Source organism: Mobula hypostoma, chromosome 8 (assembly GCF_963921235.1).
Source record: "Mobula hypostoma chromosome 8, sMobHyp1.1, whole genome shotgun sequence".
In the NCBI taxonomy this organism is placed as follows: Eukaryota; Metazoa; Chordata; class Chondrichthyes; order Myliobatiformes; family Myliobatidae; genus Mobula; species Mobula hypostoma.
In genome coordinates, this window is record NC_086104.1 from 106801697 (window position 1) to 106904614 (window position 102918).

General features: G+C 45.1%; 1 protein-coding gene across 1 annotated transcript; it reads left to right on the forward strand.

Moving 5' to 3' along the window:
• Positions 1–46023: 46023 nt before the first annotated feature.
• Positions 46024–74862, forward strand: LOC134350194 (transcobalamin-2-like). Its single transcript, XM_063055177.1, has 8 exons — positions 46024–46079; positions 53282–53366; positions 54635–54832; positions 60298–60447; positions 62578–62733; positions 67442–67617; positions 68297–68480; positions 74546–74862. The coding sequence occupies exons 2-8, from the start codon at positions 53300–53302 to the stop codon at positions 74575–74577; spliced, it is 963 nt and encodes a 320-aa protein (XP_062911247.1). The 5' UTR covers positions 46024–46079; positions 53282–53299; the 3' UTR covers positions 74578–74862.
• The last annotated feature ends 28056 nt before the right edge of the window (positions 74863–102918 follow it).

The following is a 102918-nucleotide window of genomic DNA, read 5'->3' on the forward strand; positions in this document are numbered from 1 at the left end:
ATTACTCAAATGTTATTGAAATATTAAATGCACATGTTTTCCTAGGTACATTATGATGGTTTGGGGGAACAGAGAGGGGAGTTGGGGGTTAGGTTAAGGTTTAGTGACAGATGTGGGGAATTAGAGATCAGGCCAGAGTATAGGTCTCTGCTCTGTATTCAAAAACCAGCAACATGGACGTGGGAAATCCATGGTTGGATGTTGGGTCAGCAAAAGTGGACGAGGGATCCCTCAGGTCTGCGAGTGACAGGCAAGTTCTGGAGCCGTGATTCCATGTGGCCAGGACGCACCAGTTCTGTTGACCCATGGGCTTGCGAAACAGTGAGACTGAAGCTCGAGGCCTAGTGAGGCCCAAGGAGAATGTGGAAACTTGCCTCAATGACTATCATCCAGTAGCACTTACATCCACTATGACGAAGTGCTTTGAGAGGTTGGTCATGAAGGAGTGACTTGGATCCTCTCCAATTTGCTACAGTCAGACCAGGCCAATAAATAATGCCATTTCATTAGCTCTTCACTCAGCTCTAAAACAACCGAACCAAACTAACTCCACGTGTTCTGACCTAAGGACACAAGAGAGTGCAGATGCTGGAATCTGCAGTCACGAGCAAACCGCTTGAACACGGAAAGGTAGCAGTGCGCTCGGACACAGCGGCTTCTACAGGGTCCACCGATGGTGCTACAGTCCTCTTCATGATCGAAAACACTGGACATTAAGAGCTTCACGTCCTGCAGGTCTACCCCATCAATGAGTTGTCTGGTGGCAGGGGTCTGATGGAGTTGGACAGTGCAGACCATGCTACAGGGAGGCATCGGAGTGGGTACGTAAAGGCAGCAGGCAGTCTAACAGCGAGCGATTGTGTTAGTCGCGTCCATGCTGGCTTCGGTATCACCTCCAGTGTTCTCTTGGTGGAAGACAACTTTTTTGTGTTCATCTGCAGGCTGCTGCAGCCTCGTTCTTCGTGACAACTCAGGAACTTGCACCATGTTATTATTTTTGTGTATGTTTACTGCTATCTTATAGGTGCTATATGTGTCTTGAGCTGTGTATGACTGTTGGTACTGTGTGTTGTACCTTGGCTCTGGGATATTTGCCTGTACTGATACACAGTCATGTATGGTTGAATGACAATTAAACTTGAATATCAAATCGAGCAGAATCCGTGAGGGAAAGGAATTGTTGATGTTTCAGGATGAAACTCTGCTCTATGCTTGTTGATGTCTATGTTTCTATGTTTCTATATTGATGGTAATTGCTTAGCGATGTTTCTTCAGACTGGTCTGGTTAAAATCACTCTAACACCTTCACCATCATTTTGGGAGATTTTAACCAGGCCAGTCTGAAAAAAATTACTAAGCAATTACCATCAATAGGTCACTTGTAATACCAGAGGAAACAACAAACCAGACCATTGCTACACCACCATCAAGAAAGCCTATCGTGCTACTCCACACCCTCACTTCGGGAAGTCTGATCCCCTGGCTGTACTTATACTCCCTGAGTATAGGCAGAGGCTGAAGACTGCAGCACCAGTAGTGAGGACCATTAAGGTATGAACAAGGGAAGCACGGGAGCACCTACAGGACAGCTTTGAATCAGTGGACTGGACTGTATTCAGGGATTCATCTTCGAACCTGGATGAGTATGCTGCAGTTGTTACCGACTTTATTAAAACCTGTGTGGAAGAGTGTGTGCCCACAAAGACTTACTGTACATTCCCAAAACAAAAGTCGTGAATGAACCAGGAGGTACGTCATCTTCTGAAGGCTAGATCTGTGGCTTTCAAGTCTGGCGACCCAGGCCTGTACCAGAAAACCAGGTTTGATTTCTGGAGAGCTAGTTCAAGGGCAAAGAGACTATTTTGAATGAGGTTGGAGGTGACATCGGATGCATGGCAACTCTGGGAGGGACTGCAAGACATTACTTCCTCTAAAGCGAAACTCCATAGCATGAGTGGCAGTGATGCTTCACTACCAGATAAACTCAACACCTTCTATGCACACTTTGAAAGGGAGAACACAATGACAACTGTGAAGATCCCTGCTGCACCTGATGACCCTGTGATCTCCATCTCAGAGGCTGATGTTAGACTGTCTTTAAATAGAGTGAACCCTCGCAAGGCAGAAGGTCCCGATGGAGTACCTGGTAAAGCTCTGAAAACCTGTGCCAACCAACTAGCGGGAGTATTCAAAGACATTTTCAACCTCTCACTGTTAAGGGCGGAAAACCATTCGACAATCAGTAGAATTCTGGACAATTATTACCAGAGTGTCCACTGGCTGAAAGAAAACAAGAAAATGCTGGAAACTCTCAGCATATCAGACAACCGAGAGAAACAGTTAAAATTTCAGTTTGTTGAACTGGCCTGTAGTTGAACTGATAGATCCTTAAAGCTACTTTAATTCTTTTTGATGGCATTTTCACTAGTTTCCAAGATCTTGACAACAACTGCATGGGTGACATTTCTCAATAAGACAGTCACTTCTGAGACACTGGAGCTTGAAGGATGTGGGGAAGTTGGGTGTTACATAAGGAGAAACTGAATTCCAATAAAACGGGTGAACATTGTTCTCGATTAAATCTCTGCCTCACAGTTTTTTCTACTCTTTCACTCACAGAGATGCTTCTCATGCCACCGTTTCTGATGTTTACTTTGTAATTGACTTGCTGATCATTTTTTTGAAGATGAAAGTGATCATTGCAGTCTCTGTTATTGGGTATTATCTGACTGTAGTTACTATAGTGACAGAGAACACAATGGGAAGCATTCCAAATGCTCTTCAACACAACAGGAACAGATCAAACACTACTGAGTTCCCATTGATGAATAAAGGCACAAGGAAAAAATTGATAAAGGTCCTACAGAGTTTGAGGAAAGCAGCATAACAAAAAAAAATAATTAGCAAGGCAGAGATAAATGAAAATATAATGAAATAACTGAATGCCAGTCTGAGAAAAAAAAAGAGTACCAAAATATTCAGTCATTACACTGGACAACAAAGATTTTGCTTCCTAAATACTTCTGGGTGTGCCTTAATGATTTTGGGCTGCTGGCCATGAAAATCACCATGAGATTTCCCTACCATGCACTGAGTTTTTGAAATCACCCACATTTGTTATTTCAATTTATAATTCAGGTCAGAATAACAGATGCAAACATTAAGGACAGCATTTTTGTTCTTCAAATCAAACATGTCATCAATGATAGGCAATTGGAAGAACTCTTAGTGAGACAAGAGAAAATTGCATAGAAGGCATTCAAGGATTTTATTGAAATTTTTCTTTGCAACTCTTCTTCGGTTGTCCATCGAAATACAATGACAACGTCCACTCCTTTAACGGTGGGATCTTTGATGACTATACAGTCCCACCCTGGACCCACAAGCTCTATAGCAGGTGGGACGTGTATATGTGGTAGTGCTGGCAACCATGGCTGCATTCCTCCTGGCTCTCTTCTGCTGTCTTCTGATTATTCTTTCCATCTCCAGAAAACGAACCCCATTCCTACACAGCTGTCGCCAAGTGGTACGGTCAGCAGCAACTTCCTCCAGGTCCTCGGGTCTGACTATAGAGCATCAAACTACATGCAGCTGGTAGACAATGTGCTTCAACCATACAAAACCATGAAGTGCAAAATGTCACTAAAGGTTCATTTTCTGTATTCCCATTTAGACTTCTTCCCTGCAAATCTTGGCACTGTCAGTGTCGAGCATGGTGAAAGGTTTCACCAGGACATTGTGGCAACTGGAATTCTTCAATGCTGGCTGATTATTGCTGGGTACTTAAGTGAGAAGCCTCAGACACTGAGTACAAATGAAAATCATAAACAAAACAATTTTAGTTTAGTTGAGCTATTGCAAAGCATCAGCACTGTTATGCAGTTAAACACAATATATTCAATGAAAGTTAATTTCTTGTTTCTCCAAATTCCCCTACGTGATACAAGTAGTCTGAAATTATATTTGTGTTCAGCTTCAAGCAGTCTATCATAAACATAAATTATTTCTGAGGAAGTAACACTTCTGAAAAAAAATTGTTGTCTAGTGTTACTTTCCTGGGCACTTACCAGGTCAGGAGTTTGAGGTCACCAGATGACATTGGCCTGCTTCCACTATTACCCCTAGTAACCCATTCCAGCTAACCCCACACATTGCATTTCAACCCATCCCCCATAACCTTAAAAGAATGACCCCCGTGATTGACATTTTCACCTGGGGCAAGGAATCTGACTGTCTACCCTATCTGTGCCTCCACAATTTTAAAAACTTCTATCAAGTTTCTCCTCAACCTCTGACCCTCTGAGGAGGAAGAATCCAAGTCTGTACACCCTTTCCTTATACCTCATTCTCTCTAGTACAGACAGTATCCCGGTAAATCTTTTCTATTCCTTTTCTAAAGCGTCCATGTCCTTCCTATAATGGAGTGATCAGAAATGCACTCAATACCCCATGTGTGCTCAGACTAAAGGTTTATACAGCTGCAGTATGACTCCCTTACTCCTATCTTTGGGGTGGCACAGTGGTTAGCACAACACTTTACTGTACCAGTGAGCCGGGTTCGATTCCCCTCGCTGTCTGTAAGGAGTTTGTACGTCCTCCCCGTGACCATGTGGATTTCCTCCGGGTGCTCTGGTTTCCACCCACATTCCCAAGATGTACCAGCTGGTATATTAATTGATCATTGTATATTGTCCCGTGATTTGACTAGGGTTAAATTGGGGGATTGCTGGGCAGCTCAGTTCAAAGGCTTTGTTTTGCACTGTCATTATCATAGGCATCTGTTAGTCTCGTGAGACCATGGATTTGCGCCTTGGAAGGTTTCCAGGGCACAGGCCTGGGCAAGGTTGTATGGAAGACCAGCAGTTGCCCATGCTGCAAGTCTCCCCTCTCCACGCCACCGATGTTGTCCAAGGGAAGGGCATTAGGACCCATACGGCTTGGCATCGGTGTCGTCGCAGAGCAATGTGTGGTTAAGTGCCTTGCTCAAGGACACAACACACTGCCTCAGCTGAGGCTCGAACTAGTGACCTTCAGATCACTAGACGAACGCCTTAACCACTTGGCCACACGCCAACACTTTTGCATTGAATCTAAATAAATAAATAAATAAATAAGCATCACTACTACAGTGAATGCATGCATTCCACAAACCTTCATGAACTATGAACCTGGACCCAGAGATCCCTCTGTACCATTGACTTTTGTTTCCATTTGACCTCCTAAAGTGCAATGCCTCACATTCGCCAGATTGACCTCTCTGCCATCTCACTGCCCGTATCGCTAACTGATCTGTATCCCACAGTGTCCTGTCTACTGTTCCACTTATCATGGTGCCACCTGCGAAGTTGCTAATCCACATTTTCATCCAAGTCATGGACATATACCTCTAACAACAAAGGTCCTAGTATTGATCCCTGTGGAACACCACTGGTCACAGATCTCCAGACCTCCATCTTTACTCTCTGTCTTGTATGGGCAAACCAGTTCTGGATCCAAACTTGCAATTCACCCTGGATCTTATGCATTGTGATTTTCTAAGTCAATCTATCGTGAAGGAACTTGTTAAAGGCCTTACTAAACGCCATGCTGATAAAATCCACCTCCTTATCCTTTGTCTCCTCCTCAAAAAAATCTCATTCAAGTTTATAAGATATGACCTGTCCCACACAAAGCCAGCTGACCAGCTTGAAGTCAGATGTGCATAAATCCTATCCTTCAGTATCCTCTCCAACAGGTTCCTTACCACTAACGTGAGTCTCCCTGGTATATAATTACCTGGATTGCCCCTATTTCCCTTCTAGAACAAAGACACAACATTTCCTACTCTCCAGTCCACCAGGACCTCTCCCGTTGCTGGTAAAGACACAAAGATCCTTGTCAAAGCCCCATCAATCTCCTTACTTACTTCTTTCAAGATTCTGGGATCTCTGCCAGCTTAGGGTTAGGGTTCTTACCCAGCTTAATGCTTTTCAGAAGACTGAACACTACCTCATCCTTCATCTCAAAATGTCCCAGTACTCTGCTTTTCCTATCATCCAATTGCTTCACCTTAGTAAATACTTCATTTGTGCTCATTTAATACTTCAGCCACCGGCTCTGAATCCAAGCACAAATTCCCTTCTTGATCCTTGAATGGAATACCCTCTCCTTGGTTATCTTCATTTTCTTACTAACAGTATCAAATGTCCAGCGATTCTCCTTGACCCTGCTCACCAAGGACATTTCATCCTCACTCATAATTATTTTAAAACATGATAGGTTGCACGACCACACACACACACATGGAAATACAGAGACAGAAAAATGCTCACTCGTTTCTAACTGTGAGAGCCGGCCCTCTGTCTGCAGTCCTGCCCTCAGTCCTTCCCAACAACTTGCCTGGCTCCACACCCACCCGCTGACATCACCACTTGCCACACGTTCCAAACACAGGGAGCCCAAGCCGGAACGGGCCTTTTGCCTAAATCAAACAGTGACATGTGGGACAGTCCCCCCTCCACCCGACCCTGTGCAGGAGGAGCGCTGAGCAGAGGGGGAAGAGAACTCGACATTCCAAGCCAGGGTAGCCCACACAGTGCATATGCAGCAAAGGGCCGGCGTTTCAGGGCACAAGCGCCTGGCACTTGTGGGCTGCAGTCAGACGAAAGATCAAGGGAGGCTGGTTTCCCATCTCCAGAGCAAGAAATTACATGGCATTCAAGGATCCTTCCCACGGTAGGATGTCCATAGAAATAGTGCTTCCCAATCCCAATCACTCAACAGTGTTCCCTTCTAATTTGGTTCCCAAAACACACCATCACCTTGTTAGATTAACCTTGCTCTCCCGAGTCACAAGTCAATCTTTGTTGAAAATCAAAGACGCAAATGTTAGAAAATCTGAAATCAAAACAAAAGTGACAGGAAAAAGCCTTCCTGATTCTCCAACCATCAATGCATCTGTACCACAGTGTTCAATACTTGGGCCACTTCTGTTTTCCATCTTTATTGATGACTTGGTTGATGCATGCAGTAACGAGCTATACCTGTACGCTGACAACTGCACATTATTTGCACCAATTAGAGCAGGAGAGAGTAATACAGTGACAGCAGGCCTGGACAGGGATCCTGACAGGCTGAAAGCCTGGGCATATGACTGGAATGTCACCTTTGAGCCTACTAGGTGCAAGGTAATGGTGATGTCTAGGAAGAGGAATCCAGCTAACCCCGGCCTGTATTTTGGGAACTGCAAGCTCGACCTAAAGAAGGTGCTAGTAATCCTTGATGTTAGTATTGACGTCAAGTTGGTGTGGGATAAGCACCTTTCCACTGTTTCAAACAAGGCATCCAAACTAGACAAAGAGGGCAGAGCCACGGTTTACAAATCCCAGGTACGAAGTATTATGGAGTATGCCTGCTTATCATGGATGAATGCCTCACAGAGTGGCCTCAGCCAGCTTGATTCCATTGAAAGAAAGGCTCTCAGGATTATAGGTGTAGATAAAGCCACAGCTCGTAAGAAGCTAGCCATCAGTAGCTTACACTACAGATGACAGGTTGCTGCAGCTACTGTGCTATACAAAATGCACACTAGCCACAGCCCAGCAGACCTTCGCGCCATGCTGCCTTCATCTTATGAGAGACGGTGCACCACACAATCAAGTTTATTTATGCCTGCTGTGACGGGATCCTGAATTATCCCTTATGAACTGTGCTTTTAAAAGGAGAGAGAGAGAGCTGTACAGCACAAACACCTTGTTATTAAGAGACAGAGAGAGAGGCAAAGTCTGCTCACAGTTTGTTTGGGATTTCTGCAAGGACACTGACAACTTCTGAGTTCCTACAGAGAGAGAAGGGAGGAGCTACTTGATGGATGGCTGGTGTTCAGTATGGTGAGATAAATGGAAGGTCAGCTGGTAGGCAGACAGACACATGATATTGGACACTGGATGAGCTTTGTTGTGCCCACAGAAAAGGTGGGTTTTTGGAGGATCGATCAGTGGCTCTCACAGTGTGAAAAGGATGTGACTGGTGGGAAGTTACTAGTGTGGCCAACCCTCGCCTGGGTTGATAACTCCACCACGTAAAATGGTCCCCTTGTTGTGGTCACATTCCATAACTTCTAAAGGATTTTGGAGAACAATGGGAAGAATCAACAGCATCAGCTTACTTGGACAACCACAACATCTCACTCTCCATCACTACTCAACTCAATACCACGAACTGAACTGAACATTACCCATCATCGTAAGACTGTATCCATTTATCACTAGGCTTGAAGAAGCTTGGTTTTTATATTTCCACACTTATATATGCATGAGCTTTGCTAACCTGTTTGATATATCTGAATTTATATTACTGTATTGCATAGTTTCTAATAAACGAGTGTTAGTTAACAGCAATACCAGATTCCAAGGTGTTTTCCATTTCTGCTGGTTCTTTAACCCATCACGGGGCACGTGACACTGCTCACGCTGTTTCTATGCCTGATCGAGAACCTAAACACTGGATAGAAGCTTTCTTCACTGTGCTATCAGAATTTTGTACAGCCTTCCAGATGCTGTGGTTGGAAACACCTGCGACGATGGGGTCCAAGCCTTCAAGAGTCGAGTGCACAAACACCTATCATCTCTGGGAGGGAAGTCACAGGCTTCTTCATAAGCTATCATGAAGGGGACCAGGATGGCAATGCTTGGTTGTTGGTAGGTAGGGTTAATACCTGACTTTCAAGAGCACTTGTGAGTTATGTTCCGGCTGGACTTAGTCCTTAAACTGCTGGAGAACAGTGCGGAAAGAACAGGTGCTGTTTTCTCCCGGTAGGGATTAGTTTTTAGTTCCAAGTGCTCCTGCCACGTTTTGTCACCCTGCAACCTTGTCCTTCAATCTCTTTGAATTATGGAGAACAGCATGTGTATAAATGTCTCTGTCCAGCAGACTTCATCATGATCATCATGACTCCAGTATTTCTACTATTTTTTAATTGTACATATGATTTTTTTTTCTGTTCTATCACTAAGCAGCAGTGAACCATCTGAATGGCCTATCAGAGTTCTCTTTGGGAACTAGTTGACTTGATCAGCACTTCTGATCTGGCTATTGTTCACAATTGCATTTAATTTTTTAAAACTCTGTAGAGATAGGTACAGTTAACGTTTTAGATTGATGACCCCCATTGCCTCTGTTTTAAAGCCTTCAATCTGTTACCAACACAGCTCCCACTGAAAACTGTTGGTGTCCTTTCTCCTTCAGTGCTATTGGGGAATGCCAATTCAGTCCCACAAACTGGTCTCTACAAGACAGTCTCTATATGGCTGATGTCAACATAAACCAGTCCTGGGAGGAAAATGGAAAAACAGCAGGAAAATTGCAAATTCTATTGAAGCCAAATTATTATGATGATTTTCCCAAAGGGAACATATAGTCCTGTCAGTTGTGTGAATGTAAAGTTCTAATAACTACCCCTAAGCCCTCTGTGACGTGCAGGTGGCAATAAATGATGTATAATATAATTTTTATGTAAATTGTTACTCATTTTATGACTGCAAAGGAATTGTGAATCAAAACTGTTTTGAGAAATTCTGAAAAAGGCTACAAAAACGTTAATGAACCCAAGGTTGTGGGCAGTGAGATTGTGTGGAGATGATCAAAGTCACTCTATGACCTGGGCCTAATGCAAGGAGACAGTTTCATCATTCTCCCGAATATGGACCAAATGTTGCACTAACAGACTCGGCAAGTCAGGCAGCTCACCATAAACACAAGAGTTTCTGCCGTTGCTGGGAATCTTGATACACACACACACACACACACACACACACACACACATACGATGCTGGAGGAACTCGGCAAGTCAGGCAGCATTTCTCGAGGCAACTAAGCAGAAGATGTTTTGGGCTGAGACCTTCACCAGCTCCCCACCACTGGTCCAATGAGTTTATTTCACTGTCATTGAGAGAGACCTGCAGATTTTCTTCCCAGATGCTCTCAGAATGGCTTCCCTGACCTTCTCAAGCCATAAAGTTGTTGCCATCACTTTGATGTCTTTGCCTTCACAGTGGGAGGTTGTTGTGTCTACATTATATGTAGAACAGAAACTCAACACAGCTTGTTAAAGGGAGTCCATTTCAAACTGAATCACCTTCAAAAGGTGTGATGTGATAATTGCTGGAGAGACATTAAATATTGAACATTTAACCACAATATTCACTAACATTCCTTATACTTTTAATTGTGATTAGGTGCAGTTAAATTAAACATTCTTTTTACCTTTTATTTTTGTCTTCCATAATTTGACTTCTCCATTCTTCATTGCTCCTCTCTGTAATCTAAGCATGCGTTCTCCTGTTGTACACTGCATCAACATCACAGCCCTTGTACTATTGAAACTGAGTGGGACAGACTCCAGTGAAAAGCGAGACTGGTGCTGACTGAAAACAGACACCTGGAGATGCCATTTGAGAACAGATATTGCCCAGGTGTGGAGAAATGTGTACTTTATGTAGAACATAGAACATAGAACATAGAATAGTACAGCACAGTACAGGCCCTTTGGCCCACAATGTTGTGCTGACCCTCAAACCCTGCCTCCCATATGAGCCCCCACCTTAGATTCCTCCATATACCTGTCTAGTAGTCTCTTAAACTTCACTAGTGTATCTGCCTCCACCACTGACTCAGGCAGTGCATTCCACACACCAACCACTCTCTGAGTAAAAAACCTTCCTCTAATATCCCCCTTGAACTTCCCACCCCTTACCTTAAAGCCATGTCCTCTTGTATTGAGCAGTGGTGTCCTGGGGAAGAGGCGCTGGCTATCCACTCTATCTATTCCTCTTATTATCTTGTACACCTCTATCATGTATCCTCTCATCCTCCTTCTCTCCAAAGAGTAAAGCCCTAGCTCCCTTAATCTCTGATCATAATGCATACTTTCTAAACCAGGCAGCATCCTGGTAAATCTCCTCTGTACCCTTTCCAATGCTTCCACATCCTTCCTATAGTGAGGTGACCAGAAATGGACACAGTACTCCAAGTGTGGCCTAACCAGAGTTTTGTAGAACTGCATCATTACATCGCAACTCTTAAACTCTATCCCTCAACTTATGAAAGCTAACACCCCATAAGCTTTCTTAACTACCCTATCCACCTGTGAGGCAACTTTCAGGGATTTGTGGACATGTACCCCGAGATCCCTCTGCTCCTCCACACTACCAAGTATCCTGCCATTTACTTTGTACTCTGCCTTGGAGTTTGTCCTTCCAAAGTGTACCACCTCACACTTCTCCGGGTTGAACTCCATCTGCCACTTCTCAGCCCACTTCTGCATCCTATCAATGTCTCGCTGCAATCTTTGACAATCCTCTACACTATCTACAACGCCACCAACCTTTGTGTCATCTGCAAACTTACCAACCCAGCCTTCTACCTCTACATTTAGGTCGTTAATAAAAATCATGAAAAGTAGAGGTCCCAGAACAGATCCTTGTGGGACACCACTAGTCACAATCCTCCAATCTGAATGTACTCCCTCCTCCACCACCCTCTGCCTTCTGCAGGCAAGCCAATTCTGAATCCACCTGGCCAAACTTCCCTGGATCCCATGCCTTCTGACTTTCTGAATAAGTCTACCGTGTGGAACCTTGTCAAATGCCTTACTAAAATCCATATAGATCACATCCACTGCACTACCCTCATCTATATGCCTGGTCACCTCCTCAAAGAACGCTATCAGGCTTGTTAGACATGATCTGCCCTTCACAAAGCCATGCTGACTGTCCCTAATCAGACCATGATTCTCTAAATGCCTATAGATCCTATCTCTAAGAATCTTTTCCAACAGCTTTCCCACCACAGATGTAAGGCTCACTGGTCTATAACTACCCGGACTATCCCTACTACCTTTTCTGAACAAGGGAACAACATTCGCCTCCCTCCAATCCTCCAGTACCATTCCCGTGGACAACGAGGACATAAAGATCCCAGCCAGAGGCTCAGCAATCTCTTCTCTCGCCTCGTGGAGCAGCCTGGGGAATATTAAAACAATAATAATTGAGCACCCAATCAAAAGCAATAGATTTCCCTCAGTTTCCACACACCCTTCTTTTTACACGGATAGCTTTAACCGGAGTGAGGAATCCTGCATCACTTTAAACAGAGTATTTGCTTATTTGGCTTTGTAAGTTCTTGTTTGATGTGTGTAAGACATTATTGGTAACATGCATTATTACATATGAAGCAACGTTCATTACCAAAACACCAGTTAAACCAGATATCACCCTCTGCGAAAGTTGCCCATCAACTGCTTCTGAAGAATATGTGAGCTGTTTTCCAGTTACACATTGCTGCAGCTAATTGGTCATTTAATAATCATTAGAAACTATATAGTAATTGTAAATCCAATCATTGCAAATGTGGGAAACCTAAAATAAAAGAGATAATTAGTCCAGTTCTGTCAAAAGGACTCTGATCTGAAATGATACTCCTGTTTCTCCCTCAGTAGATGCTGCCCGACCTGTGAGATTTTCATTTGTCCTTATATGTAAGGGTTCATTTAAGTAGGGAGGAAGGCAAAAGAAAGGAAATTATTGGCCAGTTGACCTAACCTCAGGGGTTGAGAAAGTATTGGAGTTCATTATTAAGGATAAGGTTTTGAGGTACTTGGAGACTAGAGATAAAATAAGTCAAAGTCAGCATGGTTTCTGTAAAGGGAAATCTTGCCTAACAAATCTGTTAGAGTTACTTGAGGAAGTAGCAAGCAGGGTGGACAAAGGAGAGTCGGTAGATGTCACTTACTTGGATTTTCAGAAGGCATTTGATAAGGTGCCACACATAGAAACATAGAAAATAGGTGCAGGAGTAGGCCATTCGGCCCTTCGAGCCTGTACCACCATTCAGTATGATCATGGCTGATCATCCAACTCAGAACCCTGTACCAGCCTTCCCTCCATACCCCCGATCCCTTTAGCCATAAGGGCCATATCTAACTCCCTCTTAAATATAGCCAATGAACTGGCCTCGACTGTTTCCTGTGGCAGAGAATTCCACAGATTCACCACTCTCTGTGTGAAGAAGTTTTTCCTAATCTCGGTCCTAAAAGGCTTCCCCTTTATCCTCAAACTGTGACCCCTCGTTCTGGACTTCCCCAACATCGGGAACAATCTTCCTGCATTTAGCCTGTCCAATCCCTTTAGGATTTCATATGTTTCAATCAGATCCCCCCTCAATCTTCTAAATTCCAACGAGTATAAGCCTGGTTCATCCAGTCTTTCATCATATGAAAGTCCTGCCATGCCAGGAATCAATCTGGTGAACCTTCTTTGTACTCCCTCTATGGCAAGGATGTCTTTCCTCAGATTAGGGGACCAAAACTGCACATAATACTCCAGGTGTGGTCTCACCAAGGCTTGTACAACTGCAGTAGTACCTCCCTGCTCCTTTACTCGAATCCTCTCGCTATAAATGCCAGCATACCATTCACCTTTTTCACCACCTGCTGTACCTGCATGCCCACTTTCAATGACTGGTGTATAATGACACCCAGGTCTCGTTGTACCTCCCCTTTTCCTAATCAGCCATCATTCAGATAATAATCTGTTTTCCTGTTTTTGCCACCAAAGTGGATAACCTCACATTTATTCACACTAAATTGCATCTGCCATGAATTTGCCCACTCACCCAACCTATCCAAGTCACCCTGCATCCTCTTAGCATCCTCCTCACAGCTAACACTGCTGCCCAGCTTCGTGTCATCCGCAAACTTGGACATGCTGCATTTAATTTCCTCATCCAAGTCATTAATATATATTGTAAACAACTGGGGTCCCAGCACTGAGCCTTGCGGTACCCCATTAGTCACTGCCTGCCATTCTGAAAAGGTCCCATTTATTCCCACTCTTTGCTTCCTGTCTGCTAACCAATTCTCTATCCACATCAATACCTTACCCCCAATACCGTGTGCTTTAAGTTTGCACACTAATCTCCTGTGTGGGACCTTGTCAAAAGCCTTTTGAAAATCCAAATATACCACATCCACTGGTTCTCCCCTATCCACTCTACTAGTTACATCCTCAAAAAATTCTATGAGATTCGTCAGACATGATTTTCCTTTCACAAATCCATGCTGACTTTGTCCGATATTTCACCGCTTTCCAAATGTGCTGTTATCACATCTTTGATAACTGACTCTAGCAGTTTCCCCACCACTGATGTTAGGCTAACCGGTCTATAATTCCCTGGTTTCTCTCTCCCTCCTTTTTTAAAAAGTGGGGTTACATTAGCCACCCTCCAATCCTCAGGAACTAGTCCAGAATCTAAAGAGTTTTGAAAAATTATCACTAATGCATCCACTATTTCTTGGGCTACTTCCTTAAGCACTCTGGGATGCAGACCATCTGGCCCTGGGGATTTATCCGCCTTTAATCCCTTCAATTTACCTAACGCCATTTCCCTACTAACATGTATTTCCCTCAGTTCCTCCATCTCACTGGACCCTCTGTCCCCTACTATTTCCGGAAGATTATTTATGTCCTCCTTAGTGAAGACAGAACCAAAGTAATTATTCAATTGGTCTGCGATGTCCTTGCTCCCCATAATCAATTCACCTGTTTCTGTCTGTAGAGGACCTACATTTGTCTTAAACAATCTTTTTCTTTTCACATATCTATAAAAGCTTTTACAGTCAGTTTTTATGTTCCCTGCCAGTTTTCTCTCATAATCTTTTTTCCCCTTCCTGATTAATCCCTTTGTCCTCCTCTGCTGAACTCTGAATTTCTCCCAGTCCTCAGGTGAGCCACTTTTTCTGGTTGATTTGTATGCTTCTTCTTTGGAATTGATACTATCCCTAATTTCCCTTGTCAGCCACGGGTGCACTACCTTCCTTGATTTATTCTTTTGCCAAACTGGGATGAACAATTGTTGTAGTTCATCCATGCAATCTTTAAATGCTTGCCATTGTATATCCACCGTCAACCCTTTAAGTGTCATTTGTCAGTCTATCTTAGCTAATTCACGTCTCATACCTTCAAAGTTACCCTTCTTTAAGTTCAGAAACTTTGTTTCTGAATTAACTATGTCACTCTCCATCTTAATGAAGAATTCCACCATATTATGGTTACTCTTACCCAAGGGGCCTCTCATGACAAGATTGCTAATTAACCCTTCCTCATTGCTCAATATCCAGTCTAGAAAAGCCTGCTCTCTAGTTGGTTCCTTGACATGTTGGTTCAAAAAACCATCCCGCATACATTCCAAGAAATCCTCTTCCTCAGCACCCTTACCAATTTGGTTCACCCAATCTACATGTAGATTGAAGTCACCCATTATAACTGCTGTTCCTTTATTGCACACATTTCTAATTTCCTGTTTAATACCATCTCCAACCTCACTACTACTGTTAAGTGGCCTGTACACAACTCCCACCAGCGTCTTCTGCCCCTTAGTGTTACGCAGCTCTACCCATATCGATTCCACATCCTCCCGGCTTATGTCCTTCCTTTCTATTGCGTTAATCTCATCTTTAACCAGCAACGCCACCCCACCTCCTTTTCTTTCATGTCTATCCCTCCTGAATATTGAATATCCTTGAATGTTGAGTTCCCATCCTTGGTCACCCTGGAGCCATGTCTCCGTGATCCCAACTATATCATAATCATTAATAACAATCTGCACTTTCAATTGAGGATGCTTAACAAGATAAAACTTAAGGTGTTACAGGAAAGATACTGATAGAGGAATGGCTGACAGGCAGGAGGCAACGAGTGGGGATAAAGGGGACCTTTTCTGGTGGCTGTCAGTGACTAGTGATGTTCCTCAAGAGTCAGTATTGGGACCTCTACTTTTCACATTGTTTGTCAGTGATTTAGATAATGAAATTGATGGTTTTGTGGCAAAGTTTGTGGATGATACAAAGATAGGTGGAGGGGTAGGTGGTACTGATGAAACAATGTGATTGTAACAGGACTTAGACAAATTGGAAGAATGGGCAAAAACATCGGCAGATGGAATGCAGTGTTGGGAAATGTATGATAACACATTTTGGCAAAAGGAACAATAGCATGGACTATTATCTAAATGGGAGAAAATTCAAACATCAGAGATGCAAAGAGACTTAGGAGTCTTCATGCAAGACTCCCAGAAGCTTAATTTACAGGTTGAGTCTGTGGCAAAGAAGGCAGATGCAATGTTGGCATTTATTTCAAGGGGAATAGAATATAAAAGCAAGGAGATAATGCTGAGGCTTTATAAGACCCTAGTCAAGCCATACTTGAAGTATCGTCAACAGTTTTGGGCCCCATATCTCAGAAAGGATGCGTTGTCATTGGAGAAAGTCCAGAGGAGGTTCACGAGGATGATTCCGGGAATGAAGGGGCATTTGACAGCTTTGGGCCTGTACTCACTGGAACTTAGAAGAATATGTGGAAATCTCATTGAAATCTACTGAATGTTGAAAGGACTAGATTAGGGGGATGTGGAGAGGATATTTCCTTCCAGAACTAGAGAGCACAGCCTCAAACTTGAGAGGTGACATTTTAGAAATGTAAGGAGGATTTTTTTTAATTGCCTAATTTTGAATTGCCTGATTCTGTTCCCATGTCTTATGGTTCCTGATTATTTTTAGATCAAATCTAAAAAGCTACAGATAAGCTAATCTAGTGAAGCTCCCAGTGATAATCACCAATGAGTTCACACTGAATGTAATATTTGCCTAATAAAGATGTAAAATAAAGTAGAAGCAGAAAATAACATGAAGCTCAAGTTTCACTTCTCTGCAACTCTCATCCAAAATGACCCTGAAGTTGGCAATATTCCCCTCCCACTGCTGTCTGTAAGGAGTCAATATGTTCTCCCCATCACCACACCTTTCCTCCCACAGTCCAAAGACATACTGGTTGGTAGGTTAATTGGTCATTGTAAATTGTCCCGTGATTAGGGGGGTTGCTGGGCAGCACAGCCCAAAGGGCTGGAAGGGCCTGTTCTGTGCTGTATCTCAACAAACAAACAAATAAATAAACAAATAAAATCGACAGGTGAAATTGACTCCAGACTCTGATAGCAATACAGAAGGGGCTGTCCAGTCCACTCTTTCTGTTATTTCCCCATCATCCAATGCTCAAAGTACATTTATTAGCAAAACATGTATTCATTATACAACCTTGAGATTCATGTCCTTACAGGCAGCCACGAAACAAGAAACACAAAGGAACCCAACAAACACCCAATGTGCAGAGAGAGGAAGAAAGAAATGTGCAAACTATAAAAGTGAGCAAATAGCATTTCACATGATAGTGAGCCGGCAGACACGAAGCCCAGAGCAGATGGAGCAGGCCCCCAGCCTCAGAGCAGAGTAAACACAGCACAGCAGTGAGCAGAACCGGCCCGACTCTCGCCTCTGGTGCCAACACCTGCCTTTCCAACTCACCTGGCCCGGCCTTTAAATCCAGCGAGTTATTGAGTAACACATACAGCACGCTGGAGGAACTCCGCAGGTCAGGCAGCATCTGTGGAAGGCAATAAACAGTTGTGTTTTGGGCCAGGACCCTTCATCAGGATCGGAAGGGAAGGGGCAAAAGTGAGAGTGGACCATGGAAGAAAGGGAAAGGGGGGGAGAAATCAAGAAATGTGTGGGGAGGGCAGTGGAGAAAACAGAGGGGCTTGATTACCCGAAGTTAGAGAAACTGATGTTCATTCCATCAGGTTGGAGGCTGCCCAGAGAGAATATGAAGCAATGCTCTTCCAGCCTGAGTTTGGCCTCATCATAGCGGTAGAGACCAGATGCAGACATGTTGGTGTGGGAATAGGAGGTCAAATGCAAACACTGGGAGATCCTGGCTGGACCTCCATTTTGATGGCCTCTCACCCCTTCTTTTCTCCTCTTTTGCCCTCATGATCTGCCTCTCATTCCCCACCTCCCGTTACTTTCTGAAATTATCCCCCTTCCCATGCCCACCCACCTTCCTCCTCATCTGCTCTCTACCACCTGCCAACTTGTTCTTCTCCTTCTCCCCATCTTCTTATCCTGCTTCCCATCCCCTTCCATTATAGTCCTGATGAAGTGTCTCGGACCAAAATGTCAACTGTTTATTTTCCCCGTAGATGCTGCCTGACCTGCTGAGTTCCTCCAGCACTTTGTGTGCGTTGCTCTGGATTTCCAGCATTGGCAGAACCTCTTGGATCCTGAAAGCACTTCCTTTTCCAGCTCCTATCCAATCCCTTGAGAATTTTTGCTGGACAATTTCTTGACCTTCACATCCTTCCAGAAGTGTGGTGTCCACAAACTGTCCAATTATAACTCAACCTTCTTGTTTTCACATCTTATACGCCTGTCCACCAGGGTTATGATCCCATTTGCTTTACCAACCCCTTTCTCAAGTTGTCTGACCACATTCCAGGATCAACATTCATGTAACCATTCTTTGTCTTTGTTCACTTTGGAAATTTATCAATTAGCCTACTTGCTGAACTCTATCATCTCACACTTCTCTGTGTTTATTTTCACCTTGCACCTGCTTATCCAAAGTTCTCATGTTGTCTATGACCATCTCCTTCAGTATAGGCCACGATTACAGGCTGATGTCATCAGCATTGTTGAAGAACTTACCCTTGAATTTCATAGAGTTATAGAACACTGCAGCATAGAAACAGGCCCTTTGGCCTATCTAGTCAATGCTGAACCATTAACCTATGTAGATCATCAACCTGCACCCGGACTGTAGCCCTCCATATCTCTCCTATCCACGTACCTATCCAAATTTCTCTTAAATGTTGAAATCAACTCCTCATCCACCACTTGCATGGGCAGCTAGATCCACAATCTCATCACCCTCTTGATGGAGTGAAGGGTTAGGTAAATAGGGATATAGACTAAGAACAATGATTAATTAATGATCAATCACTTTGGGTGCGCCTTAGCTTACTGTGTTAGACAGTCAAAAAGGAAGCTTTACCCAGCAACCGGTGACGTACTAGTCATTGTTCTCTAAAGACAGGCGAAGGCTCAAATAAGGAACTATCTGATCTTGCAGAAGCATCTCAAGGTATAGCTAAATATGGGAAGAATAGTGTAAGGGCTAGAATGTTCTGGAGAAAAGGGGAAGGGTCCAAATGAGGAACTGATGGGCTAGCTTTGGCTTAAAATAATTGTAACTAACTAACCAATAATCATTTTACATCTAATTGTATCTTAGCATGTGATTGAAATGATTCTAATATTATCTGAACTTGTAATCGTAAGATTTCCTGCTCCCTGATCAATGTTATAAATCGTGGAGAACTGTGTGATTCGGGGGCAGTGTCTGGACTGGCTCTTTTGGGAGGTCAGTCTGTAACTTCCCCCATAGCATGCTATGAGTAAAGAATAAAGGATGGAAAAAGAATTACGTGCGTTAATGTATTTGTGGTACGATTGTCTTTGCATCGGTCGATCCAGTACGACAATTTGGCGAGCCAGCCAGGAGTCCAAGACGAGGGTCTCGTGAGATGGTGTCAGCGGTCGACTCGGTGGCGGTGACCTGAGACAGGTGGGCCCACAAGGTAAGAGTCACCTTGACCTCTCTCATTAATTGCCCACCTTGACGATCCCTTCGTCTGGCGGGTAATCCTCTGATGGACTCCTTTCGAAACCTGAGTTGAGGATCGTCTGAGTACCACAGGTTAAAAGAGGGGTTACAGTCCCTGACAAGGTATAAGGTAAGGTAAGGTAAGGGGTTAGAGTCCCCGATGAAGTATTGAGAATATTAAAGCCTGCCGGTGCTAACAAATTGGGCAGCGGATCACTGGTAGTGATCTATTTTTAGTGTGCTACAGCAAATTGGTCAGCGGGTTAGTGGCAGTAACCTATTACATTTTGGAGCAGGTAACCATTCTAATTGGCGTTGGGGGCCGGGGCATATAGCGCAGTAAATTGACCAGCAGAGGGCAGAGCAGATGTTTGGCCATACACAGGGGAAGTGGCTCTCCTCTGCAATCTATCCGGATGCTGTAAATAAGCTTTGGGGTACACTTGTGACAATTTGCCTGTCTCAGCACCCAGCCTTAGACCAGTTGTTAAGAGGGGAAATCCCCGACGCGAAGGTCAGGACCCTGAAGTGAGAGTGAGAAAAGGAGGTGGCTGACCCACACGATTAAGGAGCATGGGGCAAAATTTAGATAAGTCTGTAAATAACACGCCATTGTTTAAACTCCCATCAAAGTTGCTGGTGAATGCAGCAACTTTGATGTGTGTTGCTTGAATTTCCAGCATCTGCAGAATTCCTCGTGTTTGTGTCATTGTTTAAACTCTGTAAAGATTACCCTGAAAGAGAGAATGATTACTGAAAGTTATCCGCATATCTAAATAAGAAATTGGGGAGTGAAATTTGGCCTCTGGGTGGGACCTGGGATTTGGATAAATGTCTAAAGGTAGAAGAAGCAATTTGGAAGTGTAATACCGGACAAAAATGGAAGGTTTTAATGTCCAATTGGAGAAAAACGGCCGAAGAATTAAATAACAGATCTAAGCAAAGTAGTTGGGAGCATAACGCACATCGCAGAGGGATTAGTGTATGTGACAATGAAGGAAATTCGAAACCGTGGGAGATATTAAAAGGACTGTGTGACGGTCACGATAAGAATAAGGAAAAACAGGATAGGGAAAAAAGAGATAGGGGGGCTAAGCTTAGACGGAAGGATGATGATGAAGCCGGCAAAAGTAAAACTGAGGTACCCCTTGACCAGTCTGGATTGCCCATGCTGTTTAATGAAAATGAGACTGAGGAGGAGGAGGTATGGCACTTTCCCGTTGCCCGCATTCGACCCCAACCCACGGCGCCGCCACCCCATATAACGTTACTGCTTCCCAACCCCAGGCACCTCCGAATACACCGTCCCCAAGCCCAATAGCCTCCCGAACCAGGGGACAACTTCGGCAACGGGGGAGTAACAGGCGCCAGGCTAGGAGGCGACGAAACCTTTTGGTGGGAGATGGCCCCCTGATAGACCCTGAGACGGATACTGATTATGACTCTGGTATTGAAAATGATGATTCCGAAGACCCGAGACCCCGAGGGAGAGGGATCCCGGGGCAATTTCCCAACAGGACCGTTCCCAACCCTAGGGTAGGACAGCCGAACCAGGCGGCTACTATGCAGGTTTATACTCCCTGGAAGCCCCAAGAAATGTGTATGATCATGAATCAGGCCCCGAACAGGAAAAATGATCCCGAGGGATTTATCGATTATATGATTGGTACAATCCAAATGTTTCAGGCGACTCCCCAGGATCTTTTTAGCCTGTGCTGCATGGCCCTTACAACCAGTGAACAGGAGAAATGGAAAGAAGCTATAGGGGATCATGCCAATTGGGAGTCCTTTTCCACCGCAACCCCGCCCGCAGAACGGGAGGATAAAATAACGAAGGCTCCAAAGAAGGCTTTGCAGCGCCCGGTAGACATCGCTAAGGTCCTTGAGTGCTGCCCAAAGGCGGGAGAAGACGGTTGTAATTTTTGGGAACGCTTCTGCTCCCTTTATGCAACCTACGCCGGAGATGCCGCTTGTAATGCCGGAAATGCCTCACCCCGGTTTAATTCGATGATAATGCAGTGTCTTCCCGAGGATGTGTCCAAGGCTATTAGAACTGATATGGACTGGCCCGATAGGAATAAGCAGGCCATGAAAAGGGCAGTTGAGCATTTTTGGAGTCATGCAGGGATTCCAAGCCAACCAGAGTAAAGCATGAAATTGTGCAGCCTATACATCCGGTGGTCCCTAATCCCGCTACGATTTTAAGCAACATTCCATCGGACTCCCAAATTTTCACTATAGTCGATCTGCAGCATGCGTTTTTTTTTGCAATACCCCTTGCTCCTGAGTTACAGTACCTTTTTGCATTTACCTTTCAAGACCAGCAGTACACTTGGACTAGGTTACCCCAAGGACTTGTGTACTCCCCCACCATTTTCTCGCAGATATTACATAGGCAGCTTAGAGATTTACAATTTCCTGGGGGCTGAACGGTAATACAGTACGTCGATGACCTCCTACTGGCAAGCCCGTCAGAAATCTCAAACATGCAGGACACCAATACGCTTCTGAATGCTCTGCATTCGTGGGGATACGTCATCCCGCCCAAAAAAGTAAAGACAGCCCAACGGCAAGTGAGATTTCTGGGAACCCTTTTGAGTGCAACCGAAAGGTAGCTCACCCCAGAAAGAGAGACCCCGATCCTTGCGACCCCTCCCCGCCCCCCTGCCATCTACGCCGAAAGCCATGCGTGCTTTCCTTAGGCTGGTAAACTTTTGCAGCCAGTGGATTCCCAATGTTGCTCTGTACACAAAACATTTGAGTTCTCTGGCTTCCAGTTCGCTTAAGGGGCCCCTATGAGCTAACCGAGCAACAGGGAGAGGCTTTGAGGAATTGAAGAAATCCCTCTCGAGAGCGCCTGCTCTCGGCCGCCCGCTCTAAAACCGTGCGTTCCAGCTTGTTGTGAATGTTTTAGATGGCTGCGCCACTGCAGTGCTCACTCAGACTCACGCGGATAGACGCAGGCCTGTTACCTATTATTCCACTGTTAGACCCCGTAGCGCAGGGATTACCCCCCTGTTCGCAGATGCTCCCGGCAGTTTACTCCCTGGTTACGGCTGCTTCCAACATCACCCTCCAACAGCCAGTTACAGTGTATTCGTCCCACACCATTGTAGCGCTACTGACCACCCACCGAACCCAACACCTGACTCAGGCCAGACTAAGCCGTTATGAAATAGCGTTACTTAATAACCCACTCCTTACCTTTGCATACTGTGATACCGTCAACCCCGCTACATTTTTAGAGACGGCACCTGTTGAGTTGACTGAGCCTTCTCATGACTGCTACGGAACCATTTCCTCACCTCCTCCGGGACCTCCATCCAGAATGCCATGTGTGTAAGGAACCTCCTTCAGGCCATACTCCTCCCCGAAAAATTTACCATTATTAAATGTTTGGCTCATCTAAAAGACGAATCTGCAGTGACTAAAGGAAATAACAGAGCCGATTTGGCTGCCAAGCAGGCGGCGCAGGAGGCGACCGCTATAGTCTTAACTGCAGAACGATTGGCCTTCGCCCTGACTAAAACACCACATGCGCCGGGCACTCCAGACAGGGCTACAATTCAAAAGCTCCAAGGGGGACGCCCCGACTCAGAAAAACAACTTTGGAAGACACACGGATGTGCGCATTCGGTGTCCACAGGCCTCTGGCATACCCCAGTTGGCTAAGTTTGTATTCCTGATGCATTGCTGCCTATGTTGCTCGATTGCTTGCATACGGACACCCACCTTGGCACGGGGGGAATGAGTGATATTTTACTCCGCACATGGTGGCACCCCAGGCTGGAGGAGGCTGCTGCAGCAACAATACAAACCTGTTTGATTTGACAAAAGACAACGCGGGAAAGGGAGTAAAGTGTGCCCCAGGGAAAACCCCCTTGCCAAGTGGTCCTTTTGAATGTATTCAGCTTGATTTTATCGAACTACCACGCGTGCACTGTTATAAGTATTGTTTAGCGATTGTAGATGTGTTCAGTAAATGAATTGAAGCCTTTCCGACCACCAATAATAAAGTTTCTGTGGTGTTAAGGTTGTTGTTGGAGATTATACCTAGATTCGGAGTGCCCAGACAAATAAGTTCGGATAATGGCCCTCACTTTGTAGGAAATATAAACAAAGAACTATGTGAGGTGCTGCGCATCGAACCGCAGTTTCATTGCGCTGACCACCCGGAGGCTCCAGGAATAGTGGAACGGGCCAACGGCACCCTCATAAACAAGCTGTCTGAGTTAATATCCGAAACCGGACTGAGTTGGCTGAAGGTCTTTCCGCTGGCTTTATACCACATGAGAATTGCCCCGCACTCCACCACAGGGGTATCTGCAGCTGAAATTGTTTATGGGCATCCTGGAAGGATCCCATGGGACGCTGACATGCAGCCTCCCACCCAAATTGATCTAAATTTCATGGGGGACGAATTGCAGAAGTACTTTTGCCAACTAACATCCTCTAAAGTTTCTTCACTCTCAGGTACAGAATACCCTTAAGGAGCCTGGAGGTCAGGGAACGGAGTGGCCGGACTTGAAAACTGGAGATTCGGTATTGATCAGGGATTGGGAGCGCTCCAGGCTTGGACCCCGGTGGAAAGGGCCATTCCAGATACTACTGCAAACCCCAACGGCCGTTAAGGTTCGAGGGCACAGCCGCTGGATCCACCTAAGTGATTGCAAACGATGGGCTCCGTAGGTGGTCTAATGACTATTATTGGACTTATCACTGTTATATTTGCCCCCACGGTATTAAGCCTGGAGGACATTTTACTTTATAAGACTCACATGCGTCTGCATGGTAACCGTACTGCATGTTATCCTCTGGTACAATCTGTAGAAGCATTGTTTGTTGCTAACCCTTCAGGGCTAAATTGGGCGGAACATGACTTAATAGTGGAGGATAAATCAGGGGCAGAATGTAAGGGGATAAGGGGAAAGTTTAAAGGGGGGTCAGGGGAAAGTGTCTTAAGAAAGTGAGTGGTGGACTGCTGGTGAGAGCATTGGGGATTATCGCTTCTGTTTTGCAGGGGAGGGAGAGGGATGCGTCTTTGCCAGGCCTGAAGAAACATTGTCCGGACCGCCGATGTAGGATAGACCAGGGAATATTCTCTTGCAAATGTATCCACGAACAATGTGTGCCCCTCTTTAAGGGAATTCAGTATGTATGTGGATATTGCAATGGGACTCATGTGTCGGCAGGTTCAGGGACTTTTGAATACTCCTCCCTGTATCCACAGGAGCACTTGTGGTATGATAAAATAGCGAGTTACAAAAATACCTGTTACCGGGCCAAGGCAGGATATGTGTTATTGTTCAACGGTACTTATACTACAGCTACCACCATTCTGCCTAACCTCCTTGCAGTAGGAACGCTTGGACCACTTTCTGTTCCCTGCCCTCAGATTGCCCACGTTCGATGGCGACTGACAGTTCGCGCCGTGAGTAAGGAATTCTGTGCTGACTGGAGGAATCCTGTTACTCTGGGCTCTTCTCTGGGCTATGCGTTTCTGAGCACTCTCTCTCTAGGGGATTCGGCAGGAACCATAGCTGCGAAGAACCGCAACTACCTCATTTGTGGGCTGGCGGCATTGGGAAACAGTACGATGGAAGGTCTGGAGGCTGTTAACAGAGAATTGGTGGAGCTGCGACTCTACACACAGCAGACCAGGTATGCTGTGGATTATCAGTTGGCCCAGCAGGGAGGGGTATGCGCCATAGTCAGAGACAAATGTCTCTGGCGGGAGGAGAAGTGTCACACTAGCGGGGGCTTTGGGAGCAAGGGGTGGACCCAAATGCAAGACACATCTTGTGAAGTTACTGAGGTTTAGTTTACTATACGTTATCAGGAGAGAGCTAGGCAGGAGCAGGAGTAGCGAACTGGACTAGGACTGAGAACTACGACCAGGCTAGGACCAAGGTTCTGGGCTAGGACTCGGAATCGGCTCCCAGAACTAGAGGAGACATGAAGAGGCTGGGGTATGGACTCCGAGCCCGAGACTGGGCAAGGACCCAGTACCTGGGTCTTGCCTCGGGCTCGGACCCCAGAACCAGGCATGGACATGACATGGGCTAAGGAGAGGAGGAACATGGGAACAGAGCCTCGGTCTCGGGAGAGCAGGTACATGGAACCATGGACACATACACAGAACACAGAGTAGGGATCTCTCCTTGGGTACAGGACATAGGGCCAGGACTCATGACCCTCCGCGGGGCAACAGCAAGACGGCCTGACTTACCCCACGGAGGCAAGGCAAGACACGACTCACCGCGGGGCGACGGCAAGACGGCCTGACTTGCCCCACGGAGGAGAGGGCAGGACAAGACAAGACCAACACGCATGGACACCAGACAGTACCTATCTAGCTCCGGTGATGAAACTAGACCAAAGTGCAGGCAAGGGCTAGAGGCGAGAGGGGCAGAGAAGGGATTCAGACAAGGGGATAGGACAGGAATCACAGACCGCCAGGGCCAGGACTAGACTCAGAACTGGAAGCCGCCAGGGCCAGGACTTGACATGGTACTTGAACACCGCCAGGGACATGACTTGGACGTGGTACTTGGATGCCGCCAGGACCAGGATGCGGACATTGTACTTGGATGCCGCCGGAGCCAGGACGTGGTGCTTGGAGCCTCCGGGTAGTGCCGAACTCTCGACTCAGCCCGGGAGCAGTAGACAGCGGCTCTTGATTCTCTCCGGCGGGTTAACTGACGGACCGACCTTGGTGAGGAAACTTTGCAGGCTCACTTCAGTGAGGTAACTGGACAGGGTTACTCCGGTGAGGAAAGGCGAATTACCGGCATTCGCTCTGGGTGGAGACTAGGCTTGCTCTGGCCAGATGACATTGGCACGCCGTGACTTTGCAGACGCTCCCGCACCGAACGGCTGAAAGCCGGAGACTATAAACTACCGGTTCAGCCGAGTGTTAATTTCCTCTAATCACCAAAGTTGAGGGACACGGGAAAACAGAGAATCAACGGTCCGGATCGTAACATAAACAAGGCAAATTTAAAGGGACCCCGATCCAGACCATGACAAGAAGATGGCGACGCGATGCAGTGCACGCAGCCTCTCCGGTGAAATGATATCGTATTTGTTAAATAGGGTACCGTGCACAATTCTGATTTGATGGAGACAGCCGTGAGAAGCATGGAGGAACATCTGGAGAAATTTCTGAAATGCCCAGTTCGCTGCTGCTGCTACTGTGCGATCGAGAATCTCCGGAGGGAAGGCCCCAAATCCTCGGCTTTGCCTGCTGCTGGTGGCCGGGGCTGGGGTTGAAGCGCTCGGCAGAGATGGTGCTCGGTGCTTGGTGTTGGAGGGCTGATCGGAGCTCGAAGTTTTCGGATGATTCAGAGTCGGACTGTGGTCGGGCATGGCAGGGAGAGTTTTCTTCCTTCTCCCATCTGCGTGAGATTGTGGGACTTTCGAGAGACTTTAAACTTTTTTTTACCGTGCCCATGGCCTGTTCTTCATCAAGTTACGGTATTGCTTACACTATTTTAACTGTATGTTTTAATTATGTAGTTTTTGTCAGTTTTTCAGTGTTGGTCTGTTCTGTGTTTCTGTGATATCACACCGGAGGAATCTAAAAAAAATGTATCACCCATGTTACTGACTAATCATACAACGTGACCCATGCCATTCAGTCTATTAAGAAACAATTGGATGATTTCAGGCAAGGTTCGGAGAAGGGGAATGGCTGGTTAGGATGGTTGTAGGGAGGATCATGGGGGCCTTATTTACTGCATGGGCTGATTATTCTCATTGTTATAGTTATTGCTTGCTGTGTGATAATGACCTGCCTAAATGCTGGTTGCTGACTTTTCACGGAAAGACTGATGGCGCTCTGCTTGACCCTCATTTGATTGGTTATTATGATATGATAAAAGGGAGGAATGATGGAGTGAAGGGATAGGTAAATAGGGATATAGACTAAGAACAATGATTAATTAATGATCAATCACTTTGGGTGCGTCTTAGCTTACTGTGTTAGACAGTCAGAAAGGAAGCTTTACCCAGCAACCGGTGACGTACTAGTCATTGTTCTCTAAAGAGAGGCAAAAGTTCAAATAAGGAACTATCTGATCTTGCAGAAGCAGCTCAAGGTATAGCTAAATATGGGAAGAATAGTATAAGGGCTAGAATGTTCTGGAGAAAAGGGGAAGGGTCCGAATGAGGAACTGATGGGCTAGCTTTGGCTTAAAATAATTATAACTAACTAACCAATGATTATTTTATATCTAATTGTATCTTAGCATATGATTGAAATGATTCTAATATTATCTAAACTTGTAATCGTAAGATTTTCTGCTACCTGATCAATGTTATAAATTGTGCAGAACTGTGTGATTCAGGGGCAGTGTCTGGACTGGCTCTTTTGGGAGATCAGTCTGTAACTTCCCCCATAGCATGCTATGAGTAAAGAATAAAGGATGGAAAAAGAATTGCGTGTGCTAGTGTATTTGTGGTACAATTGTCTTTGCATCGGTCAATCCAGTATGACACTCTGACTGAAGAAGTACTCCCTTACTTACCCTTAGACATTTCACCTTCCACCCTTAACCCATGACCTCTAGTTGTAGGCTCACCCAACCTCAGTGGAATACAGCCCGATTGCATTTACTCTATCTATACCCATCATAATTTTGTATATCTCTATCAAACCTTCCCTTATTCTCCTATGCTCCAAAAATGAAGTCCTAACCTGTTCAACTTTTCCCAATAACTCAGGTCCTTGAGTCCTGGCAGCACCCTTGGAAATTCTTCCTACACGCTTTCAATCTTATTTACATATTTCCTGTAGGTAGGTGACCAAAACTGCACACAATACTCCAAATTAGGCTTCACCAACGTTTCATACATTTCAGCATAACATCCTATCTGCTTAATTTATGGTCAAAGTGCCAAAAGCTTTCTTTACGACTCTATCTACCTGTGACAACATTTTCAAGGAATTGTGGATCTCTATTCCCAGATCTCTCTGTTCTACCACTCTCCTCTGTGCCCTACTGTCCACAGTGTAAGTCCTACTCTGGTTTGTCCTCCCAAAGTGCAACATCTCACACTTGTCTGCATTCAATTCCATCGGCCATTTTCAAACTTTAATAGTCTTCTTCACTGTCCACTAGACCCCATTATTTACCTATCCTCTAATCCTCTAGAACCTCACTCATGGCTAAGGGTATTTTAAATATCTCTGCTGAGGCCTCTGCAATATCTGCACTAGACAGCAAACATCTCCTCCTCTGTAATCTGTATGGTGTCCATGAGCTTTCTGCTGCTTTACCTCATGCCTATAAACTCTGTGTCCATATCCTGAGTAAATACAAATGCAAAACATCCATTTAAGATTTCCCTCATCTCTTTCAACACCATGCACAGGTTACCAATCTGATCTGCCAGAGGACCAATTTTGTCTCTTGTTATCCTTTTGCTTTTAATACAGAAGCCCTAAGGATTCTCCTTCACCTTGTCTGCATGAGCAACCTCATGCCTTGTTTTAGCACTCCCTCATAAGTGTTCTCTTATGTTTCTTACAGTCCTCAAGTACCTCGTTAGTTCTTACCTACCTATACTTGCTATGTACCCCTTTTTTTAAACCAGAGCCTCAATGTCTCTCAAAAGCAAAGGTTTTCAAACCTATTATCTTTGCCTTTTATTCTGACAGACACATACAAACTCTGTACTCTGAAAATTTCACTTTTGAAAGCCTCCCACTTACCAAATACACCTTTTCCAGAAAGCAACCTGTCCCAACTCACAGTTGCCAGATCCCTTCAGATACCATCAAAATTGGCCTTTCTCCAATTTAGAATTTCAACCCGAGGACCAGACCTATTCTTCTCCATAATTACCTTGAAACTAATGGCGTTATGATATGATGCAGAGTCCAAGCAATAGCAAGTTCAAAGTTGTGAGACTTCCAAAGTATTTTTCATTCAACTCAAACATGAAGAACGGCAGTGATGCTTCACTACAGATGAGCTCAACGCACTTTATGCTCGCTTTGAAAGGGAGAATAAAACTATAGGTATGAGGATCCCTGTAGCACTCGGTTACCCTGTGATCTCTGCCTCAGAGGCCAATGTCAGACTGTCTTTCAGGAGGGTGAACCCTTGCAAGGCGGTGTGCCCTGATGGAGTACCTGGTAAGGCTCTGAAAACCTATGCCAACCAACTGGTGGGGGCATTCAAAGACATTTTCAATCTCTCACTACTACGGTTGGAAGTTCTTACCTGCTTCAAAAGGGCAACAATTATACCAGTGCCCAAGAAGAGCAGAGTGAGCTGACTTAATGACTACCACCCAATAGCACACACGTCTACGGTGATGAAATGATTTGAGAGCTTGGTCATGGATAGAATCAACACCTGTCTCAGCAAGGACCTGGACCCACTGCAATTTGCATCATACCACAATGGGCCCACGGCAGATGTGATCACGCAGCCTTGGATCACCTGGGCACTACAAATACCTATGTCAGGATGCTGTTTATTGACTTTTGTCACATACCCCGTGATGGGTTAAAGAACCAGCAGAGATGGAAAACACTTTGGAGTCTGGTACTGCTATTAACTAATAGAATTTATTAGTAACCATGCAATACAGTAATATAAATGCAGATATATAAAACAAGTTAGCAATGATTATATACATAAGTAAGTGTGGAAATATATGAAAACCAAGCTTCTTGAAGTCTGGGGGTAAATAGGTAGTCTTACGGTGATGAGTAAAGTTCAGTTCAGTTCATGGTATTGAGTTGAATCATGATGGAGAGAGAGAGAGAGGGAGAGACTTGAGTCTTCAGGTGAGCTGATGCCTTCGATCTTCCCATTGTCCTCCAAAATCCTTTAGAAGTCACCGACTGTGACCATAACAAAGGGGACCGTTCTTCTGTGGTGGAATTATCAACCTAGTTGAGGGTTGGACACAAATAACTCCCCAACGGTCACACCCTTTTCACACTGCGAGAGCCACTGATCGATCCGCCTGATTGATCCTCCAAACTCCACCTTTTCTGTGGGCACAATAAAGCTCGTTCAGTGTCCAAAACCACGTGTCTCCAGGTCTATCATCTGACCTTCTATCCATCTCACCATGCTGAATACCAGCTGTCCATCAAACAGCTCCTCCCTTCTCTCTCTGGAAGAATTTGGAAATGGAGAGTGTCCTTGTAGAAAGTGTAAACATGCTGTGAGCAGCCTTCGCCTCTCTCTTTCTTTCTCTCTCTTTTTAACAAAGTGTCTGTGTTGGACACCTCTCTTTTCAAAAGCACAGTTCATAGGGGTAATTCAGGACCCCATCACACTTTAGCTCAGCTTTTAAAACCATTATTCCTGTAGTCCTGATTGAAAAACTACAGAACTTGGACTTCTGTACTTCCCTCTGCAAATGGATCCTGGACTTCTTAACCAGAAGATCACAATCTGTGCGGATTGGAAATAACATCTACACCCGACTGACAATCAACACTGGAGCACCTCAGGGGTGTGTGCTTCATCCACTGCTCTACCCTCTATGTCATGACTGCGTGGCTAGGCATAGCTCAAATACCATCTATAAACTTGCTGGTGATACAGCCACTGTGCAGAAACTCAGGCGGATGAGAGGGTGTACAGGAGTGAAATGTATCAACTAGTTGAGTGGTGTCATAGCAACAACCCTGCACTCAACGTTAGCAAGTCCAAAGAACTGACTGTGGACTTCAGCAAGGGAAAGAGGAGGAAACACACACCAATCCTCATAGAGGGATCAGAAGTGGAGTGGGTGAGCAATTTTAAGATCCTGGGTATGAACATCTCTGAGGATGTAACATATATAGAAGGCAAGACAGTGTCTATATTTCATTAGGAGTTTGAGGAGATTTGGTTTGTCACCTAAAATGCTCAAACTTCTACAGATAAAGTGTGGAGAATATTCTGACTGGCTGCATCACCATCCGGAATTGGGGGGAGTGGATACTGCACAAGATCGAAGTAAATTGCAGAAAGGTGTAAAGTTACTCAACTCCACCATGGATACTAGTCTCCATAGTATACAAAACATCTTCAAGGAGCGCTGTCTCAGGAAGGTGGTGCCCATTGTTAAGGACTCCAGTACCCAGGGCATGCCCTTTTCTCACTGTTACCATCAGGAAGGAGGTACAGAAGCCTGAAGGCACACACTCAGCGATTCAGCAACAGCTTCTTCCCCTCTGTCATCGGATTTATGAATGGACACTGAACCAATGAGCACTACATCACTATTTTTTATTTCTGCTTTTGCATTACTCACTTTAATTTAACTATTTAATATACATACATGACTGTAGTTCAGGTTTTTCTATATTTACCTTTGTACTGCATTGAACTGCTGCCGCAAGGTTAACAAATTTCATGTCATATGCCAGCGATATTGAAGCTGATGCTGACTCGATCTGCCCTCTCCGGAGGCAACAACTTGATTTAGAGGTAGTTACAGATGCTGCCTACTCTGGAGAGGTTGGGCCTGACCCCATTAGAGTCATATGGAGATACAGCACAGTAACAGGCCATTCAGCCCCATATGCTAACCACTAACCACACATTTACACTGATCTTTCATTAATCCTACAATCTTGTCAATCCAGATTCTAGCCCTTGCTTTCATGCCAGGAGCAACTTCGAGCAGCCCATTAACCTACCAACGTGCGCGTATGTGAGAGGAAACCAGAGCACCAGGCAGAAACCAACACAATCACAGCCAGAACGATCAAACTCCACATAGACAGCAACAGAGGCCAGGACTGAACCCGAGCCTCCAGTGCTGTGTGGTTAAACTCCCTGTGTCACTATGTCTCCATGTGTTCCAAACATTGATATTGTCTATAATGACCAGAATCACTTCCCTCTCCATAGATGCTGCCTGTCTAAACTCACCGTGTTACTACATCTCCACGTGTTCCAAACATGGATAGTGTCTATAATGACCAGAATCACTTTCCTCTTCACAGACGCTGCTTGTCTTGGCAACTGCTATGGGGATTTCTGCGTTTAATTCTGATTTCCAGCATCTGCTGTGTTTCACTCTTTCGGAAACAACAGCTAACCTGCCGTGAGGATCCATTGGGAGGAACTTTGGAGAAGTCAGCCATGTGCAGCAGCACGAGACCGACAGTAGTGGGGAGGAGCAGGCCACAAGAACTGAATGAGCACCACTTCAGGTCCCAACTCCGGATCCCTGGTGGGGAAGCCAAAAGCAGCTGGCCAACACCACCCCCCCACACAAACACACCTGAGGATGCCGTAGATGACAGACCCCAGGCGACATCAGAGAACAACCTTTATGATCGTTAGATTTTGACAGTCAAAATCTAGGCTGATCCAGCTCTACCTGCAGGCTGTGATGGACTTGAACAAAGCACTCCCTTGTTCAGACAGCTTGTCAGTCCATGTTGAATGGAAACAGACCCAATGAGCACCTCATGCATAGAGTAGCAACTCCCCCAGGGTCAGTACAGCATAGGCGTGAGACAGTAAATCACAGTTTAAATCAGGAACGCACAGAGGAAACTAATCACAGTGCATTGGGAGAATAAATAGATCACCATCAAACATAATGGAACATGATGGTCCACAGGGGATGCTTCACATTAAAGGCTGTGATGGAGTGATTGAAAGTGGAATGTGTATTTTAAAAGCTTTGAGTAATTTGTCAACATTTTAAAGGCAATACAAGGGTCAATTCTGTACTTTTCTTTTAAGAGTAAATGATTGAAGCAGTGCCTTCATCTCCATCTGTAGCTCTGAAAGTGGAGTACGTCACACACAGCAAATTATATTTGGCAAGTTAGTGGATTAATTTGTTGACAGATTGCAACAAAGAAAATTGATGGCAGAATTCTGGTTGCTTCTGTTCACCAGTAATATTGAGAGATGGAGAAAACCAGGAAATCAGCAGATTTCATCAGATTAAAAAGGATGTCTCCAAAACCCCTCCACCTTCCTGCCTTAGAGGGCAGAAAATGGTAACTCCATGAAGCTCATATTTCTCCTAAAATAGGACCTGTTTTCTAAACTTTGATATATACTTGAAGGAACTCAGACAAGAAATTCCTTCACAAAACTGATGTGCAGCTGGAAATCAGATAGATTTCCGTTTCTCTCAGTCTGTCAGTAAAACCGTACCCTGTTGTACTTCCCACACTCGCCTGCACTTTCTCCCCAGCGAGTGGCAGGCTGGACTCCAGGATATCTTGTACCAAATTTCCGTCAGATGCACCAGTGACCCTCAGGCCAACCAGGGCTGTCAGACACACCAGTGACCTTCAGACCTGCTGGGGCCATCAGGCGCACCAGTCTCCCTCGGACCAGCCGGGGCTGTCAGACGTACCGGTCACCCTTGGACCAGCCGGGGCTGTCAGACGCACCAGTGACCCTCGGACCAGCCGGGTCTGTCAGATGCACCAGTCTCCCTCGGACCAGCCAGGGCCGTCAGACACACCAGTGACCCTCAGACCAGCCAGGGCCGTCAGACGTACCGGTCACCCTCTGACCAGCCGGGTCTGTCAGACGCACCAGTCTCCCTTGGACCAGCCAGGGCCGTCAGACGCACCAGTGACCCTCGGACCAGCCAGGGCCGTCAGACGCACCAGTCTCCCTCGGACCAGCCAGGGCCGTCAGACGCACCAGTCTCCCTCGGACCAGCCAGGGCCATGAGACAATGCTATCACACAACCACAGACAATACTGTCACACAACCACAGCCTGTGCAACAGGTTTGACAGACACACTTATGACAGCTAACTAGTGGTCCATCATGGTGGTATTTAATTTTGAGACTTGATCAAAAGCACACCAACCTTTACGCTCCCCGCTTTTCCTCATCGTTCTCCAGGACAGAAGACTGCCATTTCGACAGACACTGGAAAGGAGCGGAATTCAAATGGTACTAGTTGTTGCTGCAGCCACAACAATAGCATTTTACTTTCAGTTTGGGAGTTGTAGTTAACGGTCCTGTTGGTCTCACATTTATTGTTTTCCTTTCCCCTTAAATTATGCAACAATTCTCATTAAAGTCAGAGAATTTTAGAATTCTGTTGGAACCATCCAGCTCTCCATAAAGTATCAGATTGGTTTCCTGTCATCAGACACCCTGCTCACCTGATCTGTGACTTCTTCCCCTCCAGTAATGTGCAAATACAGGTGAGGTTTGTTCGGCACAGAATCTGCGTGAATGGAATCTTGTCCTGCAACTTGCTATGGTGTGTTTTACGCAGGCAGAGTTGGCTGCGCTGTCTGGCGTGTCTGCTATTCACTATCCCCGTGTACAATTCTGGTTGTAATACTGGCAGAGAGGTATGTTTGCAATAGAGGATGCAGAAGAGATTTCCCATGGAAGATTGGATAAACTGGGTTTGTAGGAAATCTGGGGTGGAGGACATTAAGGGGTCATATACAAGGTAAATAAGAAACAACATTTTCCATAGGAACACACATCAAAGTTGCTGGTGAACGCAGCAGGCCAGGCAGCATCTCTAGGACAAAGTACAGTCGACATTTTAGGCTGAGACCCTTCGTCAGGACTAACTGAAAGAAGAGCTAGGGAGAGATTTGAAAGTGGGAGGGGGAGGGAGAGATCCGAAATGATAGGAGAAGACAGAAGGGGGAGGGATGGAGCCAAGAGCTGGACAGGTGATTGGCAAAAGGGATATGAGAGGATCATGGGACAGGATGCCGAAGGAGAAAGAAAAGGGGGAGGAGGGAAAACCCAGAGGATGGGCAAGGGGTAGAGTGAGAGGGACAGAGGGAGAAAAAGGAGAGAGAAAAAGAATGTGTGTATATAAATAAAGAACAGATGAAGTACGAGGGGGAGGTGGGGCATTAATGGAAGTTAGAGAAGTCAATGTTCACGCCATCAGGTTGGAGGCTACCCAGGTAGAATATAAGGTGTTGTTCCTCCAAACTGAGTGTGGCTTCATCTTTACAGCAGAGGAGGCCGTGGATAGACATATCAGAATTTTCCAGAGGAGATGTTTATCAACTTAGGGGGCACAGTGAAGGGAGAACAGCTTAGTGTGGCAAAAACAGAGAGATTGGAATAACTCAATGGGTCAGGCGACATCTATGGAGGGAAATGCTCAGCCAACATCTTGTGTTACGACTCTTCATCTTCACTGAAGAGTACAGGGGAGATAGCCAGTATAAAGTAGTGTGGGAGAGGGGTGAAGCAGGAGCTCACAGGCAATAGTTAGATGCAGGTGAGGAGAGGGTGATGGGTAGATGGAGTTAAGTGGGCTTGTAGGCTGCAGATACTGACAAAGGCTGGGCAGTAAAAGCTGGCATCAACAAAGGGATACAGATAGGAGAGGAAAATGGAAGCAGATCCGGGTGGGGGGAGGTGAGGGACCCATCAGAGTGTGTGTGGTTGATGGTGCAAGGAGGTTGGGTGTAGTATGAGATCGGGGAGAGACAGGACAGGTTCAGAGAAGAAGCAGGTTACCTGAAGTTGGAGAGTTCAATGTCATGCCATCAGGGTTTTAGACTGCCCAGGCAGAGTATGAGGTGCTGTTCCTCTAGCTTGTGTTTGGCCTCGCTCTGGTGGGGAGGAGCCTGGGGATGGACAATGTCAGTGGGGGGATGTGGAGGAGAATTAAAATAAAAATGGCTGACAACCAGGATTTCCAGGTTGGTGAAGCAGTCACCTCATCTGCACTGGGTCTCTCTGATGAAGAGGAGACCCCATCAGGAGCACAGAGGCTGGAGAAGGTGCAAGAGATTGGTCACGTCATATAGAGGGGTTGTCTAGTGCCTGGATAACAATGAGGGAGGGGGTGGAGGTGGGGGGACATATGTTATACTCCTGGTGGTCACAGGGCAATGTGCCAAGGGAGGGGATGGTAAGTGAACTGAAGAATCACAGGGAGAGCGATTTCTCTGGAGAGCAGAATGGGGGGGTGGCGCAGTTGACAGGAGGTTTGACTGCTGATGGGATCACACAGCAGCTGAAAATATCAAATAATGATGTACTGGATGGATGTGGGGAAGCTAACCCTGTTTCCATCTGGGGAAGGTGAGGCAGAAAACATGCAGGAACTGATGGAACTATGGATGGAGGCTCTATCAGCCGTCGGTTTCGAGGGGGTTCAAGGAACAAGCTGAAGGTGGTACACAACCCCCGAGAAGGCACAACACAATATGTCACAACCACGGATTTGGCAGCAAGGGAGATATGGTAATTGTGCTTGTGAATTTACACGTGTCAGCTAATTGTTTAATCATGATAGTATTTAACTCCATACTTGTCGTTGTAGTGTTTGTTGAGACTTGGACAGAGCACAGCAACACTTCGCTGTCTGTTTGCATTCAGCCTTTTCCCTGAAAAATCGGACTTTTGAGTCATCTGACTTCGAAGACCAGTGGTATTCGTATAACGTTCAGATTTTCTTTAGGCTTCGGTTTCCATTTGAAAGTTTTAGTTAATGACACTGGCCTGGCCTTTGTTGTCTATTTTCCCTTAAACACTGTTCCTATTAAAGTCTGTGAACTATCGACCTGCTTCAGTATCTCTCACTCCGCCCTTGGGCCATATCCGAACCTGGTAACAGCAAGTCTCGAACTCACAAAGATGGACCCAGCAGAGAGAGAGCAGCTGACCTTGGCCGTGAGATTCATTGGTCAGGTAGGAGACAAGCTACAGGCAATGGAATCTGTTCTCAGTGAAGCTACAGAGGCAATGAGGCAGATAACCTCGTGCCGACAAGCCCAGTCTCACTTGGAGGAACAGGTATTGTCCCTAGCCACAACTGTTCAATATCTCACCACAGACAATCGGACTCGGGTGTCTGCGATTTCCGCACTCACGGTCGCTGTCCACGAACTTACTGTGAACGGCCAGCATCAGCTGACAACCATTAGCGTTCTCGCCAGCTCATTTCAGCAACTTCAGGCCACCTGAGTCCCACTCCCAGCATCTCGCAGGTCCTCCTTTCCTGCAGCCCCGACAATCTCTGCTCCCGCTCCCAGCCCAGACCAGATCCGACTCCCACGACCGTTCAAGTACCGAGTATTCCGCCACCAGGCAGATATTCTGGTGATCCCGATGGCTACAGGAATTTTATTACCCAATGCGAGCTGACATTCCAAGCCCAGCCTGGTCGTTTTGGTGATGATGCGCGAAAACTGGTGTACATGGTCAATCTCCTTGACGGACCTCCACTTAGCCTGTTCAACGCTTTACGGGAGCAAGGATACCCCGCAGCCCAGTTGTTATGACATTTCGTGGCGGAGTTAAGGAGGGTTTTTGATCTTCCAGTACGGGGTCAGGAGGCTGCCTACCGCCTATTGAACCTGCACCAAGGCAAAGGAACGGTGAAATTCCGTACCCTTGCAGTAGAGACGGGATGGAATGAGAGATCTCTTGTCACTGCCTTCCAGCGTCGACTGAACGCAGGGGTCCTGCATGAGATCGCTGTCCGGAATGAGCAGGATAGTCTGGATGACCTGATTAATCCGGCTAATCAAGCTGACGACTGGGTAACTGATAGGCGCGGGGAAAGAATGTCTCAAACTTCCGCCTGATCACCGTCTTTTCTCTCCCTCCCTCACCTCATCACCGTCTTTCCTCGCCCTCTCCCTCTCCCTGGCCTCACCACCCAGCCCACGGAGGAGCCTATGCTGCTGGGCGCCTGTCTCGGTTCCTGCCTCTACTGTAGTGATCCGGGACACTTCCGGGCGGCATGTTCCAAGCGTCCAGTAAAAGAGAATACCCCGTCAGCAGGGAGGGGAGTCCTGACGGGTCGGTTCTCTCTTCAGTCAGTTTCCCCTAATTCTGTAATGCTCGCAGCTTCCTTGTCGTGAAGGTCTCAGACCCATGCACTTGAGGTGTTTATCGACTCCGGTGCAGCCGGGAATCTTATGGACTTCTCTCTCGTTGTCATGGTCCGGATCGCGTTCCCCTTAAATTTACTTAAAATTGATCCGGACTGTTGATTCCCTGTTTCCCTTTGGTTCCCTGTTTTCCCGTGTCCCTCGGGCTTGGTGATTAGAGGCAATTTACTCTCGGCTGAACCGGCAGTTTATTGTCTCCGACTTTCAGCCGTTCTGCGTGAGAGCGTTAACCAAGTCACCGAAGGTAGTTGCGAGTCAATATTATCTGGCTGGAGCCAACTAACTTTGCCGGAGCAAGCCTAGTCTCCTCCCGGAGCAAGTACCAGTAAGCCGCCTTTCCTTGCCATAGCGGGTCAGTCAAAGTTAACCCGCCGGGGTGAGTCAAGAGCTCGCCGCTGCTTGGAGCGGACTTGTGCCCAGTCATAGTTCTGTATCCATATCGTGCGTCTAAAAGGGGTCCCGGCCCTGTGTCAAGAAGAATCCCGACTCCGTCCGGTGTCTAAGGAGAATTCGCAGCTCAGTGTTTTATGGCTTGTGTCTCAGTCTGTCCCGTGAATAATCGAGTCCCAGCTCCGGAGGCGCCAAGGAATCGAGTCCCGGCTCCGGAGGCTCGTGTTCCGAGTCCTAGCCCAGACCCTTAGTCCCAGCCTAGTCCAGGGCCCGAGTCCTTGTACATTTCGCTATTCCCACTTCTGCTTTGCTCTCCTTGTAACGAGCAATAAACTCGATTTAGTTAACCCCACAAGACGTGTTTGTGTCTTGCTTTTGGGTCCACCCTTGCTCCCCACCTTGTGACACTCGCTCAAAGATGGGGAGTTCCGACTCAGGAATTGAGAGAAAAGATCAATGTCAAGGCGCTGGACAGTTGACATCTGGAGAACTGGCCAGATCCACCTTTCCACCCAACCCCTCCAAACTGGTGCTTGAAGCCAACCATCATGAAGAAAGGTCTTCCTATCTGGTTAATTCACCTGATCTGCCACTGGTACTTGGTCTCCCCTGGTTATCCCTACATAACCCATGGATCGAATGGTCTCTGAAGGTACTCCAAGAGTAGGGACCAGCATGCCTGTCTACCTGTCTGGGTCCATCTCAAGCTCCATCCCATGAATCCCCACCTGTGTCAGCTAAGGATGTGGATCTGTCTGGGATTCTGGCTGAATATGCAGATCTCCTTGAGGTTTTCAGTAAAAGAGAGGCCACCAGCCTGCCCCCCACACCGGCCGTACGACTGTGACATAGACCTCCTTCCTGGCACTAGTCCTCCCCAGGGCCAGCTCTTTTTTTCCCCCCTCTCATCCTGAAATGGTGGCCATGGAGGAATACATTAAGGAGACATTGAGAATGTGGTTTATCCATCCGTCAACCTCGCCAGCAGGAGCAGGCTTCTTTTTTGTGAACAAGAAAGATGGCAAACTCCGTCCCTGCATCGATTATCAGCCCCTGAACAACACTGTGAAGAAACGCTACTCTCTTCCCTTGCTGGAGTCTGCGTTTGAACATCTCCAGGGAGCAGCAATATTTTCCAAAATTAATCTGAGCAATGCTTACAACCTGATTCGCATAAGAGAAGGGGATGAGTGGAGAATGGCTTTCAGCACCTCTAATGGCCACTATGAATATCTGGTGATGCCTTTTGGTCTGGCCAACACCCCTGCTGTATTCCAGGCCTTGGTTAATGATGTGCTCAGGGACATGTTAAACCAGTTTGTGTTTGTGTGTTTAGATGACGTCCTTATCTATTCCTGCTCTCATCAGGAGCACGTCCAGCTTGTCCGGAGAATACTCAGACGTCTTCTTGAAAATAACCTGTACGCTAAGCCTGAAAAAAGTGAATTCCATAAAAACCATGTGTTGTTTGTGGGCTATATACTTACCCCATCCAGTGCTCAAATGGACCCTAGTAAAGTTCAGGCAGTTGCAGAGTGGCCCAAACCGTCTACAGTCAAACAGGTACAGTGCTTCATGAGGTTTGTGAACTCCTATCGCAGCTTCGTGGCTCCTATAAACAAACTCACCAAGTAGACCTCGGCAGGATTGCATTGGATGGACGATGCCAACCAAGCATTTTCCGAGCTAAAGCGACGTTTCACCACTGCCCGCTACTGCAACACCCAGACCCATCTCAGCCATTCACTGTCGAGGTGGGTGCATCCGATGTAGGCATTGGAGCTGTCCTCTCTCAGCGCTCGTCTGCGGATAGTCAGCTACACCCTTGTGCCTTTCTTTCCCGTCGCTTGACTCCAGCCAAGAGGAACTACGATGTTGGGAACTGGGAGTTTCTGGCTGTCAAGGAGGACCTGGAGGCACTGCCTCTCCACCAGGTTTGCCCATAGATACCACCTCCAGCTCGCCTTGGGGAAACACACCTTTAGATACATAATGCTCAATGATAGCTCTGATTCTCCACTCTCCTCATTGTCGACTTCCCCTTAAAAAGATTCAGCCATTTGGCAACAGTCACCAATTCTGATTTCCTGGCATCCTCTAATGCCTCCAAGGTTGGCGCCTTTAGAAATTCCTCAGTCTCCATTTCTGCTGTTTGCCCTTTCTTTCTTTCGGGATTTTTAACCCAATCAATTTACCCAGTCCCAAATTTGGCGTTCAAAATCCCAGACGAGATCCCCACTTATGTTATGCACCCCGTAACTGGGTTGCCAAACCAGCAGAAATGGACCACTCGTTGGAGTCTGGATTACTAGGAACTACTAAAGTTTTATTAAAGAAATAAATAACACAGTACTCTAATCGTAAGGATAAAAATGCAACAGGTTAGCAATGATAATACACACGTACACAGAACTAGGGTAATAGGAATCAAACCAGGTTCTATCGCAGTCTAGGGGTAAAATGATCAGTCTTAAGTGATGCAGAGTTCAGTTCAGCTTAGTACAGCTCGCTGTAATTGCTGTTGTGCTGTTGGAGAGAGAGAGAGGTGGGGGATGCAGTTTGTTTCAGGCAGACCTTTGATGTCTTCTATCCCGCTGTGGTCACCGACTATGACCCCTCCGTTCCGGATACGATCGTTTTTCCGTAGTGAACCCAGCACCCAGGCAAGGGCGGACACACACACCAGGTTCCTGCCGATCGTACCTTTACACCCTGTGAGCCTATGGTCGATTCCCGCGAACCAGACCTCCAAACTCTCACCAACTTGTGGGGGTACACCGCTCTTTCCAGGGGCTCATTATCTTGTGGTCTCGTGGTGTGTCGCGTGCCTAGCGAACCTGCTCTTTTTATCCCCCTGCTGGGGTATCGCCTGTTCATCAAACTTCAAACAGTTCAGGTTCAAAGCAACGGGTCTGTCAATATTCTGAATTGTGTTTCTTTTCAGTTAATCTCTCTCTCCTCTCTCATCAGCATTTTGAACGTTTCTCCATTGTCTCTCTTATCTCTCTCATTAGCATCAATCGCCCAACAACTTGGTTTGGCGTCACAATATTAACAATATCTTTCAGGATTTTTATTCCAATCTCTATAAATCTGTTTCCAGCAGATCTCTCTAAAATGAAAGCTTTTTTATATAAGATTAAATTTCCTCAAATTACTGCTGAAGATCAACAGACCCTTGATGTTCCAATTGTTGAGCATGAAATTCAGAAAGCTATATGGTCAATGCAATCAGGTAAAGCTCCTGGACTCCATGGTTATTCAGTAGGATTTTACAAAAAATTTGAAAAATTACTTTCTCCATATCTTTTGGAAATATTTCATGAATCTTTTGAGAAAGGCAATTTACCTTCTTTTTATGAAGCTTCTGTTTCTTTAATCCTTAAGAAAGATAAAAATCCTACTGAATGCTCATCTTATAGACCTATCTCGCTATTCAATGTGGATGCTAAAATTCTTTCCAAGATAATGGTTAACCGTTTGGAAAACATTTTATCTAAATTATCTCTATGGATCAAACAGGCTTCATTAGAGGCCGTTACTCTTTTTCTAATGTTCGGAGATTGATGAATATTATATATTCACCATTATCCAAAATACCTCAATGTGTTATTTCTCTGAATGCAGAAAAGGCATTTGATAGAGTTGAATGGACTTATTTGTTTAATGTATTAGAGAGATTTGGCTTTGGTAATAATTTTAATGAGTGGATTCAAATGATCTATAAGAATCCTCTCGCTACTGTCATTACTAATAATCTTGGGTCTCCCTTCTTTTTACTTTCATCAGGTACCCAACAAGGGTGTCCATTAAGTCCTTTATTATTTAATCTCGCATTGGAGCCTTTGGCTATAACAATTCGTGAAGCTAAAAATATTCGTGGTATTTCTATAAATGGGACCATACATAAGATTTCTCTTTATGCAGATGATCTTTTGGTTTATATCTCGAATCCAGAAGAATCTATTCCTAATCTTTTGGAATTATTGAATGATTTTGGAAAATTTTCAGGATATAAACTTAACTTAAAGTGAATTGTTTCCTTTAAATGTTCCTGTTTTTATATATAAGGATATTCCATCTAGAATTGTGAATTATTTTAAATATTTGGGTATTATCACTGCAAAAAAATATAAAGATCTTTATAAAGCTAATGTAGTTCCTTTATTGGATTCTATGAAACAATTATTTTCTAGATGGAATCCTCTTACACTTTCTTTAATGGGTTATATTCATGCCGTGAAAATGATGATTTTACCTAGATTTTTATATATTTTTCAAAATATACCTATTTTTCTAACCAAAGAATTTTTTGATCAAATTGATTCTACTATTTCGTTCTTTATTTGGAATAATAAAAAAACAAGAATTAATAAGTCTCATTTACAGAAATCTAAAAAAGAGGGTGGACTCACGCTACCTAATTTGAGATTGTATTATTGGGCTGTTAATATTTGACAATTATGTTTTTGGTTATATTGGCTTGATAAGAATCAAAAACCAGCTTGGATTGATTTAGAATTTAAAGCTATTAATCAATTTTATTTAACTTCATTACTAGGAGCTCCATTACCTTTACAACTTGCTAAAATCCCTAACTTAAATTTCTACCCTGTTACTAAACAGTCCTTACGGATTTGGTTTCAGTTTCGCAACTTTTTTAATTTCAAACAATTTAAATTGTCTAGTCCTGTATTTCGAAATTTGCTATTTAAACCTTCCATTACCGATCCCATTTTTCTTTAATGGGGAAGTAAGGGAATTTGTTCTTTCGCAGACTTATTTACTGATGGTCGATTGATGTCTTTTGAGGAGTTAGTAAATATTCTCTCTCTCACACACTACTTGCAATATTTACAGGTCAGACATTATTTACAAAAATATGTTTCTACATTTCCATATATGCAAGTATCTGATTTGTTGGACACTATTTTGAATATGAATCCCTTAGTGAGAGGTTCCATTGGTAGAATTTATAACTTATTTTTACTACAAAAAGATAACTTCTCACTAAAGATTAAACAAGATTGGGAGAGAGAATTTAATATGACTTTTGTTAATGAAGACTGGTCGCGAGTTTTGAAAATGGTTAATTCTTCTTCGATATGTGCCAATCATTGTTTAATTCAGTTTAAAATTGTTCACCGCTATTATTTAACAAAGGAGAGGCTATCTAAAATATTCCCTAATATAGATAATTACTGTGACAGGTGCAAAAATGAAGTAGCTACTTCATCACATATGTTCTGGTCATGTCCTTTGTTGAAATCTTTTTGGAAAACTTTATTTTCTACAATTTCTAAAGCTTTGAAAATTAATTTACAACCTAATACATTGCCTATTTTATTTGGAATAGTTCTGCATCATATTCAGCGTATTTCATCTTCAGACCAACATGTAATTGTATTTGTTACATTGTTGGCAAGAAGAGCTATTTTACTGAATTGGAAAGATACCTCTGCTCCTACAATAACTCAACGGTTTTCCCAAATAATGTTATGTCTTAGTTTGGAAAAAATGAGAAGTAGAACTTTTTGACCTTCAATTTGATTTTGAGTGAAGGTGGGGCTGTTTTGTTAAATATTATCATTTAATTTGAATCAATTTACACGGTTTCCTTCCAATTTTATATTATATAAATGTGATTTGGTGCTTGTTGTTTATATATATTTGTAAGATGTATCACTCCAGGAGTTGGTTCCTAATGGGTTTTTTTTCTCTCCTTTTTTTTTGTTTTCTAGTTAGTGGTTTTTTTTTAGTTAGCTGGGGTTCTCTTTTTTTCCTTTTTCTGTTATAAAATTTTTTTTTCATTACCATATATATGGTTTTTCAGCTTCAATTATATATATATTTTGCTGAATTTCTGTATTTTATAGCTGTAGAATATTATATTAATAAAAAGATTTTAAAATGAAATTAAATGTTTTGCTTTTGGCCTTTTCCCTGAGAAATTGGATTTTTGAGTCAACTGACTCTGCAGACTAGCAGTATTTGTTTAATAATTAGATGTTCTTTTCAGCCACAGTGTGGGCTTCGGTTCCCATTTGAGAGTTTTGGTTAACGGCCCTGTTTGGCGTTGCGCTTATTGTTTATTTTCCCTTTAATACTGTTGGCAATAAAGTTTCTGAGCTATCGAACTACATAACTCTCTCACTCCGCACCTGGGCCATATCCAAACCGAGGAACACAATGCTCGGAGAAGGTGTCGAGGCAGACACTCTCACCATTGAAAAGCATTGGGATGAGTAGGAAGGCATAGTAGCCCCAGGGCAGGTACACTAGTAAATGGGACTGGTGTGGATGGTACCCGATATCAGCATGGACATGTGGGGTGTGTTATACACCCATCCTAATGAATAATTTGGCCTTTGGAGGCATCCCAGGCTCTAAGGGAATATGGCCAGCAGGAGGCAAATGCCAGTAAGTACCCACAGAAGTGGTTAGCCTCTACACAGCTCCTCATTGCTAGTATCCTATCACTAGCCCCCTAACTACTCCCTCCTCCCATCTTTCACCCAGGATCCCACACTCGCCCCTTACGACCCAAGTCCTTACTCCAACTCCTGAGCAGAGACCGCACCCCAACTATGAGAGGTGATTGATAAGTTCATGGCCTAAGGTGGAAGGAGATGAGTTATACAGCTCTCGTTACATGCACATGCAGTTTAACTCTTTCAGTGATTATGCAGAAGGTTTGAAGTTAATAACTCATCTCCTTCTACCTTATATAAACTTATCAATCACCCGTGATGAGTTATTAACCTCAAACTTTTTGAAGTGATACCGCAAACACTGGAGGGCAGCAGCAATGAGAGGGGCAAGCCCCTGACCCAGCATAGACAGTGTGTTGCACGGCCTTCGGCTTCTCCTCTTCTGGACTGCTACAGCAGGCAAGCCCATGGACTGAGGCCTCGTCCTTACTACAACTGAGGCCACACAGCACTCCTGCCATCTGTCTCCCCAATAAGCAGGGAAAGAGACAAGTAGCATTTTACATTTCTAATGCCCAACAGGCTCTTTCGATGACAAGAGAAACATCCCAGACACCCGCTCGCGGTTAGGCTGCGCCTGCGCACCGCCTTTGCACACTGGCTCTGACGCCTTCCTATAGCGGGCACTGAGTTGTCCTGCGACGGTAAAAAGATGTTTAAACCATAACCATAAAGTCACAGAGATGTACAGCACTTACAGGGCTGCGGCCACTGAGACCATGCTGACCAACAACACCCAATTTCGCTCTAATCCTCGCTAATTACTCCCCGTGATCAATTTAAGCGTTGAAGATTGAAACATCGAGGTGAATGCAGAAGGCGAGTGACTGGTCAGCACCAACTACCTGCCTCTTGCTCATTGCAGTGACGATCTCCCCCTCGATACTGCCAGATAAGATGTCTGTGTGTGACAGCCTGTCGCTCGCTGCTGCTGGGTTTGACTGGTCTCTCCCTCCCTCGATGCTGTCGGAGGGTGTTACCAAAGTTCTGCGTTTAGACGGTTGGACTGTGGACACTTACAGTTTGTTATATATATATTCTGAATCTTTATCGGTTCTTTCTTGTTGCTATTTGGTGACTTGTTAGGTTTGTTGGCACGAATGGGGTGTGTTTAGGGGTTTGATGTTCTTACCGTGTGCAAGGTTTGATTTTCTGCATGGGGTGGGGGGTGTTTGAAGTTCTTGCCGTTTGCATGATTTATTTTTCTGCGTGGTGGGAGGGGGTTTTCAGGTTTTTCTTTAAATGACTGCTGTAGATTTCTTTGTTTTGAGGCTCTCTGGAGAAGACGAATCTCTGAGTTTTATACTGCAAACATACTTTGACAAAAAATGAACCTGTAGAAGTCTGTTCCTGACCTGGACTGAACTGGGGACCGCTTGCATGTGAAGTGAATCTAATGACCACAATACAACCAAAACAGTGATGTCGACAAAGAAAATCCTGATGACGGGATTTGATCAGAAATGCCAACTGTTTATTCCCCTCCATAGATGCCGACTTCATTCAATATTTTGTGCGTGTTGCTCAGGATTTCCGGCACCTGCAAAATTTTTCATGTAACGAGTGTTGCCTGTGGACTAGGAGTGAGCCCATCTTCTGCTCCCCACTCTGGTGTTCAACACCGGCACATCCACAGCACTCCCTGCGAAGCTTTCATTTTAAGCTCTGGCTACACATGTACACATATTGCCACCCTTTCCCTGCAGTGCTGAAGAATCTAACCTATCAGTCCTATCAGTCATCTAAACCACCCAAGCTGAAGGGAGGAAGAACTGTGTCTACCTGAAGTACAGTCAGACCCAATCTGTGTGGCGGTTGGGTCCCGATGCATTTCAAGGGCGACGTGACCGGCATCTGCAGAGTCTCTTGTGTTTATGATCTATAGCTTGGCCAAAATAGCAAGGATCTTAGATTAGTCAAAGGAGGTCAGCCAAACACAACCTCCTGTTGCTATGGTAAAAAGTATTATCTCAGCACGTGGCTAATAACTTCGGACAAACACGCTGTTCTTAATCATTCAGCATCGGAACTCGATATTATTTGATGTCTGACCTGGCTGTGATCCAATTGGTAATTCTACTGAGTTATGCCAAGTGCATAAACCTATTTTCAGCATTCAAATGTAAACACAGTGCAGATCTGTGTAACGATCTGAAACGGAAATACCATTGGCATTGAACACTTGAATACACCTTTTTTTAAAAAAAATCGAGGCCATCCTCTGTCATCTCACTGCTCAGGTATAAATATGTACAGAACTAGTGGCAGCAAGGAAGGACCACGGGGAGTCTCTGTCTGAGTGAGTAAATTCTGACTGAAGGACACCATGAAATGTTCAAACCATCGACCGGGTGAAAACTTCTGCGATCATTTTATTGTTAGATGATTCTGACAATGATAATTGTGAAAAATCTGCCATTTTCTACAGCACAAGAAGGCTGGAGTTGAACTAGTTGCAGGGGGACGGGAACCAGAGTGCTTGGGCACGTAGTGGAGTGGTTTTAGGGAAAGATGATGCTAAGCCTACATACAAAGACAGGAATTGAAAGGTTGAGCAGCTGAGAATAATGTTCTGAATGTCTCTATTTCAATACCAGTAGTATTATAGTTAAGGTGAATGAGCTCAGAGCAGGGATCAGCCAGTGGAATTATGACATTATAACCATTACTGAGACTTGTTTGCAGGAAAGGCAGGACTGGCAGCTCAATATTCTGGGGTTCCATGTTTCAGGCATGATAGAACAGGAGGGATTAAAGAGGGAGGGGTGGCTTTGCAGTCAGGGAAAATGTCACAGCTGCACCCAGACAGGACAGATTGGGGGGGGGGCAGGGTGGAGCTCATCTATTGAGGCTTTACTGAGGAATAAGAAAAGATGACCAGTTGATGAGATTATATTATAGACCACCCAATAGATAGTGGGATTTAGAGGAGCAAACTTGTAGAGAGATTGTAAACTGTTACAAGAAAAGTGAGGGTGTGATCGCAGATTATCTTAACTTTCCATATATTGATTGGGACTCCTATACTAGAAAAGGGCAGGATGGGACTGAGTATGTCAAGCATATTCAGGAAGGTTTCCTTTATCATTATATGGAGGTCCCAACTAGAGAGTGTGTGATGCTGGATCTCCTGTTGGGGAATGAGATGGGGCAGGTGACAGAAGTTTGTGTAGGGAAACACCTAGGATAGTTATGGTCCTCAGGTTAAGATTCTGAATTGGAGCAAGGCCAATTTTGATGGCATCAGAAAGGATCTGGTAAATGTGGATTGGGCCAGGTTGTTTTCTGGCAAAGACCTTTTAAAATGTTAGTGGGAGACCTTCAAAAGTGAAATTTGAAGAGAACAGAGTTTGCACGTTCCTGTCTGAATAAAAGGCAAGGCTGACAGGTTTAAGCTAACTTGGCTTTTGAGATATATTGAGGCCATGTTTCAGAAGATGATGAGGTGCATAGCAGGTACAGGCAGCAAGGAACAAATGAGATACTCGAGTATAAAAAATGCAAAAGAGAACAATTAAATGGGAAATCCGGAGGGCTGAAAGAAGGCCCAAGGTTTCTTTAGCAGACAAGGTGGAGGAGAATCCCAAGGGCTTCTACAGGTTTTTTAAGAGCAATGGGATAGCAAGGGACAAAGTTGGGCCTCTTGAAGATTGGCGTTATTACCTATGCATGGAGTTGAATATGATAGGGGAGATTTAAGTCTTTTTTGCATCTGTATTTACTCAGGAGTTGGACACAGCATTTATAGAAGTGAAGCAAACCAGCAGAGAGGTCATGGACAATATACAGATTACAGAGGAAGAGGTGCTTGATGTCTCGAGGCAAATTAGGGTGGATAAATCCCCAGGGCTTGACAAGGTGTTCCCTCAGACCTTTTGTGGAGCTAATAAATTGCAGGAGCCCTAGCAGAGGTATTTAAAATGTCTTTATCCGTGGGTGATGTGCTGGAGGATTGGAGGATAACTAATGTTGTTCCGTTCTTTAAGAAAGCCTCAAAGAAGAAGATGGGAAATTATAAGCCAGTAAACCTGAAATCAGTAGTGGATAAATTATTGAAAGCTTTTTTAATGGATATATATAAATCCTGCATGGGATGTTGTTCAAGATGGTTCAGTTGCTTGGAATCCAGGATGAAGTAGTAAATTGGATTCAACTTTGGTTTCACGGTAGAAGTCAGAGAGTGGTAGTAGATAGTTGCCTCTCTAACTGGAAACCTGTGGCTCGTGGTGCCGCAGGGTTGGCACTGGGTCGAATGTTGTTTGTCATCCGTATCAACCGAAGCAAAATTAAGTCCTCAGAGTGTTGTTCTTCACTGTAATTGCTTACATGATTTTTACTACCTTTTTCTTTCTCTTGCAAATCGAGCATTGGGTCTTTTATTTTGATTTTTATTCCTTTTTTCTTTAATTGGGTTCTTTTGGGTTTCTTGCTTTGTGGCTATCTGTCAACAAACAAATCTCAAGGTTGTGTAATTTATATTCTTTGATAATAAATTAATCTTGAGTGTTATCTGTACTGTATATTGTTTAATTAAGCACTTTTGTTCCTTTAAATAATTCATTATGGGTTATATGCAAAAACCCGTGAATTGCCTTTGTCATCACGCTACCACACAATACTTACAAAATTACTCAAATATTATTGAAATATTACAACAGTAAGAGTGTGCTGCAGGCATTTACAGCAACAAGTCTCTCTCAGCAAGCACAGTGTCTAGGATTTTAGATTCTGATTACAACAAACTCAGTATGTCTGAATGCAGGACTTCTGATACCCCGACAGAATACCCTGGAAAATGCATGGTTATGCACTTTGGTAGAAGAAATAAGTGTGCAGACTATTTTCTAAATTGGGAGAAAATCCAAAAATCTGAGATGCAAAGAGACATGGGAGTCCTTGTGCAGAACACCCTAAAGGTAAACTTGCAGGTTGAGTCGGTGGTGAGGAAGGCAAATGCAAAGTTAGCATTGATTTCAAGAGGTCTAGAGAGGATGTGATGATGAGGCTTTATAAGGCACTGCTGAAGCCTCACCTTGAGTATTGTGAACAGTTTTGGGCTCCTCATGGAAGATGTGCTGGCATTGGAGAAAGTGCAGAGGAAATTTTGAAGGATGATTCCGGGAATGAAAAGGTTATCATATGAGGTACATCTGATGGCTCTGGATCTGTACTCACTGGACTTTAGAAGGATGAGAGGGATCTCATTGAAACCTCTTGAATGTTGAAAGAGTAGATGTGGAAAGCAACACTCACAACACACTGGAGGAACTCAGCAAGTCGGGCAGCATCCGTGGAAATGATCAGTCAATGTTTCGGGCCAGAACCCTTCATCAGGACTGTAGAGGGAAGGGACAGAGGCCCTATAAAGAAGGTGGGGGGGAGGGTGGGAAGGAGAAGGTTGGTAGGTGCCAGGTGAAAAACCAGTAAGGGGAAAGATCAAGGGGTGGGGGAGGGGAAGCAGGGAGGTGATAGGCAGGAAAGGTGAAGAAGGAATTGATTCCTGGGATGGCAGGACCTTGATATGATGAAAGACTGGATCGACTAGGCTTATACTCGCTGGAATTTAGAAGATTGAGGGGGGATCTGATTGAAATGTATAAAATTCTAAAGGGATTGGACAGGCTAGATGCAGGAAAATTGTTTCCAATGTTGGGGAAGTCCAGAATGAGGGGTCACAGTTTAAGGATAAAGGGGAAGCCTTTTAGGGCCGAGATGATGAAAAACTTCTTCACACAGAGAGTGGTGAATCTGTGGAATTCTCTGCCACAGGAAACATTTGAGGCCAGTTCATTGGCTATATTTAAGAGGGAGTTAGATATGGCCCTTGTGGCTAAAGGGATCAGGGGGTATGGAGAGAATGCAGGTACAGGGTTCTGAGTTGGATGATCAGCCATGATCATACTGAATGGTGGTGCAGGTTCGAAGGGCCGAATGGCCTACTCATGCACCTATTTTTTATGTTTCTATAAGGAATAGGAAAAGCACAATGGGTAGTAGAAGAGGGCGGAACCATGAGGGAGGTGATAGGCAGCTGGAGGAGGGGCAGAGTGAAACTGGGATAGGGGAAGGGAGAGGGAGGGAGTTACCGGAAGTTGGAAAATGCTATGTTCATACCAAGGGGCTGGAGACTACCCAGACGGTATATGAGGTGTTGCCTCTCCAACCTGAGTTTGGCCTTATCATGTCAGTAGAGGAGGCCATGTGTGGACATATCTGAATGGGGAAGTAAAGCAGAGTTGAAGTGGATGGCTACTGGGAGATCCTGTCTGTTGTGGCGGACGGAGTGGAGGTGCTCGACGAAGCGGTCCCCCAATCTGCATCGGGTTTCACCGATGTAGAGGAGGCCGCACCGGGAGCACCGGATTCAATAGATGACCCCAACAGACTCAAGTGAAGTGTTGCCTCACTTGGAAGGACTGTTTGGGGCCTGAATAGTAGCAAGAGAGGAGGTGTAGGGACAAGTGTAGCACTTGCGCTTACGGGCATAAGTACCAGGTGGGAGATCCATGGGGAGGGACGTGTGGACCAGGGAGTCGCGGAGGGAAAGCGGTGAGGGGTAGAGAAGGAAAGGTGTGCTTAGTGGTGGGGTCCTGTTGAAGATGGCGGAAGTTGCGGAGGATAATGTGCTGGATCAGGAGGCTGATGGGGTGGTAGGTGAGGACAAGGGGAACTCTGTCCCTGTTGTGGTGACAGGAGGATGGGGTGAGGGCCGAAGTGCGGGAAATGGAGGAGATGCGGGTGAGGGCATCATTGATAACAGTAGAAGGGAAACCACGATCCTTAAAGAAAGAGGACATTTGAGATGTCCTGGAATGGAAAGCCTCATCCTGGGAGCAGATGCGGTGGAGACGGAGGAAATGGGAATAGGGAATGACATTTTTGCATGTGGCAGGTAACTTTCAGTTGGTCCTGACAAAGAATCCCGGCCCGAAACGTCGACTGTACGTCTTCCTAGAGATGTTGCATTGCCTGCTGTGTTCACCAGCATCTTTTGTGTGTGTTGCTTGAATTTCCAGCATCTGCAGAATTCCTCATGTTTGATGTTGGGGAATAAACAGTCAACTTCTCAGGCTGAGACCCTTCATCAGGACTCATTTATTCCTCTCCATAGACGCTGCCTGAGCTGCTGAACCACTCTGGCATTTTGTGCGTGTGGCTCCAAATGACTCAAAGTTACAGGGACTGCCAGAGGAGAGGGTTAGACGACAGACCATGCAGCAGCCCAGTGTCTAACGTAGGTGACAATGTCGGGAGTCTCAGTCCTAGAGTTGTACAGCAGAATAACAGGTCCTTGGGTCCAATTAATCCATGCTGACCAAGTGCAGAACAGAGTGGGTGTAGCCCGAGCTTGCACCATTGATGAACTGCACAAATTGGAGAGGTTAGATAGATACATGTGATGAAGTTTTAAGGGTGTTGGGGAAGTAGGGAATGATTTTTAGAACTTTGCACTTTGTCAGCATGTCTTGTGTAATACCCGTCACTGCCTGATTGATTTATACCCACCCTGCGTGACTGCCTGAATGTTTTGTGTAATAACCCATCCCAAGTGACTGCCTGATTGACAAAGATAGCTGACTTCTGCATACCTGTCAAACCCACAAGGACGACTGCTTCCTTCTGTTTGCACATGCTCTGTAATGATTAACAACTCTTTGTATGGAATAAAGACCAATGCTGTACTAAGTTAGCCCCCAGAGGGAGAGGAACTCTGTCTCTCTGGTGTATGGGCTCCGAACTTCTCGCCGGCTGAGTTCGAACAAATAAACTGGTGAAAAGAATAAAGTAAAGAACTAGTTGTGGAATGGTTATTGGTGCGGCGAATTTAAGTTTACACATGGATAGAAGGGATATGGAGAATTATGGTCCTGGTGCAGGACAATGGGAGTAGGCAGTTTAAATGGTTTCAGCATGGACCAGATGGGCTGAAGGGCCTGTTTCTGTGCTGTACTTCTCTATGACTCTATAAATGAATGTTAGTTCAGGATGCTTGGAGATTCACTCTGCTGTGTTCTTTTTCACCTGTATTTAGATTTTGGATGAAGAAGCAATGTCCATCTTCAGAGTTATCACCTTCTTATTTCTAAGTGCCTTTGGACGTTTCACTGAGCAATGCTGTAAGTAATCACCGCTGATTTATACACATATCCCCTTCTTCCCTCATCCCTCACACAGGGTGCTCGGTGTGACTGGCGAACCAGTATTGTGAACACCCTCCCTTCTCCAGACCCATTCCTCACTTTGCCATCCCCTTCCCCATCTTTCCCACTATGTTCCCACAGAGACTGCTCCTCTGAACATTTCTTGTGTTCTTGTCCAGTCACCATATAGCAGGAGCATGCATCCACACAAAGATGGACATCCCCTCGACTTGACCCAACATCTATCTCTCTTCACTGTCAGTCTGCTTCCCCTCTTGAAGCCTAAGACCACAGAGTTTTAAAATGTAATCTTGCCTGAGTTCTCAATGCTAGTCAGTTTCAATGCACTTCTTTCCTTTCCAGATCAACATGGACCTTACCTGACTGGTGAACATTTCCCACACTCCACCATGACCACTCTAACTGTTCCCCTAAGCCCCCTCCTTCTCCTCCTCCTCCCCTCTTCCCCAAATAGGGAGCATCGCCCACACTTTGCCCCCCTGCTGTGTCTATACTAACTCCTCTGATCATCAACATAACAACCCCATGCCCTCATCCAATTAAATAATGCAGGAATTGGTCACTTATGTTTTATGCAAAGCCACAGTACTTAGCATTGAAAAACTTTGGAACAAAATTAACCCAACCTGTCTTTTGAGAATTGACTGGATTGAGTGCAATGTATCGCTGTTCCCCATTGCTACCTCTCCAGCTTTATTTTCCAGCAGTCCAATATCTCACCTTCTTTTTACTGCTTATATATCTGAAAACATTACTGCTATCCTCTTTATTATACTTATATTATCGTATAGATTATTTCATATTTCATCTTTCCTTCTGTTATTGCTTTTTCAGTTGTCTTCTATTAGTTTTTAAAAGTTTCCATTCCTTGAGCTTCCTGCTAAATTTTGTTACATTGTATGTCCCCCCATTTGCTTTTATACTTTTTCATTGGGATGAAATGGTCTTGCATCTTCTGAATTGTTCCCAGAAACTCCTGCAATTGCTGCTCTACTGTTCTCCTGCTCGTGTCCTTTTCCAATTAACATCGAGCAGATCCTATCTCATGCCTCTACAGTTCATTTTACTCTACTGTCATACAGATATATCTGATTTTAGCCACTCTCTCTCAAACTGCAGGATGGTTTCTTCCATACTGTGACCACTGACCCCTAAGTGTTCTTTTACCATGCTGTTAAATTCCTTTATCTTGCTGTTAAATCTGCCTTGTTGTGTTTTCCCAGCTGTCTCCGAGTCTGAGCAGGCTGCCGTTGACACCCTCATGCAGGTGTTACAAAAGAGCGCAGAGGACGACTCTGTGGACCCCGACCCCACCACCTACCTCGGCCTGCGCTCCACACACAGACACGACCAGAGAGTTGAAGAGCATTTCCTGGAGCGGCTTAAAGCAGACGCCATTCGGAAAGTGACTCAAGGAATAGGTACGGCACTGAAAGACGTTCACTCGGTGGGCATGGCTAGAGATGTAAAACTGTGAAATTGTATCAGTCAGCTGGCATACTGAGGACCATCAGGCACCACGAAGAACATAGAATAGTACAGCACAGTACAGTACAGGCCCTTCGGCCCACAATGTTGTGCCGACCCTCAAACCCTGCCTCCCATATAAGCCCCCACCTTAGATTCCTCCATATACCTGTCTAGTAGTCTCTTAAACTTCACTAGTGTATCTGCCTCCACCACTGACTCAGGCAGTGCATTCCACGCACCAACCACTCTCTGAGTAAAAAACCTTCCTCTAATATCCCCCTTGAACTTCCCACCCCTTACCTTAAAGCCATGTCCTCTTGTATTGAGCAGTGGTGCCCTGGGGAAGAGGCGCTGGCTATCCACTCTATCTATTCCTCTTATTATCTTGTACACCTCTATCATGTCTCCTCTCATCCTTCTTCTCTCCAAAGAGTAAAGCCCTAGCTCCCTTAATCTCTCATCATAATGCATACTTTCTAAACCAGGCAGCATCCTGGTAACTCTCCTCTGTACCCTTTCCAATGCTTCCACATCCTTCCTATAGTGAGGTGACCAGAACTGGACACAATACTCCATGTGTGGCCTAACCAGAGTTTTATAGAGCTGCATTATTACCTCGCGACTCTTAAACTCTATCCCTCGACTTATGAAAGCTAACACCCCATAAGCTTTCTTAACTACCCTATCCACCTGTGAGGCAACTTTCAGGGATCTGTGGACATGTACCCCGAGATCCCTCTGCTCCTCCTCACTACCAAGTATCCTGCCATTTACTTTGTACTCTGCCTTGGAGTTTGTCCTTCCAAAGTGTACCACCTCACACTTCTCCGGGTTGAACTCCATCTGCCACTTCTCAGCCCACTTCTGCATCCTATCAATGTCTCTCTGCAATCTTTGACAATCCTCTACACTATCTACAACACCACCAACCTTTGTGTTGTCTGCAAACTTGCCAACCCACCCTTCTACCCCGACATCCAGCTCATTAATAAAAATCACGAAAAGTAGAGGTCCCAGAACAGATCCTTGTGGGACACCACTAGTCACAATCCTCCAATCTGAATGTACTCCCTCCACCACCACCCTCTGCCTTCTGCAGGCAAGCCAATTCTGAATCCACCTGGCCAAACTTCCCTGGAAGCCATGCCTTCTAACTTTCTGAATAAGCCTACCGTATGGAACCTTGTCAAATGCCTTACTAAAATCCATATAGATCACATCCACTGCACTACCCTCATCTATATGCCTGGTCACCTCCTCAAAGAACTCTATCAGGCTTGTTAGACACGATCTGCCCTTCACAAAGCCATGCTGACTGTCCCAGATCAGACCATGATTCTCTAAATGCCTATAGATCCTATCTCTAAGGATCTTTTCCAACAGCTTTCCCACCACAGACGTACGGCTCACTGGTCTATAATTCCCGGACTATCCCTACTACCTTTTTTGAACAAGGGAATAACATTCGCCTCCCTCTAGTCCTCCGGTTAAAACAAAACCAAGAGCTACAACTTGCATAAATAAAACCCCAAAAGAAAGTGCATCAACACAAAGAGGCAACGTATAAGATAAAGGTGGACTGGAAGGAGAGCTGGAGACTGATTGGAGTGGTATGGAAATCAGTGGAATTGAATGTGTGAGAGATACATGCCATATGACTGATACAATACGACCCGCTCTGTGTCCCTGGTCAGTTCAATGGCTTTCCTTTCCTTGCATCTGATCACAATTGGCAGAGGTGTTGAATGGTGTCAACATCCAAGTTTGTGAAACACTTCACGTTGTCCCACCGACTGTTGATTGTAACTGACCTTGTAGCAAAGGGAACAAAGTTCTAGAACACAGAACATAGAACTCAGAACACAGAAATTTACAGCACATTACAGGCCCTTCGGCCCACAATGTTGTGCTGACCATGTAACCTACTCACGAAGCTGCCTACAATTTTTCTACCACATAGCCCTCTATTTTGCTAAGCTCCATGTACCTCTCTGAGAGGATCCTAAAAGACTCTATTGTATCCGCTTCCACCACTGCCACTGGCAGTGCATTCCACTCACCCACCACTCTCTGTGTGGAAAAACATACCCCTGACATCCCCTCCGTACCTACTTCCAAGCACCTTAAAATTATGCCCTCTCATGTTAGCCATTTCAGCCCAGGGAAAAGGCCTCTGACTATCCACATGATAAGTGCCTTTCATCATCTTATACACCTCAATGAGGTCACGTCTCATCCTCCGTTGCTCCAAGGAGAAAAGGCCAAGTTCACTCAACCTTCTCTCATAAGGCATGCCCTCCAATGCAGGCAACATTCTTGTAAATCGCCTCTACACTCTCTCTATAATACAGAACGGTCCTGGGCAGTCCACTTGGCCCACAACATTGTGCCAATTTGATACCAATTTACCCTGAATGTCCTTCAGTGTATCATTCGTCTCTCCCCTTCCCGTCATATTTGTGTGTCAGAATCAGGTTTAATATCACCGGCATATGTCATGAAATTTGTTGTCTTTGCAGCAGCAGCACAATGCAATGCATAATAATAGAGAAAAAAACAATTATTAACAGTAAGTAGATATCTTAAATCGTTAAATTATATAAGTAGTGCAAAAATGGAAATGAAAACGTAGTGAGGTAGTGTTCATGGGTTCAATGTCCTTTCAGAAATCTGATGACAGGAGAAGAAATTGTTCCTAAATCACTGAGTGTGTGCCATTGGGTTTCTGTACTTCCTGATGGTAGCAATGAGAGAGGGCATGTCCTGGGTGGTGGGAGGTTCTTAACGACCCACCAACCCACCAAGCTCCACAATCACAACTAGTTTATCATTTCCTGACAGTCATCTTATGTACAGGCACTCCTGTGCCTCACATCATTTTATGGACATACAATCATAAGACTATAAGACCATAAGATAGAGGAGCAGAAGTAGGCCATTCAGCCCATCGAGTCTGCTCCACCATTCAGTCATGGCTGATCCAATTCTTCCAGTCATCTCCACTCCCCTTCCTTCTCCCCATACCCTTTGATGCCCTGGATAATCGAGAACCTATATATCTCTACTTTAAATACACCCAATGACTCGGCCTCTACAGCCACTCGTGGCAACAAAATTCCACAGATTTACCACCCTCTGACTAAATAATTTCTCCGCATCCCTGTTTTAAGTGGGCGTCCTTCAATCCTGAAGTCATGCCCTCTTGTCCTAGACTCCCCTACCATGCAAAGTAACTTTGACATATCTAATCTGATCAGGCCTTTTAACATTCGGAAAGTTTCTGTGAGATCCCCCTCATTTTCCTGAACTCCAGGGAATACAGCCCAAGAGCTGCCAGACGTTCCTCATATGGCAACCCTTTCATTCCTGGAATCATTCTTGTGAATCTTCTCTGAAGCCTCTCCAATGTCAGTATACCCTTTCTAAAATAAGGAGCCCAGTACTGCACATAATAGTCCAAATGTGATTTCACAAGTGCCTTATAGAGCCTCAATATCATTTCACCAAAATGCATGACCATACACTTTCCAACACTTCTTTGCCCATTCCCCTAAACTATCTAAGTCTCTCTGCAGGCTCTCTGTTTCCTCAACACTACCCGCTCCTCCACCTATCCTTGTATCACCAGCAAATTTAGCCACAAAACCATTAATCCCATAGTCCAAATCATTGACATACATGGTAAAAAGCAGCGGTCCCAACACTGACCCCTGTGGAACTCCACTGGTAACCGGCAGCCAGCCAGAATAGGATCCCTTTATTCCCACTCTCTGCTTTCTGCCAACCAGCCAATGCTCCACCCACGCTAGTAACTTCCCTGTAATTCCATGGGCTCTTATCTTGCTAAGCAGACTCCTGTGTGGAACCTTGTTAAAAACCTTCTAAAAATCCAAGTATACCACATCCACCGCATCTCCTTTATCTACCATGCTTGTAATTTCCTCAAAAAATTGCAGTAGGTTAGTCAGGCAGGATTTTCCTTTCTGGAAACCATGCTAGCTTTGGCCTATTCAAGTGCCTCCAGGAATTCTGTAATCTCATCCCTAAAAATCGATTTCAACAACTTCCCAACCATTGATGTCAGACTAACAGGTCTATAGTTTCCTTCCTGCTGCCTCCCACCCTTCTTAAATAGCAGAGTAACATTTGTAAATTTCCAGTCATCCAGTACAATGCTAGAATCTACCTATTCTTGAAAGATCATTGTTAATGCTTCAACAATCTCTCCAGCTACTTCCTTCAGAACCCAAGGGTACATTCCATCAGGTCCAGGAGATTTATCCACCCTCAGACCATTAAGCTTCCTGAGAACCTTTTCAGTCATAATTTTCTCTGCACATACTTCACTTCCCTGACACTCTTGAATGTCCAGTATACTGCAGACATCTTCCACTGTGAAGACTGATGCAAAATACGCATTCAGTTCCTCTGCCGTCTCTGTGTCTCTCATTACAATATCTCTAGTGTCATTTTCTATTGGTCCTATATCTACCCTCAACTCTCTTTTACCCTTTATATGCTTAAGATATCTTCTTTGATATTAGTCACCAGTTTCCTTTCATAATTCACCTTTTCCTTCCTAATAACCACCTTAGTTTCCTTCTGCAAGTTTTTAAAAGCTTCCCAATCCTCTTCGGCTTCATTGTATGCCCTCTCTTTTGCTTTTACTTTGGCTCTGACTTCACCTGTCAGCCACGGTAGTGTCCTCCATCCATTCAATAATTTCTTCTTATTTGGAATTTATTTGTCTTGCACGTCCCTCATCTGCAAACTTACTAATCCATCCAACTACTTTTTTATCCCGGTCACTGATGTGTATCACAAACAACAGAGATTCCAGTGCATATCCTTGCAGAACACCACTGGTCATGGACCTCCAGTCTTCCATCTCTGCTCTCTGTCTTCTATGGGCAAACTAGTTGCAAATCCAAACTTGCAATTCACCCAGAGTCCCATGCCTTACTAAATCCCATGTAGATAACATCCTCTGCCTTGCACCCATCCAGCTCCTTTGCCACATCTTTAAAAATAAAAGGCTTGATCAAGTTTGTAACGCATGACTTGACCCACATGAACCCAGGTGATTGTCCCTAAGTGGGCCATGCCTTTCCAAATGTGCCTAAATCCTGCCCTTTAGTATCCTCTCCAAAAGCTTCCCTACCACAACCATGAAGATCACTAGCCGTCCATTACCTGGATTAGCTGGTCTTTAAACAACTCCTACATGTCAGACATGGACATGTCCAACAGTAACTCCTCCCAATCAACACCCCTTAGCTCCTGTCTCATCCTGTCATCATCTGTCCTCTTCCAGTTTAGTACCTTACCAAAAAACTTGATTTTATCCTTAGAAATAACTATTGTTAAGTGTAATTTCATTTTTGAATTTTAACTGTTTTCTCCCCTTGCTCTGCAGGAAGTGATCTGCCCACTGGTTCAGCTGCTCTCTACGTGCTGGCTTTTAGAGCTGGCTGTCTGGATCCAAGCAGCATCTCTGATGGTCAGGCACAGATTAATATGGTGAAAATTCTTGGAGAGAAGTTCAATATGGAGTACCAAAACCTAGGTAAGTTGTAGAACAAGACCATCACAAAGTTAAATTGCAACCAAGATTGAGCAGAAGGAACCATTTTTTGGCTTCTGCTGATACCACCACATGATTGGGGGCAAAACTGTGCATTGTGGTTAGTGCAACACCGAGTGGTTAGTGAACCAGTGAGCTGGGTTCATTTCCAGATGTCAAATTCCAGGAGTTCACATGTTCTCCCTGTGACTGTGTGGGTTTCCTCAGGGTGCTCTGGTTTCCTCCCACATTGCAAAGACATACGGGTTAGTGGGTTAATTGGTCACATGGCAGTAACTGGGCAGCACAGGTTCGTTGGGCTGAAGGGCCTGCTGAAAGGTTCAAAGGTTTATTTAATATCAAAGCATGTATTTGTTATATAACTTGAGATTCATACTCTTCACAGACATCCATGAAACAAGAACCCCATAGAATGAATGATAGAAACACTAAAGCCTCGAAACCCCTTCTCTCTTCACACAAACAGCGGCAAATGCATCTTACTGTGCTCTATCTCTAAATAAATAAAATTTGAATTAAGCACCACACAACACAAACAAGTAGTTCATCTTCTCATGGCTTTTGAAAACATGATGTAATCATTCCCATTCCTCACTTTTCCTTCAGATATTTACTCAATTTCCTCTACTGGTCACACATCCCCTTCCACAGACTCCATCAGCTTTGGAAGCTGGATTTATAATGAATGTCAGTCCTGTCATGAAAAAGAGCAGGCACTGGGCATTAAGTGGAGACGTGTTAAACCGAACTGCTGGCAACTGGTGCCAATAAGCATCAAATTGCAGAGCTAAAGAAAATGGTACATCTGCTGTAGAAATGTCTGACAACGAATTGTTTCTCTATCTTCCCCTTTTTTACTTCCCTCTCCCTACCTTCTTACTCTGATTTCTCGTCTCTTTTTCCGTTCCTGATGAAGGGTCTCTGCCTGAAACATCGACTGTTTACTCTTTTCCATGGACGCTGCCTGGCTCGCAGAGTTCCCCTGCATTTTGTGTGTGTTACTTGGATTTTTAGCATCTTCGGATTTTCTCTTCTTTGTGTTTCTTTATCCTAATGTCAGGGAAGTGTCCATCACTGAGTTGTCAAAGTTCAAATTAAATTTATTATCAAAGTACATATATGGCACCATAAACAACCCTGAGGTTCTTGCAGCCAATCACAGTAAATACAAAAAATACAGAAGATCCAGTGAAAGCCCACACTCCACAGGGTGGACAACTCATTTATTGCATCTGAGCATCCATTTTTAAAGTGTGATCGGTCCTTTTAGAAGTTTGTCAATCATTTCTCCAAAGTTATGATTGCTTCCATTTTTTTAAGCAGACTGGATAATTTTCATGAAGATTGCAGACACAAGAACAGGTCTTTCAGCTCACCATTTCAGTGGAAATGATGATGCCAACTACCTAATCTCATTTGCCTGCACATCGTCTACATCCCTCCATCCTTGTTTGTTCATGGGCGTGTCTAAACACTGCCATTGTATCTGCTTCTATCATTCTCCTATGATTCTGTCCTCCCTGTACCACTATTTTGTGCTGATTCATCCAAGCTCATCTGGACGACTGTTCTCAATCCGACATTCCCAGGAAGAGGTTGAGACTGTTCATTTGATATTGAGGAAACCGATGGATTGTTCTGAGTAATGGCTCTTAGCTACCTGGGTATTTGAACCTTTGTTCCTCCCTTTTGACCTCATGTTGTGTCTTTGCTGCGATCTTGCTTTTTTCCTCATTGTATATCATCACCACTTCCCTTCTGTCCTTCCTCCCTTCTCTCTCTCTAGTCCAAGTACTTCTTTTTTCATCACCTGCTTACTCCAGTTCACATACCTTCTGTCCGTAATCTGTCTCCACATCTCCTTCCGATCCACTGTTACCTCATTCTTTGTCACCCTGTGATCCTACGTTTTTTGTTGGGGGAGGTATTTTTTCATGCACTTTGTACCTCTTGACTTTGTTTCACTCTCAATGGTGATTGCAGAAACCAGGGCAGTGCTCTTGCCCTTGTTTACTCTGGTCGTTTTGCCCCTTCAGTTGTACCATGGATGAAACGCCAAGCTGCTCAATTGTCTCAAAGGCTGCAACTAAACACCATGTTTCCATATTGCAGGGTCCCACGGACACCCTCTTACAGACTTCTACCAGATCTCCTTAGCAATGCTGGCGCTCTGCATTGAAAAGCAACCTGTCCAAATCCCCTTTGTGGATAAAATCTACAGCAGGGTTATGAGTCACAAAGATCCATTTGGAGAACATTTCTTAATTGGTAAGTGTAATTTACTGAGGCACATTTCATCTAAAGTGTTATAGTCAATAGGTTTGAATTGTACCAGCTTAAGTAAATTAGTTCCGAGTGAGTGAACGGATGACACTGACTTCTGACCTGATGCAGAGACACTAACAGCCTGGCTAACCTTCTGAATTTTGTCATAGAAATAGAACGCAGGGTCATTACATTGAGGGAGAATGAGCTGATTAATACTTCTCCCTGATTGCAGACTTAATGAAGGTTCTTGACCCAAAACCTTGATGGTTTATTCTTCTCTGAAGATGTGGCCCAAGCTGCTGGGTTCGTCCAATATCCTGTGTGTTTTGCTCAAGATTTCCAGCATCTGCAGAACCTCTTGAGCTTAAGACTTGCACTGCTGATTGCTTAAAACAGTAAGAGGTGATCACATTGAAATATACAAAATCCTTACAGGTCTTGCCAAGTAGATGCAGTGAGAGAGAAGTGTTTCCCTGGGCTTCAGGCCAAGAGCCAGGGGGTAACAGATTCAAAATAAGGAGGCAGAGAGATGGTGACCTCTGAGTTGGTGAATGTTCGGAATTCGCTTTCCAAGAGCACAGTTCAGTCTCTGTTGCTGACTTTACTTAGTGCATTAATATCCAGGGAATGGGAGGGGTACAGGAAAATGGTTCAGCAGTTGTGAGGGTCCGAATGGCCTATTCCTGCTTCAACAGATTGCGCCTTTTTTTTAAATGCTACCTCAATCTAGGGTGGGAACTACACACTGAGCCTGATGGTTAAATTAAGCAGGGTATCTGCTGGGTATCTAATTCAATATGGCTTGTTTCATATAAAAATAAGACCATAATTTATATGATCAGAACTAGGCCATTTGGCCCATCGGGTCTGCTCCACCATTTCATCCTGGCTGATCCATTTTCCCTCTCAGCCCCAATCTCCTGCCCCTATCCCTTCCTGCCCTGACTAATCAAGAATCTATGAACCTTTGCTTTACATATACACAATGACATGGCCTCCAGAGTGCCTGTGGCAATGATTTCCACAGATCCACCACTCTCTGGCTAAAGAAATTACTCCTCATCTCTGTTCTAAAAGGACACTCCTCTATTCTGAGGCTGTATTATCTGCTCTGTGACTCCCCCACCAGAGGAAACATCCTCTCCACATCCACTCTAATGAGGTGCTTCAATATTCGATAGTTTTCAATGAGGTCACCCCTCATTCTTCTGAATTCCAGTCAGTACAGGCCCAGAGCCATCAAACGCTCTTCATACGACAAGACTTTCAATCCCAGAATCATTTTTGTGAACTTCCTTTGATCTCTCTCCAATATTAGCACATCATTTCAAAGATAAGGGGCCTAAGACTGCTCAAAATACTCCAAGTGTGGCCTTACCAGTGGTTTATAATGTTACGTAAACGGCAACAATGAATATCAATCGAGACAGGTTATATAAAAACAACCAAGCATTTATTAAACACGTGTAAATGACAAGGGAAAAAAAACACAAAGGAAAACTTTAACTGGAAGTTAACAGATTTGCAGCCGTTCACCAACTCGCCACTCAGCTCTAGTTCTTAAAGCGATAACTTCAAAAGTCCAACAGTTTTACACATTCAATTGGGAGAGACTTCTCTGGAGAAGGATTTCTTCACAGACGCACCTTTACTGCTGGTTCTGTCCACAGGATTCACGATGCCGAAAATAAACAGTTTAAATCGACTGACCTTAAATTCCTTTAGAGAGAGAGAGCACCTTTTTGCATGAACTCCTTGCTCTTTCTGGCAAGAGTTATCTCTATGCAGGTACTCCTCCAAAGAAGACTCAATAAGGTCGATTCTTTATTAAACTGCCAAACGATGCCGACTTCTCTCGATCCTTCGATAAATTCTTCACTCTCCTTTCAACTGTTGGAATTGAGTAAATTGGCATATCCAGCCACAAATTTTCAGTCCAAATAATAAGGTATTTTGCAACAGAACACACAACCATTTTAAAAATGAAACTGCGTCACCAAAAACAAACACACAACAGAAACAGAGATACAGCACGTTCTACCCAGAAATCTACAAACTCAAAAACCCACTGCATCACCTGGGTCGACCCTTATATAGTCACGGGGCACATGTCATCACGTGACCTCATATCGGCAGAAAAATCACATCAGGTGACCTCCAAAAGATAATTACATCATTCTCACATCATGTAACAATAAAGCCTCACCATTATATCCTTGATGACTCAACCTGCAAATTAACCTTTAGGGAATCCTGCACAAGGGCTCTCAAGTCTCGTTGGACTTCAGATTTTTAAAATTTTCTCTCTATTTGAAAGTAGTTTATGTTTTTATTTCTTCTACCAAAGTGCATGACCATACACATCCCGACACTATATTCACTATCTTGCCATTCTGCAAGTCTAAGTCCTTCTGCAGCCCCTCTACTTCAAAACTACCTGTTCTTCCACCTATCTTCATATTGTTTGCACACTTTGCAACGAAGCCATCAATTCCAAGTCATTGACATATAACATAAAAAGAAGCAGTCCAAACACAGACCCCTGTGGAACACCACTAGTCACTGACAGCCTACCTGAAAAGGCTTCCTTTATTCCCACTCTTTGCCTCCTATGTCTTATTCTGCACCCATGTCTTATTGTCTTACCTTTGCAGTCCTGATGAATGGTCTTGGCCGAACATGTCACTCATTATCCTTTCCACAGATACTGCCTGAACTCCAACATTTTGTATGTGTCACTCTTCTTCCAGAAATGCACCAGACAAATGAAAAAGTGCAGGGTGTTTGGGCAACAAGAAGGCCATTCAGTCCATTGAGTAATGCTGACCTTTTGTGCCACTTGTTCTCAGCTACCCTCTCCCTGCACTGAATGTTGCTGTCACGTTTTTGTACTTTCCTCCAGGAAGTGTGGATGCACAACAGCAGCATTCTGCTGGTCCTTCACCACACGTTCAATAGGTTCTTAAAACAGGAATTATCTGTCTACTGGAACGCAGACAAAGCTTCTCATTGTATCTCAGTCCATGTGCCAACCATGATGCAAAACCAGTTGTGAAGAGTTCAGAGAAGGTGCTGTACCCAGTAGACAGCTAATTCACAATCGCTTCTTTCTGAAGCACAAATGCTGGAAATCTGGAGCAATGCACACAAAATGCTGGAGGAACCCGGATAGTCAGGCAACTTCTCTGGAGAGCAATAAACAGCCAATGTTTTGAGCCAAAAACCTTCATCAGGACATGGAACATAGAAATCTACAGCACATTACAGGCCCTTCAGCCCACAAGGTTGTGCCGACCATGTAACCTACTTTCAAAGCTACCTGGAATTTTCCTACCACACAGCCCTCAATTTTGCTATGCTTCATGTACCTATCTAAGAGTCCATGGAGGTCTATCTAAGTCATCCCCCATGTACCTATCTAAGAGTCTCTTCAAAGACCCTATTGTACCCGCCTCTACCACCATCGCTTGTAGTGCATTTCATGCACCCATCATTCTCTGTGTGGAAGAACTTACCTCTGACATCCCCCTTGTACCTACTTCCAAGCACCATAAAACTATGCTCCCTTGTGTTAGCCATTTCAGCCCTGGAAAAAAGCCTCTGGCTATTCACATGATCAATGCTTCTCATCATCTTATACACATTCCTCAGGTCACCTCTCATGCTCCGTTGCTCCAAGAAGGTCAAGTTTACTCAACCTATTCTCGTAAGGCATGCTCCCCAATCCAGGCAACAACCTTGCAAATCTCCTCTGCACCCTTTCTATGGTTTCCACATCCTTCCTGTAGTGAGGTGACCAGAACTGAGCACAGAGAACTGTCCCAGAGTGCTTAAGGAAGTAGCCCAAGAAATAGTGGATGCATTAGTGATAATTTTTCAAAACTCGTTAGATTCTGGACTAGTTCCTGAGGATTGGAGGGTGGCTAATGTAACCCCACTTTTTAAAAAAGGAGGGAGAGAGAAACCGGGGAATTATAGACCGGTTAGCCTAACGTCGGTGGTGGGGAAACTGCTGGAGTCAGTTATCAAGGATGTGATAACAGCACATTTGGAAAGCGGTGAAATGATCGGACAAAGTCAGCATGGATTTGTGAAAGGAAAATCATGACTGACAAATCTCATAGAATTTTTTGAGGATGTAACTAGTAGAGTGGATAGGGGAGAAGCAGTGGATGTGGTATATTTGGATTTTCAAAAGGCTTTTGACAAGGTCCCACACAGGAGATTAGTGTGCAAACTTAAAGCACACGGTATTGGGGGTAAGGTATTGATGTGGATAGAGAATTGGTTGGCAGACAGGAAGCAAAGAGTGGGAATAAATGGGACCTTTTCAGAATGGCAGGCAGTGACTAGTGGGGTACCGCAAGGCTCAGTGCTGGGACCCCAGTTGTTTACAATATATATTAATGACTTAGATGAGGGAATTAAATGCAGCATCTCCAAGTTTGCGGATGACATGAAGCTGGGTGGCAGTGTTCGCTGTGAGGAGGATGCTAAGAGGATGCAGGGTGACTTGGATAGGTTAGGTGAGTGGGCAAATTCATGGCAGATGCAATTTAGTGTGGATAAATGTGAGGTTATCCACCCTGGTGGCAAAAACAGGAACACAGATTGTTATCTGAATGGTGGCCAAATAGGAAAAGGGGAGGTGCAACGAGACCTGGATGTTAAAGCCAATTCTGATTCTCTTTCTAATTCTACGTTGTAGATACAGCCTCCATGACTGTCCTTGCTCTCACATGCATACACGATCGCAATGATCTTGATACCATGGAAAGACGCCACATTGAACAAGCCATCATGCTCTTGTTGCGTCAGCTCCTAAGTTACCAGGAGATGAATGGTACCTTTGGGACTATCTACAATACTGGCCTTGCTGTTCAGGTGAGTTAAAACTGGCAAGTAACACTTACACCGTGGGTAGTGAGGCACTCGTTACTGGTGACACCGATCCTGTGGTGGAGTGAGGGAGGGTGGGTGTAATCGTGACCAAGGACAGCAGAGCAAACTGAGAACGTTGGATGACCTATGCATTCCACACCTCATCTGATTTTCCCCTTCCTTTATTTCAAATCTGGGTCAGAGTTAATTCTACACCTTACTCTGCACTTGTGTTCAGCACCGTCCGCAGCTCTCTCGTTACAGAACTGCTACGTTTAAGAGGCAATTATACAGGCACGTAAATAGACAAGGCAAAGATGGACAAGGTCCTAATGCAGGCATATGGGTTAGTATGGATCTGGTATGATGAAGGGCCTGATTCTGTGTTGTACAACCCTGATTCTACGACTCTCAATATCTGCACTATTCTGTTCAATACATTATTTCTCAATAAAGGTAAAAGTTCAAGTGACTTTGACCAGGTCAGAAGGTGGAACACCAGCTGATCAGAACATCATTCCCACTTGATAAACATCCCCCTGTCTGATATCCAGTTAACACAGTGAAAGTGTAACATATTTCACTGCTGGCCAAATTCATTCAGTGGCCAAATGTCCACCAAATGCATTTCTTTGAATTATATTGGATATCGTTCTGAATATCTTTTGTCTTCTGTTTCCAGGCTTTTACTGAACACAAAAAACTGGAATTTTCTCTCTTCCGTTGCCCAAAAAATTTGCAGCTCTTGGTCAGCGAAATCTATAAAGGGTCATTTAACACAGTGCGTAAAGCTTTCCCGGTCCTTCTGGCTTTGGAGGGAAAGTCACTGTTGCACGTTGGAGACCCCAGTTGTCATTCCCGTCGGGGTGAGTATGAAAACCATGATATCAACATGTGTTAAAGGAATCATTAAACAAACTCTTAGAAATAACTGAATTGACAGCCATTATTCAGATGACAACACCTTGCTTTTGACAATCAGTGGCAACTGTATTTGATACATCTGGGACCTGGTGTGTTCTTCTGCTGCTGTAGCCCATCCACTTCAAACTTCAATGTTTAGTGCATTCAGAGCTGCTCTTCTGCACACCACTGTCATAACGTATGGTTATTTGAGTTACTGTCGCCGCCTTCTCTCATTAACAAGGCATTTTCACCCACAGAACTGCCACTTACTGGATTTTTTTTTCGCACCACTCTGTAACCTCCAGAGATTGTCATGTGTGAAAATCCCAGTAGATCAGCAATTTCTCATATAATCAAACCACTGAGCTGAAGTTTCTGATGATCTTCCAGTAGAAGTTTGCAAACCCCAGGAACTGTTTGCTTTAGATACTGGGTGGTGGTGGTGGCCATTCTCTGAATGCCTGGGTATTGATGGGGTCCATCTTGAGTTTGTCATTGGAGATGATGAAACCCAAAAATGAAATGGTTGTCATGTGAAACTCAGACTTCTCCAACTTGACATAAAGTCCATGGTCTAGAAGACTCTTTGAAATGTCACAGACATGAGTGACGTGCTCCTCTATGGACTTTGAGAAGATGAGGATATCATCCAAGTAGACGAAGGCATACTTATGGAGAGTATCCGGGAGCATGTCATTGATAAAGGCTTGGAAAATGGCTGGAGTGTTCACAAGGCTGAAGAGCATAACTAGGTACTCGTAGTGCCCAGTTGGTGTATTGAATGTAGTCTTCCCTTATATGGACCAGATAGTATGCACCCCATAAGTCTAGTTTTGTGACTACCTTGCCCCTGGAGCAGCTTGAAGGCTGTATTCATAAGTGGAAGGGGGTGCGCAGCCCTCCAGTGAAAAATGATATTGTATCCGTTAAATAGGGGCCGTGGACAATTCTGATTTGATGGAGTCGAACATGAAAGCACAGAGGAACATCTGGAGAAATTTCTGAAATGCTCGTTCGCTGCTGTCGTTACTGCGCGGTCTGGATTCTTCCGGAGGGAAGACCTCAATATCCCTGGCTTTGCCTGCTGTTGATGACCGAGATTGAGGTCGAATTGTTCGGACAGAGATGGCACTCAGTAATCGGTGTCAGAGAGCTGATTCGGAGACTCAAAGTTTTCGGATGACTCAGAGATGGATTGTGGTCGGGAATGGCAGGGAGAGTTTTTCTTCCTTCTCCCGTCTACGTGAGATGTGGGACATTTGAGAGACTTTGAACTTTTTACAGTGCTCATTGACTTCTTCATCAAGTTATGGTATTGTTGCACTGTTGTAACTATGTGTTATAATTATGTGGTTTTGTCAGGTTTTTCAGTCTTGGTCTGTCCTGTGTTTTGTGATATCACACCGGAGGAAATATTATATCATTTCTAAATGCATGCATTACTAAATGACAATAAAAGAAGACTGCGTGTCTTCATAATCTTTATACTTTATTGTCGCCAAACAATTGGTACTAGAATGTACAATCATCACAGCGATATTTGATTCTGCACTTCACACTCCCTGGATTACAAATATTAAATATTAAAGATACTAAAAATAGTTAAAATTAGTAAATATTAAAAATTTAAATTATAAATCATAAATAGAAAAATGGGAAGTAAGGTAGTGCAAAAAAAAAACCGAGAGGCAGGTCCGGATATTTGGAGGGTACGGGCCAGATTCGGGTCAGGATCTGTTCAGCAGTCTTATCACAGTTGGAAAGAAGCTGTTCCCAAATCTGGCCATACGAGTCTTCAAGCTCCTGAGCCTTCTTCCGGAGGGAAGAGGGACGAAAAGTGTGTCGGCTGGGTGGGTCGTGTCCTTGATTATCCTGGCAGCACTGCTCCGACAGCGTGCGGTGTAAAGTGACAGAAGATTGGTTTATGTGATGTGCTGCGCCGTGTTCATGATCTTCTGCATCTTCTTTTGGTCTTGGACAGGACAACTTCCATAGCAGGTTGTGATGCACCCTAGAAGAATGCTTTCTACGGTGCATCTATAAAAATTAGTGAGGGTTTTAGGGGACAGGCCAAATTTCTTTAGTTTTCTCAGGAAGTAAAGGCACTGGTGGGCCTTCTTGGCAGTGAACTCTGCTTGGTTGAACCAGTCAGGTCATTTGTGATATTGACCCTGAGGAACCTAAAGCTTTTGATCTGTTCCACTTGCGCACCACCGATGTAAATTGGGTTGTGCGGTCCGCTACTCCTTCTGAAGTCAACAACCAATTCCTTCGTCTTGCTGACGTTCAGGGATAGGTTATTTTCTTCGCACCATGCCACAAGGTTCTTAATTTCCTCTCTGTACTCAAACTCATCATTACCCGAGATACAGCCTACAATTGTTGTGTCATCAGCAAACTTATATTTATATTGAGTTTGATGGAAACTTGGCTACACAATCATGGGTGTACAGTGAGTACAGCAGGGGGCTGAGTACACGGCCTTGTGGGGCACCGGTGTTCAGAGTGATTGTAGAGGAGAGCTTGTCCCCTATTTTTACAGCCTGGGTCCTGTCTGTGAGGAAGTTGAAGATCCAGCTGCAGATCTGAGTGCTAAGGCCCAAGTTCCAGAGCTTAGGAATCAGTTTATTTGGAATGATGGTATTAAAGGCAGAGCTGTAGTCAATGAAAAGGAGCCTTACGTATGCGTCTTTATTCTCCAGGTGTTCTAAGGAGGAATGTAGGGCCAGAGAGATGGCATCTGCCGTTGACCTGTTGCTCCGGTAGGCGAATTGCAAAGCGTCGAGGTTGACTGGTAGGCTGTGGTTGATGTGTGCCATAACCAATCGCTCGAAGCACTTCATAGCAATTGATGTCAGAGCTGCAGGTCAATAGTTATTCAGGCATGCCGCCTTGCTCGTCTTCAGCACTGGGATTATTGTTACCTTCTTAAAACATGAGGGGATCTTAGACTCAAGCAAGGAGCAGTTGAAGATGTCAGCAAACACTCCAGCTAGCTCGCTTGCACAGGCCCGGAGAACCCGTCCCGGGACGCCATCTGGGCTCATCGCCTTCCTTGGATTTATCTTCAGTAAGGCCCTTCTAACGTCCTCCTCGGTGACGATGAATCTTGATGCCACCAGGTCCGGTTCATCCGGAGGGAGTGGGATGCTCCTCTTCTGTTCGAATCTTGCGTAGAATACGTTAAGTTTGTCAGGAAGAGAAGTGCCACAGTTATTGATATTCCCAGCCTTTTCTTTGTGTCCAATGATCTCATTTAGACCCTGCCATAGTCTACTGGCATCCCTCTGGTTAGCCTGGGATTCCAACTTGGCTCGATATTGCCTCTTGGTGCCCTTAAGGGCTTTCCAGGGTTCCAGGAATCCACGCCTGGATTCTGTGTAGCGACTGGTATCCCCGGACCTAAAAGCCGCAGCTCTAGCCTTTAAAATGGACTTGACCTCAATTCATCCAAGGTTTCCGGTTAGGAAATACCCGGATCTAATCTAATCTAATGATTCTTGGTTGTTATGCAGTTTAATCCCCTATAATACATGCACAGTCACAGGCTCCCATCCTTCTTTTGTACAAAGAATAGCCTGCACTGACAGGTGAGGTGAAGGGCCAAATGGGACCTGTGTGGCAAGGGCCTCCTTTATAGATGCCTCCATTGCGCTGCTTTCTGGGCCACAGCGTGCAGGGGATGAGTACTGAGCAGCAGGTCTATCGTACGGTTGTAGGGGACGAGTGCCGGGCAGCAGGTCTACCGCACGGTTGTAGGGGACGAGTGCCGGGCAGCAGGTCTACCGCACGGTTGTAGGGGACGAGTGCTGGGCAGCAGGTCTACCACACGGTTGTAGGGGACGAGTGCCGGACAGCAGGTCTACCGCACGGTTGTAGGGTCGGTGCGGTGGAAGAGTTGAGGCCTTTCCCTCGCTGAAGACCTCCTCAGACTCCTTGTAGACAGAAGGAATATTGACCGGCATGGGTGTTGCCATCGCCTCCAGACCTTCCTTCAAAGACAACTCTTGAGGCTTCCAGGGTGGCATGGGTGATTTGACAGATTCTCCCTTGACTCACAAAGCTTATTCGTGGCAACGGGGTCAAAATTAGAGTCCAAATCCCCATTCATAGCTTCAGGCGAAGGCAACAAGCCATTACAGATGGCCTTTGCGCCCCCAGGAGCACACTCAAAGTCTGCGTTTCAAAGCCTTCCCTTTCGTTGGGATCTGGTTTCTGAATCTAATAGGCTTCGGGTTACCTCGAACTGAAGTCTGTCCCCTTGCTGGTCTTGGTCTCAGGAAATTCTGGGAGTCAGAACACCACACCACAAACATACCCTTTTATAGCTACTGGACCAAGCACTGATTCTCCCCTCCCTCTAATCCACGGATGGGTTATGCTGGGACAGTCAAGAGTACCCGAGGTTCAGGGTTATCAGTGGAGAGTCAATAATGTAGAAACTAATGTCTCCCACATAGTCCCCTGTTCTTATTTGCAATACCACAGTCTGTTGGTGGATCTGCTCAGAACCCAGTGAGCGGCTGTCCAAGACAGTTGCGGGCAAGGTCTGGCTGAACTCTCGCAGCGGAATGTCAAGCCACATGTGTTGTTCCTAAGTCCAGAAAATTACTCGCTGCCCCAGAGTCCACAGAAGCCTTCGTCTGCCCCAAGGTCTTACCCCAGGTGAACTTCACCTTCAGCATAACAGCAGAATCTGTAGGACTGGGAGTAGTGACAACTACTGTCAGTCCTCCTGATACTGGATGGTCTTAGCGGTCCTCAAGGCTGCTGTAGCTTCGGACGTTTAACCCACCCACGATATTAGCAGCCGCCTTGCTTCCAATGCCGGCACCTCTTGTCGACGGAGAGCCTCGTGTAACTGATCTGCGTGGGCTTGACAGATTCCTGATCAGGAAACGGGCTGGTCACTCACGGTCCGAGACCTGGGGGGGGTGGGGTGGGGGGAGCTGGGGAGTGAAACTGCAATGCACTGAGGTCGGGCTTCAGCCTCGTAATGTCGTCCCTCTTACGCTCTGCCAGGTGATTGTTAAACAGATGGACTGGTTGTTGAGGACAACTAAGTCGCCTATTGGCTCTCCCAAGGTGAGAGCATCAATTAGCTCATCCCAGAGCCCGGGACAGTATGGAGTGGCCAAGGCTTCCCACTCGCTTGCGCCAGAGGTCAGAACTCAATAGGGTTGTCAGCCGCTGACCGATGTCCCCGATGCAGCTTCAGCAGAACGCCTCAGGCTCTGTGTGTGCCAGCAGGATGATAAAATACCTTTCTCAGGGAGACCATGAATTCCTCCAAATCCACTCAAATCTCTGACCTTCCTTCCCAACGTGCAGTGTCCCTTGTGAGGAGAGGAGAGAGATCATGAAGGCCACTTTTCCAGTTCCGAAGGGAACCAGGACGGCGGAGCTGGAACACCAATGAGCATTGAATGATGAAGCCATGGCAAGAACTCGGTCTCCGTTGAATCTCTCCGGGGTCAGAAGATGTACTGGCACAACAGGGCGACCAGCAACCTCAGCTGAGCAACTCTGGCATCCTCCTTGTGAGAGCTGGCACACGGCGGCCTGGAGACACATTATCAAACCGGATTGAGAACTGAGCACAAAACAAACGCCGGGTGAAATCACTAGTAGGGCTTATGATTGAGCACTGAGCCCCAATTCAGGTGTTCCTTAAATACTCAATTCTCGGTACCCAAAACATGATTACCAATTAGCGGAGCCATCCTGAACCCTTAAGGGGGCTGTGCCAGCTACCTGTACTCCGGAGAGTTAGAGCGTCCAAACCCCGGAAACTGGCGCTGTTGGTAACGTCTTCTACCAGTCCTGTTCATTCACGTTTGGTCCGTAAGCCTCTGTATGCACAAACTTCTCTCTTCCTTTCTGTTTTACTACTTGTTCAAACTAATTAGGTTTCAAATTAATAAAAGACATTCGGTAAACTCTTGATAGCTTTGTACATCATATATTGAAATCTCCAACTTTACTAATTATGAATCAGAATTGAGATATTGTTTTTCTCTCTCAGATAATCTGCCTGAAGATGAAAATGAGAAGTGAAACAAGGACCAAGAGATGAAGACCAGGATGCTGTTTTGGTCCATTACATGGAAAGGATACCTTGTAGTTATATAGTTGGACCATAGAATGGCATTTGATTACCACGTCATGCTAAATTCATTAAACCCTGTTAATCACTCTTCCTCCAGACCCTGACCAAATCCTACCTTTATGTGCCTGAAACGGTGCTTAGCACTGTTAACTCATGAACACGCCTGTGCTCTGTGCCTCACCTCCACCCTGACAGCGGTTTGCAGGGATCCTCCACTGCGTGTGTGTTAAATCAATAAACAGCCTCTCGCATCTATGTTGCATTTATCCCGTCTCGCATTAAATACCTGCTCTCTTATACTGGACATTACAATCTCTGGGGAAAAAAGACACTGACTACCTACTCTACCTATGCCTCATATGTTTTTTAATAAATTTAAATGTAATTTCCCTCCAGCCTCCACCACTCGAGAAAATAAAACAGCCTCAGGCTGCCCTGATATTTTTTATTTATTCACTGAGATACAGCACAGAGTAAGCCCTTCCGGCCCTTCGAGCTGTGCTGCCCAGCGATCCCCAATTTAACCGTGGTGTAATCACGGGACAATTTACAATGAGCGGTTATCCTACCAACTGTGGAAGGAAACCGGAACACACCGGACACCCCTGTCAATTTGTATGGCAACTTTCAGTGAGTCTCGATACCAAGATCCCTCTGTATGTCAGCACTGTTAAGGATCGCCCCTGTTACTGTGTTCCTTCTCGCTATGTTGGATCTCCCAAACTGCAACACTTCACCTTTGCCAGATTAACCTTCAGCTGCAATAGATCTATGTTCTGCTTTATCCTTTGGCAGTCTTCCATGCTATCCACAACACCGCCAATCTTTATGTGGTGTGCAAGCTTTGTAGCCCACCCTACCATGTATACAGTGTTACATACCCCGTAACTGGGTTGCCAAACCAGCAGAAATGGACCACTTAGTTGGAGTCTGGATTACTGGAACTAAAAAAGTTTTATTAAAGAAATAAGTAACATAGTACTCTAATCGTAAGGATATAAATACAACAGGTTAGCAATGATAAAACACACTTGTACACAGAACTAGGGTAATAGGAATCAATCCAAGCTCTAGGGGTAGGGGTCTAGTCTAGGGGTAAAATGATCAGTCTCAAGTGACACAGAGTTCAGTTCAGTTTAGTACAGTTCGCAGTAATCGCTGTTGTGCCGATGGAGAGAGAGAGAGATAATATGCAAATCTGATTCAGACAGACCTTTGATCTTCGCAGTTAGCTTTCGGGCGAACCCTTTTAATGTCTTCTGTGGTCACCGACTGTGACCCCTCCGTTCCGGATACGACCGTTCTTCCGCGGTGAATCCGGCACCCAGGCAAGGGCGGACACACACACCAGGTTCCCACCGATCGTACCCTTTTCACCCCGTGCATCTATGGTCGGTTCCTGCGACCAGACCTCCAACTCGCACCAATTTATGGGGGCACACCACAATCCCAGGGTCTCGTTATCTCGTGATCTCGTGGTGTGTCGTGCCTTAGCGAACCTGTTCTTTTTATCCCCTTGCTGGGGTATTGCCTGTCCATCAAACTTCAAATAGTTCAGGTTCAAAGCAACTGGCCTGTCAATATTCTGAAGTGTGTTTCTTTCTCGTTAATCTCCCTCCTCTCTCATTAACATTTTGAACGCTTCTCCATTGTCTCCCTTATCTCTCTCATCAGTATCAATCTTCTGATAACTTGGTTTGTCGTCACACCCCTACCCTTCAAAGGATTTTTACTGGGGTAAAAATCCTGGGCATGAATACGTTATTAGATACACATTAATATACAGGGTCATCAGCTATTCGGCTAATACAGAGATCTTTAAGTTTTCAGTACCTTGACAGACAGTCAGCAATCACATTTTCCGTTCCTTTTATATGTGTTATTCTAATATCCTCTAAGACCAGGCTCCAACTTAGCAAACTTCATAGTGGCCAAGAACACTAATGGATTGTGATCAGTGTAACCTCTCAGTGGTTTCCGTCCCGGACAAATATAACAAAGGTCGTCCCACACAAACTTAGCATTCTTTTGCAGGAGCTTAGTAAGAGGGAGGGTAATACCCGCAAAGTTTTTGCAAAACTTCCGATAGTACCCCACCAACTCCAAGAATCTTCTCAGGGCTCTCTTGTCTGTCGGGGTGGGGACTTCAGAGATAGCCCGCACCTTAGCCTGCATCGGAGCCAGCTGCTCCAGTCCTACCACAAATCCCATATAAGGACCTTCGCGTGGCCGAATTCACTTTTTGCGAGGTTCACTGTCAGGCTGGCTTCAAACAGCTTATTAAACAGTTCCTCTACTGCCACAATGTGCCCCTCCCACGTGTCACTCTAGATCACTAAATGATCAATATACGCTTCTGCATTCTTTAGCCCTTTTGTCACAGAATTAATCATCCTATAGGGATGTTGCTCACTAGGCTGACCTGATGTGACGACAACCCCATGACCCGGCCCTTTGCATCGCCTCGGGACATCCGGACATACGTGTGCGTGCTGGTTAATTATCTTTCTCAACGGCATCCTCTGTTCGGGGGTTAAGTGAGAGACCTTATCAGCAAAGCTGGCCAAAACAATAGAGTTCTCCCATCTGGTCGGCACCATACTTATCTTTTCAAAATGGGTTTTTCCCTTATCAGGTGGCACCCTACCCTCATTAATTTTCGTGATAACACCGACTAGGTCTGCTCGCCTATCGTGGCAAGCTGTTAGCATATCAAAAGCTTGTAACTGTGTTAGCTCACGTCTACAATAGTCAATAGCATCCTTCCTCCTGTGCGGCCAGTAAAACTCTTTCATGATTCTATCGACTGTCTTCCTCACCCCAAAATGTCCACCGAGGGGTATCTTGTGGGCCAGGTTAAAAATCTCGCCCCTATAAATTTTCGGCACTATCTCTCATCTGCGGGCACGGTACTTAGACTCTATTTCCTCCTTAGTACTCCCTCCTTCACATAATAGCCCACTGGCTCCCTTTTAAATTCTGCTTCGGAGAGCTGTCTCTGTCAAAACCATCAGCTCCTCGTCTCGTTCCTGTGCCTGTATAAAGTCCTTCCTTGCTAATGATAGGTCTACTTCAGCTCCTTCTCACTTTCTAACCCCTCCTGGTACAAGGCTGGTAAAAACGTCTCGGCTATATCTATATTCGCTTCGGCAGCCTTTCTGGACATGCACCGAGTAACTGCGCAAATGGGATAAACCTGTGAGTCCATGGGCGGAGCCTCAATGCTGGCAGGCTGGCTTGTCAATCTTACTGATGGATACATCTCTCCGCCGGCGAGGTCATTACCGAGTAAGACCTCCACGTCTTCCATCGGTAGTTCGGGCCTCACCACGATTGTGACCGGTCCGGAGACCAAGTCGCTTTTTAGGTGTATCTGGTGCAAAGGTACTGCTTCAGTCCCTTTCCCAATGCCTTTTATCACACTGACCTCCCCAGTCTGGGTCTCTGAACTAAAGTCTAACACACTCTTTAAGATTATTGACTGACAAGCTCCAGTGTCTCTCCAGATCCGTACTGGAACCGCGTTTAACCCCTCCTTCACCGACATCAATCCGGCCAAGATAAACTTCTCGCGCCCTTCCTGAACTTTATCAGACCTCTTCTCCCCCAGCGGTTTGTTTGCCAGCTCAATACAGCCAGTCGGAACCGTCGTTTTTCCTTTCCCCGTCTCCTTCTTTGGGGCAAAGCACCTGGACGCAAAGTGACCGGCTTTCCCACAATTATAGCATACGACCCCAGGAGACTTCCTACCAAACTGCTCCCGGTCTACCTTTTCCTTCTCACTAGTCCCCGGCTTACTTCTAACTTTTCCGGCGGACTTTCTCCGCCCTCTTGACTACCCTTCTGGTAGCTTTTACTCGGAGTAAACTTCGTTTTGTGTGTTAACGCGTACTCATCCGCTAACTTAGCAGTTGCGGCTAAGGTTTCTGCCTCTTTCTCATCTCGGTAGGGCCTCATACCTTCGGGGACACAACCTTTAAACTGCTCAATCAGTATTAGCTGTAGCAGTCTGTCATAATCCCCACTGACCCCTTTCGAGGTGCACGAACGCTCACAATACATCTGCATCTCACGGGCAAACTCTAAATATGTGCAGCCACACTGCTTCCTCGCATTCCGGAATCTCTGCCGGTATGCCTCCGGGACCAACTCATAAATCCTGAGTATCGCCTCTTTCACCACATCATACCTCTGGGCATCTTCTGCGGACAAGGCTGAGTAAGCTCTCTGGGCTTTTCCTTTAAGTACGCTCTGAAGCAAAACAGCCCACTTATCCCTCGGCCAGTCCTGACTTGCAGCAACTTTTTCAAAATGGAGAAAGTACCAATCAACATCGGCCTCCGCAAATGGGGGAACCAGCCTAACCTCCTGGGTTGCCCTGAACCCTCCACCTTGGTTTGGCATTGGGCCCCTATCTAGTGCCATCCTTAACTTCTCAAGCTCAAACTCCCTTTCCTTCTCTCTCTCTTCCCGTTCTAACTGCCTCTCTTCTCACTCCAGCTGTTTTACCCGGAACTCGTGCTCGAGTCTCAATTTTTCCATCTGCAGCTGTACTGCTTCTCCACCAGGTTTGCCCATAGATATCACCTCCAGCTCCCCTTGGGGAAACACACCTTTAGATACATAGTGCTCTATGATAGCTCTGTTCATCTCTGCTCTCCTCATTGTTGACTTCCCCTTAAAAAGATTCAACCATTTGGCAACAGTTGCCAATTCTGATTTCCTGGCATCCTCTAATGCCTCCAAGGTTGGCACCTTTAGAAATTCCTCAATCTCCATTTCTGCTGTTTGCCCTTGCTTTCTTTCAGAAATTTTAACCCAATCAATTTACCCAGTCCCAAATTTGGTGTTCAAAATCCCGGACGAGATCCCCACTTATGTTACGTACCCCGTAACTGGGTTGCCAAACCAGCAGAAATGGACCACTTAGTTGGAGTCTGGATTACTGGAACTAATAAAGTTTTATTAAGGAAATAAGTAACACAGTACTCTAATCGTAAGGATATAAATGCAACAGGTTAGTAATGATAAAACACACATGTACACAGAACTAAGCTAATAGGAATCAATCAAGCTCTATCGCAGTCTAGGGGTAAAATGATCAGTCTTAAGTGACACAGAGTTCAGTTCAGCTTAGTACAGTTCGCAGTAATCGCTGTTGTGCCGTTGGAGAGAGAGAGAGATAATATGCAAATCTGATTCAGACAGACCTTTGATGTTCTTCGCAGTTAGCTTTCGGGTGAACCCTTTTAATGTCTTCTGTGGTCACCGACTGTGACCCCTCCGTTCCGGATACGACCGTTCTTCCGCGGTGAACCCGGCACCCAGGCAAGGGCAGATACACACACCAGGTTCCCACTGATCGTACCCATTTTACCCTATGCGTCTATGGTCGGTTCCCGCGACCAGACCTCCAACTCTCACCAACTTGTGGGGCACACCGCTCTTCCAGGGTCTCGTTATCTCGTGATCCTGTGGTGTGTCGTGCCTTAGCGAACCTGTTCTTTTTAACCCCCTGCTGGGGTATCGCCTGTCCATCAAACTTCAAACAGTTCAGGTTCAAAGCAACCAGTCTGTCAATATTCTGAAATGTGTTTCTTTCTCGTTAATCTCTCTCCTCTCTCATTAACGTTTTGAATGCTTCCCCACTGTCTCCCTTATCTCTCATCAGTATCAATCTTCTGATAACTTGGTTTGTCGTCACAACAGTAAGTAACAAAGATCCCTGTGGAACAACCCGAGTCACAGACCACTACCTAATGACTTCTACAGGCATAGAAAATGTATCCCACATATCCTTATTTTCTGGAGGAGCCTTGTGGAATCCATGTAGACAGCATCCGTCACTCTGCCTTCTTCAATCCAACTCAGTCGGATTAGCCAGAAACATACAAAACCATGCTGGCTGTCCCCATGCTTCTCCACATGTTCAGGAGTCCTATCCTTAAGGGTTGTATATTCACTCACTTCACTCAGAAACTCACGGTATATCCCATAGGCCCTGGGGATTCAACAGACCCTCTAGGATGCATCTACCAAACTCTACCACATCTAAAATTTTTCACCAAGGTGTTCCCAGTCTGTGATGGCAAAATTCAATCATCCACAATGATACTCCTGTTGTTTTTACACCTTTCCGTAATCTGTCTGCATCTCTGCTGCTCACTGTCCCAGTGGCTGTTTTGGGGCGTCTGTAGTATAAACCCATCTAAGTGACAGCACCTTTCTAATACTTGAGTTCTACCCATATCAACTCAGTCAATGAGCCCTCCATTTCTCCCCATTAGGGTACAGCTGTGATATTTTTCCCATCTAGTAATGCAACCCCTCCCCATTTAACACCCCCACACATTCCTCCTTAAACATCAAAATCCCAGAACATTAAGCAGCCAGTCCTCTCCGTCTCTCAACCAGGTCTCTGTATTTGCCATAACATAGTTCCATGTACCAATCCATGCTTCAATTTCATCACTATTATTCTTAATACTCCTTACACTGAAGCAAACACATCTCAATCCATCTGTCATGTTGTTTGTATCCCCTAGCTCCAGGCAATCCTTACTTACAGTATTGCTACTCAATACTCCTAATTTAGCTTCAATCCTTTCATTCTCTGCCTGATAGTCTGCTTCCCATCCCTCTGTCAATCTAGCTTAAACTCTCCTGGGTAGCAGCAGTGAGCCTCCCTGCTAGTAGGTTGGCTTCAATCCAGTGAAGGTGTAATCCATCCCATTTGTACAGGTCACCCTTGTCCCCGAAGAGGTTCCAATGATCTTGAAATTGGAAACCCCGTCTCTGCACCAGCTCAACAGCCAAACACTTACCTGCCCCAACTTTCTGTTCTTCTCCTCACCAGCACAAGGCTCTCAAGGTAATCCAGAGTTAACTACTCTAGATATCTTGTTCTTTAATTTCTTTCCTAACTCCCTACACTCACTGTGCAGAATCTCATCCTTCTTTCTATCCAGCTCATTGATGCTAATGTACACCACAAACCCTGGCTGCTCACCCTTCCCCCTTGCCGATACCCTGAGACATCCATTGCTTTTCTTCAGTAACAATTCTTTGCACAGACAGGGATTAGTTAAAGACTGGGGATGAGCATTATCTGCCACATGAACATTGACACATGGAGTGAAATGTGTTCTTTCTGCGTTGACTGACCAACACAGTCTGAGGATTGTGTTGGGGGCAGCCCACAAGTGTGGCCATGTTTCTGACCGCAAGATAGCACACTCACAACTTACTACCCCTGACCTGTACATCTTCGGAATGTGGGAGGAAGCTCACGCGGTCCCAGAGAGAACATAGAATGTAGAACACTACAGCACAACACAGGCTCTTGGGCCCATGATCTTGTGTCAACATGTGCCTATCTAAAAGTTTAAGTGCCCCTAATGTACCACCACCACTGGCAGGGCACTCACCCACTATTTTCTGTGTCAGGAACATATATTTGACATCACCCCCCCCCCCCAATACTTTCCTCCAATTACCTTATTATGCACTCATGTGTTAGCCATTTCTGTCCTGGGAAAAAATCTCTGGCTGTCCACTCGATCTATATGGTCTATCTATCATCCTGTACATCTCTATCAACTCAGGTCTCATACTCCTTTGTTCCAAAGAGGAAAGTCCTAGCTCGCATAATCTATGCATCTTCTTAAGACTGGCAGCATCCTTGTAAATCTCCTCTGTACGCCCTGCAAAGATTCCACATGCTTCCTGTAATGAATTGAGCAGAACTGAACACAATATTCCAAGTGTGGTCTAATCAGGGTTTGAGGGAGCTGCGACATTACCTTGTGCCTCTTGAATTCAGTCCAACTAATGAAGGCCAACACAAAATAAGCCTTCTTAAGAACCCTATCAACTTCACTGGCAACTTTTGGTGATCTCTGCACGTGGACCCCAAGATCCTTCTGTTCCTCCACACTGTCAAGTATCCTATCAACAACCTTGTTTTCTGACTTCAAATTCAACCTTCCAAAATGAATCAATTCACTGTTTTCTAAGCTGCATTTGCCACTTCTCAGCTCAGCTCTCGATCCTGTCAATGTCCTGCTACAACCTACAACAACCTGTGTCATCTGAAAACTTACTAACCCACCCTTCTACTTCCTCATCCAAGTCATCCACTCTATATAAGATAACAAAGGGCAGGGGTCCCAGAACAGATCCCTGCAGAACTCCAGTGATCACCAATCTCCAGGCAGAACACTCTCCATCTACTCCCACCCTCTGCCTTCTATTTGCAAACCATTTCTGAATCCACACAGCCAGGTTTCCCTGGATCCCATGCCTCCTGACTTTCTAATTCAGCCACCATGGGGAACCTTAATCATCTTACTAAAATCCATATACCCGCATCTACTGCCCTATCTTCATCAATGTGCTTTGTCACCTCCTCATTGTCAGGCTTGTGAGGCATGATGTGCCCCTCACAAGGCAATGCTAGCTATCCCTAATCCCAAATACTCACAAATCCTGTCTCTAAGAATCTTATCCAATAGTTTGCCCACCACTGAAGTAAAAACTCACTGGTTTATAATTGGCAGAGTTCTCTTTACTCCCGTTCTTGAACAAAGGAATAACATTTGCCACCCATCCAATCATCTGGTTCTATTCTGAGGATTCATCAAAGGCGCAGCAATCTCTCCATGGAAAATAAACTGGATTGGGTTCATCTGCATCTTGCTCTTGCTGACAATGTGCATGGACACAAGGACTTGGGCTATATTATATTTTTTTGTGTGACTGTACATTTACTGCTATCGTATAGGGGCTATATGTGTCTTGTGCAGTTAGTACTGTGTGCTGCATCTTGGCTTTGGAGGAACCATTTCATTTGGCTGTATTCATCTCAAGCCGAATAACAATTAAACTTGAATATCAAATCGAAGAACTCAGTGGATCGAGCAGAATCTGTGGAAATATACTGACTGGGGACAGACACCAGTGGAAATATACTGATTGGGGACAGACATAGCAGCAGAATTAGGCCATTCAGCCCATTGAGTCTGCTCCGCCATTGCATCATGGCTGATGCTGGATCCCACTCAACCCTTATATACCTGCCTTCTCAAGATAACCTTTGACGCCCTGACCAAGCAGGAAACTATCAACTTCCATTTTAAATATACAAAATGGATTTGGCCTCCACCACAGTCTGTGGCAGAGCATTCCACAGATTCACTACTCTTTGGTTAAAAAAAAATCCTCCTTACCCCTGTTCTAAATGATTGCCCTTAAATTCTGGGGCTGTGCCCTCTAGCTGTGAATACCCCCACCAAAGGAAACATCCTCTCCACATCCACTCTATCTAGTGCTTTCAACATTCGGTAGGTTTCAATGAGATCTCACTGCATTCTTCTAAATTCCAGTGAGTGCAAGCCCTAAGCTGCCAAACGCTCCTCGTATGTTAACCCCTTCATTCCTGGAATCATTCTCGTGGACCTCCTCTGAATTCTTTCCAATGACAATATATCCTTTGAGATAAGAGGCCCAAAACTGTTGACAATACTCCATGAGTGGCTTGACTAGAGTCTTATAAAGCCTCAGCATTATCTACTTGCTCTATATTCTATTCCCCTTGAAATGAATGCCAACATTACATTTGCCTTCTTTACCACAGACTCAACCTGTAAAGTAACCTTCTGGGAGTCTTGCATGAGCAATCCTAAGTCCCTCTGCATCTCTGATTTTTGAACATTCTCCCCATTTAGATAATAGTCCACACTATTGTTCCTTTTACCAAAATATGTTATCATATATTTCCCAACATTGCATTCCATCTGGCACTTTCTTGCCCATTCTCCAATTTGTCTAGTTCCTGTTACAATCACATTGCTTCCTCAGTATTACCTACCCCTCCACCTATCCTCATATCATCCACAAACTTTGCCACAAAGCCATCATTTCCATTATCCAAATCATTGCCAAACAATGTGAAAAGTAGCGGTCCCAATACTGACCCCTGAGGAACACCATTACTCACTTGCAGCCACCAGAAACTACGACTACTCCACTTCTCCCTCTCCCTCAATGTGTTCAGTTCATCCACATTAGCCGCGCCGCTCTCTTCCAGGAGCGTGTTGACCATAGTCTTGGGAGGGTGCCCAGGGTTCATCCTCCCATGCTTGGGCTCCCATACGATGACCAGGCTGGCAGGTAGCTCGGGGTGGTGTAGACAGTGCCCCGCTAGTTGCAGTCTTCTCACCTCGATTTTAGTGGTGAGCATTTTAGTAGCCACCAGAAAAGGCCCCCTTTATTTCCACTTGCTGCTTCCTGCCTGTCAGTCATTCCTCTATCCACGCGTATCTTCCTTGTAACGCCATAAGATTTTATCTTGTTAAGCATCTTCATGTGTGGCACCTTATCAAATACCTTCTGAAAATCCAAATAAATGACATCCACTGCCTCTCCTTTGTCCACCCTCCTTGGTACTTTCTCAAAGAACTCTAACAAATTTGTCAAGCAAGATTTCCCTTTACAGAAACCATGCTGACTTTGACTTATTTCAAAGGTATCAAATGTACATTTAATGTCAGAGAAATGTATACAATATACATCCTGAAATGCTTTTTCTTCGCTCTTATCATTAGCCTCCAAGTACCCCAAAACCTCATCCTTAATAATAGACTCCAACTCTTTCCCAGCCACTGAGGTTAGGCTAATTGGTCTATAATTTCCTTTCTTTTGCCTTCTACCTTCTTAAAGAGCAGAGTAACATGTGCAATTTTCCAGTCCTCCGGGACCATTTTAGAATCAAGTGATTCTTGGAAGGTCATGACCAATGCATCCATTATCTTTTCAGCAACCTCTCAGGACTTTGACCACCTCATCCAGGTGACTTTTCCACCTTAAGACCTTTCAGTTTGCCTCACACATTTTCCTTTGTAATAGCAATGGCACTCACCCCTGCTCCCTGACACTCACAGACCTCCAACACACTGCCAGTGTCTTTCACCGTGAAGACTGATGCAAGATACTCATTAAGTTCATCTGCCATTTCTTCGTCCCCCATTATTACATCACCAGCATCATTTTCCAGTATCAACTCTCACCTCAATTTTACTCTTTATGTAACTGAAAATTCTTTTAGATTCCAGCTTTATATTATTGGTTAGTTTGCCCTCATATTTCATCTTTTCCCTTCTTAGAGCTTTTTTGGATGGATTTTAAAAACTTCCCAATCATCCAACTTCCCACTCACTTTTGCCATCTTATGATCCCGTTCCTTGGGTTTCATGCAGTCCTTAACTCCTTGTCAGCCAGATGCCTACCCGTGCCATTTGAGATCCATTCTATCCTGCACCTTATGAACTATTCTCAGAAACTTTAACCGTCTCTGCTCTGCCATCATCTTCGACAGTATCCTCCTCCAATTCACCCGAGCAAGCTCCTCTCTCGTGCCTCTGTAATTCCCTTTATTCTGATACATGTGACATGCGCTTCTCCTTCTCAAACTGCAGTATGAACTCAATCATATTGTGATCACTGCCTCTGAAGGGTTCCTTTAGGTTAAGCTCCCAAATAAGATCTGGGTTATTACACAACACCCAATCTAAGATAGCCTTTCCCCTAGTAGGCTCAAGCACAAGCAACTGTAAAAAGCCGTCTCAAAGACATTCAACAAATTCCCTCTCTTGTGATCCGACACCAACCTGATTTTCCCAATCTTCTTGCACATTGAAGTCTCCCACTACAATTCTGTCACTACCTTTATTACATGCATTTTCCAGCTCTCTTTGCAATCTCAACCCCACATCTTGGCTACTATTTGGAGGCCAATATATGATACCCATAGATTTTTTTTACCTTTACAGTTTCTTCACCCACAAAGATTCAACATTCTCTGACCCCATGTCACTTCTTTCCAAAGATGTAATTGCATCTCTTACCAACAGAGCCACACCATCACACTGGGTTTTGAGCAATGAGGAAGGGTTAATTAGCAATCTTGTCATGAGAGGCCCCTTGGGTAAGAGTCACCATAATATGGTGGAATTCTTCATTAAGATGGAGAGTGACATAGTTAATTCAGAAACAAAGGTTCTGAACTTAAAGAGGGGTAACTTTGAAGGTATGAGACGTGAATTAGCTAAGATAGACTGGCAAATGACACTTAAAGGATTGACGGTGGATATGCAATGGCAAGCATTTAAAGGTTGCATGGATGAACTACAACAATTGTTCATCCCAGTTTGGCAAAAGAATAAATCAAGGAAGGTAGTGCACCCGTGGCTGACAAGAGAAATTAGGGATAGTATCAATTCCAAAGAAGAAGCATACAAATTAGCCAGAGAAAGTGGCTCACCTGAGGACTGGGAGAAATTCAGAGTTCAGCAGAGGAGGACAAAGGGCTTAATTAGGAAGGGGAAAAAAGATTATGAGAGAAAACTGGCAGGGAACATAAAAACTGACTGTAAGCTTTTATAGATATGTAAAAAGGAAAAGACTGGTAAAGATAAATGTAGGTCCCCTGCAGACAGAAACAGGTGAATTGATTATGGGGAGCAAGGACATGGCAGACCAATTGAATAATTACTTTGGTTCTGTCTTCACTAAGGAGGACATAAATAATCTTCCAGAAATAGTAGGGGACAGAGGGTCCAGTGGGATGGAGGAACTGAGCGAAATACATGTTAGTAGGGAAGTGGTATTAGGTAAATTGAAGGGATTGAAGGCAGATAAATCCCCAGGGCCAGATGGTCTGCATCCTAGAGTGCTTAAGGAAGTAGCCCAAGAAATAGTGGATGCATTAGTGATAATTTTTCAAAACTCGTTAGATTCTGGACTAGTTCCTGAGGATTGGAGGGTGGCTAATGTAACTCCACTTTTTAAAAAAGGAGGGAGAGAGAAACCGGGAAATTATAGACCGGTTAGCCTAACGTCGGTGGTGGGGAAACTGCTGGAGTCAGTTATCAAGGATGTGATAACAGCACATTTGGAAAGCGGTGAAATGATCGGACAAAGTCAGCATGGAATTGTGAAAGGAAAATCATGTCTGACGAATCTCATAGAATTTTTTGAGGATGTAACTAGTAGAGTGGATAGGGGAGAACCAGTGGATGTGGTATATTTGGATGTGGGGAAGTCCAGAACGAGGGGCCACAGTTTGAGGATAAAAGGGAAGCCTTTTAGGACCGAGATTAGGAAAAACTTCTTCACACAGAGAGTGGTGAATCTGTGGAATTCTCTGTCACAGGAAACTGTTGAGGCCAGTTCATTGGCTATATTTAATAGGGAGTTAGATATGGCCCTTGTGGCTACAGGGGTCAGGGGGTATGGAGGGAAGGCTGGGGCGGGGTTCTGAGTTGGAGGATCAGCCATGATCATAATAAATGGCAGTGTAGGCTCGAAGGGCCGAATGGCCTACTCCTGCACCTATTTTCTACTTTTCTAGCACCTACGCCTTCCTGCTGTCCTTTTGATACAAAGTATATCCTTTGATGTTAAGCTCCCAATGATGGCCTTCTTTCAGCCATGACTCAGTGATGCCCCTGATGTCATATCAACCAATCTCTAACTGCGCCACAAGTTTGTCCACCTTATTCCGAATGCTACACACATTCAAATACAGCACCTTCAGTCCTGTATTCTTCACCCTTTTAATTTTGCCTCTGTGGTACAATTTAACTCCTTGTACTGTCTGTATTTGTACTCAATCATTGGCTTGTCCTTTCTTACATTCATGTTACATCCATCATCTACTTGTAAACCTGCTGGCTCATCCTCAACTCTATCATACTGGCTCCCATCCCCTTGCCACGTTAGTTCAAACTACTCTAGTAAACCTGCCCACAGGAATATTGGTCCCCCTCAGATTCAAGTGCAATCTGTCCCTTTTGTACAGGTCCCACCTGCCTCACAAGAGGTCCCAATGATCCAGAAATCTGAATCCCTGCCCCCTACTCCAATTCTTCAGCCATGCCACCTCATTCAATTCCTATCCTCACTGTCGAATGGCGCAGATAGCAATCCCAAGATTACTACCCTTGAGGCCCTGCTTCTCAGCTTCCTTCCTAACTCCCTGTGCTTTGCTTTCAGAACCTCCTCCATTTTTCTTTCTATGTTGCTGGTACCAATATGTATCATGACTTCTGGCTGCTCACCCTCCCTTTTCAGGATACTGTCAACGTGTCCAGAAACATCTCCGACCCTGGCACCTGGGAGGCAAACTACCATCCCTGTTTCCTTTTTGCATCCACAGAATCACCTGTCTGTCTCCCTGACTAAAGAATCCTCTATTACTTCTGCCATCTTCTTCAGTTCCCTACCCTTCTGAGCCACAGGGCCAGATCCCGCGCCCCCCCCCCCGCCCACTGTACTCAAAATGGAGTCCCTATTGTTGAAGGGGATGGCCAGAGTGCAGCTCTCCACTATCTGACGTTCCCCCTTCCCTCGTTTGGCATTCACCCATTTATCTGTCTCCTGTGGCCTTGGGCTGACCAGCTCCCTGTAGCTCCTGTCTATCACTGCTTCATTTTCCCGAACATCAAACCACAGGCCCCCAGCCTCAGGGCAGAGTAAACACAGCAGAGCAGTGAGCAGAACCAGCCCGACTCTCGCCTCTGGTGCCAACACCTGCTTCTCCAACTCACCTGGCCCGGCCTTTAAATCCTGCGAGTTATTGAGTAACACATACAGCACGCTGGAAGAACTCCGCAGGTCAGGCAGCATCTGTGGAAGGCAATAAACTGTTGTGTTTTGGGCCGGGACCCTTCATCAGGATCGGAAGGGAAGGGGGGCAGAGACCAGAGTGAGAAGGTGGGGGGAGGAGGAGGGGGAATACAAGCTGGCAGATGATAGGTGAGGCCAGGTGAGGAGGGAGGGTGGGGAGGGAGATGAAATAAGCAACTGGGAGGTAGATGGATGAGGTAAAGAGCTGAAGGAGGAGGAACCTGATAAAAGTGAGAGTGGGCCATGGAAGAAAGGGAAGGGGGGGGAAACAAAAAATGTGTGGGGAGGGCAGTGGAGAAAACAGAGGGGCTTGATTACCCGAAGTTAGAGAAACTGATGTTCATTCCATCACGTTAGAGGCTGCCCAGAGAGAATGAGGTGATGCTCCTCCAACCTGAGTTTGGCCTCATCATAGCGGTAGAGACCAAGTACAGTCATGCTGGTGTGGGAATGGGAGGTCAAATGGGAGGTCAGAAGAACTGAATGAGCACCACTTCAGGTCCCAACCCCGGATCCCAGGTGGGGAAGCCAAAGGCAGCTCACCAACACCCCCCCTCCCCAAACACACCTGAGGATGCCATAGATGACAGACCCCAGGCGACATCAGAGAACAACCTTTATGATCGTTAGATTTTGACAGCCAAAATCTAGGCTGATCCAGCTCTACCTGCAGGCTGTGATGGACTTGAACAAAGCACTCCCTTGTTCAGACAGCTTGTCAGTCCATGTTGAATGGAAACAGACCCAATGAGCACCTCATGCATAGAGTAGCAACTCCCCCAGGGTCAGTACAGCATGGGCGTGAGACAGTAAATCTCAATTTAAATCAGGAACGCACAGAGGAAACTAATCACAGTGCATTGGGAGAATAAATAGATCACCATCAAACATAATGGAACATGATGGTCCACAGGGATGCTTCACATTAAAGGCTGTGATGGAGTGATTGAAAGTGGAATGTGTATTTTAAAAGCTTTGAGTAATTTGTCAACATTTTAAAGGCAATACAAGGGTCAATTCTGTACTTTTCTTTTAAGAGTAAATGATTGAAGCAGTGCCTTCATCTCCATCTGTAGCTCTGAACGTGGAGTACGTCACACACAGCAAATTATATTTGGCAAGTTAGTGGATTAATTTGTTGACAGATTGCAACAAAGAAAATTGATGGCAGAATTCTGGTTGCTTCTGTTCACCAGTAATATTGAGAGATGGAGAAAACCAGGAAATCAGCAGATTTCATCAGATTAAAAAGGATGTCTCCAAAACCCCTTCACCTTCCTGCCTTAGAGGGCAGAAAATGGTAACTCCATGCAGCTCATATTTCTCCTAAAATAGGACCTGTTTTCTACACTTTGATATATACTTGAAGGAATTCAGACAAGAAATTCCTTCACAAAACTGATGTGCTGCTGGAAATCAGATAGATTTCCATTTCTCTCAGTCTGTCAGTGAAACCGTACCCTGTTGTACTTCCCACACTCGCCTGCACTTTCTCCCCAGCGAGTGGCAGGCCAGAGTCCAGGATATCTTGTGTCAGATTTCCGTCAGACGCACCAGTCACTCTCAGGCCAGCCGGGGCCGTGAGACAATGCTGTCACACAACCACAGACTCTGCTGCAGGGTCTACGCGCCTGCACAACTGGTTCGACAGTCACACTTGTGACAGCTAACCTGTGATCCATCATGGTGGTATTTAACTTTCAGACTTGATCAAAAGCACACCAACCTTTACGCTCCCTGCTTTTCCTCATCATTCGCCAGGACAGAAGACTGCCATTTTGACAGATGCTGGAAAGGAGCGGAATTCATTTAGTACTCGTTGTTGCTGCAGCCACAACAATAGCATTTTACTTTCAGTTTGAGAGTTGTAGTTAATGGCCCTGTTGGTCTCACGTTTATTGTTTTTAGACACATAGAAAACTTACAGCACAATATAGGCCCTTCGACCCACAAAGTTGTGCCAAACATGTCCCTACCTATAGCCCTCTATTTTCCTAAGCTCCATGTACCTATCCAAAAGTCTCTTAAAAAAACCCATCGTATCCGCCTCCACCACTGTTGCCGGCAGCCCATTCCACGCACTCACCACTCTCTGCGTAAAAAACTTACCCCTGACATCTCCTCTGTACCTGCTTCCAAGCACTTTAAAACTGTGCCCTCTTGTGTTAGCCATTTCAGCCCTGGAAAAAGCCTCTGACTATCCACACGATCAATGCCTCTCATCATCTTATACACCTCTGTCAGGTCACCTCTCATCCTCCATCGCTCCAAGGAGAAAAGGCCAAGTTCACTCAACCTATTCTCATTAGGCATGCTCCCCAATCCAGGCAACATCCTTGTAAATCTTCTCTGCACCCTTTCTATGGCTTCCACATCCTTCCTGTAGTGAGGCGACCAGAACTGAGCACAGTACTCCAAGTGGGGTCTGACCAGGGTCCTATATAGCTGTAACATTACCTCTCGGCTCCTAAATTCAATTCCACGATTGATGAAGGCCAATACACCATATGCCTTCTTAACTACAGTGTCAACCTGCACAGTTTCTTTGAGGGTCCTATGAACTCGGACCCCAAGGTCCCTCTGATCCTCCACACTGCTAAGAGTCTTACCATTAATACTATATTCTGCCATCATATTTGACCTACCAAAATGAACCACTTCACACTTATCTGGGTTGAACTCCACCTGCCACTTCTCAGCCCAGTTTTGCATCCTATCAATATCCCGCTGTAACCTCTGACAGCCTTCCACACTATCCACAACACCCCAACCTTTGTGCAATCAGCAAATTTAGTAACCCATCCCCTCCACTTCCTCAACTAGGTCATTTATAACAATCACGAAGAGTAAGGGTCCCAGAACAGATCCCTGAAGCACACCGCTGGGCACCGACCTCCATGCAGAATATGACCCGTCTACAATCACTCTTTGCCTTCTGTGGGCAAGCCAGCTCTGGATCCACAAAGCAATGTCCCCTTGGATCCCATACCTCCTTACTTTCTCAATAAGCCTTGCATGGGGTACCTTATCAAATGCCTTGCTGAAATCCATATACACTACATCTACTGCCCTTCCTTCATCAATGCCTTTCGTCACATCCTCAAAAAATTCGATCAGGCTCGTCATGCGCAATTTGCCTTTGACAAAGCCATGCTGACTTTTCCTAATCATATTATGCCTCTCCAAATGTTCATAAATCCTGCCGCTCAGGATCTTCTCCATCAGCTTATCAACCACTGAGGCAAGACTCACTGGTCTATAATTTCCTGGGCTATCTCTACTCCCTTTCTTGAATAAAGGAACAACATCCGCAACCTTCCAATCCTCTGGAACCTCTCCCATCCCCATTGATGCAAAGATCATCACCAGAGTCTCAGCAATCTCCTCCCTCGCCTCTCACAGTAGCCTGGGGTACATCTCATCCAGTCCTGGTGACTTATCCAACTTGATGCTTTCCAAAAGCTCCAGCACATCCTCTTTCTTAACATCTACATGCTCAAGTTTTTCAGTCTGCTGCAAGTCATCACTACAATCAGCAAGATCCTTTTCCATAGTGAATACTGAAGTATTAAGTACCTCTGCTATTTCCTCTGGTTCCATACATACTTTCCCACTGTCACACTTGATAGGTCCTATTCTTTCATGTCTTATCTTCTTGCTCTTCCTTAATCCTGCCCACCAAGGCCTTCTCCTGGCCCCTTCTGGCTCTTCTAATTTCATTCTTAAGCTCCTTCCTATTAGCCTTATAATCTTCTAGATCTCTAACATTACCTAGCTCTCTGAACCTTTTGTAAGCTTTCCTTTTCTTCTTGACTGGATTTATTACAGCCTTTGTACACCACAGTTCCTGTACCCTATCATAACTTCCCTGTCTCATTGGAACGTACCTATGCAGAACTCCACACAAATATCCCCTGAACATTTGCCACATTCCTTCCATACTTTTCCCTGAGAACATCTGTTTCCATTTAAGCTTCCAAATTCCTGCCCGAAAGCCGCATAACTCCCCTTACTCCAATTATACGCTTTTCTAACTTGTCTGTTCCTATCTCTCTCCAATGCTATTGTAAAGGAGATAGAATTATGATCACTATCTCCAAAATGCTCTCCCACTGTGAGATCTGACACCTGACCAGGTTCATTTCCCAATACCAAATCAAGTACAGCCTCCTCTCTTGTAGGCTTATCTACATATTGTGTCAGGAAACCTTCCTGAACACACCTAACAAACTCCACCCCATCTAAACCCCTCGCTCTAGGGAGATGCCAGTCGATATTTGGGAAATTAAAATCTCCCACCACGACAACTCTGTTATTACTACACCTTTCCAGGATCTGTTTCCCTACCTGCTCCTCGATGTCCCTGTTACTATTGGGTGGCCCATAAGAAACACCCAGTAGAGTTATTGATCCCTTCTTGTTCCTAACCTCCACCCACAGAGACTCTGTAGACAATCCCTCCACCTTTTCTGCAGCCGTGACACTATCTCTGATCAACAGTGCCACGCCCCACCTCTTTTGCCTCCCTCCCTGTCCTTCCCTTTAAATTCTGCAACAGTTCTCATTAAAGTCAGAGAACTGCCGACCACATTAGTGTCTGTCTGTCTCTCTCTCCGAACCTGGGGCATATCCGAAAGTTTTGACAAACGCTGTCTAAAGGGACAGAATCACCGTATTCAGTGGACAGTATTCGGTCGCCACACAGCTCAGTCAGGGGACAACACTGTATCCTCAAACATCTTTTGCAAGAAAGTGAACTTCCAGTGGCCAAGGAACATTGGAGAACGTTATCATTAAGAAGGTGTTATATCTCTGAAACCCGCTTATACCGGGCGTCTCTGGAAAAACGGCTCGTCAGTCCCTAGCTGACGGTCACTGGATTCGGCGCCGATAAACCCGGCTTCGTACATCTTAGCGTGTACTGAACACAACTTTGGTCCCGTCAAACCCGTGAGGGTGGGAGGTCCTGATTTGTGTGATTGCTGTGTGAGTTACTGCCCTGGCAAGAAATAACAGACCGTTAAAAGTATACTTAAGGATGTTAATTTAAGCAAACAGTTGTTAAATGAAAGAAAGAAAACAACAGAAAAAGCCCATTGCTCTTAAACAATCACTGAAGTTGGAGCTCATCTTGAACTTGTCTGTCACTCACGCACCAGACCCTGAAGGCACACACCACCTTCCGAACGTTGCCCGTAATCCATCTGGAACAAACGGGTCTCCCGTGGGAGTACTGCTTCTTCCTTCTTGAAGCCAAGCACCTAGCACCTTGTGCAACAGGGACGGCATCCTCAGCCGTCTTTCCCCCGTCTTCTCCCAGCTCCTGCCAACCACGACCTTCAACCCCGCGTTCTCCCGAACCGTCTCCCATTTCCATGATCCTGACTGGCTGAAAGCACATTCCTGAGGTGAATAATAAGCCTCTTATCATTTCAAATCAAACAAGCTGGAAGCGGAACGGAATGCTCTGACAGAACTGCTAAAATAGCATAGCAGTAAAAATCTTAGCCAGGGCGTTACATTTCCTTGTGAAGTGACGGACTTTGGGATGATGTAAAGGCTGGTTACATAGAGAGTGACTGGTTGATCCCCCGTGAGTGTTGACAACAGAGAGCACACGGTGTACCATTGCAAGCTTCCCTGAAGATGGCAGCAGAGGCGATAAGGTGGTTAAAAGGGCATATGGGATACCCGTCTTCATTAGCCAGGGTACACAGTACAAAAACAGAGAGATCATACAGGAAACTTTATTAAATACTGGTTCGGCCGCAGCAGGAGTACTGTGTTGTTGTTCACTTGCTCTTCAGCGTGGCCATGACTTCTCGTCCACGTTGCTGTGCTGTGGACAGGCGCGGCTAATTCCACCACTCCAGGCTCAGGCGTTCCCTTTTCACGTGACACGGATGTGGTGACTTCCGGAGGTGTGCGGCCTCTGCATTGCTGAGACCTGACGTAGGCTGGGGAACCGCTTCATCAGGCACTTCCACTCTGTCCATCACAACCAGCATGATGTCCTGGTGGCCGCCCATTTCAGCTCTACTTCCCACTGCACGATGAGGCCACTCTCAGGTTGGGGGACCAATACCTGGTATTCCATCTAAGTAGCCTCTAACCCGATGGCATGAACATTGATTGCTCTAACTTCCGATAATTTATTACCCCCCCACACTTCTCCCTTTCTCCATTCCCCATTCTTGCTCCCCTCTCACCTATTCCCGTATCCTCACCTGCCCAGCACCTTCCTCTGGTGCCTCTGCTTCCCGTTCTCCCACAGTTCACTCTCCTCTACCATTATATTCCTTCGTCTTCAGCCGTTTACTTTTTCCACCTCTCCCCTCTGAACTTCTCACTTAATTTCTCCCTCATGCACCCACTTTCCCCCTCGCGTGGCTCCACCTATTGCCTGCTAGCTTGTGCTCCTTCCTCTCCCCACTCCCCACCCACCCTACCTTCTTATTCTGGCCTCTTCATCCCTTCTTTCCAGTCCTGATGAAAAGTCTTGGCCAAAAACATCCAACTGTTTATTCCTTTCCATAGATGCTGCCTGGCCTGCTGAGTTCCTCCACCACATTGTGCATGTTGCTCTGGCTTTATGTCGATGATTTTCAAGATTTTCTTTGTGCCACCACTCTCGCCTCCAGATATATCATAAGGGGGGCATTGGGAACAGACCCAAATGAAAGACACAGATACTGAAGTACTAGGAACAGGAATGGACAAAACTAAGTGACAGAACAGGATGCAGACTAGGAGTAGGGACAGGAACACAGACTAGGCTAGGGGAAGCAGGACCAGGACGAGGGACTGGGAACAAGGAGCCTGGGTGTGGACTGCGAGCCAGAGACTGGACAAGGACCCATTCTGGGTCTTGATTTGGGCTCAGACCCCAAAACCAGGCGAAGGCAAGACGAGGCTTGGGCTCCTGGAGACCAGGCGAAGACATGACGAGGCTTGGGCTCCTGGAGACCAGGCGGAGACGTGACAAGGCTTGGGCTCCTGGAGGCTCGAGTTCTTGTAGGTTAGACGAGGACTTGACAGGGCAAGGGTATTTCGAGGCAACTCCTGGGCAGGACGTGGGACTCCACCCTACAGAGGCAAGGGCAGGAAGGGACAGAACCAACTGCAGGGTAACAGCAATCGGCCTGGCTTACCCGACGGAGGCAAGGGACAGGAAGGGAGCTAGGTCTGGGGTGGCTCCAACACTCGAGGTGGCCGGTAACCTCGGCGGGCTACAGAACAGCCAAATCCATAGCTTGATGACTGCACTAGCCTTCCACCGGTGGGTTGCTGTAAGGGGAGACTGACGAAACAACCCAGCAACCACACTCAATCCCAGGGCCACTTATATTCCCAGCCCCAAGATGAGCATCAGGTGCTTATGGTTAAGTCCAACCGAAACAAGGGACAGCCGGAAGACCCAGAGTCCAGAGTCTGTGGACCGGACCGTGAACCGGAATGCGGACTTTGGACCGGACCATGACAAGATAAGAGTGAGCATTGTTATTACGTGGGTACACCAAGCACGATCCGATCCCTGTTCATTCCAGATGTGTCACTGTTGAAGGTCTTCAGGGAGGTTCAAGGAAAGTGACTGAGGCTCCTCCTCTGTCCACCGTGTGATCGTTTGTCCCCATCCAGCTCTCCATAAAGTATCAGATTGGCTTCCTGTCATCAGACACCCTGCTCACCTGATCTGTGACTTCTTCCCCTCCAGTAATGTGCAAATACAGGTGAGGTTTGTTCGGCACAGAATCTGCACGAATGGAATCTCGTCCTGCAACTTGCTATGGTATGTTTTACGCAGGCAGAGTTGGCTGCGCTGTCTGGCGTGTCTGCTATTCACTATCCCCGTGTACAATTCTGGTTGTAACACTGTCAGGAAGGCATGTTTGCAATAGAGGATGCAGAAGAGATTTCCCATGGAAGATTGGATAAACTGGGATTGTAGGAAATCTGGGGTGGAGGACACTAAGGGGTCATATACAAGGTAAATAGGAAACAACATTTTCCAGAGGAGATGTTTATCAACCTAGGGGGCACAGTGAAGGGAAAACAGTTTAGTGTGGCAAAAACAGAGAGAATGGAATAACTCAATGGGTCAGTCGACATCTATGGAGGGAAATGGTGAGTCAACATCTTGTGTTATGACTCTTCATCTTCACTGAAGAGCAGAGGGGAGATAGCCAGTATAAAGCAGTGAGGGAGGGGGTGAAGCAGGAGCTTGAGAGGGTGATGGGTAGATGGAGTTAAGTGGGGAAGGGGAGGCTGGAGATAGTGACAGAGGCTGGGCAGTGACAGCTGGCATCAACAAAGGGATACAGAGTGAGAGGAAAACGTCCTGCTGGCCAGAACCAGCTTGTCCGTCCTTGAGGGCAGGACTAGGTCTCAGTTTACCCTGAACTGAAGGCTGCTCCCTTATTGATCGTTGGTCACGAGAGAGTCTGGGTGTTGGAACAGCATGCCATAAATAAACCCTCTTGTAATGATTCTCCCCTCCCTCCAGTACACGGATGGGTTATGCTGGGACAGCCAAGGATACCTGAGGGTCAGTGGTAGGAGTAGAGAGTCAATAATGTGGGAACTACAATGTCTTCCACATGATCCCCTATCCTTATCTGCAACATCACAGTCTGTTGCTGGAACGGCCCGGAACCTAGTGGTCAGCCATCCAAGACAGTTGTGAGCATGGACTGGCTCAACTGTCGCTGCGGTACGTTGAACCGACGGGTGGTTTGTAAATCCAGAAAATTACCCGCTGCCCCAGAGTCCACAAAAGCCTTCAACTGCCTCAAGTTGTTACTCCAGGTGAACTCCACCTTCAGTGTGAAACAACAGCGCATAGGACCGGGTGTAATGGCTGCTACCATCACAGTCCTCATGATACTGGACTTCTCAGCAGCTCTCCAGGAGGATGCAGCCTCGGACATTCGTCCCACTTTCGCTCTGCAAAAGATTATCAAGACGAATAGACTGGTTGATCAGAATCTCTAAGTTCTCTGCTGGCTCTCCCAAGGCGAGGGCATCCTTCAGTTCATCATTCAGTCACGTTGTCAACCACTGACTGTCCCTCCATCAAATCTTCATCAGGCAGTCCAAGGCTCGGCTGGCTCCAGCAGGGTGATGAAACTCCTTCCTCACGGCGGCCACAAATTCATCCGAATCCGAACAAATCTCAGACCTACCATCCATGTGTGGTGACCCAGGCCAGGGCTCTTCCAATCAGGAGAGAGATAATGAAGGCCACTTTTCCACGCTGTGAATGGAAGCAGGACAGCTGGAATTCTGACACTAATGAACATAAGAGGAGGATGCCATGGCAAGGACTTGGGTCACAATCAAAGCTCCCTGGGGTTGCAAGATAAACCAGCTCCGCAGAGTGACCGACAGCCTCGCCTGAGTGACTTTGACTTCCTCCCTACAATAGTTGTCACACAGTGACCTGGAGGTCCTGTATCTCCAGACTCTGTCTTAAAATGTTCTTGCTGTGGCTGGCCACAACAGACAAAAGGCTCCGATACCCCCCTGGGTCCACGATGGCTCAATCGTACTGTGACAAGAGCCCTTGATAACGATGGTTTGGACCCAAATGAATGATTATCCAAAGCAAGGATTGGGACTGGATTGAGAAATGAGCACAAAACAAACACCCAACAAAATCACTAGCAGGGCTTACGAATGAGCATGGAAACTACTAATTCTTCCATCTCTGACTTTTAATGGTGGTTGGCAGTCCAACTTAAAGGTGCATTACTGCCACTAACTGGACTGGAGTGTGGTGGAGAGTTGAGAAATAAAACTCCTACTGTTTCTTTATTGAATGAAAACTACCCCAAAATGCCCTTTAGATTGTAATCAATGATAGACATTATTGTGAATTAAATTAAAGTCACTTCCATAACTTAGTTTTCAAATGAAACTATGAACCCCCAAAGCTAGCAGTGCAGCCAGCATTTGCTTTTTTTTTCAACTTTATATGCTTCATATTGTGAAAGAATGTGTTCAACTGTTTCATAATGATGACAAAACCCACATACACCAGTGATGTTTTCCAACATGATATAAGGAATAATTAAGCATTGTATGCCCAATTCTATCAAGTTAATACAATTCCTTCCCTTCTTGTTTTACCCCCTTCTCCCATCAATTGAACAGCTTTATATATTCTGTAAAGATGTCTTCCCTTATACCCATTATCCCACAAGTCTTGCCATAATTGCCTAACTCTTAACCCCACCAATCCCTTAGCTTCTGATTTGCTAAGAGGAAGGTCTATATCCACAGATAAACTTTTAGCAGCTTCTTTGGCCAAACAATCAACCTGCTCATTCCCCTCAACACCTCTATGTGCAGGGACCCTTAAGAACCAGACATGAAGACCAATACTTTGAATATGAAATAAAGTTTGAAGTGCTTCTGGCAAAAAATCTGACCTACTGCTAGAATGACCTGTTTTAGGACTAGTCAAACTTGAAGAGAATCTGAACAAAGTATAACTTTGCAAGGACAGATTTCCTCCACCCACTGTAAACCCAAATAGATGGCAACCAGCTCTGCAGTATGTACTGATAATTGGTTAGTAAGATGTTCCCTTATTGTTACCGGGAATTCAAGCATAAAAACAGCCACACTGACAATCCTACTTAGATTATCTTTTGATCCATCAGTAAGAATGATTAACATATCACAGTCATTTTTCTTAACATATTGATGAACCAACAGATTCTCAGGTATATCAGCATCCTTGGACTTCAACAAATCATGCAACCTAAAATCAACTAAAGCCATTGGAAAAAACCACGTTGGGGTTACCGAAAAAGCTACAGTGGGACATACTGTGAAATCCAGCAAACCCATATTCCTGGCGTGATAAAGACCCAGCCACAAAAACCAAAAATAATCTTCTTGTGACGTTCCCAACAATCTTCCATCACACTTAACTGGGTGATCATTTCTCTGCCCCTCAAATTAATCGATAATCAACAACTTCAACCTCCGCAACTGTAAGGGTAATTATTCCATTTCAACCAGTAAAGCTGAAACAGGAGACAACCTTATCACACTTATTGCCTGTGCTTGTATCACAATCAGACTTTTAAACTTGAAGATGAAGCTGATCCATAAGCCACACAGCCATAATCAAGTACAGATCTAATTAAACATAAATATACAGTCAACAGAGATTTTGTGTAGCACCTGAAGAATACCCACATAAGGATATTTAATGCCCCTTTACATTTGTCAATTATCTTACTGATATGGTGCTTCTTATCCCGCTTATTATCCAGCCGCATGCCAACAAATCTTACCTCTGACACTTCTTCCAGAGTTTGACTATACAATTTCAAATTAAGTGCATGTCCTTTATTCCTTTTTGCAAAACGTATAACTTGTGTCTTAGCTATTGAAAGCTTAAAACACCATCAATTTGCCACTGTTCAGCCTTATTAATCGCTAATTGCATCCTATATATTTAAAGTTGAGATTTCTACCTCTGATCCATAAAGCTCCATCTGCAAAAAGTGATTTCCCCACCCCAGTACCTATCTCAGAGAAAATATCATTAATCATAATATCAAACAATAAAGGGCTACAATACTGCCTCATGGGGTCCCGTTCTCTATCTCACAGAAGCTCGAATATACCTTACCAATCCTTACCTGCACAGACTGTCCAAATACAAAACTCGGAAAAAATTATAGAGCCTTCCTCTCACTCCTAATTTTGATAATTTAATCAAAATGCCCTCGCTCCATAACAGATCATGTTTTCTCTGTATCAAAATGTATTGCTATTACAAATTCTTTATTTACCTGTGCCTTCACAAGACCATAAGATATAGGAGCAGAAATAGGCCATTTGGCCCATCAAGTCTGCTCCGCCATTCAATCATGGGCTTCTTCCAGTCATCCCCACTCCCCTGCATTCTCCCTATACCCTTCGATGCCCTGGCTAATCAAGAACCAACCTACCTCTGCCTTAAATACACCCAATGACTTGGCCTCCACAGCTGCTCGTGGCAACAAATTCCACAAATTCATCACCCTCTGACTAAAGTAATTTCTCTGCATCTCCGTTCTAAATGGACGTCCTTCGATCCTGAAGTCATGCCCGCTTGTCCTAGAATCCCCTACCATGGGAAATAACTTTGCCATATCTAATCTGTTCAGGCCTTTTAACATTCAGAATGTTTCAATGAGATCCCCCCTCATTCTCCTGAACTCCAGGGAATACAGCCCAAGAGCTGCCAGACGTCCTTATACAGTAACCCTTTCATTCCTGGAATCATCCTCGTGAATCTTCTCTGAACCCTCTCCAATGTCTGTATATCCTTTCCTTTCTAAAATAAGGATCCCAAAACTGCACACAGTACTCCAAATGAATGCTAACATTGCATTTGCCTTCTTCACCACGGACTCAACCTGGAGGTTAACCTTTAGGGTGTCCTGCACAAGGACTTCCAAGTACCTTTGCATCTCTGTATTTTGAATTCTCTCCCCATCTAAATAATAGACTGCCCATTTATTTTTCCCATCAAAGTGCATGACCATACACCTTCCAACATTGTGTTTCATTTGCCACTTCTTTGCCCATTCCCCTAAGCTACCTACGTCTCTTTGCAGGCTCTTTGTTTCCTCAACACTACCAGCTGCTCCACCTATCTTTGTATCATCGGCAAATTTAGCCAAAAAGGTCTGTTCAAAAGGTTGAAAGGAACAGCTAAACAAGCCTGATGCATTTTGGAAACAAGTCCTGTGGACTGATGAAGTTAAAATAGAACTTTTTGGCCTCAATGAGCAAAGGTATGTTTGGAGAAAAAAGGGTACAGAATTTCATGAAAAGAACACCTTTCCAACTGTTAAGCACGGGGGGGTGGATCGATCACACTTTGGGCTTGTGTTGCAGCCAGTGGCACGGGGAACATTTACTGGTAGAGGGAAGAATGAATTCAATTAAATACCAGCAAATTCTGGAAGCAAACATCACACCATATGTAAAAAAAGCCGAAGATGGAAAGAGGATGGCTTCTACAACAGGATAATGATCCTAAACGCACTCCAAAATCCACAATGGACTAGAGATGCAAGCTGAAGGTTTTGCCATGGCCCTCACAGTTCCCAGAACTAAACATCATCGAAAATCTGTGGATAGACCTCAAAAGAGCAGTGCATGCAAGATGGCCCAAGAATCTCACAGAACTAGAAGCCTTTTGCAAGGAAGAATAGGCGAAAATCCCCCAAACAAGAATTGAAAGACTCTTAGCTGGCTACAGAAAGTGTTTACAAGCTGTGATACTTGCCAAAGGGGGTGTTACTAAGTACTGACCATGCAGGGTGCCCAAACTTTTGCTTCGGGCCCTTTTCCTTTTTTGTTATTTTGAAACTGTAAAAGATGGAAATAAAAAAGTTTTCTTGCTTAAAATATTAAAGAAATGTGTCACCTTTAACTTTATGCCTTTTGGAAATCAGTTCATCTTTTACTCGCTTAGCTATTCACAGTAACAGAAATTTTGCCCAGGGGTGCCCAAACTTTTGCATGTCGCTGTAATCCCATGGGCTCTTATCTTGCTCAGCAGCCTCATGTGCCGGACCTTGTCAAAGGCCTTC

Bases quoted from the DNA above. Each gene is read 5' to 3' on its own strand.
- LOC134350194 (XM_063055177.1), top strand. From the start codon at position 53,300: ATGTCCATCTTCAGAGTTATCACCTTCTTATTTCTAAGTGCCTTTGGA. The intron at 53,367-54,634 runs GTAAGTAATCAC...GTGTTTTCCCAG, and splicing joins ACGTTTCACTGAGCAATGCT to CTGTCTCCGAGTCTGAGCAG. The intron at 68,481-74,545 runs GTGAGTATGAAA...TTTCTCTCTCAG, and splicing joins CAGTTGTCATTCCCGTCGGG to ATAATCTGCCTGAAGATGAA.